This window comes from Mangifera indica, chromosome 19, assembly GCF_011075055.1.
Source record: "Mangifera indica cultivar Alphonso chromosome 19, CATAS_Mindica_2.1, whole genome shotgun sequence".
NCBI lineage: Eukaryota > Viridiplantae > Streptophyta > Magnoliopsida > Sapindales > Anacardiaceae > Mangifera > Mangifera indica.
Window position 1 is genome coordinate 11,660,600 of NC_058155.1, and position 130,187 is coordinate 11,790,786.

Genomic DNA, 130,187 nt, shown 5'->3' on the forward strand with positions numbered 1-130,187 from the left:
TCAGTTGAATAGTTCAGAGGATCATGCTGCAGTAGCCACACATTCAATTCCAAATTAGCCAAACCTATCTTAAAACTATAGTTCTTCAAAACTAACACCCATGAATCCAATCACAGATCAAGATCTATGTACCCTAAAGCACCCATATGACCTGGTCAGTGACCGACCCAGATCCAAGCACTATAAAGTCAGATTTTAAATAACGTTCAAATTTTAAAACATCAACACTCGGGGAAGACAGTCTAAACTGGAGGGGGAAGACATAAATACAGCTTCAGCATAGTTATCCATAAAGCATTAATAAGGAACTTGCATAAGTAACTAAACAAAGTAAAAAGTGCATCAGTTATCTAGTAGAATAACTACCGAACATACACACACCTACATGTCAAACTTCTTCAAGTATGAACACATTTAAATTGATTGAGTTCTACTGTGAGAACCACCAATTCCAGCCAATAAAGGGTCTTTCAGTGTCAAGTATAAAAGCAGGTACTCCAATCCAATCCATCAAAATCTCATACTATTGTTAAAATCACAACTATAACCAGAAAGTTCTAAACTCCTGTACCACTTAAGGATGTCAGGCTAATTTTAAAAGTTAGCAGACACGCTAAACATGAGAAGAACTTGTACAAGCTAGTATTATCAACATTCACCATCACCCCATCTAATTGACAAGAGAAAGAAAATTAAATTAAATTTGCAACAAATGTGAATATTTTGATGCTAGAGTCTAGATAAATATGAGCAACCCACCACTGAATTCCTACAACAAAATGTTTACTTCAACTTTAATTGGAATTCATATTTATAACAAACTTTTTCGTGTAATGCAACAATTTCCATAAGAAAGTCAACATACAACTTTTCCTCTAACTATTTCCAGCAAAACCACAGCGCCAATTCCGGATCCCAAAAAAATAAACAAAAAGGACCACAATGTGTTATAAGGTAACTCTAAAAATCAAATATTTTACAAACTGTTTTATCTAAAATTCAACACTATACAGTGACAAAGGATATAGGGAATACTAAGCTGCTTCACTGCTATTGATAATCATATTCTGTCATTATAATCCATTCCAGCCATATATTGGGGGAAAAACAATGGATCTTGAAAAACAAAAATTGATACAAGTTGCATTCCACATGCTAAGCACAAACATCAATGAAACTACGACACTTCTAAAAGTATGATATAAACAATTTCTCAGTCAACCAAAATAATAATAATTATTCTTATTATAATAATGAAAAGAGAAAGAGTTAACATAACATGCACTAATAGATTTACAGAAATAATATAGCTGACATGTCTAAAGGCCTGCTAGCCATTGAGCCCAAATTGCAGACATATCTATTGCCAAATAAGAGCCAGAAGAACACAAAAACCAATAAACAAAAGCAGTCTCTTTAGATAATAATCTTGCTGACCTTGACCTGTATGCTGAGGATATCCATGTACATGACCACCGTGAAATGAATTAGTAAACCCATAAGGAAAGCCAGCAGCTGCCCCATACATGGCAGGATCAGGGAACCCATGCACCTGAAGGTTAAACAACGAAGGAATGAGACCACCAAAAGCAGCAGATAGAGCGAAATTCCCAAATCTTGCTGTTGCCATTGGTGCAAATCCTCCTAACCCTCCCGTAAATCCAAAACCATGTGGATGATGATGAAAATGATTTGGTTCTGGAGGAGCAGCTGTTTCTGGTCTCTGCCCTGCAGGACGATTCGGAATATTAACACCAGGGATGGATTTTGATCTAGGGTCAGCTGATGTTTTTCCTCGGCCATACAAGGGGACTAACTTCTCCTCTTCAATTACAGCCTTACATACTGGACATTCTTGACAATTAGAATGAATGTGAAGCCATTTGTAAAGGCATGGCCAGCAGAAAAGATGACCACATAAAGTCACAATTGGATCTTGAGCTAAGTCAAAGCAAATATTGCATTCAAAATTAACAGCATCAGCATTACTATTGTTGCTAGAGTAAGAAGGGTTTTGGGGTGACCTGCTTGTTGATTCCCCAAAACCACTGGCCATTGCTAAACCTCCAAAGCCAAACTCCTATAAGATCAATTTTCAAAACACGTATAAAACACCAAAACTCTATAAATTAAAAAAAAATCTTCACAGTTGGTGATACAGATCTTCTAATATCATAATCTGGTATAACCAAAATAATTCCTCTAACAAGATCAAGCTATTTTGAATAATGCAAATTACAACTTCAAGAAAAATCAGGACAACCAATTTAAATACAGAAATATATTTAATTCCAGATAAATGAACAATCCAGGGGCGACAGATAACACTGAAAAATTACTAAAAAGTCATGAAGTTTTCGCTGGTCATTCTGATGACATAATAGCACAAAAATTTTCCAAATCAAAGAATTAATTCCACCATCAATACAACAGATCTTTCATTAAATCACCATCTCCATAAAAGCAAAAAGCAAATCAATATTAAAATTAAAATTAATAAATTGAAAGATAACAAACCTTAAAATAAAGAGATCCAGCGACCGACGCGAAGTCAGTAGCAAGGACGAGATAAAACTCTGAATGCTTCCAAGAATTTGTGTAGTTATGAATGTGCCTTCTGCATTTTCCATGCGCAGCCCCTGGTTTTGGAATCTAAACGACAATTAAAAAAAACAACGGGGAAAAATGTCATAATTCCAGCTGTCACAAATCCGATGGCTAATTGTCCCAGATGCTTAATTGGCCGCACGATATGTGATTTGTTTCTTGATGAACGGTGCAGAGACAACCTTTACATGGGAACTGTTTGTTTATATCATTTCTCAACCGTACGATTGAGATGTCCAGCAAACCAATCAACGTTGACCCCGCGCTGTAGTAACAGTGCCACCAAAAATAACAGTAAGGTTATTCTAGTTACAAAATTCTTCGAATCGGGGCGTCAATTTTTAACCCATAATAAATTAGTATATAAATTCTAAATAAAAAAAAGTCCCCTCCTGTATATTAAGCGCCGACCTTCTGTTCCTGAATGAGTCCAAAGAATTCTCCTTCTCAAATTCCTTGCTGGCTATTTTCACTGTTCACACATTGGATTTGGCCTTCGCTGGTGGCGCAAATATTATTAACCCAATATCTTCTTTTTCACACCTTCCTAACCATTTAGAAATGGTGCTATCTACAATCCAAACGATACCGTATTGGTTATCGGAGCACCCGATAATCGTAAACTTCCGGTGGAGCCACGCCCAATCATGGGGATCCACCTGGTCCTTTTTGTTTACAGCTATTTCCTTGTACGTCGTCGCCGCAATTTTCCTCCATCTCTTCCTCTGCCTTCTTCTCCGCCGTAACCGTCGGATCCCACTGGGCCCGATTCCGGCCGTTCATAGCCTTGCTGTCTCCTTGCTCAACGTCGTTATTTTCGTCGGCATCATCCTTTCAGCTGCAGCAGAGATTCGGGACACGCGCTGGTTCTGGCGTCGTACTAACACCACCACGTTTCAGTGGCTCCTATGCTTTCCTCTCGGGACGCGCCCTTCTGGGCGCGTCTTTTTCTGGTCATATATTTTTTACCTGTCGCGCTTCCTCCATCTCCTCCGTACGTTCTTCAGCGTCCTCGTTTACCGTAAACTGACATTCTTTCAACTATTTAACCAGTCCATTCTTACTTTCATGTCTTTTCTTTGGCTCGAATTTTCTCAATCATTTCAAGTCCTGGCCATATTGTTGACAACGTTGTTGTACTCCATCGTTTATGGGTACCGTTTCTGGACAGCAATCGGACTGCCTAGCGCCTGCTTCCCCTTCGTGGTAAATTGTCAAGCGGTGTTGTTGGGATGCAATTTGATTTGCCATTTCGGCGTTCTGTTCTTGCACTTCCTCAAAGGCGGCTGCAATGGAATTGGTGCTTGGGGTTTCAATTCTGTGCTCAATGCTGTCATTTTGTTACTTTTCACGAATTTTTACGTGAAGATGTATTTGAAGAACAGAAAAGGCTCCCAATTGAGTCCTGATGACAATGGTTCATCCAAACACAGTTAATTTGTTCATTATAACTCTTACTTTGATTTGAATTTTGTAATTCATTGCCTGGGTTTGGTCGCAAATGATAGAAAACCCCATTTTTATGAACTGTATTGATGTAATTCTAAATTGTATAACAGACTGATGAGTCTATAAATATTATTTCTTCTAATTGTAATTAGGGTCAAGGCAACATCAATGATTAAGATGTGGAAAAGAAGAACAAGTCTTTTGCTGAAAATTTTGGCTGGCTTGTACTATGTATTGAATATTTGATTTGTGGTAGTTGATTATGCAACGGACTGTACATATTTTGTGGGTTCTGTTCGCCATGGAAGCTTCCGGTGAAGTTCTCATTTTAACCATTTTGAACATGAAAGGATATGATATTTTGTTGTTCTTGTACACAATAGTTGTCTTACTTTATAAGGAAATTGAAACTGAGTATTCAACTTTTCAGCAACGCAACGTAACATGTGACCTGACCAGACAAAAGTATATCTTAAAGTTGGCAGTTTGAAAATTAACGGGCACTATTGCCTGGTTTATTATATATTCCTGACCTAATTTTGAGACGGAAAATTTAGGGCAAACGACTATTTCTCATCCAAGGTACGGCGGAACTCAAATTCTTCCGTGTTAAGTTTCCAAATCCAAGTTTCAATTCCACATTCAATTTCCTCGAAGAATCTACTTAGTTACATTGAAAGGGAAACAAGATTATTTGCTACCCAATTTTTAGGTCATTCTCAAACCTACATCCATGGAAAATGAAAAACTCCTATTCCCACCCATAAGCAAACTTCTGTTAATTTTTTCTATTAAAGAGAGGGGTAAAATAGTCATTTTACTGTTTATATTAAAAGTTATAAAGTTTATTACTTTTCACCTCCCTTAGATTTTAGAAACTAACATTTCACTTTTATCTAAAGTTTTTAAACTTTAAAAAGTAACATTTTCACCCTCAAACCTAGGGTTTCCATATTTTTCAAAACGCAACCATCCCCCATAACTTTCAAAAATAACAGTTTCACTTTTATTCTTCAACTTCATCTTCTAATGTCGTTTCCGGCCTCCTCCTTCTCCTGGTGCGACAAAGAGACGAACGTCATCCTTCATCGCTCGTTGTGTCATCTAGACGCGATGATGAAGTGTCGTCTTTCGTCTGTTCTTTTAGATCTGGATGACGCTTTGTTATTCAGATCTGGGCGACGAAGAGTCGTCCTTTATAGTCGGAGATAGAAGATTGGTGGAATGTGTTAGTCATCGGTGATGGTCAGAGAATGAAGCAAACCCTAGGGGTGAAATTTAAACTTTTCAAACTTTGAGGATGGGTTGAGGTTTAGTTTTTAAAATATAGAGGGGAAAATGGTAAAATTTTAAAGTTTATAGGCAAAATAACGATTTTATCTTTGTCCCTAACTGAAAATTTGGACGACAGTTTAGTCATGAGTGAGAGTTTTTGTTTTTCATATCCCGTAGATGTGAGTTTAAAATTGGGCTAAAAGTTGGGTGGGAAATAATCCTTTTCCCTATTGAAAGTGATTGTTTTGTTTTTTAATTAAAATTATAATTTTTTTATCAATACATAGTTTAAATATTAAATTATTAAAATTTTTTTATTCATTTGAAAATTCTTGCATTTTAGTTTGTTCCTTATGATGTAATAATCATTATTAAACTGTTACAAGAAATTTTGAAAACATCTTAAATTTTTTTCAAATTTTCAATAAAAAACCTTAAACTTTTTCTTAATTTTTTAAAAAATTATATTCGCCCCCAAATTTAAAAAAAATAAAGTGGAAAGTAAAGTAGAAAAATACAAGGGAAAAGAGAAAATTAAAAACTTATGTAAATAACTATTTTGCCTTTTAATTTAACAGACTTCACTAACGAAAGTGGATTACTGTATGGGTAGGAATCTAACTTTTTAAAGTTTAAAGGGTACAAATTTGACAGTTTAGCAAACCCTGGGTGGAAAAGAGTCCTTTGGCTTGAATTTTATAATGGAAATTTAAGCCATTTTAAGCTGATCCGGCTAATAGGTCCAGGATGAGAGCATAATTTATTTTAGCCTTTTAAATTAATTTGATTAAACTCTCGTACTAACGTCAATAACCATTTGGTTAAAAATATTGATGTTTAAGGTATTTTTAATAAATGTATATAATATTAATAAAATTATATGTATAATTTTGTATATAAATAAGGCCGAAGCACTATTTCCTACCCAAGGTATTTTTTTTCTTAAATTCTCTCCATTAACTTTGAAAATCTCATTTACCCACCCATAGACTGTTAAAAATAACTGAATCCGTTAGTTATATCATTTTCTCTTTTAAACTTTAAAAACTAATAATTTTTTCAAACTCAAATTTTAAAAAACGGTACTTTTTCCCTAGAGTTTTTGACAATGAGTGACGATCTTTACGCACCTAGTTTCCCTCTCTGACAACCCCTTCTTCTAACTATACATCTTTCAACCGTAAAAGTAAATTCAAAATAAAAATATATGTACCATAATGTCAATATTTGGTGGTAAATAGTAAGCATAAAATTAAATTAAAAAAATTATTGTGAGAAAAAATATTTGATTGGCCGGTAGTTTTTTCCAATTAAAAAAATTGTTAGTCTAAGAGTTAAATTAGTCAAACTTTCAATGGACCAGATGTGTTCAGGCCGGTGTCAGGTCTTTACTGGCCCAATAACATAATTAGTTGGCAAGAGACTCCAGGTGGCTTTCTGCCACCTACCAATAGACAGCAATCAATCACCTATTCTCCAAGCTTCAACCAATCATCTTCTCTTTACGATGCAATTGACCAATTATATTATTCATTTCTCTACATCCGACTGCATGTGATCTCTTTTTTTCTCTTAGAAATTATCACCATTCGGATTTCCCTGTTTTATTGGTCTTATACGAAGACTTTCACTTTATCCCCTTCTCAAGAGACAGAGAGGAACACGAAGCTTGATCTCAAAGCGAAGAACAAAAAAACTGTCTCTCACTTTACTCAGTCCGTGTCGACTCAGATACGAGGTACAAACTCACACTCACTTTCTTTATTCTTCATTTTTGTTTCTTATTCTGATAAATTTATAATTTATATAATTTTTTTTAATCTGATTTCTTTTTTACTATTGTTTTGGACCATAATTCTTCTGAAAATATTTGAATTAGCTGAATATGTAATGATTTGTCGTTAATGTTCTCTAAAAAATTAGAATAATTGTCACTTGATTTCTTTGGTCTAGTCTGCATAGCAAATAAAATTAACCTAGATGTAGGTTTAAATTTGCAAGTTTCAGCTTTCTAATTACTTGTTGAATTTTCACCTACTCCTGCTTGTTAATTGTTTCCATGTTTGTATTTTTAAGATTTGACTCAGATTCCATATACTGCAGTAATGAAACGTTTAATATGAGTTGCTTAATTAAGGTCTGCTGGTTTTTTCATGGTTGATTAGAAGGAGACGTGTGGCAATAACCCTACTTGGTTCTAATTGTATTGGATAGGTGTTGGCAATAAGTCCACTTGGTTCTAATTGTATTGGATAGGTGCTATTGTTAGTTTAATTACATTCATTTAAATATTCACATGTGGTTTATTCAATAAAAAATACCCATCAACTCAAAGCCTTAGGCAGCCACATTATGGATCAAACTGTGAACAATTTTACCAGCTAAAGCTTTGCTGTTTCATTTTGAAGCATACAAGAAGATTGGTTGTGTTGTATACCTGTCTGGTTTCTTTAACTGATTTCAGTTACCAAGTTTAGCTGAGTGTTCAACCTTGACTCAACTATATGGTTGAGCCTTCAAACACTACTTCTCGACTTCAACTCATACTCATTTTCAAAATTATTGGCCTTACTACTTCCAATTAGGATTAGTAAAGTCCAGATTTTCCTCTCATTTTCTAGTTGGACAGATAACTCTGTTTTTTATTTTTTATTGAGACTAATGTCAAGTGCTACCACCTTTCTTTTTCCATTAATCTTGACTAGAATTTGCATTTTTTATTTTTTATTTGACATGGATTTGTGTTGTATATTCTTGTAATTGCTCCTTTGCAATAAAACTTGTAAAGAAACTGCTCAAGTAACTTTGAGGCACATTATTGCAGCTGTTCTTAGGAGGCAGATTGTTATAGCAGTTTCTGGAAGGAAATGGAAGATCACAGAATTCTCAAATCTGATAATAGATTAAAGCACCGTCCTCTGACTCCAATTAGAGTTTTCAGGGGTCTCTTATGTTTATTGGTGTATATTTCTACTGCTTTTATGTTCATAGTGTATTTTGGACCCATTATTGCCTTCATGTTGCGGCTTTTCAGCGTCCATTACTGTAGGAAAGCAACATCCTTCCTCTTTGGTCTTTGGCTAGCTATGTGGCCCTTTTTGTTTGAAAAGATAAATAGAACTAAAATTGTGTTTTCTGGAGATACTGTCCCAGCGAAGGAGCGTGTGTTACTTATTGCCAATCACAGAACCGAGGTTGATTGGATGTACTTGTGGAACCTTGCATTGCGAAAGGGGTGCTTGGGCTACATAAAATATATCCTTAAGAGCAGCTTGATGAAACTACCCGTCTTTGGTTGGGGATTTCACATTTTGGAGTTTATTTCTGTGGAGAGGAAATGGGAAACTGATGAGCCATTGATGCACCAAATATTATCCACTTTTAAGAATCCCCAAGATCCTCTGTGGCTTGCAATTTTCCCGGAAGGGACTGATTTTACGTACTGTCTATATCTTCTCTATCTTCCAGTGGCATGCATGTTCCATATATAATTCCACTGCCCCTTCCTACTGATAAACTTCTGCATTTTTTATTTAGTATTGATACTGTTTCTTCATTGACCCAATGGATCAAGAATGGCCAACAATTACAGAATGCTTCATGAAATGCATAACTTAGCACAAAGTGTTTTAGAGTATTTCACTGTTGCCTTAATTTCTTTTTCTTTGGTACAGTGAAGAGAAATGCGAGAGGAGTCAAAAATTTGCAGCTGAAGTTGGACTACCCATGCTCACTAATGTGCTGCTTCCAAAAACAAGAGGTTTTTGTGTTTGCTTGGAAACTCTGCGTGACTCCTTGGATGCAGGTATTTTTATCTACATTAGTTGCCTGTAAATGTAGTTTATCACTGAAAGGATTGCATGTAGTGTATGGTTGATAAGATATCATGCATGTGTGCCCACAAACACTAACAACAAAACATATAACCTTTTTCCTACATGATCTTGTGAAAAAAAAGGGGCCTTTCCTCCAAATCATATAGTAAGAGAAAAAACTTTTATTGATCACCCCTCTGTATAAATTCAAGTGTTTATGCTAATTGTATCCTGTTTTAACTTCACTCAAGTATTTGGAACCTATAATGCTGCTTAGGAAGCCATAGAATCCATTGACTCTGCTGTGATTTAGCATTTATATATTTTAACTCCTGACATTTTCTTCTTCTGATGGGAGATCATGTTATTAATTTTTGTATGGTCCTTCTTTAGTTGTACCTCTAGTATTAAATACTAGTAACAACGCAGTCTTATCATGTCAACACTAAGCACAAGAAGGTTGACTCGTTGTTTTGCTTACCAGTTAGTGGACAAAGGTTTCTATCTAACATCACTAAAATTTACTGATTCCTTTGATTTAGGAAATCTGTGGTGCAACCTCAAGAGATGATGTCCATAAACCAAAAATCCCATTTGCATCATTTTTGGGGCTTATAAGTTGCTTAGCGAACGGAAAGGAAGGGAAATGAGTGCTTTCTGTGGAATAATTGAGTTATGGATTAGGGATTTATTAACCAAGTCTCCAATGATGTTATTATAAGAGTGTTCAGTTTAGTCTTATCATATACATGTGCTGGCATGGCTAATTTAGTTCAACCTTGTTTTCTATGATGTGCAAATCTTTGATTTTTTATAGCTTCTTCTAAAAGTTCTGTATGGCTCTCATCTTCACACTTTCTCACACAACTGCAGTTTATGATGTGACCATTGCATACAAGCATCAATGTCCTTCCTTCTTGGACAATGTCTTTGGTGTGGATCCTTCAGAAGTTCACATGCATGTTCAACGGATCCCTGTTAAAGAGTTACCAACATCTAACTCTGAGGTTGCTGCTTGGTTAATGGATGCATTCAATAAAAAGGAGCAGTTGCTCTCAAACTTCAAAGCTCAAGGCCATTTCCCTAACCAAGGCACAGAAGCAGAACTGTCGACTCTGAAGTGTTTGGTAAATTTAATTGTAGTAATTTCCTTGACTACCGTATTTTCTTTTCTTACCTTTTTTTCATCCATTTGGTGTAAAATATATGTAGCTTTAGCATGTGCTTTTCTTGCTTCTGCTACCTATTATAATTTTCGTCCAAGGCCGGTTCAAGACTTTGTTAAAGAGGTGTTTAACTGCAAGAAAACAAAGTAAATATGTTATTGTAAATGACATTGAAATTGCAGATGACGGCAAAAATTTTTGGCCATCGTTGAATATTTGAATCTCCTTTTACTTGGATTTGGAAACTTTTCTCGGAAAATGAATAATCCTGTCGTTGAAGAAGGCTCATATATGCTTAGTTGCAAAACACAGTTTGGTGCTCAGTTCGCTTACTGTTTATCTGAACATACTTTTGCAGTGGCGTCCATAAGAAAGGCAGATTTGCACTTGATGGTGATTTATTATCTAAGTACTTAATTAGATACTTAAAATTGAATTTATTACTTATATACTTAATTGAATACTTAATCCTAGATTTATTATTTAGATAATCAATTAGGTACTTAAAATCAGATACACATAACATTACTTTTTAGTATGTTACTTATCTATCCTCACCGCATGCTTTGCCCATTTTGGTTCAGCTTGTAGCTTTTAGCTCATGAGTAATACATGATCATCCCTGTTCCTTGTAACTCGAGAAATCTAGTATCGAGCTTACAACCGTAGCAACCAACCAACCATTAAGACTATGTTTGAATGTGAACTCACTAAAATGGGAGATTTTGGTCCAATGTTGAGGCAAGAATTGAGTTAGGTTAAAAAATTTAAATTTAAATTTTGCGACTGTATAATTTATTTATTTATTAATTATTTTTTATATTTAAAATCAAAATATAAAATTTTAAGAGTAAGTATAAGATTTGACCAATAGCAAGTTTGAATTCAGTTCGATTGCAAGCAATTCGTGAGCGAGTCAGTTTATTTATGCCTCTTATAGGTTATATATAACTTATCTTTTTTCACATGATAAATATCTATTCTAATGTAGCATAGCCAAGAAATTATAAGTTGCCAAATTACTGCAAGAAAGATGAGGTAGCAAAGCTTTTGACACAATACAATTTCTTGAAAAGGATTCAAATAAGCTCCAGTGCTGATATGGTTTGAAGTATTTAAAATAAGTAGTTAATTGGGTATTTAGATGAATAATCCAATCACATAATTTTCAATTAGATATTTAAAATTAGGTACCTGTAGTTTGATTGATTTGGAAGATTATTGGGTAATCCTATCAATTGAATTTTCTCCATCATCACCATTACATGACATATATATAATTACAAAGCAAACATCTTGATGATTGTGATATATGCAGGCACGAGAAAATTATGAAGACTAATCTGTTCAATTTCTTAAACGCAAATCACAAAATTATTTGATCATGGAATCCAAGCCCTCTTAAGGAAGAAATAAAGATGAGATGCAACTTGTAATGAAAATTTGGCATGCAAAAACGCATAAAGACCTTAAACCAATATGCAAGCAAGATATATAGAGACCACATATCTATATATATATATATATATATATATATATATAACCCATAGCATCTTCTTCTCAATCTAACTTCCACAGGCTCAACTACAACCAACAATGGCGATTAGCTCCACAACTCGTCTTCTTCTACTGCTTTTCTCTATTGGTAAAAATCAGATTTAGAATTATTTATTTATTTTTGTATTAGCTGTTTTAATAACAAGCTGCATTGTACGCAGGCATTATAGGTTCTTCAGCTACAATTTTCACCCTCAAGAATCGCTGCAGCTACACAATATGGCCAGGAACTTCCTGTGGCAACGGCATCGCCACTCTCGGCGACGGGGGTTTCTCATTAGCCCCTGGTGCATCAGTCCGGTTCCCCGTTCCTCGAACTTGGTCCGGAAGAATCTGGGCTCGAACCGGCTGCAAATTCGACGCCTCAGGCCGCGGCAAGTGCGCGACGGGCGATTGCGGTGGCTTGCTAAAGTGCCTAACCGGGGGGCGCCACCAGTCAGCCTGGTGGAATTCACCATCGGCAAGCATGCTAATGACAAGGATTTTTACGACGTTAGTCTTGTTGACGGTTATAACGTGGGGTTGGGCGTTAAGGCAGTTGGTGGAACCGGAGATTGTCGGTATACAGGCTGTGTTACTGATCTTAACCGCCACTGTCCTGCGGCGTTGCAGGTGACGGATGCGGGTTCTGTTGTTGCATGTAATAGCGCCTGTGGTGCATTCAATACGCCGCAGTTTTGTTGCACCGGTGAACATGGTACTCCCCAAACGTGTTCACCTACACAGTATTCGCGTTTGTTCAAGAACGCCTGTCCCACGGCTTATAGTTATGCTTATGATGATGCTACCAGTACTTTTACTTGTACTGGCTCTGATTATTTGATCACTTTCTGCCCCAATTAGTTGGAAAACAAATTAATAACAAGAACTAATGCTATGCTATGCTTTTCTTTTGAAGAATTACATTTTAATTTCCGGGTTTTATTTATATTTATAGATATAATTATGTTGTTTGTGTTTTTCAGCTTGCTCATATTCTAACCTCAACAATATTCGGTCCTTGCTCCGTATTCCATTCACTGACAGTCTTTATAGATTGGACTATTAAGGAGTTGAGAGATGAACACAATGTTCATGCTTGGATTTTTGAATTGTTGATTTCAGGATTATTTGAGCGTTTGAGCTAGTTAAATTGAAAGGTTTGGGCTGATTTTGAGAGGGCTTGCCAATAGTTTAGCCGGGCCAGGTGGAGGTGTGGAGTGGCGTGTTGTTGATTTCAGTTGGAATCCAAAACAATTCAATTTGAATTCAAGTCATTTACCCTGTCGGATACCAATTACCCCTCCAGATATCATTCACCCCATCAACAATACTTCGTCCCACAATCCTTCAAAACACTGTACACCAACTTGAAAAAACTTGAACTAGGAATCATAGATTTAGGTTCGACTCAGCTCAAATCACCGATAGTCATAGGTGCTGCGTATACAATTGAAACATCATTATCCTAATCATGTAAATTAGACTTAAAAACTGTCAAAAATCAGATGCATTTCTTTTTAGTTCAAAATACACTTCAATTTCACACTCATGCATGGTGACACAAACAAGCAAGTCTGTTGTTCATTCTGAAAACTGAGCGATGCTCTTTCATTGTCTCTTGATCAATCGTTAGATTACACAAGCATCTAGAGCAGGGATTAAAGTCTTTCTACAACTGACAATCAAATTAACCATACCAGTTCTGGAGAATGCTTCAAGATGAAAATTCACAAGGTCTGTCTTACACAGAAAAACATGAGCCATTTCCTTCTCCATAAAGGCCTTCGGCCAAATCTTAACTCACTCTTCAGAAATAACTATCTTTTTTTTTTTTTCCTTCCTCTGCTTACATTACAGTTCTCTCTACAAAGGGCTTTCATCTTCGAAAGCATAATCCCACCCAGTTTCTTAAAATGACTTGTGGGCCCAAAAAACCTACACCTAAGGCATTACATTTACATGCCATCTTTTTCTACAATAAAAACCCTAGAAAAATTACAAGCCAAATTATAGAAAATAAAAAAGAAAAGGGGTAAATAGTAAATACTAGATCTGGCTACTTTTTACAACCATTTGAAGAGCTCTTTTTAAATACAAAACATACTGACCAAACAAGGATGGTCTAATATCACCCTTGCCTGTGCACTGACCATCACCTTCCTGTTTAGTGCTGAAGAGGGTCTGGTCTGAACAGTCAAGTGATGCTCCACAGGCGGAATTATATGACTCACATGCTGAATGGCATACCCGAAGCCTGTTGTCTTCATCATTGTCGCACTTTTGGATAGAGATCTGAGTATCCAGATACAACATATTAGTTGTGAGTTCAAGGACATTATAAAATTCAGATAGCCAAAATGTCATCCATGTCTTTTACATGATGGATAGATTAGTCTTTATTGAAAGCTGAAATGCTTGAATAAAAAGTTGATGAAAGCTTTAGTCCCTTAAAACAAGCCAATTAATTTAAAATTTTATTCTCAAGCTTTAATGTCCCAAAATTATACGTTTCCCCCATTAGATACCCATCCATAGGTCATCCAGTGACTGAGGCATCAACTAAGGACTAAGCCATACATAGGCTGAAATGAAAAAAAATCATGAATACCCAGGTAATCTCCGTTTTCTAACTTACAGAAGATATAAAATGGATTGTTGGGTATTACCACTTATGTGAATATCAAAATGGAGTTCTTTTATTCATATTGGGAGAGAGGAGAGGGTGTGGATTGGTAATGGAAATAGAAAAGAAAAAAGAAACAGTGAAGTGAAAACAAATTATTACCAAAGCTAATAACATAAGATTTTCATCACAGAAAAACGATGGAGACACATGAAGAAAACTCTTAGTAATAAAACAAACAAGAGAAAGGACACTCACCCAGCAGGCTAGTCTCTTGGCAGCCTCATCACAATTACTGGTCACAAAAAGATTAAATAACTTCCGAGCACCACCACCAGGGAACAAACGGTGGTAGTTGGGTGTCACAACAACTTCCTCCAGTTGTTGCAATATACTTGGTTCACTGGGTGCACAGTGTTGTCCAAGCGCATCTCTCTGCAGCACATTTTTGCAAACTGAAAGACTAGAGATGAGCTTGGAACTGTTCTGACAGTTGTAGCCTGCATAGTCAGAGCAACGGAATTCACAAACTCCGTTATCACAGACACCTCCATGGCGGCTACACTGTTCGTCACATACAGCTGCACATCACCCAAAAGCACCATGTTATTTATATAATTGATACAACAAAAGGAAAACTGCACCAATTTATTGTACATATTGTGCACACACCAGTTGGGCCACTGCTTAAGTTGGCCATACTTGAAAGAATACTAGTTAAGAAATAGAATCACTTTTTAAAAGGGATATTCATTACCAGTAGAACAGTCAATGCCAGTGTGCCCATTTTCACATTCGCAGACCCCACCTGAAAGGCACTTCCCATGTCCATTACAATTGCCAGGACAGGATCCTGCCAAAAGGAAGTCTTCAGTTGAATCACAAAAATGATAACAGATAAAGGATGTATGAAAGAAGGGGTATAATGGCTCACGTTCACTACAATCATGACCATGAAACCCTAGAAAGCAGTGGCATTGTCCATCTACACAATCTCCATTGAAATTACAAGAATTGGGGCATTGCCCAGACATAGAAATTGGATCCGTGCTACAGAGTTCATGGTAGGCTGGGCAAATCAGTTCACCTACAGATTCAAACTTGGGGGGGTTAATAACTTTATTCTACCCCAAGGAAATCAGTAGACAGAAGCATTATTACCATTGAAACCAGGAAACTGAACCGGTCCACCAGCTTCAGGACACACTTTCCAAGTATCATCCACAGCAACCTAAAGGAAAATGATATGTTTATTATATTCCCAAAGTCATTGCAGAAAAGATAGTCAACAGATTTTAAGTGAGCAAATGATCCTTGCTCTATTTACCATTCTACATGAAAGGCAAATTTGATGATTGCTTAGTCAATAATGTAGAAGATAATTGCAAGTATATGAAAGCAATTGTGTTTTATTATATAAAAATCTGTTACTTTATCACTACAGCCAGGAAATAGTCATATCTGCCATAGCAAAGCCTGCTGTAAATAAACAGCCATGCACACTGATGAATTAAAGCATTTTATGTGAACAACAAACACACAGTAGCACCAAAATGTACCTCTAATGCGCGATTTACACATCTGTGCTGATAACAACCATTTCCTTGTGCCATAGAACCCCTTACAAACCCAGTACGTACTAATGATGAGGCCATACACCTACATTTTGACAAAGAGAAAAGAAACTTGGATATTGGTAATGCAGACTTAATATTTGAATAATAAAATTTGTTGATAAATTCCAAGCACATGATCTAACCTGGAGTTACTCCCTCGCACTTCACCCAACATTTTGTCAGGTGCCCGTGCACTGTTACTGTCTGTACATGATCCATCAGAATAGGCAACAAAATACGTGCAGTAATCAGCCAACGAGGATTGACCACCTGCAACAACCATAAATGAAGAATAGATTAAAACCAAAGGCAAAACCAACTCATGATACGAGATCTATATGCTGTAAGATACTGCAACCATCTTATTTTATATCTTCATTCTAGAACATTAATGCATATAGGATTGTAAGTAATGGAAACAACATATTAATATTGTATGATAAACACAAACAATATTTGAACAGGGCAGCAAGAAATGAATGCTTAATATCCATGATAAAATACTCAGAAGACTGCATAATTAACGGACCACAATTTTTGTCGAAGAGTTGACCATTTCTATCAATTACATATTATATATTTTCCAAATACCATGCTACAAATAACAGTATTTAAGCAGCATAAACAGGTTAGAATGTCGAGATATTTAACAAGTATAAAAAAGCCTAAAAAACATAACAAAGATAAAAAAATTTAAAAAAAAAATGAATGCAGAAGAACAAACCTTTGTTAGCTTGTGGAAAATAACGAGCCCATTGGGGGAGGTCACCACTATAACTTAGAATTGGGCAGTATCCCTCTGCCTCCCTGTTATATGTACATCCAGATAGCTGGGTCGTGTTGCAATGGTATGCACCCTTCCAGAAATTGCAAGGAGAGGTAACAAAGTCAGTTCCTTGGTTGTGACCCCACTCGAGACGGTCTGCCATACTATAATTAGCCTGGTACCACCCACTATCTTCCAATAAAGCCAGTGTCATTTTTGACACCACTGATCGTGTATCCACTGAACCTGTCATGATCTCATTCATCAGCAGCCTCTTCTCCCAGTGAGATCCTGCAGGCAGGAAACAAAAACTAATTATTACACTGTCAGGTGTGCCTGCAAACTTAATGAATACACCATAGAATTTCCGTGAGCAACAGTTGTAATTCTAGTAGCATATGGATTATTTCCAGTGGTGAAAGCATCTTGCATTACATAGCCAAACATATCAACAAATACAGTAACATGTCTTGTAAATCAGTTTCAAGGAGATATCAACTAAGCGTTCATTAAAAAGTTCAATAACTACACATCTATTGATAGCTGAATCTGATTAAACACAGCTAGGAAGGGAGAACAGAAAGGAAAATAATAAAAGAAAAAGAAAAAAAAAAAAAACCTGATGTTCCACGTCCTCCTCCATCCTCTAACTCCAAACCAGTGAAATTTTCAGAGAATGCCTGCCAATATAACACTCATCAATAGATTGTTGATTTTCAGAAATTTAGAGCCATGAGCCGTAAACAAAAAAGGCTCTCGATGTATGCTTCTCACAAGAAAGAGATATAACACTGGTTTTATGGAGTGAAAATTACCCCATAATGATAACGTGAATGCATGACAACATTAGGAAGCACCACACGTGTCACCACCCGTCCTAGCTTTTCATCCATAACTTGTTGAGTAACCTGCAATAGGAGGTGAAAAACATAAGTCAATGTAAAATAAAATTTTGAAGGTAAGATAAAAGAGCAAGGTCCAATATTTATTCCATAAATGAAAAACAAATTTATTGATATATTTTCATGTCAAGGCAAAGAAAACAAGAAGGATGATCATGAAGGCAGTATTAAGTAATAAAGCTTCCAGCTTTGAAAATACTGCTCCTCTAACTTCAGTTTGATTAAAGGCAAACATACATAAAGAACACTATACTTAGGAAATTTTTCATCGTACATGATCTGTTAAATTCCTGCAATGTATTTTAACCCATAGGAAACTGACAAAATTACATATCCAAAAATATGGTTATGAATTGTTGCAAAGTACTAACCAGAAGACTTGTTTATATCAATAACCAATGAATGCAAATTTCTTTGTCATCATCTCTAGGTGGATATTAGAGTAAATGCCACAATGTTACCTGACTACGCCTTCTTTTCCTCTTATCCCTAAAATGGGAAAAAGCATGGGGATCAAAACCAAGAACATGCATAACCTGGAGAAGATCCAGCACCCTGTTCAGTGCAAATAGTTTTTTTTAATACTTCCAAATTTAACTTAATTTGAAAACCAACTGGCCTCATGGATGAGAGTAGCCGAAAGCAAAGTCTCTGCTTCAGCTGTCAAATGGCGAGGAGCAACATTCACATGTCCTTCAAAGGAAAAGTACCGTAATTTTGATTTCAGAATTATATTGTACACATAAGCAAGATACTGCTAGACAAGGAAGATAACTCATTAAACTGTTACCAGCAATTGCACGGCCCCATTGATCCCGCTCACATGCCACTGCCCATGCAAGAGTATTCCCAGTGGTAGGTCTTGTTGTCACCAGAAGAACCAAGTCTGCATCAGCGACACCCTCTGGATATAACATTCAAAACAGAAAGGAAACTAGTGAGTTTTTAAATATATACAGATGACTAAGGCAACAAACCCAGTAAATTAACAAGACCAACAATCTTAGAGCCAAGATAACTGCTACATAATACCTTCAACATATTCATGTGGAAGTTGTACACCTCCATCTTGTCCACACGCAGAATATCCACTTAATCGCAAGTTCCCATTTACAGGCTCAACAGCTAAGGCTCTCCTGAACCAATCTGCTGTCTGCCCTAAAGCCTTCATTAATTTGCTTCTAAAAGTTAATGTTTTTGCTTTATAATAAACTCACTGGCAAGAGTACAACAGTAGTTGAAAACATGAAAAACTTATAAACTAGAACCTTGCGAAGACGATGTCTTTTGTCCTCGCCAGATATATCATCCAAAGTGCAGTTATACCAGCAGTCACCATAGATTGGAGGATTAGCGTGAGGATTGCAAGATGGAATGCCAGGAAGAGTATCAACAGGAGGCTCCCCCAGCTGATGATAGAAAGAAAGTAAGCCAACATTAGTTAGAGAGAAATGGCTAATGTATAAACCAACGGTTACCCTATTACTAACAAGCCAACCTTCACTATGTCACCAACTTCCCGACAATCTCTATCAGGTGAGTGACCAACAGCATCGTAATTCAAATATATTCTAATAGGCTGCTTTGCATCTTTCTGTTGTTCATGAGAGTCAGAAATCTCAAGCAATGTCCTTCCTTTTGGATGAATTTTTGATCTACCAGACTGCTTATAAACTTGTGGGGTGATTGAGTACACCTTGAGACCGGGTCGCTTCCTTTGTTCAAGTATCTGGTCGTGGATACATGAATGTGATACGATTTTCTCACTTTGTTGTTCTAGGGATTTAGCATATGAAGCTTCAAAACATAATGATATCAATAAAATCTGAAACAAAAAGAAAAAGAACAATTGAGGCGAATTTCTGTAAGGGAGCACGAGCGAGAAACCCCAAATAATTTGCTACGAAAATACAACAGATCTAATAGAATAAAATGAAAACAAGTTGTCGCCGGCAAAAATATCACATTGTGAAACTTTTATTAGCTTACTTAACAACAAGTATATAATAAAACTAATGGTTCCAGACTTGACCCAAAGATCAAATCAGACTACTACCCTCTTAGTTATACCCCAAAGTATAGCTTTAAAAAATCGAAACCAGGTGAAATTTCAAAAGAATGCGACAATTTCTGTCACGAAATTTATCTACTCAAACGCTGAACGAAAAGGAAAACGGGGTCGCCGAATCAACAGCTTTCCCAATCAGGCTTGGTTTCAAAATTAGCCCGAGGGAAAAAATTTTCCTGAATCTGAAAATTGCTCAAGAATGAAACTCTCACTAAAAAAATCTCAAATTTCCTTTCCCTTCCCTAAAATCCAAAACCCTATATACCCAAAGTTAAACTGAACAACTAACTAAGCTTACCTCTAAAATAACAGAAGCAAATCGAAGCTTAGTACAACATCTGCCTACAATACATGGACTACGCCGAAAAGTTAACTCCATGAAATGACGAGAAAGATAGCTCCAACACTCTCAGTTCCATCAAATCGCCAGCCATTTTTGGATGGACTTCAACACCAAGAAAAATCGCGGGATGTTCCGCATTTCTATCGTTTGATATGAAAATCAATAGAAAACAAAGCCAACAAACTAGTTTCTGTACGTACAAGAGATTTTCAATTGGAAAAAGGACAATAAACAGAATCGTACAACAAACAGTAAAAACGAAAGGTCCGGATTCGTAAGAGAGATTTTACAGACTTTTTGGAAATTAAAATGCTTTAAAGAGTAACCAAAATCCAAAGCATTCTGAGTGTTTCCTAAATTTTCTGGTGTTTTAGAAATAATAAACAGTTGCAGTAAAGAGAAAGGAGAAAGATGACAGGTCACAGGAGGCTATCATAAAAAAATACCCTCTTTGTTTACAAAAATTACAAAAAAAACCACTTATTATTGTTTGTGTATTTTAAATTTGCTTGCTTTTTCCATATTTTAATTACATTTCATAACTAGAATGGGAAAAATAGGCCAAAGTACTTATTTCCGCTTATGTATTACTCTTTTTTTAAGTTTTCGCACTTTATTTTTTATCCCCTCAAATATTTATTTATTAGTTAAATTTTATTAAAAAACTTAAGAATAAAAATATTATTTAATTAAAAATATTTTTAAGAAATAAAAGCTTATCATATTTCTTCTTTTAAGTTTAAAAATCTAATATTTTTTTTCAAACTCAATATTTAAAAAGTGATAAATTATTTCTTAGAGTTTGAAACTATCACCAAAAACGACAAAGTACACCATCTCCAATTGTGTTCTCTTTCTTTTTATCATCTGTTATCTTTGTCAGAGACGAAAAAGAAATATTCATTTTAGATTTTATTTTCATCCCTGACGAAGGCGATTTGAGAGGAAGAGAGAAATACCAATAAATTCGTTGGAGAGGGAGGGAGAGAGACCATTAACGAATATGGTAAAAAATGGTGAACTTTATCATCTCTGGTAAAGATTTCAAATCCTAGGGGAAAATGTATTATTTTTTAAATCTTGAATTTTAATAAAACTGTTAGATTTTTAAATTAAAAGAGTGAATAATGTGATAAATTTTTTGTCTTTTAATATTTTTGATTAAATAACATTTTTATCACGTATAAATTTGTATTAATATTTAATTATGATAATCTCCTTGCTCTTGGGACGGGGGTGATTTAGTAAATTCGTTATCGCGAACCTTACTCATCTGGGTGAGGTAAGGCAAGGGAAAATGTCTTAACAGGCAACTTAATTAAATTAAGTAATAAATTAGGATTTAGGATTGAGAGAGTTGGTCAGGTTTGGTATTTAGATCACCCAAACCACGAGGTTTTTTTCTTTCGGCGGGGCAGGGGGCAGGGGGCAGGGTGCCGGGGCGCGATAACCAGGAACCTCACTCATCTGAATATAATAATTGAATCTATTATATTAAATAAATTAAAATTTTATAAATATAAGAATTTATCATAAAAATTTTAATAATTCATAAATTTTACAATCTCTGTCGTCTTTTTTTCTTATTCCATGCAGCTAAATTTGGCATGCCATCGATATTATAATCTGAATGATACTCCATCGCTGCTGACTTCAAACGCGTATTCAATTCGCTTACCAATGACACTTAGAACACAGATTAAGTGGATGATAAACTTAATTAATACTGCATTAATAATTTAATCCACCTAAGGTCAATTAGGTCCCCCTACCAATACAATTTCTGATACTACGTATGTCGTATTCAGAAATTGAATAGGCCTTAATACAATTTCTAATTACTTTATTTAATATAATTAAATTTATCTAAAAATAAATAATCTGATTTGAATATAATTTTTTATTAAAAAAATTACAATAAAACTTGTCACAAATATATAAGTCAACTCAAATTATTAATAAAAATCTTTCTTACTCGAAAATAGTGAAGAGGGCACTCGACAATATTAAATGTATATTCAATCTCTTTAATATATCAAACTCAATATTGACAATCACGAGATTATAATTTATTTCTTCTCTCATTTAATCAAGATAAGATAATTGTTTACTTATTTTTATATAATTAAATTTGATATATTAAAATCTATGATTTATCTATTTATATAATTGACTCAGCTAACCATCTTACTCTATAAATAAATAGTTATATATTGATAGAAAAGACATAAAAAAACTCTTGCAATAACTCTTTTGTATCATTTATAATTATTTTATTATATTTTAATCTAAATATTTAATAATATATAACTATGTATACAAAATTTTTAAATAGTAAGTTAAACCCCTTTAAAAGTGTTATTTATTTTTACTATTGTTTGTATAAATAGCTGTTGAAAATTTTAAATTATCCTAAATATATTTTTGAGATTACGAGTTAAAATTCTAGGTAAAAACATACCATGTTTAAATGGCCATTGACGTACGCATCTGCCATCTCCAATTATATATATATTTGTCAATTAAAAGAAAAGTCAGTTTCCGGTCTCCCAAGGTGATGAATTTAATATAAAGTTGGTGGACAAAAGAAAAGTCTGGCCATGCGGGAAAAGTGTCAAAGCTTCATCACCTTCGGAAGATCATTAAAGTTGATGATGCTTTTTTAAGATGGTTTTCCATTTAATTTTTTATTAGTTGATACCGCAGTTACAAGGTTTGCATTATTCAGTCCAGTGATTACTTTCATAATTATTATATTATATTAATTAAAAATTTAATTTAAATATATCGATAATAAATTTTAAACTCATATTTTTTTTAATATTTAGATACTCTTATTTTTTTTCACGCAGGTTATCATTTAAGCTTGCGTGTTCACATTTTTTTATTTTGAAAAAATAGATTTATATTAAACTTGATCAAGCCTTAAATGGTCAAAGAGTTTATCTAAGTCAATATTTGTCCAATCAATTTAGTTAGATTTATACACTTATCGTATGGTGTTAACATGATGGCTTGACTGTCGGCGAAGGAGAATTAAGAATCACCAAAGAAATTGTGATTATGTCTTTGATTCTACAGGATGGAAGGGGTGGGGCTTCAACAAGTAAAGAATTATAGAATTTCAAAAGTTCAGGTGCCGTACTAAGTGGCAAGCCATAACTTCCAAAGAAGAATAAGGTCAAATTGTTTTAAAAAACACAAAGAAAGTGATGATAATGCTGCCTCTTTGGCTAGCACTTCCACTGTCCCACTCCTGGTTGAAAAAGAGAAAAGTGATAAAACCATCCAAATAACCAAAGTGGAACTTGGTGTAGTGTAGAATGGATGACCAAATGAAATAACAATCCAAATAAAGGGAAGTGCCAATTTCGAATCGGTTATATTCGACTGGGTAAAACTTCGAATTTAGTAACTGATCTCATAACTATAATTATTATATTAAAAAAGTTAAAAGTTTGATTTTAATATGATGTCATCAAATATCAAATTCAAACCTCTTTGTTTGAAAATTTATATATTTTATCACTCAAACTATTTAATCAAGGCTCCATTGTTAGAGCTAGCAACATTGAAAACCAAGGTAATGTTGTGGCTAAGATTGATCAAGAGCTTGACAAAGACAGATAAAAATAATTAAAAGTCTGCACATGGACTAGTAGCCCGGCCGCTTTATGGGACCTTAGAGGACTGCTGGGGTCCAAGTTTGGTGGGTCAGATGCCTGAGGTTGTGCATTTGAGGATGAGGTAGAGTGGGCACCAAACGTTAGATAACCCTAATGATTTTCTTCTACCCAATCTCAATGCTCCCAGAATGTTAATCTAGTTGGAAGATCTTTTTCTTTAAAGAATACTGAGAAAAAGGAGCCACTTATGGATGTATCCTTCCACCAGAAGTACCTACTAGGCTGATTAAAATAACAATGCTTGAGCATGTTATTTTGTGGTTAAAATATATGCATACAGTGTCAAATTATTGACACTAACAGTTAGTAAAACTGGTAAAACATTAAAATTTTCAAAGTAAAATTCTAAGTTAGAATTTTTGTCATATTTATTAACCCTTGACTTCAATAAATACAGATAAGATCTCTAATTATAAAAAAAAAATCAAATTATTATTTTTTCAATTAAATGGACTAAATTTGATTTTTTAATTAAAATGATTGAATTCTTAAAGTTTTTTATTCGAGACAACGAACTTTCAAATCTTCTAATTAAATTGATTAAACTTTCCATATTTCTTATCAAATATATCAAACTAGTCATTTTGTTTTCAAAACAAAATAAACAATCATATTTGTGTTTATTTGGTATCTTAAAAAAAATCTAAAAGTTTTATTAATTTAATAAAAAAATTCAATTATTTTAATTTAAAAAAATCCTCTTTTTAAGTTAAATTTGGAAAAATGGTTGTAGAGAGATGGGCTTGTATATGTTGGGCTTCAACATCAGTCTTTTATCCAGAGGGTCCACATGGTGCCCAATTATATCATTTCCCACCATCTCAAGTGCCCAATTACTCACTAGTTTGTTTCTCTCATCCAAATTTGACACTGAAATTATAGCTACAATACCAAAAGTTGTCAAGAAAGAAAAAATATCTTCAACTAAGAATTATTATTTCTAGTGTTTTGTGATAACAAAATAACCAGAACTAGATTGATAATGAAGAGAAATTGTCTCCACTGGACCTTAGCATTGTGTATAGGAGTTGATTTGATCCGAGTTGCTCAAGCTTGGATTATTATTTGGTTCGAACAAATTAAATTTGAGTTTAAACGATTTCAGTTCTTTTAGCTTGAGTTTAATTAGCGATGGACGTAAAAAATGGAGTTCGCTTCAATATCAATTTCCTTCTTTCTTCCCTAATGATATTTTTTCTTATTTAACGTTATTATTCGTCTTTCTCGATATTACTATTCACTAACTTAAGTGAGTTGAACTCAAGCTAGTCGTTTAAAATTAAAACCGAACTTAAATTAGTTATTATTTGAGTTTGGCTCAATTTGAATTCACTCCTACAATTGTATGATAAGATGTTGCCGTATTTGATAAGATTTTAGGCTTGGACTTGGACAATATGGTAATAATTAAACAATAAATCTATGTATATCTAGTTTTGAGTATCTAATTAAGTATTCAAATGATTATATCATCATGTGATTAATTTACTTTAAATTAAAGATAAAATAATTATTAATTATATGAAGATATTTTATTTAAATATCTAATTAAATACTTACAAGGCCAAAGGACTATTTACCACCCAAGGTATGCTTTTTCTGTAAATTCCCACCCGTTAACTTTGAAAAACCTATTTACCTACCCATGGGCTATTAAAAAAAAGACAGATTGACGAATTCAAGGGCAAAATCATCATTTCATCTGTAATATTAAAAATAAACTTAAATTTAATTTATTTTTTACCCCCAAACCCTAAAAACTAACACTTCCCCCCAACCCAATTTTTCAACAACTGCATAGTCCCCCCTAGGGTTTCTAAATTCGGATCCAATTTTTCGGTAGCGATCGACACTCTCTAAGCACCTACGCTCCCTCCCCGATGACCCCTCCTTCTGACCGTGCAGCCTCCGACGCTCCTAAGCTTCGTCGAGACGAAGACAACACATCTTCGTTCAGAGACGAACACTCTTCGTCGAAGATGAGTCTTCGTCTCGAAACGAAGACGATTCGTCTTTGTCTCGATGAAGAAGTGTCATCTTCATCGACGACGATGCTTAGGAGCGTCGAAGGCCGCACGGTAAGGAGGGGCTATCGGGGAGGGAGAGTAGGTGTTTGGAGAGCACTAGTCGTCGCCAAAAAAATTAAATCTGAAGTTTGAAAACCCTAGGGGGGAAAATGTAGCTTTTGAAAACTTGGGTTAGGGGGGAAGTGTTAGATTTTAGGGTTTGGGGGGGGGGGGGGGATGATATGACCAACCGACTCAGTTAAGTTTAACGGCCCATGGGTGGGTAAATGGGTTTTTCAAAGTTAATGGGGGAACTTGGAGAATTAATCATAGTTTGGGTGGGAAATAGTTCTTTGGCCTACTTACAATTAAATACACATGATATCCCAAGAAGTGCAACTTCTATCAACTCTCTGGACACCTCAAACTTGAGTTTGAAATTTAGACCAACAAGTAAATACAATGACTAAACTGTGGACTACAGCCCACTGTCATGGAAATCATATGGGCCATTTGTCGATGAGAGCTATGAGCAAATTAAATTTCAAATTAGGTCCGGAGAATACCTGTTCGAGGGTCAATTTCTTAAATAATAATACCACACTCAATTTACCCAATACTATTCATTTATAACCTTTATACCTCGAATAAAAATATAATTTTATAATTCTCACAAACATAATAATAATAATAAAAAAACCCATAACATTACACATATTTTAATAAATTAAAAAAAAAAGCAAACAATCAAAATAAAATGAAACAAAAAAAAATTGTCAATGGAGACATTGATATCGGAATCTGTGGCAAATCCGAATGACCCAAGGAGAAAAGAACTGGAACAGATGGAAAATCAGAAGGCCATGATTGACCAGAAGGCCAAGGCTCTGGTTCGAGGAGAGTTATATTGTGGGTTGGGATTTTTGGTGGCTCAAACACTTGGGTTCATGAGACTCACCTTCTGGGAACTAAGCTGGGATGTGATGGAGCCCATATGCTTCTTTGTCACATCACTTCACTTTGCCATTGCCTATGGCTTCTTCCTGAGAACATCCACAGAACCTACCTTTGAAGGCTATTTTCACCGGCGATTCAAGTCTAAGCAAGAGAAACTCATGAAAGTCCACAATTTTGATGTTGATAAGTATAACAACCTGCGCAAACTCTTTTACCCTGAAAGTTTGCCAAGCTTGGATTGCTTTAAATCTTCACGTCAAGAAGAAGGGAGAGCTTCTTTGCGCTGTGTATAGAGTAAATAGACCGGCAAATGCCAGAAAAGTCAGCAAAAATTTGATTTTGACAAAGACTGTTAGTAATTAAAATGAACTTTTGAATCGAAACAATAAATTTCGTTCAACTTTCCGATTAATTAGCCCATCAAAGATCTCGTTCACACCTTGTAAATGATAAATTTCATTAAATAATATTTTTTTAGAATATTAGAGCATTAAGATGGATTAAATCTAAAATTAAATTATTTTTAAATCAAATTTTAATTTTAATTTAATGAACTCGAATTAAGTCTCGTTCAAGATTGGATTCAAGCTTGGCCTATATGAAATGCATCCCTAATAGAGAATATAGATATATATGGTAATGTTTCAAAGATTTAGAAAGTATTTGTTAATTCTGTTAATTATTTTTAAGATTGTCCAACAAAAAAATAATTATAATTTTTTTTTCAAATATAATTAGTATTTGGGAGAGGATGCTTTGGGAGGGAGAGACCACCGACAATGGAGCCCAAGATAACGTCGGAGATTTCAAAACGAAACCCTAGGGTGAAACTACCATTTTTTAAAACTTAGATTAGGAAAAACTTTTAGTTTTTAAAGTTTGGGGGGGGGGGGATAAAAAGAGATTATATTTTAGTTTATTTTTAATATTATAGAGAAAATAACGATTTTATTTTTACTATCATTAATTTTAACTGTTCATTGATAGATGTTTGAGATTACCAAAGTTAAATGGGGGAAATTGAGATTGCAGCACACCTTGGTGGAAAATACCAGTTGGCCAAAAATATTATTTAATGAAATTTATCATTTACAAGGTGTGTACGAGATCTTTGATGGGCTAATTAATCGGAAAGTTGAACGAAATTTATTGTTTCGATTCAAAAGTTCATTTTAATTACTAACAGTCTTCGTCAAAATCAAATTTTTGCTAACTTTTCTGGCATTTGCCGGTCTATTTACTCTACACACAGCGCAAAGAAGCTCTCCCTCCTTCTTGACGTGAAGATTTAAAGCAATCCACGCTTGGCAAACTTTCAGGGTAAAAGAGTTTGCGCAGGTTGTTATACTTATCAACATCAAAATTGTGGACTTTCATGAGTTTCTCTTGCTTAGACTTGAATCGCCGGTGAAAATAGCCTTCAAAGGTAGGTTCTGTGGATGTTCTCAGGAAGAAGCCATAGGCAATGGCAAAGTGAAGTGATGTGACAAAGAAGCATATGGGCTCCATCACATCCCAGCTTAGTTCCCAGAAGGTGAGTCTCATGAACCCAAGTGTTTGAGCCACCAAAAATCCCAACCCACAATACAATTCTCCTCGAACCAGAGCCTTGGCCTTCTGGTCAATCATGGCCTTCTGATTTTCCATCTGTTCCAGTTCTTTTCTCCTTGGGTCATTCGGATTTGCCACAGATTCCGATATCAATGTCTCCATTGACTTTGCCACCTGTAGTTATAAAATAGCATTCAAAGCATTAATGAGGTTTCAAGATAGGAAGAAAAGTCCAAATGGGCCCAAATGAGGAAGAAGAAGAATCTTACCTGCTCGGGCCGGAGAAAAACTATGTTTCCTAAAACGATGACGTTTCCTGAGTCATCCAACAGCTTACTAAACTCAGTCCCTTGATCTTCATTCCCGCAAAATTCAACACAGATCCGAACAAAATCATGGTACGAAATCGAACTCTTCGGAATTTCTCTCAGCTTCATCTTTAGCTTTTCCACTTGAGACAGCCGCAACAGCTTCCTGGCATCTTGAACTGTGAATCCGTACGGAATATCTTTCACCGACGAATCAGAAACGGTATGTCCTCCGAGTCCTTCCAATCGGAGGCGATCCCCGGCAATGTTAATGCCTTTCAATTTCTCTCTGAGCTTGTCACCGACGGGCAAAGAGAGAAACTCGGGGATTCTGGCGGCCGATTGATTAATTCCTCGTCGTTGGAGAAATTTACGGAAAAACCCTCTCTCCGATAACTCCAGAGACGTTATGTACTCACGGCTGTAAGTCGAAGGTGAGTGTTCTAGAGTCACAGCCGCTGGCGAGAGTCGATAGCCGTAAGTCTTAGCAATCAGACGCTTCGCCAGGGCTTTACGAAGTTCCATTGATTATCTAGAGACAGAAAAAGAAGAGTAGAGGGGCTCAAATTTTGAGCAAAGAAGGTGGGGGGTGTCCATGGTATATATAGCGGGTCCAAGGAAGGAGGAGAATCTTGAGTTTTTGAGAATCTCGAAGGGTAAAATCGCGATTTCTCACATTAATTTCGAGCCGTGAGAAGAAAGTAAACACTACGTGGATTCCAATGGCAAACCTGGAATATACCCGTTTTAATACAACTGAATATTTTTGTTTATTATTATTTACTTTTTTATCATTTTTCAACTTAACGGCTTAAAATGGGAATTTTCCACGTGGCTGCGTACTATTTGATGGTGTTATCCGAGGTGTCAACATCCGCTTAATAATTTGGACTTTTTGGGTGTTTGAGAAGACTAAAATACGCCTAATAGGTTATTTGTACTTTTTCTGGAGGCCGCTTGCGGAAAGGGAAAGGAGACCTCCGCTAAACTACATTTAATTGAGGCGGTTGTTCTAGAGGGAATCAATTATATAGCCGTAGATGTCGGTCCACCGTTAATTCTTGATCCAAGGGCGGAAATTTTTCAAGGTTGATCAGTCTAAGAAAAGGAGAAGAATAATGATATAATTTATTGGAATACACTAGTGTTAATTCATTTTAGTCTAATATAAAAATTTATGCCACCATGGTGGTTGTTCTTGCATAAAATTATGTAGATAATTGTTGAGAACCCAATTAATAACTTTCAATTAGCCATTAATTTGAAGATGATAAACATAACTCATTTTTAACTTGAGGATAAGGTACGTTTCGATGATTTAGGTGACGATTACTTGAGGAGTTTACCTATCGTAACACCTACAAAAACCCTTATGGAAGTGATCCAAGATGCATCCCAAGGCTTAACCTCCAAGCCCAATTGATAAATTCATACGATATTCTAGTTCAATGACTACATAGATTAACACACTCTGAATAACAGAAGTTAGAAAGTTCTATGGTACCTAGATTATGAGTTATTATATAAAAATGGATTAGTATTGCGTTTTTAGTATCAATGAAACTATATGTATTCAATTTTGAGTATTTAATTAGATATATAAATTATGTCATTATATGATTAAATGATTTTTTAATTAAAAATAAAATAATATATAATTTATGATTATACATTATTTGAATACTTTGAAAATATAAAATTGGATGCATGTAATGTTGTGGTTTTTTTTTTTGTAACAAGAAATTTGACTAGAGTTGAACCAAAACTAACTACATTAAATAGGATAAACTTTAGATTTAGTAATCAACTTTACAATCATTAAACCAGATAAGTTATGAGTTTACTAATGATATATCATCTGTAAAGATTTAAACTCATACTTTTTTATATATGAAATTTCCTTCTTTGTTATTCAAGTTATCTCTTAGGATATATAACATTGTTCTTTGTGCATAAGCAAACGACAAATTTTTTGTTTTTTGATTGATCTACCGGAAGATGAAAATTAAAATCGAGATGTGAAGTGGAGACAGATATTTCCAGGGAAAGACAAATGATTCCAGGGAATTTGCCTGAATTTGAGGGAAGTCATGATTAAAATACTTGGATGCATAACTGTTCAGCTTTAATTTAGTAACGCTCATCACCAAGCCTTCTTCACTACTGCATGCTCACTACATGCCGCTCAGGAGGCCTACGCTGGTCAACAGGCTTCACATGCTTGCCATTTGCCTTTGCATAGGCATACTACTTTTTTTGGCCGAATGCAACCACACGTGCTAGAAAAGCCTATATATGCTTCTTACTCTTGCAAATTGCGCCCAAATTAAGCTAAGCAAAACAGTTGCAAAACTTCATAATTTTGATCATGGCATACAGAAAGAGATGACATGATCTAAATCCAATCATCTTTCAGATTCCTATGATCCAATAATGGTTGTCTGTCTAACACAATAGCTTTTCTTGTTAAAACTAGTTATTCAACAAGATTTCAAAAAAGAAAGATCAAAACATGAGTCATTCAGGGTTTTGTACCTTATGTGAATTCGATGAATTGTAGATTAGTATTGCATTATGTTATATCCCATGAAGAATTCCAATAGTTACATAATATTGGTCTAGGTTTATCTATAACATGTTAACTTAATCTAGTTACATAAAAGAGTGTTAGATGATAATTGAACTATTTTATATATATACACAGTGATGAACGCATTTTTTAGAGAAGAGGAAAATTCTTTTCCTAGGAACCAAAACATACACAAAGTCTCCCAAGATTACGCTATCAGATTGGCAATATATGAAGACAAAATGATATCGCGGAAATAACTCACATCATACTCTTTGATAATGTAGATCATCAGACAAATGAATCAAAACTTAGGTATGTCAATTTTTTTAATAATCGATTTATAAAATTAGGTATAATATTTTCCAACACATAAGATAGATCCGAAAGTGACTACATTTATCATATTTATTAAGCTTTTTATAAATAAAACTCAATTTGAGAATTCTTCCTCTTACTTTTCTTTAATAAAGGATTATATATACAGTGACATCAGATAAATAGTGAGATTCTTGGTTCAAGTGGGAGAAAGATACCTAGCCCTAGGAGATGGGTGCAGAGACTTTGTTGGCTTAGTGTATTGGAATTAAAGAATCCCAACATATTCGGAAGGTGGGAATCCATTTGAAATGCGTAAGAGGAATTATTGAGACACTAGTGGAAGTCTACTCCATCCACATTTCCTCTGGTGGGTTATATAGAAATAGAGAATCAAAATCTTAAAGTACAATTGTGTTATGCAGTCACATCTGCCTGGTACATCGAGGAATAATGAAACAATGAAATATAAAAGTAACATTCGTAAGAAAGAAGTGGAAATCTAGTAACATTTAATGGGTTGCCTACACGAAGAACACAAAGAATCCCATTGCAAAATTGTTGGTGCTCGGAAGCATGGTAGTTAAATCGTATATTAAAAACTTAATTTTATATATCGTATCATATTGTATGGTATAATTTTTAAGAAATAAAATAATAAAAAATATAATTAATGTCTCATCATTTTAAAGAATATCACAAATATTTTTAAAAATTTAAAATTTAGAATATCACAATTTATATATGTAATACAAATCGTGTTATAAGATACGTATCATATCATACAATATATTCACTGTATCATATTTATTATAATACACTTTATGATATGTATCGTTTTTTATCTGTACCATATCATAAAATACGTATCATATATCGTATGATATTGATAATTATACTCAAAAGAATTAGCATGCCTATCCCAAGGTTAGGGGCCGATTTTCAAGTGGGAATCCACCATGGCACTGCATCATATCCTTTATTGGCCACACAATAATAATCGATGCTGATGCTGATTATATGCTTAATCTTTGATCAGATATATATTTTTTCTTGCTGACTATTACTGCTACGTAAGCCCACTGAATCATGGAGGCATGAAGCCTGACCTTATATATTACTAGTTGGTGATGGCATTTTGGTGACAAAAACAAGCTTTCTTCCGACGAGGTCCACTAGAGACTTGATTTTTGAAATTGAGTCAATGATGCTACATAGAGGAGGAAATTTAGAGCTGCTTCATTCACTTAATGTTATGCCAGATATGAATTGCACCAATCCCTTTTAGCTTTAGTTTTCTTCATCGTATATATGATCATGTAAGCTTCCATATCTTCATTATTCTAATCACAAATATAGTTATATATATACAATATTTATCCGACAATTTATCGTAAAATTATGTCTGCTCAGTTTTTTAGTTTTCATTTGAATATTCAAATGATATATTATCGTATCATTCAGTATTTTTTTATAGATATATTCAATTGATACTCAAAACTGGTTATTCATAGTTTTGCTTTATAATTTATAGATGATAGATTATTATTAGGTTCGCTCGAGTCATTACACATGTTTTTCAAGGGTGGATAAGATTAAGATGACTTCAGCTATAGAATGCCTCCGAATAATTAGGTGAAACACAATTAGGGATTATGGAATCTTAAAACGTGTAATCATAGACAAGCGGGAAGAAAAAGAAAATGGAAAATCTTAGAAAAGAAACAAATTGAGAATACTGTTAAGAGATGATGCAAAATCTTGTAGTAAAAGAGCTGGCCACTTGCTACAATTTGAGAACCCAGAGAATCGTCCATTAAAATGAACGCATAGAGATATGAAACGTGAGAATTACATAAGAGAGGAAGAGAGAGGGAGCTTTAAACCGGAAGAATATGCTGTAAACCGATTGAATCTCAACATAAATGTAGATTCATTCACATAAATGTTATAAAATTGAAGTTAAAAGTTTTAACGATTTAGACAAATATGATTACATTATGATTGATGTAGAATCAATTTTGGATTCAATCGATTGGCAATCTCATGAAACAGGTTTTTTTTTTTCCAAATGTTTTCGAACAATATTATTTAGAATGAATATTTTTTTATGATTCATACATTATAAAAGAATATCTCGTCTCTTTTTATCATTATGCATTAAGAAAGAGGACCTTATCATCTCGTTATAAACCCAATAAATTCAATAGTCTCGTAACTCAGATTTTATTAATAAATCGAACTATCATTTAACAAAATTGATCGCCGTACGTGCCCAAATTGGAAATTTTCGGTTTCCCCTGTAATTTGACAAAGGTTGAAACAATGGAGAATCGTGGCCTCCACCTCTCCATAATTCACGAACATACAGAAGACAAAATACTGGTGGCAGTCTGTTTTCATGGGTCTTCTCTACGTACACATTTAACACCTGAATTTCATAAAAGACTAATACAACTGCCGCCACGTTTACAACATGGATTGGATTTATAAAATGAAACACGATCCCATTAGAACTTTGATTTAGTACCGAGAAAGAAAGCACATTATCCCTAATGGACGCTCAGGACCCATAAAATTATATATATTAATCCCATTAATTAGGGTTAGGAATTAGGCTTTGTCTTGTATTGTTAGTTCTAGAAAAGAATATACCATAAATAATCTGTATATATATAAGTAATATTTTATATATATATATATATATATATATATATATATATATATATATATATATATATTAAGTATATCAAATAGGTATATAATGATGTGTCATTATGTAATTGAGTATAATTTTATCTTTAATTCAAAATTACTTAATCATATGATGACGCATTATTTATTTATTTATCTTGAAACAAAAAATACCTAAATTGGATGCTAAGTAGGTTAAGGTGACGTGAAACGTGTTTTGTGTATATAAATCTATAGTTAGAAAAGTGGTCCTTCTCGATAATTTATTGGGGGTTGGTGTTGTTGTTATCAATGGACAGAGACTCATCTTCTGCATGTGAAGTTCACATGCATGTATATAATCTTGAATAGAGTTGATCTTGTTGATCAAATTAAAATGGAAAGCACCCATTTCTAGAATTGATTGGCAAGGGTAGTGAATGATATAGAGCAAGACATTAGATTTGGGGAATAATGTTATTGAACCATATGCAAAATATTTATAGAGGAAACCATTTTTAAGCCACTAGTTGAAAGTAGTGTCTCATTCTTGTGGCTATGCTTCGCAAACACAATTAAGAGTCTTGATAGGCCAAAATAGTGAAGTTGAATATCCATTTCTGAATTCTGATATCTATTATATTGACATAGGGTAAACAAAAACAAAGAGAGTTGGATATAGAGTGGTTTTTTAATAAGGTTTGATTTAGTGTTCGAAAATCTACATCCATAGTTACAATATTTTGACTCAGTGAGAAGTTTCAATATGACATGTATAAAAATTACAAAATTGTCAAAATGATTTTGTTTGAGATAAAAGTCTCGAAACGAATTATTAAATTTTATGAGATTTTCTCACCTAACATAGGATGAAAGTTATATAATATTAAGTATTAGATATTGTTATAATTTATCTTTTCGTTATACTCTTATGTCTATTTAAAACTCGCTTCAATAATCTTCTTTATTTAAAATATAAGAGGGGATGATTACATCATTTACATTTAAAATTTATAATAATTTTCTAATCATTTACTTTTAAAGAATAAATTAATGATTGAAACCAACAAAGCAAAAAATTGTTACTTTTCATTGCCGTAAATGACATGGAAGAAATGTTTAAGAATATCTCTTATATGTTTCAATAAAATTATATGTATCTATTTTAAATACATAAATAGATATATATTTGATATGTGTCATTATGTGATTGAATGATTTTGAATTAAGAATAAAATAATACTCAATCATATGATGACATATATTAATATATGTATATTTATGTATTTAAAATAAATATGTATAATATTACTTTATCAAGTAAAAAACAAAAATATAAAAAAGGGGTAAAGTATTGCAACATTTCCGTGTATTTTCAGGACTTTTAAGTTCATATTTATGGGCGTATGACCGACGGCTACCCTTTGGACTAAATGACTATTCAGAAGCGTATATGCTTTTGCGTGTTTGATTTTGCTTACAGATTTTTCCAAAGAGTGAGCTTCAAGTTGAAAACAATTGGTGGAGTGAGTTGCATCGCATGTTCTACACTCAGACTTGTTGGACGGGTCCAGACTTGGACTTGGCAATTACAAAGACAACAAGGCCACCGTCAGAGACTATGAAAATCGAGAAATTACATAGTCAATTTAAACATGCAATAAGTAAATACCTGTCTGCGTCTCCACATGCTCAATATGAAAACAAATGGTAGAGTGAATCAGATCAATAAAACAATTTCTTCATATTTTTTTAATATACAGATAAATATAAAAATAATATATTATTATGTGATTAGATGATTTTAAATTAATAATAAAGTTATACCCAATATACACATAACATTGCTCGAATAGTATAGGGACTTGTTGAGCAGGTTGGGACTTGGATTGGGACTGTCCTGCACTTGGACTTAGACTTGGTAATTACAACACAACAAAGGCGCCGGCCAAGACTATGTCTATCGGCGAGCGTCTCCGCATGTTCTGAGAAAAACGCTGGTCACTGGAATAATGTCTAGCCGCTTGATGAAACATCAGATATCTGAGAGCAATAGTAAATAATTTCCTTTAGTGGACGGACTTTTTCCATCCTAGTAGCAGAAGAATATAAAATCTGACCCAAGTGCGCGCTTGTCATATTATGCAACTTTTGGTGAAGAGATGAAGACGACAGAGCACAGCACTCTGCCATTGCTGATCAAAGTTGAGGGCCCATTTGCCGTATTAAAGGTAAAAAACTGCCCAAATTGAGGGAAAAGTTTCAGAAAGGTACTTGGAGTGAATATTATAACCACGTAATTAGACACTTTATGTCTCTTGAATATGATATGCATCCAAAAACTTTGACCAAGATGACTTCATTTGCGATATTACAGTTAGAATAACAAGTTGATGACAGAAAACCCATGGCAGAAAAATTAGCAAAGAAAGTGCCAGATTATTATAAGTGAATAGAATGGGCAAAGAGGAGAAAAAAGCAGCTTTTACTGGAACATTTTCAGCGGAAGAAATGAATCTTTGACCCGTTAGAAATCCAAATATTAATATGAAAATAATATTTGATTGTTGGCTACTCAACTTGGATAGAAAAGAGCTGTAAAAGAAGTCTGATAATGGTTCCACGATTGGACTTAAAGAAGTCCCACGTTCTGGGATCTGTATTGAATCTTTGACCAAAACAGCAGGAAACCTTTGTTTTATTCTAAATCCCAACTAAAGAAAATGCATTAATGGAGGAAGAAGGAAAAGTTTGAAACTAAAAAAATGGGAAACTTCAAGGTCAGCTTTTTGCTGTTGCCGGGTTGAATTTTGATTGCGAAAGGAAGTAGAAAAGGCAATGGATCACCAAATTGAGAACGATTTAGAAATTTGATAACAAGAAGAAAATGAATATGGTAAATTCATAGAGCTTTGTGATTTCTGTTCAACAAAGTATTACTGTAAAAATAAGGTAGAAAACAAGTATATAAAGGTTGGCTGGGAATTGAGAATCTGAATTGGATCCGAAAAATCAATCTGAGATTAGTTTGAGATCAATTAGTTAATGGTTAAACAGAGCTCAAATAATATTATTTTGAATTCGATTTAAGCGAATTTGAATCCTAATATTCCGGTTGGTTGGAATTTTGTATTGTTTTATTTAAAATATTCAATGTTGGACTTAAACTTGGATATTTTGATCCAACTTTGAATTCAACCGGCCCTAGCCCAATCAACTTAATGTTCCTGCCAAAGCCCTTTAATTAGAAGTTGTGAAATAATTAAGGCCGCATTGTGGTCCAGCTTCCATCCAAACTTGGATGTTTTGGATTAATGGGGTCCAACAGGGATTGGGTAGGCTTTTAAAACGAACCAGAGAAAAACATTGACTTTGCGGTAGTGAGTTTAACTAGAAGCAGTACAATTGTGGTTGAAAATGTACGACTGCCTTTATGAATCTTATCTTACCAACAATTACAATAGCTTGGGCTCAAGTAATAGCAATAGATTTTAGGTAGGGGCGTTGGTGAGTGAATTGGCCATAAAAGAGGCTTATTGATTGGAAATAATGCTCAAAGTACGCACAACTATTAATTCTTAAGGGCGAACGGGTACGTAAATGGAGTAGTTGGTTTACTTTACAAGGCAAGGTTGTTTAACTTGTTTACGTAGGGGAAAAAGAGCAGAAGACAGGGCACATGGGTACCACCTTTAGCTTGAATATTTAATGTTCAACTCCAGTTCAAGCTTGTTTTTACTAGTGTATAGTTTTATTAAAGGATTGCTAGTAGAATAAATAGTGTTATCATTAGAATAAACAGTATTTTATGAGGATGAACAAATGATGACTTGTATGAATCAAACATGGATTTAAGTCTAAGTCAACTCAGCTCAAATTTGCCCCTGAATACAACCTATATAGATTGGTTCCTAGTTTAGGAAAACTGTCACTTATTTCAAAGGTTAGAACGAGAGAATGGAGATGGTATTGGTGTGAGCGGAGTAGAAACCTTATTTTAGCTGAGAAATCATAGTCACTATTCCACCTAAAAACTTAAATAAACAAATAAATAAAGGAATTGAAAATGGGTATTTTGAAAGAGACTTGAGTTGGTTCATCAAATGGAACCCCTTAAACTGGTATTTTAGTCGATGTGCTATAAGGGTAGTGTCCTAAATTGCGAGTACTAAGTATTCAAAAGATGTATCATTCTAAAATTACATGATTTTGAATTAATAATAAAGTAATACTAATCACATATAATATATTATCTGTACATCCAATTAGATATTCAACATTGAGTGCATATCGCACTGCTCAAATATTATATGCACACAAATATTTGTAATCATCAACTTTATTAATTTGTTAAAATCAAATCCCGTCATTCTCACCATCCAACTTTCAAAATGCTCAACTCATTATATTAGATACTATCTAAAACAGCCTTAACCATATCTTTCCAGGCTAAATGCAGTAGGATAGGCAGAATATCGATTCTTTCTTAGGAGCTAAAAACTGGGGAGAGATGAGACCAATAGGATTAGGTGTTGTTTATTAATGTTTTGCCTAGTGGCTATCCTATCATTGATAATTTAGGTGTAGTAGGAGATGCATGGATGGGCCTCAACACTGAACTATATTGATGCAAGTGGGTTCCATTTTGATACTAAAATCTTTTGATTTTGACTTGTTAGAATATGAGTACTATTGTTTCGAAGTGAATATACAATGGATCTTACTTGTTGCAATTAAGATGGTTGTGTAAACAAACCATTATTTACCAAAGCAGTATTCACAATTGGTATATTTAATCAATAAAAATATATATACCTATTTTAAATACACAAATACATATACATTTGATATAGGTCATCGAATAATTGAATAATTTTAAATTAAAAATAAAATAACATCTAATTACATAATAACATATTTTATATATTTTATATATACATAAAAATAGATACACATAATATTATTTGTATTTATCATATAAATAACTTTGGCCCTCTTATTATCATTACCATTACCTCTAATATTTTACAATACAATTACCGCAGCAAGTATGACTTAAGTTTAAAAGAATTGTGGATCACCATGCTTAAATTGTCACGGAATCATGAAATAGCACTATTAAAGTATTACCAGTATAATAAATAGTATTGCAAAAAGGGTGAATCTAGAGAACAATATCACTAGAAAAGCAAACAAATCTAATTCAAGCCAAGTTATCAAGTTAAAACTCTAGTTTAATTTTGTCAAGCTAAAGAAGGATTCGAGCCCATGTCGACTCAACTCTAATTCTCCCCTAACTTATAGTACCTATTTCATATCACCAAGCAAAATATAAAATGACCAAGAGGTAGCACAAAAATTGATTTATCTTTTATCTTTATCTTTATCACCGCCTAATAATGTTATTATCGGCAACAAATAACAGGCAAAGGAGGAGAATGGCCGCAAACGAAGAATATATACAATTTTAGGGAATCCCCAATTCAGCAAATACATGAAACAAAGCTTAGAAAGAAAGGCATATGGACTTCTTAAAGGTCTAGTTAACGGTTTAAGATATATCTACAATAACTATACTACCAAAAAGTAAGAACCTCTATAACACACTAAATACTAACCTACTTACTGAAATGAAAAGAACAACCATAAACAAACCATGGATACATATGTTACATATATTATCACTACAGGGGTAGGGAAAGAGGGGTTTTGGATACCAGTATCTGTTAGCGTTCATAAACAAACTTCTACCATCTCCACCTCACTTGCATACAGTCTTAAGTCTCTTAGCCGCCTGAACAAACCCCACAATCACCTGCAGCTCGTCCAGTTGCTTCACCAATAAATCAAATGTTAATTCAAACTAGCAATTATTCTTTTTATAATCATATATATAAGTATATATTTGTTGACAGACCAACCTAATCAAGAAAGGCATTAATAAACCAGCTTTGCACAAGACGAGACAGATCATGAGATTCAGGAAAATGACAATTTTAGAGGAATTGTTTTACCTAAAGTAGAAAAAGAAATTTGGAAAAAGAGAAAGAGGGGAAGAGTTGTTTTTGAGATTAAGTAGGGTGTGTAAATGAAAAATTGTCTGAGAAGTTGGTACTGTGGTTTTAAAAAGTAATTGTCACATCACGGACACAACACAAGAGTGAAAGAAACGTCAGGGCATAGTCCTGCATTTACCTGTGACATAAAATGCCTCTGAACCACATCAATGAGTTGCTCCTTTGACGGATTGGGGATAGCATCCACCTTTAAATTTTCAAAATGTTCATTGTTAGGATGAGCTCTAAAGCAGCAAGAACTTGTTATCAAATATGCTCCACAAAACTCACAAGATTAAAGTGTCGCCAATATCTCCATAATGCAGCCATTTCCAGTTTGCTAAGGTCAACCTTCTGCACAAAATATGTTTGAAATAAAATTAAACCAGTAGGAAAAATATTACATATTAACTTCCATTGTGTGTTTTTTTAACACGGCTAGAACAGTGATATAAAAAAAAATATATATATAACAGTAAATGTGAATTTGAAGAATACATACCACGGACCCACGTGGAGTAGTAATGGACCCCTTTGACTGGGAGTCACAAGAAAGAGACCTGCTCATAGTCTTGTGAGATGAACCAGTTGATTTATGCGTTCTATGCCTTGATTTGTGGGACTTTTGAGTGTCATCGGATGCTGGAAAGTAATAGACAAGCAGGAATTAAAAGGGTGGTGGGGCTTGTAAGAAGATAAAGATGTGAGACAAAAAAGCTTTTGGCTATAGTGAAAGTAAAAGGTGTAGAGAATGGATCCTATGTAACAACCTCAACCACTTTTCTAAAAAAATAATGCACTATTCAAAACACAATTTTTCAAAGGTAAGAACAAACAGTTCAGTTTACTGCTAAATGAAAGGATTGTGCCAGTAACTAATAACAATCTAGTCAAGCAAAATTTGAAAGAAATCATGCCTCGAATAGCAGATTCAATAGTTCATATGCACACAATAATAGAAAGAAAAAGGAAAGGAAAGGAAACAAATTCACAAAAGTTTGAATAGTCGATTCCATCCCAAAATTAGTAATGACACCGAAAAATTAATGGATAGTTAACACTTTACTCATGCAACTAAAAATTTGATGTGAGCACAAAATTTAAATTAACTGGAAGAAATAACTGAATAATGAAACTCACCCATATCTGACATATTCCAAGGCCCGTTATCAAATTCAAGGTCATCATCTTCCTCATTACCAGTAGGAGCTTCAATCACACTGAGGGCATTTCTTTGCAGCTTCACTTCTATCCCATTAGTTAGAACCTGTTATTTAATTATTTGAGCAAAGAAACATAACAATAATAGTCAAATGATCTAGTTTTCATAAAACAGAGTACAAAGAAAAGTGTTCCACTTTTTATTTGACAAATCAGTCACAGTCTATCTGGAAACCAAGCCCACTTCATTGAGACATTTACTCAAAATGAAACTGACACAGAGGAAGTAATTTAACCAGTTCGGTAAAAATGGATTAGAAAAACATATAAATGTTGTTAGAAAATAAAAAATCAAATTTAAAATGTGTCTTGAAGACAAACCAGCTCATACAGAACATAAGCTATCTTAAACTATAAGGGAATAACAATTATGTAGGAAAGTCCAGAAACAGTAGCCATCATTTTTTCAATCCACTATACATATATTTTTTATTAGTTTAACCCCGATAAAAGAAGTAGAAATAAAGCGAAAATGGAATTAAGCTGCACTGTCAAAACTAAGGATATAGGTATGTTCTTTTTCAATAAGCCTCGATGTTTAACTGTTTATTTTATTGGGAAAATGAAGATCAAGGATAGAACGCACCAATTACACCTTAATCCATGAAAGCACTAAAAATAAATTAGAAACAAAAAATTCCGAACAATTTCAAGTCCACGCCAATTTTTTCCCCCTATTTAATAGAAAAAACAAACCCACATTGCTCAAAACCTAATAAAACTCCAGATCCATCCGGAAAAACAAACATGCAAGCAAAATCCATTTCCCAAACCTCAAACTTATAAGTTAAAACCCTGAAAAAACACTTCAATTCAAAAAAATCACACAAGAAAAACCGATAATTTGAAAATTCACCCAAAAACCAGGTTCTATAATTGGAAAACTAATAAAATTCATAAAATTAATCAAATTTAAATTGAATTTGAACAAAATATGCAGAGAAATCGAAACAAAAATCAACAATTGTTAATCAAAATAATTTAAAATTGCAATAAATTAGAAATCAAAATCACCAAGTACATCCACATTACTAAAAATATATCTTCTGGAACTTTCAAAAAACAAAAGTCAAAGGTAAAAAACTTAAAAAACAAAATTCTGCAAAAAATCAAACGAAATAAGAATAATTACCAGCCAATGCCATCCACCAAGGCCGACAGCTTTCTTGACAACGCCTTGAAGTCCCACAAGAACCGATTTGGTGCGATTATTTCCGGTAACAACGACTTTAGTGTGACGTGGAAGCACAGAGAGCTCTTCTTCACTACTATCTCCACAGCTCTGTAAGTGCGAAAAACCACCATTAACCGAACTCTCCATTGTTTCAAGCATTCTCCGCGTTTGAAAATGGCCAAACTTATAAGATATTAGCGAAGAGTCAACATTTATTAGTCGAAATTGTATGTAAATCGAAGATCATGCATTGGTGAGTTTAAATGTGAAGCTTTTGAAGGCAAAACAGAGAAGAAATTAGGAGAAAAATGGGATTTTTGTGGAGAGAGAAAACACAGACCAAGAGAAAGAGTGTGTGTGAGTGTGGGAGAGAGAGAGAGAGAGAGAGAGTGACTGGTTATCTTTATTGGTTGTGTCTCTATGAATCCCGACGAGAAAGAACAAACCAATAGAAAAGTGACACGTAAAAAAAGCGAAGGTTACAGTTTTGCGTTTCTGGATTATGGGACGGGAGTTTTTGATTATAACGGGTTGACCGTTTGACCTCTGGAAAAGCAAGTAGTGGGTACTTCGAAATGACTATGATGACCTCCGTCTTTTTCTCGTATTCTTTCAAAAATATGATAATTTTGAAAGCTCAATTTATTAATAAATTATGATCCGTTTGAAAGAAGAGTGTCCGTTTCGTAATTCAGGAAGAAAAAAATAACGTAAGGAGACTACAGCGTAACGGAAAGGCGAAATTCATGAAGTGGGTCCACGTGGTTGGCAGGCTCTACCTTCCGTCGGAGTTGTCATATGTCCTATCCAACATGGGTCACTGATTTTTAATTTTATTTCAACTGAAATGAAATTATTTTATTTTTTGCTGTTATTTTCCCACCTGATTTTCCCGCCACTGCTAAGCAACATGAGCCGTTGAATAAGGATCATGAGAGCTGTAACCATAGGATTCTTGGGATGTGAATACAGCCGTCGGATAAGAACGTCTAGGCGGAAGGAAATGGTCGTAGAAAAAGCAGACATGTTCACAGACCATGTGTAATGATCAGAAAGTGGAAAGAAGAATAATAAAGCAAAACGATAAGGACAAACAACAAATGAAAAATTAATATTAGCATGTGGTAAGGAGTATTATATTGTATAAAATTACGAATCTCTCAATCCATCTTGACCGTCAATGGTTTAATTGGACTTGTAATATGCACACTTGGCGATTATAAAGAGGCTGGACCATGATGATTCCTAAAGAGGCAAACCACTGAATCAATTTTAATAGGTAAATATAAAATTACGTAAATTTCTAATAATGCATGTAATCAGACAACTTAGGCAGAATTTTTTGACCGGTAGTGCAGTATTTCCAGTCCGGTACTTTCAGTAAATGAAAATAGTAAAAAATTGTCATTATATATATATACATAGAGCAGTGAAAAGGGTGTCCAATCTTTGTCAATTATATTGCTAGCTCTACTTAGAAGTTTCTATTCTAAAAAACGTGAAAATTGAAGGCGAATAAGTTGGAATTAGTGGGAATGGAATCATGATGTAGTGGCGATAACATTAGGGCTAGATTTTAAGCAATCTGGGTTTAATTTAATGTTTAATTTGATTCAAATTAATTTTAAATTAAAACTTTAATTAATATTTTAACTATGTTTAATTTGAAATTTTTTTAATAATATTATTTATTTTATCAACAATTTTTAATATAATCTTTAACCAGTTTAAATAAATTCTAGCTAACCAAATCAATTCATATTTGATCTCCACCTGGTTAAAATCCCAACCTAAGTGGCATTGAGCATCCCTGATAAAGAATGATAGCTAAAGGAGACAAAGACACTGGGTTCCACACGTAATTACTTTTGTCACAAATCCAAGTGAATGTCAACCATTTCAACGCCATCGCCTCTCAATTTTCAGATTCATCGTTCAAATTCAGGTAATAAAACCCTCTGCATCCTGTTTTGAATTATTAATTAAATATTTAAATAATATGTAATCATAAAATTAATAAATTTTAAATTAAAAATAAAATAAAATAAAATTATATAATAACACAGAATATAAATATTTAATTAACTATTTAAAACAAAATATACATAATATAATCTTTTTTAGTGATTCTTTAATGAAAGATTTATATATATATAATTTTAAATATATAATTAATATATTATTATGTAATTAAATATTATTTTATTTTTAATTTAAAATAATATAATTATATAATAATATTTTATTTGTAATGAAATAAATATAAGTTTATTATTCTTGATTGTTTGGAATGAAATAAACGCGACATACAAAGAACTTACATAAATGAAATCCTGTGGCTGTGGGAACGTCATTCCCTGGATTTAGTCAGCTCAGCTGTCACCAGGTATGTTAGTGGGCCTGAAGAAAATCGTCCAGCAAAATTTCCTTTCAATGGACGAGATCCTGCATGGGCTCCCACTCACAGTGTAAAGATACGCAATTCTTATTACAGTTAGTCAATTACCAAGACTATTTTGCCCCTATTATTGAGGTGGGAGGACATGATAGATGCTGATGCTCCTCCGTGAGGGAGCTTGACTTGGGCCTAACAAAAGTAATAGTTAAGCAGGCACATGGAGCTCAACATAAATTAGGCCAACGGTCATTTCAGGTCTCTGAGTTTAATATATTTTGGTTGGTGTTGTTGTTTAGTTGGACAGATTTGATTCAATAAGCGATTGACTTAGTACTGGCCCTGTTTTCATATCTTCATCATCACTCAACAATCCCCATCTAATGATACTGAGATTGCCATATTGAGGAACAAGTGATAATTTATTTAAGATTGAATCGATTATATCAAACAGATAAAATCTTGAATTCACTCATTTGGATTATTGCCCCGTCTGTGGTTGATGATGATTTTTGTGTTTGGTTTTATTGTTTAAATGGGTCCAAGGCAAACTGTGGTTAATAGACTTAGAAAGCCTCGGTTGGAGGTGAAGTGCGCTGCGGTGGAGGATTTTGGTCTCTGTTTCTGCCTCTAATTTAATAACCGGTAGTGGGAACATGGTTTCGCCGAAAAATCCTGACGAGGATGCTGGAATCTGGCATGAGTATCTTGATGCGAATATTCATGTGTGGGGTTCAAACCTTTAAACAGATGGCACGTAAACGAACTTCTGGAGACGAGATGATTTAAAGTGGAGTAGTGAATTTCGAAGGTGACGCTAAGACAATCGCCTTATTTTTTTTTTTTTAAGGCCAAAGGAAAGGACTACTTCTCACCTAAAGTATTTTCTCACGTAAAGTTTTCTCATTTAATTTTAAAAATTTTATTTAATCATTTATTTATAATTAAAGTTAATAAATTTTTAATATTTTAATTTTTTTTCATAACTCTTAAAAACTAATAATTTTTTTTTATAGATCAAATTTTAAAAAATAATATTTTCTCTCTAAGATTTAGTTTTCAAAATCCGATATCATCTCCGACGATTATTCCCTCACCATCTTCTCTTTCGGTTGATAATCTTAAACCCAATAAAAAATGATATTTCATTGAAAAAGATGAAATATCGTCTCTTCAACAAAAACAAGGTCTTTTGTCTTTATCAAGAAAGACGAAATCAGTTTTATTTTTTCGACGAAAGTGAATTATTTTTTACGTCAATTGACTTCATCTAAACTTTCAAACGAAAGAAACTTGGCTGTTGAATAAAGAGGAGACATCAGGAGAAATTTGTCATTGACGATGACATTAGATTTAATGTTAGAGATTTGGAAACTAAACTCTAGGGGGGAATTATCATTTTTTAAAACTTAGGTTAGAGAAAAAATTTTAGTTTTTAAAGTTTAGAGGAGAAAAAAAAGATAAAATTTTAGTTTATTTTTAATATTATAAATAAAATGATGATTTTACCTTAAAAATCATTAATTTTAATCACTCATGGGTAGATATTTGAAATTTTCAAAGTTAAAAAATGAAAAACTTAAGATAAGGTGATACTTAGGGTGGGAATAAGTCCTTTGGCCTTTATTTTATTTCTCTGGATAAGATTTGAATCTATGATCTTTTTTAACAAACTAAGCTCGGATTGAATTAATTGTTGAATTCAAATTTAAATTCGATTTCAAATCAATCTCAGTGTTAGAGTTCTTTTTTTTTTAATGATTCATTTATCTTATGATAATTATTCTTTTTTAACACTTTTCATTATTTATTGATCCATGTTTAAAATCATTTTGAATAAATGTAATTTCAAGTGAGAATTTACATTAGCTTTATCCACTATTCATCATTGTGCAATATTAGTTCCTTCTATAGTTTCACAGCCATAAAAAAAGTGCTCTTACAAGCCAATATCTCTACCAAGATGTCTAATACTCCAAGTCTTCAAATTGCTTCTACACAACTTCCACTTGAATAAACAACTCTTATACATCCCTCTTGATGAGCCCAGTTGAATCCTCAACTTCTTTGATATGATCTCATGGCTTTATTGATGGTACATCCCCATGCCCTTAAAAAAAAATTGTAAACAAAGTATGAATTGATCCCTAAAAACAAATATTCAGTATAGTATATGTAATACCCTTAGGTATATTCCAGGGGTAATTACGTCTTTTAACCATGTTAGGAGATATTTCCAATTGTATGTGTGTGTTTTTAGATATCTATTATATATATATATATATATATCTATATATATATATCTCCCAACATGGTCAAAAGACGTAATTGCCCTTAGAACATACCTGAGGGTATTAAACTAATCAAAGTAACACAACAAAGAAAGAAAGAAACTGCCTCCTCTGGAAGAAATGGGAAAATGATAGAAAAAGCAAAAGGTAAAGTTTCTTTTATTTTTTTTATTGACTTTTCTCTCCAAACATATATATTGACTTTTTTTTTTTTTATATATATATAGATATCTAAAAACACACACATATAATTGAAAATATCTCCCAACAGGATAAAAAAACGTAATTACCCCTGAAACATACCTAAGGGTATTACAGTATAACAACTTACATTTGTCACTCAAATTAAGAGATTCAATATAAAGTATAATGAGCTTTACAATATGATCATATAATACTCAATAAATTGATTTTAGATTATACATCTATCCGATCTTATTTTAATTAGGTTAAAACTATACTCAATGGATACTCACATAAGAAATTTTAACAAATATTAGCTTCTGGCAGCACGACAAGATTGTCTTCTACTTCATGCTGTATTAGCTTCTTATTTTAAGGCTATTGTTCCTCTTATTGCTCTCAAAATTGTCAATCTGTTTGCAAATAAGTCAAGGTCGCCTAGAAGGGGAGACGGATGTACACCAATCTCACAACTTTCTTCAATTTTTTTTAATTATTATGGTAAATAAAAAATAATTATTTTTACCCTTTAAATTCAAAATTTTTAAATTTTAATATTTTATCAATTTTATTATCCACCAAATCTAAGTTTTGAGTTAGAACCCATACTTTATGTAATGGTTCTTCCGTTAATTTACATTTCATGAACATTCAATACAAATACAATGATACAGATATGGTGGAGGAGGGTCCCTTCTGAAGAATGTGGAGCCCCAAAGTCATGCATTTTTATTGTCATAAGGCCGAAGGGCTTATTCAACGCCCTCTCCCTTTCTCCCCCAAAATATGTTACTTTTACGTGCTTTTCTCTTTTAATTTTAAAAATCTTAAATATTTATCTATAACAGATATTTTATCTATAATTTTAAAAATAAATTAAAATATAATTTATTTTTTCTCTCTAAATTTTAAAAATTAAAAAAATTTTTCTAACTCAAATTTTTAAAAATAACAATTTTCTTTTAGAGTTTAGTTTATAGATCTCTGATGTTATTATTGGCAGTCTCTCCCTCCCGAAATTTCCTTTCCCTCTAATGGTTTCTTTATACTCAATTAAATGTTTGATCGATATCCAATGAAACTTCGAAGATGAAGAGTTTCATGTTCCCAGACAAAAACAAAGAGCTTCAATTTTCTTGATGAAGCTCTTCATCTCTCATTGTCTCCCAAACTTCATTAGACATTGATCAGGTGTTTAATTGAGTCGAGAAAGACCATCAAAGAGAAAGAAAACTTTAGAAGAGAGAGACCGTCGATAATAACTTTAAAGATTTGAAAACTAAACTTTTTGATGAAACTATTATTTTTTAAAATTTAGGCTAGGAGAAAAGAAAAAAATTTAAGAGATTAGAGTTTTATTAATTTTAACTGTTCATAACTGAATAAACGAGATATTCAAAATTATAAGATAAGAAATTGATATCAACATATGCTTTGGGTGAGAGATAGTCCTTTGGCCATGTCGTAACTCGTGACGAGTACATGAATTCGCACGCTGTACATCATAGCTCAATAAACTATACATACAAACCCCACATGAACATGTGTCAATACAATACAACCAGATTTCAACACAACACTTAATCAATCATTAACATCATCAACACTCAGGCCTTGATTAGATCAGATGCCCCTTATCTCTCTTTCTCTTCTTTTTAACCCTGTACCTGCACACACCTTACAATTTCCCAGAAACAGGCTTCATCTTTTCTGTTTCCTCCTTGCAAACAAAAAAGATTCTTTATCACTTCCAGCGAAGGTAAAGCGCATTCCTCGTGACTGAGCGTTACTTCTCTATTCTTCTCTCTTCCGGTTTTATATCTGCTTCAACATAACCCATTGATTAGCAGTCAGGGGTGGTCGGGAAATGACGTCAGATGGAGCAACTTCCACATCAGTTGCTCGGAGAAAGCCGACGTGGAGGGAGAGAGAGAACAACCGGCGAAGAGAGAGGAGGAGAAGAGCTATGGCTGCTAAAATATATACTGGGTTAAGGGCTCAGGGTAATTACAATTTGCCCAAACACTGTGATAATAATGAGGTCTTGAAAGCACTTTGTATGGAGGCTGGTTGGGTTGTTGAAGAAGACGGCACTACTTATCGCAAAGTAAACTACCCTTTACTCTCGCTTCTGCTAGATCTACTGTCTGTGCTTTTAATTTGTTGTCTTTGTTTTCTTAAGTGATATTTTTGCCTAGATTTCTGGGTTCTGGTTTGCTGATTTGATGGACTAGGAAACAGGAATATGATCTTTTCGGGTTTTTTTTTTTTTTCAAGAACTTTCGATGGAAGTAAATCTGCTGCTACTTGTGAAGTAATCAATGTGTTTAGTTAATTATGTTGATGCTTTTATTGGTGGTATTTATGGCTAATACGAGATTAAGTGGCTAATTAGCTTAATCCATCCAGGGAATGAAGCCACCCCCAATTGATATAGCAAGCACCTCAACCAGGATCACTCCTTACTCTTCCCAAAATCCAAGTCCTCTATCTTCAGCCTTCCAAAGTCCAGTTCCTTCCTATCCATCTAGCCCTACTCGTGCTGACCCTAATAATTCAGCTAATCTCTTTCCGCTTCTCCGAAATGTAATCCCTTCGTCTCTTCCTCCTCTCCGGATCTCAAATAGTGCCCCTGTAACTCCACCTCTATCATCACCAACAAAACATCCTAAACCAATTCCCAACTTTGATTCAATTGCTAAAGAATCAATGTCGGCCTTCAATTACCCGTTCTATGCTATTTCTGCTCCAGCTAGTCCAATACACCGTCAGTTGTATGCCCCGGCAGCTACTATACATGAATGCGATGAATCTGATTCATCCACTGTTGATTCTGGTCACTGGATAAGCTTTCAGAAGTTTGCAACATCCATGTCTGGAGTACCAACCTCTCCTACGTTTAACCTCATGAGGCCTGTGGCTCAACAAGTCGTTACTGATGATGTGATTAAGGAGAAGGGGCGAGGTCCAGAGTTTCAGTTTGAGAGTGCACCTGTGAAGCCTTGGGAGGGGGAGAAGATTCATGAGGTAGGAATGGATGAGCTGGACCTTACACTTGGAATCGGGAAGACTCAGAGTTAAGCTGAGTGTGGCAAGTGAATGTCATTGTGAAGGAAAGAGGAGAATGTGATTTTCTAGTTAGTTCTTGATTCATGCAGTTGGGAGTTGAAAGGGTATTTACGGTATGGTCACCCCAACTGATTCAAAGAGATCTCAGTTCCTCAGAGGATGTTCTTGCAATGTTAATGAAGTTTTATTATTTTATTTTCTTTTTTCCTTTTGTCGTTTGATGCTCACATTCCCTGTTGAGATGTTTGGGAGACCAGATTTTTCAGAAGCTTTACAATGTAGATGTAGATACTGTGGAATGTTATTGTCTTGTTTGAAAAAATTGTTTGTGGAATTTGGTAAACATCAATTTTTACGAATCAAAATGTAGATGGCCTGCCTTGTTAATGGCTGTTTCTTTGCTTTAAAGCAAAAAATTCTTTATTTTCACGTTAGAGTTTTTCAGATTAAATCTTATCATCTGATCTGATAGTCAATTGTCCATCCTCACTGAGAGGAAAAACAGATGCTCCAGAAACTGCTTACATAAGATTGTCTCTGGCTCATGGAGGGTGACTGGTGGTCATCCATGTGTAAAGTTTATTATTTGCCCGACAAATCCATGTTCATTTGCATACAAGTGAAATTCCACAACAGAGAAACTGGAATAACAAAAAATTAAATCATTGGTGTTTTAGTTATATAGTAGTTGGCAGATAAGCCAATTTCAGCTGCCGGATGAAGAGTTCTGGTGCTATACATAATCCATCTCTCTTAACTTTGAGGCTTGAGTGATGGGATCATTGCTCTACAATGAACAGGTCATGAGATCAAATCCTCTCCGATAATATTATAGGATTAAACACAATAGGACAGAAACATCATCTTCGACGATCTCTATGATTGTTTACTTCTCTGATAAACGTCACAGCGTTTCTATCCAATTTTAGCACCGCCGTGAAGGAACAGTTAAAAGGTCAAACTTCTATTACAAGAAGCATTGTTTCATTTATAATAGCAGAAGTTTATATTGACATTCACCGTCTTCTCTCCCACGGATACACTTTCTGTCGCTCTGCAATTCCATGGATTCCAAAGATTTACCCGCTCCATCATAAACCTCCAAAAATCTAATTGAACCGAAATCCAGTGACAGAGACTTCTTGAACCATCTAGAAGCGTACCTGGCAAAACGCGATGGAGTGGACAAGCTTCTCAAAATCTCCAGATATTCAACCAAGATCATTTTAGCCGCTTCAGTGCTCCCTGAAACTCTTACTTTAACAGGACAACTCAAGAGCTCCTAGTACAGCGTTGGACTGTGTCGTAAAGCCTTTCGACTCGGTAAATTCATTCAAGATGTAAACGCTTTGCGAAATTCTCATAATGATTCCAGAGAAGATCTTGTTTACTCTATTGTAGCGCATGGAGGCGAAGTTTCTGTATTATTTCGTTGAACAGTTTATTTGGTTAGCTAAATCGGGATTGATCGATGTCGAACACTTGCGTAATTTACAAAAGATCAGCCCTTGGGCCGAATTCATTGGTTATATAGGTAGTATTACCATAAAGTTTAAGGATTTGAAGAAGATTATGGGAGAGGAAGCATGTTTGACGTCGAATATTGAGATTGCGATTACGAGTGGAAATGAATTTCGAGAAGAAGAGCAGAAGGTGAAGAAATTGAGACAGAAGAAGTTGTTGAAGAAACTTTCAATTGTTCAAGATTTGGCTGATGGGTTGATGGCTATAGCTGATATTCGTGATGGCAAGGGAACACTTTCGGCTCCGCCTTTTGTAGCCTCTGCCGGTCTTTCATCGGCTATTACAAGTACTCATAAGAATTGGGTATCTTGCTGAATTTCACAAGGTACGGTTGTTTCAAATTTTGGCAATTTGTTTCGTTTATTGAACTATGATCTTTATAAAAGATAATTTCATATGCAGCTATGCGAATATAGCTGCCTTTGTGACAGTGACCCAGACTGAGGATTCTTCTACTGTTAGTGTAGGATTATGAAATGTGGTGTGAACCCGCAAAATTTTTTGGGTTGTCCTTATACCATTGCATTTCTCTGGAATAAAACTACAGTAGCACTGGTCTCCATCTTAACTTTGCTCAATATGCTTTATCATGCAATTTAACAGAAAAAAGAAACAGTCCAATAACCTTTTATTTTGTTCTATTTTCTTTTGCAAGGAAATCTGATAAGCGTGGTGGATTTTACATTTGTATTTAACAAAATTTACCTTACTGAATGTCTGTTTTTTCATTCAAAACAATATATTTCCTCAGTTATAGCGAACGCTGTTGAGGGTTGTATTACTTTGTTAAACAATTCATTTGGGTATGGTCAATCCCAAACACTGGCAAAACTTTGGAAACACCCTGTCGTTTAAAAAAAATTATGGTGAGAAAGATAAATATGGCTTATATCATCCAATCATCTCAAGTTCAATAAGTGAAAATTAATTAGTAGACTTCAAGTTATCTTCAGAAATTCATAGCCTACTGATGACAGAAATGATATGACTACAAGCAAATTGTAAGGTCTTACACTCCTACTTCAAAACTTTAAAAGAAAAAACAATATGCCAGACTTCTCTTTGCTACTTGTTTTTGGTTAATGTATTGGTTGCTGAGCAGTCGTTTGAGTCAAATATTCTTATAGATATAAATGCTTGTGTTAGTACTTCTTTCTTTGATTTTTGATTCATTTTGATCTAATGTCATGTGGGTATCCTAGTTCTCAATTTTGTGGTTCATGAAGGATCTTAATCCTTTAATGTGTTAAATATTGCACAGTAATCTTTGTTACCACTCAAACACACAACGGTTAATGCTAAGGCTTACTGAGGTAGAGCTAGCGATTAGTTGAACATTCACAAATGGAAGATAGTTCTCGCCATTTATATCACCAGCAGAATCCTGACCACCATCTCTACTTCCCCTGGTTTGGGTTCAGGCAATGGTAAAAACCATGCATATTGTAAGAAATTAAGTTATAGCTGCCATGCTTATTTCTTCCTCATCAGTCTTAGATATTGTATTTTCCTACACATTTGGGCTCTTCAGATTCAGTAAGAATCAGCCTGCTTTGAATAATATAAGAAATTAACTTCTTGTCATGCGATTACTGTGCTCCTCTGAATCTGGGTGGCTTTGGAAATGTGTTTTGTCCCTCTCTACTGGAAAGAAAAATATAGATGAAATTCTGGTCTTCTGCAGCAGCTAGTCTCTATCTCTCTTCATTTTCTGGTCGGTTGATTTTCTTATTTCCTGCTGACTTGACGTCTTCTTTTCTCATTCGCTATCGCTTAAGATCATTTAATGACAAAAGTAGTGGCTTTGGTGGGTTCAGGAGTAAATGCCTCTAACAAGACAGTGACAATCTTGATGTTATTTAGGTGTCTTGATCATACTCAACCGTATAAGATAGATCAGGTGCGGTTTGATTGGGCCGAACATATGAAATAGTCTCCTTTACCTCATATGATTGTGTCGAAGAGAGGATAGATTGAAGGGTGTGTTGCTAATAGAAATAATAAAAGTCTATTTGGAATTTGTTGAAAAAGGGATGAGAATTAAAAGAAAGAAAAATAAGAGATTTATTTTTATAGAAATAAAATATCTAAATGTTTTTTTTTTAATTTAAAGATATGATAATTTAAAAAAGTGAAATAATCGGTATTATTATGGTAATTTAACTTTCTAATTCGGTATCTGAATTCCATTTTTTAAACCAAAGTTTAATTTTGTATGTAAAGTGTTATTATGTGATAAGGGGTGAAAATGTGATTTTAGCCCAAACATTGGGTGTGACATAGAATTTTCCCGGCAGAAATGTACTTTATTCGGCAGAAAACTAAGTTAGCCGCAAAGCGGTCCAAGCCCAAGCGAGTCCAAAGGGAGGGGGACTTGGATTAAATAACTGAGTGGGTCCCACAATTGTGAGATATTCCATCCAACTGTTGTTGTTTTGTAATCTCAGTTATATCTGACGGTGAACACAGCAAGTTGAAATCTGAGCTTAGCTGATGATGAACGCAGCAAGTTGAAATCTGAGCTCACCAAGTGGCGTATTAAACGGGGTTTTTCACGCGCACCCTTACCTTGCCTTACCTGCGAGCCCCTTCACGAGAGATGGACACAAAGCGATGACGACATTGACACCTTTCTTAGATCTACAACGCTAGCTTTCTTCTCCTTTGTTCCAACTCAGAAATAACAACAATGTCTAACATAAAACTCTACACCAAATAATTTCCCATATAATTTTTATTTTTAAAATCCTAAATAATGGAGTCTGAGATGCAAGACCTGACTTCGAAGCCAGCAAACTCGACGGCCCCCGCCGATGGCTCAACCAAAGAAGATCGACCTCTTCTTAAGCCCCAGTCTACTGAGAACCTCGAAGAATTGGAGAATAAATTCGCAGCTTTCGTGCGCAATGACGTGTACGGTACCATGGGACGTGGCGAACTGCCTTTGACTGAGAAGGTTCTGCTTGGTTTTGCTTTGGTAACGTTAGTTCCGATAAGAGTGATATTGGCGATGGGCGTATTGATATTGTATTACTTGATTTGTCGCATTTTTACGCTTTTCTTGGTGCCTAATCGGGACGAGGAGCAAGAGGATTACGCGCATGTGGGCGGGTGGAGAAGGAACGTTATAGTATTGAGTGGTAGATTCTTGTCCAGAGTCCTCCTTTTTGTGCTGGGATTTTATTGGATTAAAGAAACTTATAGGATTGCTGATGCTCAAGAGAAGCCGTCTTCTACGCAGGTACTATCCAATAATTTATCACTTCACTTCACTGTAACTAGTTTAGCAGCTCTTTAATTTTGTGATATGAGAGAGTCTTTTCATTAATTGTTCTCTCCGTTGCATTAAATTTGGACAGAATGAGGTCAATAATCAAGTTGAAGACCCTGAAAGACCTGGTGCTATTATATCTAATCATGTATCATATTTGGATATTTTGTATCACATGTCTTCTTCTTTTCCAAGCTTTGTTGCCAAGGTTTGCTAGTTATCACATTCATTGTACTGATGCTGGGTTCTATAAGCATTAGGTTATCTGCGTTGCCTCTGACTTGGTTTTTTTTTTTTTTTAATATTCACAAATATGGTTCTGAAGAGATCAGTCGCTAAACTTCCTCTAATTGGTCTCATCAGGTTAGTTCCCTTATTACTGCGTGCTTTAAATTTAATTCTAGTGTATCAATACTACAAAATATTTAGTAAAATTAGATCTCGTTTCTCCTAAGATTTTCTAACATCATATCTTTTTATCATAGAAATTATCACGTTTTTTACTTATTTCCAATTATGTTTGCATTTTTTTTTTTGGGGGGGTTGGGCTTCTTAAGGATTTCCCATAATTTCTTAAATTTTTTAAATTTAAAGAAAAATCTTCTGTCATTAGTTTTTTCTATGAGTGTATATTTTTTCTTCTGTTATAGTTTCTTCCATGAGTGTATATTTTTTAAGGAAAGTAGTCTTTATTGGTCAAGAGTTCCAATTCTTACGACTTTTTTATTGACAGCAAGTGCCTTGGTTGTGTCTATGTTCAGCGGGAGTCTAAGTCATCTGATTTCAAGGGTGTTTCAGGTAGATATGCATTATTCATGTTTTTACAATTTATTTTGAATTTTTTAATCGTCAAGTTGCATGCTTTTTTGGACTTTTTACCAATTTTCTGGTAGGAAGGTTTTGGAAGCATAACTACCTCACATCATATTGTGATATCATGCTGCACTCTAACTGTACTATACTGAAAAGCAAGAAAGCTCTTTCAGTATTACGATACACCATGAATAGAAATAAGTTACAAATTACATTACAACAGTTAAATGTTTGTCATTTTATATTTAGAGCACCCTGGCAATATAATGACAAGTCAGTGCTGCCCAATTTGTCTATATACTACATGACCCTCCTTCAAGTATGTCATTGCTCATTAGGCTGGGATCTTGTTGCTAGGCTTTTAAGAAGATGATTGGCTTCCCTGCTGTAGGGAAGCGAGAGACAAAGTCATCATATGACCGAGGTTCTACTTTTATTTGAAGTAAAATTGCTGAATAACTGTCTTTTGCTGGCAGGTGTTGTGACTGAAAGAGTTCAAGAAGCTCACAAGGATAAATCTGCTCCAATGATGATGCTTTTTCCGGGTAAGGATTCTAATTATTTATACATTATTCTTTGTTATTTCTCTTTAGTTTATGCTGCATATTGCATAGATTGCTTTGGTATTATTTGATATTCTCTACTTTCCTTATTTGCCATGGTACTCTGTTAAAATTTAGTCAGAGATCCAAATGATAAATAATGAATCGGCATAATTTTTTTTAAGTGGAACTTAGTATGTTTCCTATCTATATCTTTGCATTTAACCATGGCACTTCATACTACTGATGTATGGGTCAAGCCTTAATATTCTACTGTTTTTGTACCATGACCAAATTGACTAAAATTTAAGAGTGATTGCACTTAAATGTATTTATCTATGTTCCTACTCATTACCAATTTTATCTTCTATTTTAATGCAGAAGGTACAACTACAAATGGTGACTTTCTACTTCCTTTCAAGACTGGAGCATTTTTAGCAAGAGTTCCTGTTCTTCCTGTGATTCTTAGGTATCCTTACCAGAGATTCAGTCTGGCCTGGGATTCGATATCTGGGGTACGTATTTTTTTGTGGAACTCTTACATTTATGGGTTATCAGAATCTCTAATAATAAAAGCTGATTTTTCCAATGATTTTTTAATGGTGGATATTTTAAAAATTACCATATGTTTTCTGTAACTCTATGCAAAACCATGGTGTCAGAGGTTCTCAGGTTTTTGTCATTTATGGGAGCTTGGCCATTGGATGAATCTTATATGTCTAGTTGTTTGGACAATGACAATGGAATTCTTAGCGTAGGATATGATTGTGGATTTCAGTTGAGTTTCGTAAGTTTATTACAGTCGGGACCAATACTGCACAAACCAGGGTGCATGCAGAAAGGTCTCATGTTTTGTCCTGCATTAGATGTTCACTTATTAAGAAGAAAACTTGTCAGATCTGCTAATCATTACAAGATTTAAAACAGAGGAGGTCTACTTTGGGTTGCTTGACTTACTCTTCTTTCCCTTGTTGACAAAGACTGCAGTTAAAAATTCTGTCCAGAGCCTATATCTATATAATTGCTTATAATTGGGGTCTATGATATTGTAATCTCCTTGTACCGTATCTTTATATTAATAAATGTTAGGTGGTGATATACTTTAGCATCACATTTTTTTTTTCTTAATGCAATTATGTATATTTATTTGTAGGTGCGCCATGTCCTTTTTCTTCTCTGCCAATTTGTAAACCATATAGAGGTGACCAGGTTACCTGTCTACTACCCCTCACATCAAGAGAAGGATGATTCAAAATTCTATGCTGAAAACGTTCGAAGGTTGATGGCTAGTGAGGTATGCATTTCCTTATATTTTAACTATTAGAAGTTTGAAAAATCAAGATACAGTGATTTCAATGAATCTTCACAGCCTGCATAAAAGCTGACTTTCAACTTGAAACATATCTTAGAAGGCCATTAAGTATTAGAAGACTCATGAAACTCAGAAGGCTTGTCACCATGACTACTCTTGGAAGGCTAATGTGTCAATGCTAATAACCTTGATGCTTTGTATAAGTTAACTGCAGGCCTGTTATATTACATCATTTTTCAGAGTTGGGACCTTAGATATTGATTATCTATTGGATGAAAAACTTAATGCACTTAAATTAGAGAATATCATTAACATTCTTGTAAAAAGGCAAAAGAAAATCAGTAATATTCCTCAAAAACTGCTCATTATTCTTGAAAGAGGACCCGGATTAGATCTTGGCAAAAGACATGTAGAAGGTAAAACTATAACATTTGTGTGATAGAAGGAACATAACCTTAGAGATGTCAGGGTATGTTGTTAGGATCCCAAGTATAAGGTATGGGACTTGGATCCCACATTGAAAAGTATGGGCAACTAGTATGGGGTTTATATAGCCTTGAGCTCTCTCGTCTCAATAGCTAGCTTTTGAGGTGTGGTTCTCTTAAGGTTCGTATCATTTGGTATCAGAACCATCACTATGTCTCCCAGTTGCAATTGTGCGGCGCGGGTGGTGATGCCGGCATTGCAGTGTTCGCCCGGGGCTAGCAGGGAGCTAGCGCACAGCCAGCCGCGTGGGCGCCGGGGCTGCGGAGCGTGGTGGTATGTTAGGATCCCAAGTGCAAGGTATGAGACTTGGATCCCATATTGGAAAGTATGGGTAACTAGTGTGGGGTTTATATGACCTTGGACTCTCCCATCTCAATAGCTAGTTTTTAAAGTATGGTTCTCCTAAGGTTCGTATCATATGTCTTTCTTAAGTTGAGCCTGCCATTGGTTTTGTATTTTAAAGCACTAAAACATCTCTGGACTTGCTTGTATTCTGGTTGTGTACTGTGGTTTTCACTTTTATTTTGAAACTCTGGTCTTTATTGTTATTAGTACCACCACAGCTTGTACTGTCATTTTAATCAACATCTTTTTTTCTGGTTGTGCTTTCCATGCAGGGTAATTTGATAATGTCGAATATCAGACTTGCCGAGAAGCGAATATATCATGCTGCTCTTAATGGTAATGATAGCCTGCCTAGTGTTTTGCATCAGAAAGACGATTGATAATTTCTTGGCCTCAGCTCCCACATGTTATCTAGTCTCAGTTGAGTTTCTATAGGGGCATTTACCCATGAGTGGACAGCTAAAAAAGGCAGTGATTGTCTCTCTCCTTTTTACTCAAAGAGAAACTGGTGTGCCATTATAGTCATGTAATTTCTTATGTGGAAAATGTGGTCACTGGATACAGTATAGTTCTGATGGTTGAATACAACATCTAAGATTTGTTTATATGTCAAATGTTAATGCTTAATAAGTCAACTGTTCGATGCCCTGAAACACCTTTAGACAAAGTATGCACCTGTAAATCTGAATCATCTCTTTGGTGTTCCTGCAGGTTTATTTTGCCCATGCTAATTTGGATTCGCTGTCTGTAAATTCATTGTATGATTATTATTTATGAAAAGATTAAAAGTGACATAGGCGGCCTGTGATGTTTACACACTTATCAGTTGGTAGTTTATGAGGCAGTTTTAGCTATTGTGATTGGTGCTTCTTAGCCTTGGACGTTGAGGTTAATGCTTAGAAACAGAGGCTGCCTTTTGTTCTCATTGTGGGGTCTTATCCTTTGGGAGCAAGTGATTGTAATTACTTATGGAGGGTTCGGCAATTACAATTTTGCATGAATTTATGAATTATGACCTCTACAGCTACAAAGAAATATTAGGTTTCAAATGCTCCATGGTGCTGTTCGTACAATTGATTTATCAAATTCAGAGGGCAATGTTCATCTTCTTTGTATTTGTTAAAGGACAATTTGAATCCAATTGATTTCGAAGAAGAGTTAACTTGAGTTTGGTTTAAATTCAAAACAATCAATATGAGTTTGAGCTAGTTAACAATATCGTCATAAGTTAAATAGTAATGCTAGAATCCAAGGAAAATCGTCGAATTAACAGGCGTCAAACTTGACAGTATTTTATAATTAATGGACAGTCTCTCACGGCGCAAATGATGCAGGACAAGAAAAATTTATGAGAAGTTGAGCACAATGTACATTTCAAAGATAGCAACGCCATTGATCCATAGAGATTCTTCTTTGATCAGTTGCCATCTTAATAGTTTCTAACAGCAGAGGCTGACAAAGGTGACCTTCGATTAGGAAAACTTGCCAAACCAAGAGAATGCAAGTGATGGCAGCATTACCATTTTTGGTCACCAATCGTCATGAATGCTGATGAAAGCTCTTCAAACAGACATCTCACCTTTCCCTCAATGAACCATTGTTTGACCTTCTTAATTCCCATGTCGGTAGGCAGCCCCTTAAGGGTGATTGTAGAAACAAGGAAGATGTCGACAACTGCTTCTGCCGCATTGAGATTGAAGAGATACAAGTAAATGCACTTCTCAGACTCCTGTTGCTATCAAATGGTTGGTAATCATTTGATAACCTTTCCCTCAATGAATCATGGTCATGCCGCACTGCAGAAATCTTGAGGGCTTCAGGAAGTATGCAATTGCAGATTGAACCTACCACAACAAAATAAATGAAATAAAGTTGTTTACATTTGACGGTAGGGAAATCTACTACAAATAAGCACCACCATTTACTGTATGTGTCTGGCATAGTTATTCATCTCATAGATTTTTTTGATCGGAGGATTTCAGCTGATAGATTTAGAGAATAAATCGTTAGAGCATTACACTATGATTTCCTGCTAACAGTTCATGAAAGTTGTTCAGCTCAAGAAAAATTTCCTGTGGAATTAGTTTCGCATTGTTTAAAAGCATGCCCACCAATAAGAGCACAGCAGTTACGAAATACAAGATTCCATAGTTTCAGTTGTGCAGAAGCGAAAAAGGGCTCAACCACAGCATGCTTAACAAAAAGACTGGTTCTTGTATTTAATCAGCTACTAACTCAATGTGGAAAATGATGGAAGGAGAGAATACCTATGTTTGCTAGTCGATTTACCCATTTCGGAACTGGTTTCCCAGTTAGCTTAGAACAAATGTCCTTGCAGAAATGATTGCAATTCTTGACAATCAAGTGATATGTATTGCCATTGTAGTTTGCAGACTCTCTCTCCATGAACTCCCTAACCTGAATAGGGTCCAAGCATGTGGTCCCGATGTACATTGACTTCCTGAACTTGAAGCCGGGGCATTGCCGTGGTTCAACCTCAAAAACACCACTTGTTGGATAGTCATGAGCTCCAAAGGCATATTCAACACCGTGGACTGCAGATGATCAAATAATAACATAGATGCAGAAGATATAATGAGCAGTTTTAATATTCTACTTCCTGTATAATTGATTCACTATTACACTAACGTGGACAAGGAGTGTCACAAATAAATCTAACTTCCATGTACTACCTGTTTATGGGAATCAAGTTCCATAGATATTTATATACATCTTTACTTTCGTGATAGAATCTGTAGTGGCACTCTATAATTTAAGCTTTGTTCTCACAAATTATGCAGTAAAAGTAAATGAAAAAGAACGAGGGATCTCCAACTCTCTCTTTCTCTTCATAAATAACTTTATGTACATCCCTTATAAGATAGTATCTCCTATCAGTTTGCCTTACAAGCCAATATTTTGAACATGGTATTAGAGTTCGTTGATCCAAATCCCGCTTGAGAATGGGCTAGCCAAGAAGAGCCAGAGTCTTTTTTAGATTAAATAAAGAAGAGTCAGACCCAAGTTTATATGGGCCACCGCATGTATGACAAGTGCATTTGGGCAACAACCAAGTTTAGATAGGTTACCTTATGTATGACAACAACTGTTATCTAGTAGTCCAATTTCACTTGAGAGAGAGTGAGGGTATCAAGTTAGATTGACCTAAGTCATTTTAGCAATTTAAACCAAAACCGGTTTAAAAACCTATAATTAATAAAGATGTTGATCCATACTACAAGTTTAAAGGGTTTAAAATTTCTAACATGGTATTAGAATCCAACATTTAAACAATTTCATCCAAAATCCATGAGGGAGGTACTAGTCCATTTGAAACTCCAATCTAGTAAAACCCATCCTTAGAGACCCAGATGACGGAAAGGTTTCCTTCAACTTTACATCTTGGTTGGCTTGGTTGAGAGGAAGGTTGTTAGGTTTGATTGTGAAAATCCCACATTGTTGGGAAACAAATTAAGTATGGGTAAGTATGAGGGAAATATCATCTCTTAAGCAAGCTTTTGGGATGAGAAAGGTCCAATAGCACTTATGAAGGTCCGATAATTGGTGTTTCATGGTAATAATCCTATTAGCATAATTTTTTGGCCATAGAGCCGACTACATTACTAGTTCGACAAACTCACATCATTACCTACATGTGAAAAGATGAGTTTCTCATTGGATCAGTAAAACTCACATTGGTTTCCTACTACCATAAAAAAACAAAAGTCAATTTCTCATTAAAAAATTAAAAAAATTTATCACCCTGGAAATTTTAGTACTTCAAAATTTTTGATTGCTTTAAGGGTTGTTATTTTGAGACTTAAGCCACAAGATTCTTGGCCAGATCAAGTCATTGTGTCCAATATGAGAATGAAAAATATCCATTCACTAGATTGAGAGAGACTGTTGGAAAGTTCAAACGAATCCTATAAGTTAGATTTAAGATCTCTAGATCCCTATTTATTTAGAAATTTAAATTTTTTAATTATTTCTTATTTTAGGCAATATTATAATTGTGTTTTCTATTTGTTTTCTATTTACTTTTATTGTAAAGAAATCTTAATGATTCTAGGATTATCTAATAGGAATAAAATATATAAAACTATTAGGATATGCAATCACAATGTTGTCTCAAATAAGAAACAATTAAAAATTCTAAATTTCTTAAATAGGAATCCTAAATCCTTAATAAAAAGGGATATTGATCTTAAATCCCTAGCAAATAGAGATTTTCTAGACTTTCCAACACTCCCCCTCAAGTTAACGAAGAAATATTCTCCATTTTCAAATTAGATATAATGATTTGATCTAGCCAATATTTATATCTTGCGGTTCAAGTATCATAAAAATAACCCTTAAAATAGTTGAAAATTCTAAAACACTCAACTTTCCATTGTTTAATAGCAATGATTGGTGCAATTTTTTTTTTTTTTAAGAAAACCAACTTTTCGATTTATTTATGATTGTAAGAAAACCAACACATCAGTTTTGATTCTTTTTCTCCAAAATGACAAATTTGGTCAGTGATAATCAATCTGATAAGAAAAACCTATCTTTCTACATATAGATGATGATGAGAGTTTGTTGAATTGGTGATGTTGTCAGCTCTATGATCAAATAATTATGCTAGTAATGAAGCTCAACTCTAATACCATGAAACAAGATTTGAGATAAACAACTCGTTCAAATTCTATTTATTAACATAGCCATCAATATATATATGTAGAGAAAACTTTAATAGTAATTGGGATTTCTCAGTAAGAAAAGAGAATATTGTAAAAGGAAAACAACTATTCCACCCGAACTATATCAAAATAATAAGTTTTCATCCTTAAAGTTGAGAAACGATAAATTCTCATCTTTTGTCTAATTTTTTCCTTTAACTTTAACTATTAAAATGTATTTAAGTAATTTTATTTATTTAATTTTATATATTAATTATAATTTTTTAAAAATAAAATATATATGATAAACAAAATATTCAGTGATGGCAACATTCTAAGTAGCGTCACAAACAACACATTTCTAGCACCGTCATAATCATCATCACAAAAATTCATTATAATTTTTTTGGAGAAAAATTATTTTCAATGACTCTCGTAAGAGATGGTGGTTGTTCTTTTGCCACCATGATGGTGTTGGTACTCGTCAGTCCTAGTGATAGCAATGTCTAGTGAAGAAAGAAGAATATGGTGAGAAAAAAAAAAAAAAGCAAAAAGAAAGAATAGCGATGGCGCTAGTAGTCGATGGCCATGGTGGTAGTGGGGTGGTGTTGAGTGAAGGAAGAAGAAGATAGTGAGAAGAAAATGAAACAGGAAAGAATGGCAATCATGCTAGAAATTAGAGGTGATGGTAGTTGTTGACCATAGTTATGGGGGTGGTGGTGCTCAATGAATGACGAAGATAATAAGAGAAAAAAATTATAATTAATTTTTGTGATGGGGATGGTCTTGGAAATGTGTTGTTTGTGAAGGTACCAATCATAGAATTTTTATTATTTTTATTTATCATGCATATATATTTTTTTTAAATTATAATTAATATTTAAAATTAAATAAATTAAATTACTTAAATACCTTTTAACGATTTAAATTGATGAAAAGTATTAGACAAAATATGAGAGTTTATTATTTATCAACTCTAATAATAAAAACTTGTCATTTTGACATAGTTCAAATAAGACATAATCGTTTTCTCTAATTTTTTCTCTGACTATCATTATCAACTAATTTTCATCACTACCGCCATCTCAAAAATCAATTATAACTCTTTTTTACACTTGACACTAAAACTATTACCTCTAAATTCTTCTTGTTTTTTTTCTTCCACTGTCTTTTTCTTCCATCACTCAACACCACAACCACAACCAATATGCCCAACGACTACCAAAACCATCACCATTTTTTCTTCTTGCTTTTTTCTATCATTGTCTTCTTCTTCTTTCACTTGACACCATCATCACCACTACCATGACCAATGTCTACTAGTACCATCACCTCTAATTTCCAACACCTTCAACATTCTTTCTTCTCGTTTTTTTTCTCTCATCGTCTTCTTCCGTCACTCAACACCACCGCCACCACCAACATTATGGCTGATGACTACCAGAACCATCACCTCTAATTTTCAACATCATCATGATGGTGAAGGAGCAAGCGCCGTAAAAAATGAGAGATCAAAAATTTTTTTGGGATTATGTTTAGATAGGTAAGTCAACTGAATTTAAATGGAATGAGTGAGTGTGATGATTTTGTTTTTTAGGAATTTTTTTTGGTTGTTTTGTATTAGCAAAGTCTAAATATTATTGAAATTGGAATTTATGACGATAGAGGAGTGAGTGTATTAAAGAAAAGGGATAGATTGGTAATTAAAGTAAATGACATTTTTGTTTTTTTTACTAAGGGTATTTTCATCATTTTCTAACTCTTTCCCTAGTATGTAATTGAATCGACTAACAAAATATGACGGAAGAGGGGAATTTGTTGTTTTACAAATTTATGAGTGACAGCTTATTGTTTAGCATTATTCGGGTGGGAAACAATCGTTCTCCCTATTTAAAATATAAAACCAAATGGTCATTAGAATTTCTTAAGAATAAATATAAATATAATACTACTAAGAAACACAATCATAATGTTGTCTTAAATAAAAAACAATTAAGAATTAAATTCTTAATAAATAGAGATCCTAAATCCTTAATAAAGAGGGATAGAGACTTTAAATTCCCAACATATAAGGATTCTTATAGACTTTTCAACACCTCATCCATCCCAAAAACAGTTGCCTTGTCATTGAAATCCATATAAAACTATCTTTAGTGCATTAGATTCGAAATAGACGGGTAGGATTGAATGAAAACTAGATTAGGACAGTACACATCAAAATTTTCACTGTTCTGAAATAGTTCCACTTCAACTTGAGACCCTATATATAGGCACAAAATTGAAAAAAACATTGCATCCAAGGATAGTAATCTCACCTTCTACACCAGAGTGATAGATACCAAGACCTGCCCAGTAGACATAGCCATTCATTGGTGTCAAGTCATACACATTTAGATAAACAGGTGCTTGACCTGGACCATAGCTAGTCGGCTTCACCTTCGAAAACAAAGAAAAACCTGTGGCTGATTCGCCTTTCAGATGAAAAGGCACTACCGATTTCCATCCTTTCTTTATTTTGAATTCCATGCTTGCTTAAATCACAATCTAGAAATCAGTCAATGCCTGTCTCTAACCTGTGCATACGTTCAAATATAAAAATATTAGCCACTTTACATATAGATATTCAATCATTCACAACAGTACAACCTTTTCTATACATCTCAAAAGTTACTATGAATTCAACTGTCCTATCATTTTTATAGGAAAATAAATCCTTTAGTCTTTGTGTACTTAACAGTACAAACTGTGGTTCAACCACATTACTACTATATTAGTAGAAAGCAACATCAAGAATCATCAAAGTAGTTAAGTTGGGGTAATATCGAAATACTCTTACGACAGCCAGCTCATCTACATGGTTATATAATTAACACATCAATACACCAAAGCCATCAACACAGACAGGAAGCACAGGATAGGACAGCACAAACATGCTGAATTCCGAAAATAACGAATGATTGTGAAGATACAAATCCCCAGTTTCCAATGAAGAAGTTCTCCGAGTGGAAATTCAACTAATTTCTCAAAGAACAATAAGAATGACAGGGAAGGGAAGATGGAGTGGCAGACTCCACAAAACTCAACAGGAAGAAAGGCATTCTATTTTACTCTCACATTATCCCCCACAAAGTTGACCTTAAAGTCATATATCTAATCAAATAAAAAGCCAGATCTCCTGCCAGCCAAGACTTCCTAGAGTCCTGAAAAGGAATCAACATACTAAGATGATTAACATATTCTTAGATAATATGAACATGCAACACATGCTTAACATTCTACAATTTTTTTATCTTTTATAAATTACTTAGAGGTCTACATTTTTTTAGTCTCTACTATTGCTAAAATTCAAGCATGAATAGAAGTAAATATCCCCAACTTCTAAATTTGGCCAAGATGAGAAAATAGTAGACGATATAGCTGGATATGATAAGGCAATAAAGCTTTCCAAGTGCTGCTAAAAATAATAGACAGATCTTGACACCTCTATAGAGTAAACTAAAAGCTCCACCTTGATATCTAATCCTTAGAAAATTAGCTAAATGAAACCTCTCAGAGCATCAGTTTTCTTATCCCTGATAAAATAATAAACAAACTCCAACAAGATTATCAATTATCAAACATTAAATCTTGTATGACCCTAGTGATTTCTTAACTGCTCTTGTATCATGAGGTATCTCCACCACAGCAGGATATATTCATTAGTAATCCCATGTGAAAAATTGTTCATCATTTAAATAAAAGGGGATTCATCTACAAAGGAATCATTAAAAAAAAAAAAGTAATCATAATTATCCCCGGACTTGTCAACATGTTAGAGAGCCTATTTGCATCCGAATTTGACTGTAGTTCTAAACAATTTGAAAAAAGAGTGTAATTAAAGACAAACGCAGCTGGCAGAGAATAAAGAAAGAAGAGTCAGAGTCAACCGCAAATCTCAACAAATTTTTATTTCCAACAACTTAGGGCCAGCCAGCAAAACTTAAAATCCATAATTTATTGAAGAATATTTCACTAAAAACAAACAATTTATAAGAAACTAAATAAAAGCTTAAAGATGAACAAAATATGAATTCTCGTGATCATGAACTGAAGCATAAGCATAAAACAGCTGCAGACAATCATGACCTAATCTTGAAACCACTTGAAGTTTTACAGAATAAAACAATATAACCCTTGTAATGAGATAATGTAAACTAATTATAGTGATCTTCACCTCAAACTAGGAAATTGGCAGCAACCGAGAGTAGCCAATTTCATCATTAGATAAGAGTTGAGATAAAATTGCAGCATTCCCTCAAAATATGAAGAGAAAATGTCAAATGGGTGCTCAACAAAAAAGAATCAACTTAAGAATAGAAGAAATCTTACTTCAGATCCAATTGAAACGATTCATAACAAAAAAAAAAAAAAAAAGCAAAATGTTAACATGGAGGGGATTTTCTCCATTATCAAAGTTTATTGTCATTATATTTCTTATGCCATTACAATACAGAAAGTCCACAAAAAAGTAAAACAAATTAACAAAAGCATTACAAGGAAACCTTCTCCACAGTATAGAAGGAAAGCGAACTTTATAACCAACCAGAGTTGCTTGGGAAACAGCAGATGACACCGAGCAAAAAACCAGTTCACAATTGTAACAAATAAACCAAGAAAGTCAACCCATTTTATCAATAAACTTCAAATTTTCATTCTTTCCCAGAATTTTCCAGGCGACTTAAAAGAACCGAGAACAAAAAGAATTAAGCGAAAATTGAAGAACATGAAGATGAGGAACCGGAAACAAAATTGACATATTTGCCAGTGCCAATTAAAAACACCAAAAACTATAGAAAATTAAATGTAGAAAAGAGTAAAGGAAAATAACTCACAGATTTTGAGAGTAGACACAGCGTCAGTTCCTTGAAGAGACACTTTCATTTTCCGAGAAGGTAAAATTTAGCAGTTAATAAGAGAATAACCAAAGAGTCAACAAAGACTCTCTTCTCTTCAACCACCAAAATCACATTCATAAATTCATAGTCACGGTTATAGGCAAGCCGAAGCTAAGCAACCTCAGTTTTAACTTGATTCAGTTATTTCTTTCTTTGACAAACAAAAGTAAAAACTGTGAATTTGTGAGCCATTGTCTTGGTGAGCACGTGCCAAGTTGTTATAATATAGTTTCTTTCTCTTGTCTTCTCTCTCTCTTATTCTTACCAGTCAACAATAATAACAATCAATCATAAAGATGAATTTTTTTTTCATAAGATCCTTCATTCAATCCGTGAGTATTAACACAGTAAAAATGTAAACAAATTAGCCTGTCTGTGATAATGTCAGTAAGGCTGATGGGTCCTTTCCTCACTTACCTAAATTCAACTTTCATGCACATCTCACCCCTTTCCTTCTTTCTTTCTCTTTCCCTTTCGGATTTACATCACAACGTCAATTACTACTCATAATTTACAGACATTTAATACCTAGTTCATTATTTATTAATCTTAAATATGAATAATTAATTCTCTGAAATCACTGGAGAACGACGAGGGTGCTCGCATGTCATTTTCTTGAGATTTTATAATTGACAAGCATTTTAATTAAAGGTACCAATCAACTTTAAGGCAATTGGACAGTGAGCAGATCACAAAACCCATTTTTATGGTCCCTTGCAACCTGCAAATCTCAAAAATTGTTTAAACGAGTCTTCTGACCCTTGTAAAAACAACTATTTCAATCAAATTGAAGTAATCCTAGAAAAGAAAGAGTCTAATATTATTGGAAACATTTGTTTTCTTTCTCTTCCCCAAAGTGAACATAAAATAAGTAAATTCTGTGATTTTATATATATATATATATATATGTATAAAATAAAAGATAAGAAGTTGGCCAGCTCTTCCTCATGAAGAGACAGCTTCTTCTGTCATGTAAACTGCCTCCCTCAACTATCTTGTGTTATCACTTATTATCTCATTAATTTGGTCAAAAAGTATCAGAAAGAAACTCCAAAAGAAAAAAAACAAGAAAGAGGTTGGATCTTATTTATTTGTAAAATTGAGGTCCCTCTGAAATGTTCACATCCTTGCATTTAAATGATTGGCAAAGATGAAAGAACGTTAAACCTTGAAATCAAATATTAATAATACTAGAAAATTTTGCTGTGGGTTCTTTTATTCCCTTTAGCAAAACATGGGCGACTTGGGAATGTTAATACTCAGAAGCTATTACTGGCGTACCTTAGAAAACGACAAGAAAGCGTCTAATATTATACGCAAAAAACTGTTACCCGTTATGGTGGTTCAGTTGTTCTTCTGACTTCTACCCATGCGCTCTTTCATCCTCTCACAGCCTTCAATCACATGGAGCCAAAGCAACTTTCCCTTTTCCTCATCAGATTGATTGATTTGTCTTTGGTCTGTCTTGATTTTTTTTTGTTCAAATTTTGCAGCCAAAAATTTCCCATTCCTCTGTGCAGACCATAATTATATCCATAATTTTCTTGTATATGGTTTAGATACAAATGGCTTGTCTTTCAGACTGTGCGCGAAAAGAAACATTCAGAGACAGTTGCCATGAAAAAGACGTCAAGGACAGTTTCATTTCAAAATTAGAGATAGAGAGGGAAATATTTTCAGGTTTGGAATTTGGAATTTCTTCAAACCATTCATCATCATGCAGGGTTGTAAACGCATAAACGTTTTTCATGGAAACAACGACAAATCAACAATTATTCGAATTTCATTCACCTTTATATTCTTTTGAGGTAACATTTTTAAATAACCAGAGTCTATGGCTGAAGACCTTTCACGTTCAATTGCCTTTTACCTACCAGGCTTATAGGACCCGTTTTGAATACCTTTTGTGCTAAACAGTCAATGTGTATTTAATTGGGTTGGGGCTGGACCTTAACGCTGGGCAAGAACAGCCCATGAGTCTATTTTCACTTCTCTGTTCACAAGAGTATGGGTGGATCTAAGATAAACCAAATACTAAGTTTGGATCAAATTCATAATATCTTTTTGAGTTTGAATCATTCAAACTGATGTATAATATCAAAGGACTACCAACGAGTTTAGCTGGGGCAAGAACAACCCATGAGTTCACTTTCACTTCTCTCTCCACATAGGAGTGGATTCGTTTTTAGTCAAATTGAAGACTCGAGTTTCGATCAAATTTAAAATACCTAGTTTGAGTTTAAATTTGTTTAAATTGATATATAATATCATTAGAGGATTACCGATGAGGTGAACAATATTATTATAAGGATAAACAGTATTACTGATTGGATAAACAATATCATTTGATAGATAATAAGTCGATCTTAATTTGAACTATCAAACTAGAGTTCTAATTTGAAATCAACTCATTCGAACCCACCCTTATCAGAGAGCATATTTTCATACTACAGATGAATTGATGGAAATTTCAATGTGCTCCAAAGAAGATATATGACAAATGCAAGGAAATTTCAATGTGAGAACGATGTTTGAATTACATTCTTGTATTACTTTGTACATTTCCATAATACTATCACCTGATGATCTTATCAAGAATCATTACGGACATAACTGTAATTCATCAATTTCTGATCACATTGAACCAAGTGAGTTGAAATGAGTCCATGCATCCTGTAAGCCAGAACGGAAACTGTGTTAATACAGCACGTGGAAATGCTTCGCCAATCATCTTTTTGTCGGTAGCAGCTAAAGATCTTCAACAAAATTTATTACTGAGTAATAATCCCCTTAACACAAAATAAGCACCTGTCATTAGATTAAGCAGTTATGACAGAACTTCTTATACCTGCAAAATAACGAAGACTTTTTCTGCAGTGTATTTTTGATGAGAAGCTGCACCCTTTTGCTGAAGCTTATCTGGGTGTAGATACAGTAGAGCTTTCTGATAAGTCCTTTTCACTGCATTTCCATCGATTATGTTAACAAGAGGAACTGGCTTCCACCCACATTCAGGCCAAAGAACCTGCATGCAGCATGTTTAACCAATATTAGTCTTTGAGAAATGAAGAAAGTGCACTCAGAAGAGCAGGTGTTTTGAGAGTAAACGTCATCAATGTGCAGCAGGCCATAACATTATTCTGCTTACAATCAGTGAAGAAAAGTAAAGAATAGAAAAGGAGAGGAGTAACGAAAGACCATGTTGCAGATATAAACAGGTAGTTACATTTGCCGTGATCAAACCCATTTCCTTCCCCATAAGTTAATTTTTTCAAGGAAATTTTAGTTCAACTTATCAATAACATGAGATCATTATGGAAAAAGGAATTTCAGAAAAAGATTGGCACTGTGTCCATCTATTTCCCGTACTCACATATTGTAAAGTTGACAGCAGTGAGCGTATATTTCCTTCCTTTCCATTTGACCACTGTCGTATTTTAGCATCAATGGCCTGCAACACCTGAAGTTTCAAAATCACCGCTTTCTATAAAGATTAAAAGCAACACGTTTGTATGTGCTTGTATTCTACAGAACCTGGATATCTGCAGGACCATTGCTAGCTTGTGGCATTTTACTCTCATCTACCACTAGCTCCTTTACCTGTCGATTTATAACCCAGCGCGCAAGCTTGTTAGAAATACATCCGAACTAGACTTTAAGAATACAGGGAAAAGAATGCTCTTGTTTCGAATATATGCATGCTTCAAGAGAAAAAGTTTAGTTTCTTTATACTGATACATGTTCATACAGTCAATCAGGGCACGAGGATTGAGGAATCTATTTCTGTAGGGACGAAATCATACCTGAAAGTCTTCTCGAAAAGATTCATCTAGATCTCCATCGACCTTCGGATCATTAGGCATTGATGCTGTAAAAAAATGTACATGAATGAATTAATATCAGACCTCCAAACAATTAATTATTAAATGCCATGAAGGAAAATAGAACAGAAAATAAATGCCATGTATTACCAGAAATATGGTTGGTGTTCTTTAAGGAAGAAGAATGCTGTTTTTCTGACTGTTGGAAATATTCATCAACCTGAATGAATGTCAAAAAAACATTTAAATTTTAAGACCCAGCATAACCGTTGAGGAAATAAGTTTAATGCTTGTATCTGGTAAGTGTTAAATTAAATGCCCCATTAATGTGTACCAGAGTTGTTGAAGTTTACCATAACAGGAGCACCAGGCATTGATTTCTTCGTGTGCCCATTGGGCCTGTGAATTTTCTCATCTGTACCAGTCTTCTTTAAACTCACTTCCTTGTCTGCTTTGGCTGTGCCTTCTTTCCATCTAGAGCTCTGACTGGGACACTTGACAGTAGTTTCTGGTTTTGCCAATGATTCCTGGTTGAAGATTTTAACAAACTCTTTAACCTTTCCCTTAACTCTGATTTTGCCAGGATCCCCTGAGTTCATGGTTGAACCTTGCAAGCTAGCCTTGCCAACTTCTGCTTTGTCCAATGTAGACTTCTTTCCATCTCGTTTTTTCAGGATTTTAGTGGAATCAGAGACGACAGATGATTCTTTAGAAAGTTTCACCGTACTTTCTTTTCTACTATCCTTTTTCGACATCTCCTCGTTGCCTGCATAGAACAGAAGAAAACAAAGTGCTTTTAGCTTATAAGAAGATGAATGGAAATAAGTGAAAACTCATCACTACTAATGAAATGGAGCATTACTCACTTTGTTCAAAATCATTATCGAAAAACAGAGAAAATAGAGGTTTCAAATCAGATTGGCGACCTTCTTCAGCAATCACAGACTTTATTTCATTTCTTTTATCGGACAAACCCATCTCAGATTGAGAATGAAACTGGGTTTCTTCTGCAGTACTTTGTGAGATAGAATTGTCAGAGCCAACTCTTTGTGGGATAGAAGGTAAGCCATTATCTTGTTTGCTATGTTCCATTTCGAAAGACTTATTATCAAGCAAGGTTTCTTCAGGTAATTCTTTCGCCATTCTCTCACTAGCTATCCATCCATCAGGCCTGGAGGATCCATTAGCATCACTGTTTTCTTTTAATCTTGAACTATTCCCACCTCTAATAGGCATAGCTAAAGCTACTGGTAGTGGTACTCCCTTGCCAGCCCATTTGTATATTGAAAAGTGAAACTGACTCTTATTTGTCAGAGCTTTTGAATTATCTGATTCCTTCTTGGAATCACTTCCTGTGTCTGTTCCATCATAGTTGGTCAAATCTGATAACTCCCTGGATAAAAGGCTTTGACGATTGAAAGATCGAGCATCAGTTCTTTCCTCCTGATCAAGATTTAGGCTTGAAGATCTTGAAAGAGTAGATGGATATAAATTCATCACACTTGAAGCTCCATCCTTGCTTTTATACGGGCTACGATAAGTGGAAGCAAATGTTGCAAGCTCCGTCCCTATCGTCAATTTTGCAGGGAGGCTGCAAAGAAAAATGCAGTTGGAGTTTGCCAAGAAAATCAGAACAGGATGAAAGAACAGACAACCAAGAGAAGAAAGAAGAAACAGAAAATAAAGCCAAAACCTGAATTGTGCTGGAAGTGAACTCCCGAATGGTTCAGCTTTAGGTGGCAGAGGCCTGGCAGGGCTTAAAACTCGAGAACTAGGCGAAGAAGAATATGGGTCCCAATCACGCTTCCTCGGAGAAGAACTCAGACACTCGTTGCCTTTGAAAATATCATCAAAGAAATTTTCACGCTGATGCCTTCTCCGAATCAAAACTTCTTCCCCAAACACTGGCTTCTCGCTGAGACCATTCCAACCAGCTGCTTCATCATGTTCATGCCCAGAGTTTTGATCTGTAGCTTCATTGAAACTGTACCGCGTCTCGTGCATGGAAGACCGCCTAGGTGGCCCACCAAATACGTCGTTAAAATCAATATCTGAGTTTCTGTGAGGTAAACTGGGAGATGCAGCGTCATTGATGAATGAACTTCGAGGACTATAACCCAAGAGAACACTTTCTCTTTGAGAAAATCTCTCCATTGCCAAACTAGGCAGATCTACGATATCAGATTAATCCAACTCATGAAATAAAGTTGGCGGGAATTTATATAAGCTGAAGCAACGGTTACAGAATGTTGAACCAAATTAGAAAGCCAATGAAACAGAGTAATGTTTTGACAGAGAAAACACAGAAGATGAAGAAGAATAAGACACAGAAATTTGAAGCCACACAAGCCGTGATGATGAGGATGTGTTAGGCCATTTTGTCATGTACTGGAATTATTTCTCTTGGCGACAGTTAATTTGAAATTTATGTGGTGCTCCAACAAGGAGAGTTCGCAGTCTGCAAGCAGACAGCCTCTTATGTGGAGTATGATTTATTTCATGTTTTTGGGGATAACCCATGTCCCACATTTGTATCGTGTAAGAAGAAATCTACCAATTGTTTTTGACCATATCAGAGCAAGCATGCTGATTTTTCAGATATTGTCAGCTTACAATTGAAATGCATGGTCCCCTTAAAACAGAAGTTTTCTCCGGAAGTTCTACATGAAAATCCACACTCGTTAATGCGCAATCTTGTGCAATAGTAATACGGCGTCCCAAAGACAAAGTTGACATTCATGATCAAAATAATGAAAGGAGGCAAAATGGTTAGGAAGGGATTCGAACGGAACTTGAATAAAGGTTAGCTTGATCTTAGCTCAAATCTGGAATACTCAAGTTTGAGCTCAAACTAACTTGAAGGACGAACAAAAACATGAAAAACAAAGAATCATTAAAAAAAAAAAAATTATCGAAAAAAAAAAGAAATGTTGAAGAAGAGTTGTTTTGGCGTGGTGTTACCAAGTGCCCTTCAACTCTAGCCAAGTTAGAACTTCCGCTCAAATTCGATTTGATATGAATCCACATCTAATAACTATTGAATGGTGACTTGCTGATTTGATGGCATCCATAAAATTTGCAATAGATGTACAAAACACAAACACCATCCATAGTCCATGTTTAGATGTTAGAGTAATATTACATCACATACAAATTTTAATAACTTATTCATACAATTTGATTTGACAACATATATTAAGTGATTTTAAAACAAAAAAAAAAAAGTAAACAATCATATCATCTAATGACATGTTACCATTTCAATTTGTATAAATAAGTTAATAAATTTGTTTGTACATATAATTTTACGGGCTTTTGACATGGATGAATACAAAACACTTTACCAGAAACAATGAGGGTGTAGATGATGTCCACATAAAACCCAAATTTCAGTTGCATCTTCCATGATTGAGATAAATAATCCTATAGCAACTGATTTGCCCCACTGGATTCCTCCAGCCATCTCTTGCCTAGAGGTCCCAAATCTAATCTCCAGAATCTTATGAACCAAACAATCATTCTAGAAAAGAGTCGTTCAGGCAAAGAATGCATAGGTTAAAGCATGGGAACAAGTGCAGATAATCATTCTGGAAAAGAGTTGATCAGGCAAATAATGCCTAGGTCTACAGGAGGGAACAAGTGCATATAACAGGTTCTTCAAAATCCTCAATAAGAGAAAATTACCCAAGCTGAATACAAAAGAAAACTTCAAAGGAACAACCAGGGAACACAACTGAAGAAAATATGCTCACAGAAGTAAACTAAATTTGAACTACCACGATAATTCTTCAGTTAACAATAGAAATAAGGAGTCAATACAGGGAACAAAACTGGATCTTAGTTCTAATCCTACCATTCAGAACCATCTGGGAAAGCATCTAGTGCATCTTGCTTACCATTCACATAGTATTCTACAATAGCTTGCATTCTTGGCAATTTATCAGGATGGTAATTTACATGAATGATTACTGGCTTCAACTTTTTCAATTTATCATCTTTCCTCACTGTCTTGAAGAGGACCTTACTATTCATGAATAGATAGTAATCCATTGTTCTCTTTGAAGCATGAAGCCCAGTATAACCAGGATGTGAAGGGAAAAAGAGCTCCTCATTAAAAACTGCTTGGTCCCATGCCTTTTCCTTAGACAGTCGATCAGCTACACGATCCAAAAGCTCAATTGAAGGTATTGTAGGTCTTACATAAAAGAAACCAGAGTTGTAGACCCATATCCTCATTGTATGAGCATATCGTGCCCACCCCATCGATGGATCATCAAAGACATCATTAAGGCCATATGCTGTCCTATTATTGTGACCATCAGTCATAGACTCCACATCTGAGTCCCGATAAAGATAATCAAATGGGTTCTGCAAGTACACTATATCAACATCAGAGAGAAGAACACTGTAACCAAGCTGCAAAAACTCCCTCAAGATACGGAACTTCAGTCCAGAGACAGCATGGTTACCCCCTGTCCTAGCAAGTGAATCAATGCCCTCATCTGGATCTTTCTTATACACAGGAACATCATTTGTTCTGCAGAATTCTGCAATTGAGTCATCTAACGCTACAACCAGGTAATTAATAATCCCTGTGTTCTTGATGTTGGTAAACCATACCTTTAACATACTTTTCACATTCGAATTTGCAAGAGCAACTATAACTTCTTTTCCAACAGCAACTTCCTCCAAGATCTTTGCCAATCTTGGATTCACAGATTCATCAGGAATAACAGTAGGATTAGTTCTCAAACCCTTAACTGTTCCAAAAGGCCCAACTTTGTGATGTTCACCCGACACTATTACCTGCTTTTGTGCATGATCTTTTCCCTGTTCAGCCAACCGTAGCTTTTCAGTAAGCTGCCTGACCTGCTTCTTCAACTCAGAATTCCTATAAGTAAGTGATGCTATATCCGACTTCAGCATGTTAACCCGCTCTGGTGACTCACAAGAAGATCCGATCTAACAAAAAAACAGTAGGAATAATAAGACTATGAAACTAGTATCTATCAAGCCACAACTGAAATTTATGGAATCCATAAATCTCTAACACTAAATAGTAGTTCGCAGCATATATGGTAATACGAAACCCTGTCAAATTAAAAGATTAACAGCATAATCACAGCCAGCTATCCAAGCCCACAAAACCACAAGTACAAAAAGGCAATTTGCCAAATTAAGATATAAAGCTAATTAATAATATCTTAACCACTAAATTAATCTTCTGAGACGATTTTTTTTTCACGTGAACGCTCTGAAATTTAGAAATTTAAAGAAACTATAATAAAGCCATTAAATCCAAAAAATTCATTTTTAAGGAACACGCCAAAAGATGATTGGCGTTTGCAATGAACACTAACTAAAAAATGTAAGCACTTAAAGAGAGTAATTTTAAGAACAAAGGTAAAGAGAAAAAACTGAAACCTGGGAATTGGACTTGATTACTTGACGATATTTGATAAGCGAATTGGAGCTGAAGAAACCGTGAGGAAACAAGAAAGCGGAGACGCATCCAACAATAAATCCGATCAAAATGGCTACAATTATTCGATTTTTGCGAACTGATTGAACTTTATCTCTACGACCTGCCATTTCTGTACAAATCTCTGTTTATGGTTCTATGAAAAGCTTTCCTGTTCTTGGCATGAATGAATTAAGGGTTTTGATATATCTTTGAATTGAGCTGAAGAGCCGCCTTCTTTCTGTTTGAACCAAGCCTAACCGAAACAAGAGAGAGGAGAGGAAATTTTCATGTTAAAGTTGTCGCTGAGCAATTAGACTGTATTATTTTAGCCTTACAAAAGCAACAAAAAAGGTTGAGTGGAATAATTCAGTGTTCTTCTCACAAATCCGTTTGGCTGACACCTGTCGCTACATGAAATCTAAATCTTTAGATGAGTAGACTTGAGTTGCAGTTTGATAGAAGAAGTGATTGAATGACTGGAGTGGGCCACTGGTTCACCTTAAGGACGGCAATTCGGTCCATCCGAACTGGATTGGTGACCAATTCTTCCCCAGATAAGGATAAGATTCTTTCTTTCCGCAAGAACAATAACACGCCACCCTTTTTCGGGTTTGTCTCTTCTCATATTTAGTAAATTTTTAAATACTAAATCACAAATATCTGTAAAAGGTTTAAATTACTATAAATAGATTTTAATGTTGAACTCAATTTTTCACAGGACGGTCCCTATTCATAAGGGCCTCCTTGATAATATCAGGGTTGGTTTTTGGAAACCTGGGCACTGTCCCGAAACAGTCACGGTGAAGAATATAGTTTCTGACCGAGATTCTGCGAACACACGACGCATCTCGACTGTGTAGCGAACTACCAAGCGGTAGGCAGGGCCAGTTATTCCTTGTTTTTGAAGTGGGTTTGGATCCGATAGGGCGCCCATATGACCGAGTGAGCGAATTTCAGGAGAATCAATAACGCAACAGTGAGAAGAGGAAGAGGATGCATAGTGAGATGCATAGAGAAAGAGGGAGAGCAATGATTCTATTTTTTCCCCTTGACCAAAGAAGTTTAAGTTGTTGTGCAATGGATGACATAATAACAACGCCAAAAGTCTGCAGTTTGCATGGAATTAAGATGATGGGTTGCAGAAAAGTATACTATGCAATTCTGCACAGCTAAATCTTGAAGGCAATCCAGAATAGTTGCATTTCTTCTACAATGAAGATTCCTAAGCATCCATTACCTGAATAACCGTAAGTCAGTTATGGCGACTATTCCACAAAGCAAGTCATCGGAAAATAGTCCCCCACTGACTATAATTTTACTTTCATTAAATTTTAAGTTTACTACTTTCATATATTTAATGTTGAGATGTACGGATAATTAGAGTATAATTTTATGCATGAAATAATAAACACACACAATTTTTAAAGCGGTTTGTTCTAATATTCCAAAGTATACATTTATTGTTGTCATTTTGCCTAATAGACAAGAGGAAAAGATAATAATGTATTGTTACAATTGTGTCTTAACATATATATATAAAGTTCAATAATTGTATTATTTTATTGAAATAAGAGATTGTATTATTTCAGATGATAAATAATAGGGATAAATGTGATCTAATAATAATTATAAATAAAATATGTTAAGAAAATTATAAAATCGGTTAGAATTACGAAGAGTCATTTTTTTTTATGTTTTAGATATAAAGAATTCTACTCACTTTCTAGAGTGACTTAGATATAGATGATGTAATTAATCGTTACATATTGTTTATATAACTAGTCATTTTTGTCAGTATAATCCTCGTGAATTTTGTTATAAGAAGTTTAACCTTACAACATAAAATACATATGAGATTGAAATGTTGTATTTATATAAATGATTTATACTAGATGTGATCATCTCTATATTCGAACTTGTAGATATTATCTGGATTTGTATATACCATTTTACTTTAAATCACAAGATTTTATTTGTTTTATTCTTAGTTTAATCTCACAATTTTGTTCTTAAAAAGTATCTTCGTAAAAAAAGAGATATATTATGTTTACATAGGTCTAAAACCGTCCATTCTTGTTGGATATAAGATTTCATGCGATGACGGTGAAATATCAAACATTCCCATTGTTAATGGATCCATGCATGTGCAGGGAGCCACGAGTTCCATGCTGTGCCCCTCGAACCTAAACTCCATCACGTTCACCAAAAAACCAACATTGAAAAAAGCCCAAAAAGTGCGATATCTGTCTCCAAGTCAAGCAATCAAAGTGTAGAAAAGTCCTCCTGGTATCTGTGGCAAGGCAAAAGCACAGTGATCAATTATAAAATAAAATCCGTCTCTTTGTATTTTTACATTGCGGAGCTCCTCACCTATTGCTTCATTCTCTTGATGAGGAGAAACAACAGCTCGACAAGAGCAGGCTGCTGGGCAGGGAGCCAAGGACCATCAGACCAGTGGGCACGAACCCCACAGGCCATAAAACGAGTGGTCTGTGTGTTAAATACTTGTGCAGTTTGACCCAAGCCAAGGTTCAGATTTGACTATTGATCAACTTAATATCGACTCACCAAAATATCAGCAACATCGTCCCTATCCTAAAATCACTCTCCGGATTTTTTCAAAGTATACACATAAACTTGAACTCCTATATTTACGAGCTACAAATGCCTTTCAACAGAGGATAGGTTCGGCCCTGCACGGTTTCAGTTTGATATTTGATCTAAAACAAGCTCAAACTAAGATAACCCAAATTTAAGTTTGCATTGAACCAATTCAAAGTTGTCAAACTTTTCTAACAATTCCATCATCAACTTAAATTTAAACACAAATTGGCTTTATAGATTTGAGTTAAACACAAGTTAAACCCTATTTAGATTCAACTCTAATTCCAATCCATCTCTAATCACAACCATTGTTTCTTATCATAATTTGGCATATTTACTAGTATACAGCACTTCTGAAACAAGTGATTGTACCCTCAATTTCACATGAGATTCCCGGAAAACCACTACCATTCCCAGACCCATCAACCCGAAGTATTCAATTCGAGCAAATAATTTAAAAGCACCTGATCTAGCCACCAAACAAGCATCATATTCTGTGCTAGAATTTGCTAATTGGCGACTTCCGAAAGTTGCTGTACGCCCGTACACCTCTTTCTCCATTACATATATGTCACCGAACAAAACTAAAACTTCAAAAAGAAGAGAGTATCACCGCAATTACAAATGAGAAGCAAAAAACTAATCTTAACACTATGGCCCTTGATTCCTTCGCGTACTCCTGCCTGTTTGTATTGTATTGTACCACAGTTGAATTTAGAAAACAAAAACATCAGCTGGGAATGTGAAGCCCTAGGGCAATGCTGGCCTATGGGGCATTCTCTCAGTTGCGCCCTCCCATGGTTCGCCTGGTGAACTCCCTCTTCCTCCTCCATAAGAAGCGGTAGCTGCTCCAACATTGAACCCACCACCTCCGAACGAATTGAGAAGAGCAGAAAGTCCACTAGTGGAAGCTCCACCAGCGCCTATGCCCAGTCCCAGAAGATCAAGTGTGGCAGGCTTGCTCCCAAACAGAGAAGAAGGATCCATCACAACATCGGTCAAACCCGAACTCAGCCCTAGCCCAAGCCCAGTTACCGCAGAGTTGTTCTCTTGCCTACCATGGCCATCTTTACCTGTGGAAGACGGTGACATTGATAAACCAAAACCACGAAGCAAGGATTGGTTTGAAGATGTTGCACCCATTTGAGCTGCTTTTTGAAGCAATGCAGTCGCTGACATTGCTGGTTGTGAAGATTGAGCATAGCGGAGGTGGGTATGCTCAGGTTTGGAGAAGAGGGAACAGCTGTTGTTGGAGAGATAAAGAGATGGAGAGAGTGAGAGAGATGTTGGTTCCACGCCGGAGGCTGATGGGCAATCAGAGTGGGGCAAGGAAGATATTTGATTGGAGAATGACGAAGATGGTGCTTGGGACGTTTGTGAGACTAGTGACGATGAAAATACACTCGCAAAAACACTAGTGGAATGACTGGAGCTAGAGCTAGGAGTTGTAGCCACAGGTCTTGGCGGAGAAAGGCTGATCGGATTTTCAGGCATTTCTGTACGCATATGAACAACAAGATTAGCTAGAAACTAGAAGTTAAACAATAGCAAAGGATGAAATCTGAAAAAAAGATGGAGTATGCTGCAATCAAACATCGCAAGCAAGCTTAGCGAAAAAAAAAAAACACACGCAAGCAAGCACGCCAGAAAAGAAGTAAACAGAAAACTTTCTTGTAGATAACTTTTCCAAATCATGGCTAAATTGGTTAAAGGAGTAACAGCGTGAACTGGAAAGGTCCTCCAGAAGTAAAAGCAACAGCAATTATGGCATCCTTTCTCTAAAAATTTCATTTTTTTTTCATTTCGATCTTTGAGCTCTGCTATGAATTGTGTCGCCATTTTCACTATGTTTCAAGGATATTAAGGGCCTCACTTTTATCTAACACAACCACTTTCTCAAAGTTCTGATGATTACCCACGAGAGGACAGCCAACATGAGACAAAACAACGTTAAAAAATAGTAGATTACAGTAACAGTGATTATCATCTTTCTTAAAAAGTCCCCATTTTTCAAGATTTCCTCACTCTCTACAAGCACCCCCTCCCCTCGTATAAAAACTAAATGAGCAGTCGCCAATATAATTAGAACTAACACTAAATTATTACCTGAACTCTGAATTGACAGACCTGGAGAAACCACGCTGGTTGACGGAGTGTGAGGAGGAGGAGGTGGAGAAGCAACAAGGGTCTTCGCATTATGATTCTCTTCCTCTTCTTCACTTGCAACCACAGTGGGTTTAATCTTCGCACATTCCTCGGCCAAAGCATCACAGAATGCTCTGTGCGTTATGAAACTATCCCTCCTTCACCAACAAAAACAACAGTCAAAATCACAACGAAAATATAGATATCGATAAAATAAAAAAAAGGGAAAAGGAAAAAGAGTGTTGATCACGAGATGTATATGAAGCAAACCTAGAAAAGACTGTGCCGCAATCGCATTTATACTCTCTGGTTCCACAAGTCTTCATATGAGCTTTCCAATCAGACTGTACAGCATATTTCTTCGAACACTTTTCACATTTGTATTTCTTCTCTCCATGTTTTCGACTGTAATGCTTCTTGATACCTGTGAGATCACCGAGAGCTCTAGCTGGGTCGTGGTGCACGCACGTGGGTTCGGGGCACACATAGACTTTCTTGCGGTTTTCTTTTATTGTTCGCTGCTTGAGCTTCCATGGCAAATTGTGACCTCGTCGGTGGAGCTGCAGGTTCTGGTCGCGCTGAAACCCTTTGTTGCAGATCTCACACAGGAATCGGTTCGTGGCAAGTAAAGTTTTTGGCGATAAAGCAATCACAATCGAATCTGGATCTGAATAATACAAAAAGATTAACACTTTAGTATCATTTTTAAGCGTGAAATACTATTAACTTTTAATTAAATATTGGGTTTCAATAGTATTTACCTGGCATTCCTGGAAGGTTACGCTTTTTCTTGAGTTGTTGCTGTTGTTCTTGTGATTCTGGTAATGGAATCATTTGAATCTGATTAACAGAGGATGATATGCTATCTTCTGCAGGAGCTGTCATCGTATTTCTTTCAAGAACATAAAAACCTCAAACTTTCAAGTCTTCATATAATTTCTGTGCTCATACAAAACCTAGTTACTGTTATCCATCAGTTAAGCTCTCAAGCTACTCACCAAAATCTACTGAAACCTTCACAGCACTCAACAACAAAGACAAAATTTGTGAAAAAAATGGTATGGATTTTCAAAATCGTGGCTAGTTGGTCAATTCTCAGTTTCAGTGAGGCCAAATGAACCATCGAGTGAACTCAGTGACGAGTCAAGACCAGAGCACGGTGAACTCATTCGGCGGCGGTTTGACATATAGAGAGAGAAACAGTGAGTCACGGATTCTACAGACGATAGAAGGCAGACAGGAAGAGAGGGATTTGATTTCTTGTGTAAAAAGTATTAAAAAAAAAGTTAAGCGGCTCCACTTAACCCTGGTTTGTAGTTTTAACTATGGTTAGATTTACAGCTGACTCCCAAAACTCTCCTCCTGATGGCTGCGTAAGCTAATCAGACCGTACACGTGTCAATGGACTGAGTCTCTGACATTTGTCGGAAGAAGTCGAACTAGGCGGTTGCTGTCGTTTAGCCAAAATGCTTTCAATGTTTTTTGGTGTCTTACTGAGCACGGCGACGAAAAGACAACTATACCCTTAACACAGAGGGAATCGAACTGCCGAAAACCTGGCTAATTTGGTGATTTCAGCACGTGAGACAAGCTGTGTAACATTTTCCTCTTTATCTAGTTTACGATTATGTATTGTGTTTTTATTATAATATTTTATGTTGATTACGAGTCCTGCTTCTGCCAATTGCCGTGGATCTGATTAGAACAAGCAAACAAACATTTTACTATTTGTCTTAACAGCGGTGGCATGATTGTAATTTCCGTTGAAAACCTTGTCTAATCTTCTCACTGCTGTTACATCTGCTCTTCTTTATTTGGCACGTTCCTCGTCAAACTAACAATTATACCTTCATGTTCTTTTTTTTATTTTAATAACAATATTATTATTGTTGGTAAATTAAAATTCGGTAATATTGTGCAAGCCATGGCTCGCAGGCTCATGGGCACGGCGAGCCGCGCCCGATACGAGCCACGGCGGTGTCAATACTCTCATGGTGCAAGTAACAAGGTGGCAATCTCGTGAATAAAATGGTTATGATGGGTTATAGTTTAGCAGAGTGTTGAAAATCTCGATATAGGCTGTACGTTACAGTACCCTTCACATGACAAAAAGCCTCGGAGCACTCCAACAACTCATAAAGAGCTTTTACATTAGTACGATGCATTAACTTCTATGAAATCATGCTTACGCCGTAAATCAAATTTTTTCCGGAGGTTGAAGATATTTTTGTTTTTTTAATAATAATTTATGTATTCAAAATTTAATATGCATTATTTTATTATCACCTTCTTCTTTCACAAAAGCTAGCAGTCAAGGCTAAATCCAATTGGCTTGTACGATCTAAGTCAAATTAGATAGACCTAATTTAAGTTTGAATTCAATTAATTTCAATTTAATGTGTCAAAATATTCATCTTTCTTGAATTTTTTTTTTTTTTAGTTTTTCCTTTTTCATTTTCAAATATCAATCTTCCCTATTTACTAAGCTTTGACAGATTTTTTATGGTGCTCCAATTCAAATTGAATTAAACCTAGTCTAATTCTTATTTAGATCAGACTCTCGTCAATCCACCCCAACTAAGCAAACATGATAACCAATCAAGGGGCGTTTTCTTGATATGGACGGCCCAGATGAATTCTGCCCGTTGACATTACTATTAGCAAGAAGCCTCACAAACCATTAAAAAATTGCAAGTACGATTACGAAGTATGAAGGCAGGCCGATTTTCTTTTAATGGTTAGAACTTAGGCTTATGCATTGATGAAAACCTTAATTACTGAAAGTCATATTTTTAATGTTATTTATTAATTAATACATGGTTTAATATTAATGATTTGACTGTGACTCTTAAAGAGGAATGAGGACCCAGTTTCACTTGAGCTTATCTTTTAATTATAGTGGTAGAAAGGGCGGAGTGGAGGAGGATGGGCAATTAGGTGGGCATGACATCAGAACAGTATTTAAATATATAAAATATTTAAATAAATTACATCATGATATATCATTCATTTTTTAAAGGCTCATATGGAGATTCTAGATTTGGCCCTCGTCAAGTTACCAACTGTGGCTTTGTCATGTAGGAGGGGAAAGTGAGGTGGCAAGAAATAAAATAATGCTTGTCAACATACAAATTTTTTAATATTCTCTAAAATATATTTTCTATTCATTTCCTATCATAGGGTACTACTAATATTTTTCATAACCAATTCAAACACTGGTGAAGTGAGCAACTCAATCTAACCAGAGATCGATCCATTTGATCAACGATCAAATTGATAAACTGTTATTCAAAACAATTTTTGAGCTCTAATATGATCCAACCATTCAAGTCATCTGGTTCAAAAAGCTCTAATATGATCTAATTCTAAAAACAGTTTTTGGGAGAATTATAATCTTTTTTCTTGACAGTGGTCCAATCAAGTTTTTTAAACAGTACACACAATTATAATATCCATGAATGTAAGTAATAAATAAGTGGAGAAATTAAGTCAAGAGTTACTTGCCACCTAGCTAGATCAATAAGGAAGCAATCTATTTAGTTTCCTTTTCATGCTCATAATAATGTCAAAAAGAATAAAACCAATGACATGAAGCGGTGTAATGATAAGCTATTTGATTATATTGTAGCTGCTTTTCCTTTTTCTGATTCCAATAACCTAAAAGTCCACCATTCAATTAGATTCACTATTTCCTTTAATTGCATTTGGTTCCATTAATTCAATTCAAACAAACAAAACTCGAGTTAAAGGGAAAAAAAAAAGCTCAGCTTATCTAATTCAAGCTCAATTAGAAATTGACACTGACACAGAAGCTTTTTTACAATGACTCTTTTTCTCTTAAGTTGTTACTCTTTAACATTTTAAGCGAATCAAACTCAAACTGACAGTTTTAGGCTTAAACTAAGCTCAAACTATAATCCACTAGCCAATGTAAAAGATTGCAACCTATGACTACCATAAAGACCAGATTCGTTCACATTTTAAATGCTACCTCAAAGAGTCCATTTAAACATGTGGAAATTGACAAATTTTACAGATAATTAATCAATAGAATCATGGATTCACAGTCAAGAAGAAACATATATTCTGCATATGCAATTATATAAATCTAAAATATGAAAAATGTATCAACTGATGCGGATCATACTTAGGACATTGAGGCAGTCAAATTTAAGATTTCCAAATATATATATAAATGCACAAAATAGTACCATTTATGGCTCATCAACAAACTTAAGAAAGACCAATCCACCACCTAATATATATATTTATATATAATACAAAAAGTGTAAAAATCAACTTTCGTTTGAAATGATTGGATAATTATCAGATAAAAAAACAATAAAAAAGAAATGAGGCTGTAAAGTTGCATTTACAGACTGAGACTAGTCCTTTTACTGGAATCAGGCTACACATAAAATTGAGAATCTTAAATTCCTAACTGGACACTATTTCTAACCCTTGGATTTGTTAGAATCAAATCAAATGGTTGTAAATAAGACAATACAAATAGTTATTTTATATATGAATATATACAAAACAGTCTAACTTACGATTCCTGCCAAATAATGAATGAGCTAATGGACTGGCAATACACAGGAGCCTAGGACAGTGAAATGAATATGATTATGGAAATAAAATATCATTTCTCATGTGGCAGAGTTAATTCTTCCCTACCCACAACATGGATTTGAACCTACCTACATGATGACAACACAACGTGCTTACTGTACTATTACAACCAGAAAAGGATGAAGGTGAACTCCCTCAGATGGAAACTAAGTACTCAAGGTCTGCACATATTAAATATCTCACCTCGCATTACATCAATTGGCATATGTTCAAGTGTATAACGCTCAGGACCAAGATACATCCCTGTCTTCTCCAAGAGGGCAAGCCCTTCATCTCTCCCATATCTTGAAGCATAAAGGTTCAGATACTCAATGTCCTAGGGCCAAATCCAAGAATATTAGAAGAATTAAAATATGAAACCCCATATAATAAAAATATGGAAATTTTCGATTGCACCAGTTACCGGAATAAATTAGTATTCAGAAAAATGATTCATTAAAAAAATGAGTTTGAAAAAAATTTAAGAAAATGTTATCACACACTATTCTGAAATAAAAACATCGAAAATGAATTGAAAGGGATACACATTGGCAAACCAATTTAAAATAAAGTCATGTCGAATAAACCTTACCTGTAAACCACTGAGGATGCGCTCTAGTCTCACTGAAGCAACAGGTTGACAAGAGGACGAGAATACCTCACCAGGGTAAAACAGAACCCCATCACCTGGTGGGAGGCCTCGCCTAAATTTTATCTGCTCACAAACATACATTGTAATGTGAAGGGAAGAAAGAAAGATGTTCTAAAAGAGCCAATCAAGGGATCAGCAAACAGGTAAATACCTCTGCACTAGGAACTGTTGCCTTCTCATAACAGTTGGCACCCCAATACAAGAATCCTGTTCCACCTTCTTTCCATACTCGCCACATTACAGCACGGTGCTGAGTCCCTCGCATCCCAAGGTGCCAATTTGGATGTGGATCAGACGGTCCCATGCACACGTATGTCCACCATTCCTGCAAAACAGAATATTCAGTTCCCTTAAAGCAGTCAATATTTCTCAATGAAATTTAAATATCCAAACGGGCAGCTTTCAAATAGATCAACTTAACTATCAACACTTCACTTAGATGATAGTTAATGGCATATATTCATGAGTCAAGATAGGATCATCATGGACACAAGAACTCTACTGGAATGTTTCCAGAGCAATAAGCAAAAGTATTGAATAAAGATTACCTCACCATTATTGGGCTGCAATTCTGCAACAATATCCTTTACCAAATCCTCTCGGTTTCCAAGTACCCACTCGCTGCAAAAAAAAAAGTTCCCTTTTTTAAGATACAATCCAACATTGCAGTTATGCCATCTATTGATAACACAAACGTTGAGCACTAAAGCTCAAGTAAATGCATGAAACTAGAAGAAAAGTACAATTTAGACATATAGAGTAGTTAACAATAAAAAAGCTCAATATTGCAGTATTACTGCCTTCTGGTTTGTGCTTAAAATGTTGTAGAATAATAATTCAGAGGAATCCTAGGATGGGATGATAGTCATTCTGGCAAGGCTCATATAAAAAACAATTAAAGCCTTAACATGTGACCAGTGAGAATATCTTGCCATGCCAAAGACCCTTCCTACAAGATGGCCATGAAACTATCAAAATTTTCTAAAATTAAATAGGCAAGGGAAATTTTATGCTTAGACATCTGTGAACCCATCGGCGTTGAGAACCTGCAATGTCATCTTAATACTCGGTCAATAAATTTAATTTGAATGATTTTTGGATGGATAACAGTAATAAAGGTACAGCTGCAAATAAAAGTAGACTCTTTTTCTTATTCAAACTCAAAGTAACACAGTCCAAATAGAGAAGACAATCATCAGGCCCAAAGATGCAATTAGAAGAATAATTCATGAGCAATACCTTGTACAATAAATTTGTGTATGAGGCCTTAGAAACTTTGGAACCTTTACAAAAGATTCAAATGGTGTAGGTGCAAGAGGTGCATCACTTGGCCCTATATAAACGAGGAAAACCATGAGTAATATCTCAGAAAAATCAAACCAAAGGCAAAACAATGGCACATCACAGTGACATACAACCGTCAAAAAGAAATTTAAATTTGACAAATGTTTCGTGGCAACCAGAGAAGGAAAACTTGCTAACAACCATAAAAATTTATATCATATTAGTAATTAAAAAAACTTCTATACCTACCCCCAAGTGATAACATAAGGGCAAGATGACAAATCACTCAAATGACATGTACCACAAAAAATTTAAAGAGGAAAAACACATCTTATTGTTGCTTGCTAGAGAAATGAAGTAATCAATCATACCACAGTAGTAAGTGGTTAAAACACGAGCATCAGGAGCATAAGCATGAATTTCACTGGCCATATTACGAACAGAATTGTAGTGTTCCATGTTCAAGGGCTGTCATTAACAGATGCAAATATATATTAGATCATAAGAAAATGCATTGCATTAAGAACCCTTTGCAGTCACAGTAAGATCAATCTGAAATAATATACATGATGAAAATTTAAGGGAAAAATGAAAACTTATAGTATACATGCAGGATTAAAAAAGAAAATGACAAAATTACATATAAGAGAGGACAGACAAGAAAACCAGATAAAAAAAAGTAAACTGCCATCCCAGAATGCTGAATTCAATTAACATGGATTGCAGAGGCTCATTTTGCTGCCACTCGGCTGTTGTTCATACCTCGTCCCACAAGTAAAAATAGGCTTTCTTCCAGTGAGGTTTTGTCCTCAAGATCTCAACTTCTTTCTGCAAGTAATCCTTTGCTCCACCACTACTATTTCACATCCACAAACCAGCAAAACTTGATTTTTAATTGTTCATATACCTTACATTAGTGAGAATGGACAACCAAATCTATACCCGGAAACTGATTTGTATGGTACAGCATATGCTGCCAGTCGTGAGTCAGAAAAATATTCATCAGATTTTGGATGATCAGCTGCAAAAAAAAAAAAAAACATACAACCCGATAAGGAAGATGAAGCCATTAGTCAATCTGTAACAGAAGATTAGTGGTATTGCATCATTGCATTCAGCATTCTTGACTAGATTACCTGGCCATGGGCTCGTATATGTCAAAACACGCATGTTATCACCCCATCGGCAAAAATAAGGGCTGATTCTGTACTGAAGAAGCCACTTGAAATGTCGGTCCAGTGCTTCATACCACTCATCACTCCCATGTTGAACACCAAAACGATCCTCAATTACAGTATCAGATATCTAATATGTAGTTAAAGTAGCGACACCAAATAAGAAGTACCTGTTAGATGTCATCTAGGACACAACATGACTAACAACAGAAGATATAGCAGAAGAAATTTGCAAAAGATTAGTACTCAAGATTCCACAGCAAAGATTGGATAATGCATACTCAAAGTCACATTCAATCACATGGCATTAAGTGTGCCAATGCATTTTGGTTTTGATTCCTCTTTCACAGGTAATTACTCATAATTGTACAAGCTTTTAGCCACTTCCTTTACCTCCTGAAATATACAAAATGTTCTTGTTTAAATTGAAAGGTCTGCACCAAATGTGATTTTATAAGTCCTCAATGCACATGTCCCTAATTTAATATTTTGGCTTTTTCAATAAGTATACAGTTTCAAGTACCTTTGTTTTTCTTTCAAGAGCCAGTGGCACAAGTCCATTTACCTTCCCCCCACATCTTTAGCTTAAATTTTTCAGTCTCATGGACAGCTAGTCTGGAACTAGATATTACCAAATGGATTCTTCATGACAAACATAAAGAGGAAACTGACAATTGTTCATCTAGAGATATTAGAAATTTCAAACATCACATAAATTAGCAACGATATTGGATACACCAAATACAGCAGGCAGCGATGGAGTTGCGGGAAGAATGAAGTCCCAAACTGTCAAACTTAACTTCACACGTATTGAAAGACTGGACACAGCATCTTCATCCATCATATCAACTGGCCCAGTATCTGAATAGAACTCAGAAAATAGTGGAGATAGAAGAATCCTTCTTAAAGATGTGGTTGCAGACTTCACTCTTTCTACCTAAAAGTCAATGGCTAGTATAAGAACCCAGTAACAAAGTCAAGCAAACCCCAAGAGGTGAGAGAGAGAGAAAGAGAGAAGTAGAAGCAAAATAGATTCAGAAATTCACCACTTCATCCAAATGTTTTCCATCAATGGGCTCCACAACATCAAGACAGTTCCTAATCTCCATAAATACTTGATGCTTCTCATCTTTTCCCACGCACTGTGATGAAGATCTGCAAGTTGGAATGAATTACTGTTTTGAAGGTATAAAACAACAAAACTGTAATTGGCAATTACAGTTCTGAATGCACACCAATAAAGACTTCCGATAGTGACAGTTCTAAACTGAAATATGCAACTCAGACATATAGATAAAGATGTGATGTGAAAAGAACAAAGAATGTACTCCGTATCTGCCTTAGAAGTAATTATGATCTCCCCCTCGTATAGACCTGGGGTCTGTGCACTTGGAACATCTATGGAAACCCAAATCGCAGTTGTTTCCCTGCAGCAGCAAAAGACCAACAATGCAATCTCAATTTCAGACTATAAGAAACCATCCAAATTTTCTTCACACCAAAACAACGTAAGCACCATTAAATCTATGGATTGACATTACCCAGGAAGTAAGTTTATTTGACTAACTGGAAGGTCAAGGGGTACTAAAGCATCAGGGACACCTAAAATTGGTACAACACACCGCAGTGACAGTGATTGGCCAACAACCAATCTGCCAAGAGCCAATATCAACAAGATTATAAGCCAGAGGAGAAATTCATTAGGTTGTGTCAAGAAATTATGTTTTTGAGCAACTAACCGGTCACCAGATGTGGAGCATAAATCATTACACTGAACCTGCACAAGCCCAGCAATACCAGAACTGCTCCAAGAAACTTTTGGACGAATGGCTATTTGAACACTTTCTCTCTCATTTCTAGCTGCCAGAAGATTTATCTTAAAGATAAGAAAAAAACATTTAGATTCCTGAATGCAAAAGCCACTCCACATAGCCACACAACATCATAAGCAGATACAATAACAACATATAAAAATAATGATAAACATCTCCATCTTATTCATAGTGAAAATGATAGCAGGAAACATACAATCATAAATCAAGTTTCCTTGAGATAAGTCCTTGAACTTATAGCTCACCAAAATAAATGACAAGAAAAGATGTCTATCCAAGAAAACCTAGACACCCCAACCAATGCCAAACTTATCAATTCCCTTTTAAATTATGTAGTCTTATAATTTTTTAATAAAAAGGAGAAACATGTACGGTCATGTGGGCATTACCACACGAAGATGATGTGCGTTTAAGAAATCATGTACTCATATGCTTAGTAGCACCATTAGTTATTAATCAACCAGAGAATCAAAATGCCTAAAATGCATAACATCATCGAATCATTCAAAGATGTGAGTTAGTAAAACCTGGTCTATATCCAGGAACATTACACCGGGCACATAATTCAAATGCATGGAAATAAAGCTGTGATAAGCACATTTTTATCAAGGAAAATATTCATAGCACATGTGCTTGTGAAGTGAGATCACTGCAAGAAAATTCAACCATGAAATAAAATACTTAAAAAAGTACGTTATAATTCTTACAGGCTCTAAAAGTCTAGGCATCTCCTGAGGTCCAACGTTCACTGTGCTTGGCAAGCACCATACGTGCACCAAGTCTCCAGTTGGAACTTCGGTAGGGTTGATGGAGCCTCTGAGTGGATCTGAACCTTCATCATTCCATCCATAAGCTGTCCCTCCTCCCGCAACACCTTCCACTGGCGGCACTACAATACTCCGGGAATTCTCTGCCAAATATTTAGCTAATATAATTCCGAAAATAATAGACACGAAGCACGAAACCGAATCTACAGTAATTCCTCTTCCATCAAAATTTCACACCAAAATGAAACAGACGTAAACTTAATTTTTTTTTCAAAAAAAGAACCACAATTCTATTAACCTCGATCTTAACAAAACAAGAGAAACGCATCCTTTTAGTTGCAGAAAATATCCTATCGCAACAAAACAAGAGTCAATTTTCTTAAGATTCTTTCAATTTTTTCCAATTTAACGAGCAGGCAAAAAAATGAAAAGAAAATCGTGATTAAAACTAACCAGTGCTATCCATGACAGCTTGCTTGAGCTATGTATCTGTAATTACAACGGACTCGATATATAGTTTTGAGTAAAAAAACAAATAATCACCGGCCAAAGATGATCGCGTTTCGATAGTAGAGAAACAACTTGGTAGCAAGAGTTTTCTCATAAACTATAACTCATCACTTGAGTTTGTCTTATTTATCACTCTTAATATGAATTAATGTATCAACACTCATCTAATTCAACTAATCTTAAGGTCAAGGAAATGCCCAAAACAGGTACATTAAAACATTTTTAACTGTCGCTCTGTCAATATTTTTTTAATCACGACTCTTACATCTTTATACTCATGTGTAATAATTTGAGTTTTGAAGTGTTTTTCAATAGGAAATCTCATTTCACTTTTTCTTTCATCCCTTTTTCTTTTTTGTGAAGCTTTATAGAAAAAAAATAAAATTATAATTATATCAGTTTTATATTAAAAATGAGTCAATTCTTAACATATATGCATTGTTAAGAAAAACAAACTTCAAATTCAAATTCTACATGCTTAAAATAAAAAAATTTCAATTTGCCCTTTTACATGAAAAACATCAAAAAAACACTCATAATTTTAAAAAACTTCATTATCCCCTAACCTATACCACGCAAATTTATGTGATGAAAAACTACAGTTGGCCCCCATCACACGAATTCGTGTGTAACTTATTTTACAAATTTACACTTTTTCCGCCCACCATACGATTCACTATTTAAAAACTCACACTTTGGCCCCTAGCTACAAATCCTGTGGTCCAAAAAGTTTGAAAAATGCATAAAACCTCTTCATCTTAAAAAAATCTCATCACACAAATTCGTATGATGAACAAAAACTTTGCGTGGTCATTGTCGATTTTGTGTGGTGAGATTTCACAACCCAAACTTCATTTTTCAAATCTTATTTCATCAATAATCAACTTTATACTTAATTTAACACAAAAACCCTAAAAAAATTAAGTAAAAACATTAACAAATCAAACAATTTCATAGAATGTTTCAAATCAAAATTCTAAGTTTAAACACTCTAATATCGTTGTAAATTGACTAAATCTTATACCAAAATGTATATAAATATGACAAGGAGTGTTTCACTTATTTTTTTATCTATTTTCGTTGCCAGAAACATCCCTTGAGAAAATTGATTAGAGTCTCGTAAATTCATATACTCAAATACACGTTTTCGTATGGCTGGGAAGAAAATTTTGTCTTTTTCTATATATATATTTTTTATAAAGTGCAGTTTTGTCTTTATAATAAAATAGGGCATTTCTATTTAAATTTAAAAATTTTGGGTAAATTTTTTTTGACCCATCAATTTTTGGTAATTGACTAATTTCCCAATCTTTTTTTTAACTATTTCCACTCCCTTCTTTTAATTTGTCAGATTAAAGAGATAAAACTAAGGAGACTTACAATAAAATCTATGTATACTGTTACCTTATTACTCTTTTTTATTTATTATTTTTTTATCATGTATTATGGGAAAATATTTATAAATTAATAAAATTATGCGTATCTATTTTATATATATTATTAAATATATATTTAATTTGTATCATTAATTGATTAATAATTTTGAATTAATAATAAAATAATATTAAATCATATGGTAATATATATTAAATATGTATTTATTTATATATTCAAAATTACTATGTATAGTATTACTCATTATAAATAATATTCTTGTGTTTGATGGTTAAGTGAGTCTGAAGAATTTTCATAAGAATTTAGATCTCTCTTAGAGAATATTTTCTTTAGTTTGAGATTGAGAATTTTGAAATACTCTTATTAATTGGATGGGAATCTTCTCTTCTATCGATCCATTGGTTTTTATAGCCATGTGACATCATTCAACGGACATGTAATTCAGAAATATCACTAAGTTTGTTTTAATTAGACTTAGATAATACGTGGACGATTAGAGTAGTAAACATTATTAATGGAATTTCTTTTTGAGCAATACTATGTGTATCCACTTTGGATACATAAATGTATACATATTCTTATGTGTCATCATATGATTGATTATTGTTTTATTTTTAATTCAAAATCATCCAATCATATGATGACATATATAAATATGTATATATTTGTGTACCTAAAATGGATACACATAGTTTTATTATTTCTTTTTATACACATCAATTAGAGTGCAATAACATATGTGTTTGTGAATATGTGTATGAAAAATTTCGCAAATATCATTTTACGACATTTTTTTATAAGAAAACGTGTATTTAAAAATATTTATAAGGAAAAAATTTTGATGGTGTCATAATAACATAAAATATAAAAAATAAATCCCGCATATATTTTATTTTAAACCAAATTTAAATAAGTTTTAATTTAAAATTAGTTTGAATTTAAAAGAAAAAATTGAAATGGATTTGAAATAGACAAATTGAAACTTATATTCAATTCAAAAATAATTTAAAATAACCATCAAAATAGGTTTAAACTTGTGCATTTGGTAAATTTACTATAATAATAAGTTATAACCAATAATAGATTATTAAAAGAGTTAATACATATTTAAAAGGCCAAAGGACTATTTTCCACCAAAGGTTTAGTGAAAAAATAAATTCTCATTTATTAACTTAAAAAAATTTAAAAACTCACCTATCAGTTAAAATTTACTATTGAAATTAAGGATAAAATGGTTTAAAATAAAAAATTATCACATTTCACCTCCATAAGTTTAAAAACTAATATTTCTCCTCACTAAAGATTTGAAAATTCACCATTCCTTTTTAAGGTTTGAAATTTTTTTCCAGTTTCTTTTGGCGAGCAAAGCTAGTCTTCCCCATTAATCTTTCATCGGAGGTCAAAGAAAAAGGTCGACAGATCTCAACCATAAGTAGAAGCATCTCCTCGACATTGTCATCACGCTATTCGTCCCCTTAGAGATGTCAAGCGATTCGTCTCCTTGGTGTCTTTTTCATTGCACGATTTATCTCCCAGACATCTCTTTTGTCTCGTGATTTTTCTCCCCAACATCTCTTTCGTTGACATTTGGTCTCCCCAATGTCGTCTGTCATTGATCATTATTAGGGTTGAAACCCACTCGTAGGTTTTAAAATTGTTAGTTATCAACAGTGGAAATTGATGACATTTGAAGGGAGCACCGATGAGGGAGAGAGTGCTAAGAGAAAGGGATTGTTTGGGACAGAGATAACGATAGAGAAACTCATTGGAAGAAACTAGAAAAAAATTCCAACTCTAGGGGGGAATGGCAAATTTTCAAATTTGGGTGAGAGAAATGTTAGTTTTTAAATTTAAAAGATGAAATATGATAATTTTTTAGTTTTTTAAATATTTTTTATCTAAATATTCATTTTACCTTTAATTTCAATAATAAATTTTAAATAATAGGTGAGTTTTTGGGTTTTTAAAAGTTAAGATATGAGAATTACCCCTCTCACTTTCGTTTATTTAAGAAAATAGCTTTTAAAGCCACGACGTCGTTCCCGAAAAGAACGCCTTTATAACGCATCAAGGAGTGCCCGACGTTCACAAGGATCGCCATTTACAGCAGTCGACACTCAACAGCACACGGGAGAAGGCAAATTCTCAGTGTTGCGAGCAGCGAGGAGTAGCCCACGTGTTTCGAAAAACTAGGGTTTAAAGATTTCGATTATAAACTAAAATATTCAATAGAGAAAAATAGGAAAGAAAAAACCATGGAGAACGCATTAGCGACAGCCTCTGCGATCTCAGACCAGAGGCAAAAGATCGAACAGTACAAGCACATTCTTTCTTCCGTAATCTCCTCAAATGATATCCTTCAAGCCAAGAAATTCATCGATCATAGTAATTCCTAACCTAGGGTTTTTGAATTCTGTGGAATTTTTAGTCTGCTTAAGTCGATTGTTATTAAGATTGATTTTCTTTTTTCGTTATTTTGCTTTGGTAGTTTTATCGGATGATGTACCGTTGGTGGTTTCGCGTCAGCTTTTGCAAACTTTTGTTCAAGAGTTACGGAGATTACAGGCGGAGACGCAAAAGGAAATTGCCAATTATACCCTTGCTCAGATTCAGCCTCGTGTTGTTTCCTTCGAAGAACAGGTTCCTTTCTAGGCATATAGATACCGCTTTGTGTTGTTTTTTTTTCCTAATAGACGAATTTGAATTTCCAGTGAGGCAAAGTTATTTGGGATTAGTTCTTGCTTTGATGGATACTTTTTTTTTCTTTTATTCGGCATTTCACATCCCTTTTGATGTTGAGTAGATATTAATGTCAGTGGTTTGACAATAAGCAAATGGAATTGATTATGTTATGAAAAAAGCTGTGTGTTCTTCAGTTGATTCTTATTTTCCATATATCTTGAGTTATTTTGGGGGTCCCAAGAAACTTCAGTTGTCCTGAAGGTTTTCTTACAAGGTTGCAGAGTAGTATATTGAATGACAGGATCATATATTGGTTTCCTTTTTCAATTTTCTGTGTTTTTCTTTCCCTAGTACATATATCTCTTGTACTGAGGATAAGATAGTTGGCAATTACCAATTATTTTTCATCAATTCATACATTTCATTTTCCAGTTGTAGAAATTTGTTTCTTTTGTATGAATGTAGGTGTTAGTTATCAGAGAGAAACTTGCTGATTTATATGAGTCTGAGCAGCAGTGGTCAAAAGCAGCTCAGATGCTTAGTGGCATTGATCTGGATTCTGGAATGAGGTATGAGGTTAAGATCCTTTTTTTTTATTGCTTATAAAATTGGGTTTTTTTTTTTTATACTCCCTTCTGATATATTCTTTTGTGATATGCATCAGAGTCATTGATGATACATTCAGGTTGTCAAAGTGTGTCCAAATTGCTCGCCTATACCTAGAGGTATTGATCTCATGGTGCAAGTGTACTTTTATGCTGAAAATATTTCATTTATTATATGACAACATGTATAAGTCCTGTCATGGAGCATGGTACTGCCTCATTCTCATCTCTGGTAACTGTTGAACAGTAAGGCACTGCTCAATGTGTATCTGTGCTTTGATAGTTGCATTTGCTCTCGCTTATTTTGGGTAGGAGTAGTCAGGATAGTTCTCTCTGTGTTTGTTTTTCTGTGTGTGAGCAAAGTAATAGCAATAGTATGAACAAAACTGCTTGTGTTGATAATTGTTATTGGCTGTGTCTTTATCTGCATGCAATTATAGTATGCAAAGGTAAACCTTCAAGTTTGCTGGATATGTCGGAATGCAATGAAGATGTTTTTGTCCAACACTAATTTGCGTTTTTTTTTTTTTTTAAATTTATATGTAGTTTATGCTTTGTTTCTGGTTTTCAAGTTGATGTCAAGGATTGAGGGTCTCATTGAAGGATGATGTATCTTCAAATTGCCTTCATTGATGACTGTGCACTATGCAGGATGATGATGCTGTTAATGCAGAAGCTTTTATCAATAAAGCTTCATTTTTGGTTAGTAGCAGTCAGCATGATGAAGTCTTGAATTTACAATACAAGGTTTGGCATCTTGTGATGTTAAGGAAAATTTTTTTTTCCTGAGAAAATTTTCTATTTTCTTAATTTATTTTTTGTTATTAGGTTTGTTATGCCCGGATTTTGAATTTAAAAAGAAAATTTTTGGAAGCAGCATTGCGGTATTATGACATATCTCAAATTGAAAAGCGACAAATAGGTGACAAGTATGTATTCTATACTACTAACCATTAAGCCGATATTTTCCTGAGTTATTAGATTTTCGGAAACATATTGGTGGTTGGCATGCACTGCATGGTGTTAGGAACCCAGCATTTATTCAATCAAAACACAAAATACATAATAACTAAAATATTTCATTACTAAAAATATTACAAGATAAACCGAATAGTTCGAGGAATTCGGAACCTCCCATTTTCCGATCATTCGAGACGCCGGAGATCTCCCATTTTCCGGCCATTCGAGGCGCCGGAGACCTCCGTAAATCAGCCAAAGGTGGCTGCCTTCAAACCCAAACCCTAATATTTTCTTCTCTTCTCATTTTTGAAATCTAACAATTACATTTATAATAAAAATGGATCACTGGATTGATGACAAGTGTCTCAATCCTAACACATGGCATGACTGTTTCTATTTTCCCTTAAATTTTAATGATTTTGACATCCAGAAATCTATTTTGACCAAGTTGGAAATCTTAAGTTGTCTTTAAGTTCAGTATCCATTTCATTGGTATTAGTTAATATACCCATAATAGTATGATAAGTGTGAAAATTCATCCGGGATTAAAGATTTGTTCCTATCTTTTGATATAGTATGATTCTGGCCTTGGCACCTTGGTGATCTATGGATGCCTAATGCAGCTGGAATTTCCTAGTTTTTTGTAGACCATTGCTTTTGCGGGTCTTTTGCCTTCTTTTTTATTTTAGAACTATGAAAAGATGTTATTTTGTGACGAACTTGATATACCGACCTAAAATTGTTATTGTTCAGAACAATCGATGAGGAGGCATTGGAGCAAGCTCTATCTGCTGCTGTGACATGTACTATTTTGGCTGCTGCAGGTCCACAACGTTCTCGTGTTCTTGCCACTCTGTACAAAGTAAACAATCATTTGATATAAAACACATTTGAGAATTTAGTTTCCATTTCTCAATTTATATTGTGCTGATGTATTGGAATAATATTTCAGGATGAACGATGTTCAAAATTAAAAATTTATCCTATACTGCAAAAGGTTCTCTCTTTGCTTGTGTGTGTTTGTTGACAAATTCAATCATATTTCAAATTTCTTCTGTATTTTCTGCTAGATTATTTGCTCTTAATGGAAGTCTTTACCTCGAATTTACCAGGTGTATTTGGAGAGAATATTGAGAAAGCCTGAAATTGATGCATTCTCTGAAGAACTAAAGCCTCATCAGGTTATTAATACTTTTGCTACTTGAAAATGTTGGCTGTACAACATTTACTTGTGTAAACTGTCTTGGCAATTCTCATTTTTCATTTATTTAAACAGAAAGCTCTTCTGCCTGACAATTTTACTGTGCTGGATCGTGCAATGATTGAGCATAATCTTTTGAGCGCAAGCAAGCTTTACACTAATATAAGCTTTGAGGAGTTGGGAACTTTACTGGGCATTCCTCCTCACAAGGTATGGTATTAATTTGAGTTTTGAGTTATCGAGTCTTCGTGAAATGATCATTGTAATGCTACATTTTGTTAAAAATTTAAACTTGTTTTTTTTATTCAAGTTATGATATTTGTTAATTTTGGCAAAGTGATAAACATGCATCCCTGCTTCCACCCAGTCTTGGTTGCTGGTACTATGCATTACTTTATCTAGAATGCATTTCTTAATATAGGAAACAAAGTAATGATTTTATTTCTAGCAAAGAGTGTGAAACCCATTCCTACTTTTGAATTGCTGGAACGAGGAAATATACATTTGTGCTTCATCGAGTATTTTATAAATGAGCTTAAAATTTTTTTGTTCTTTACAGGCCGAGAAGATAGCATCAAGGATGATCTACGAGGACAGAATGAGGGGATCTATTGATCAGGTGTAGCATATCAAATTTTCTTTATCTAAACTGAAACCCATAATCAACGTGAATGCGGAAACTTGTATTTCTTAATCTAAACTCACACCCATAATGAATGTGAATGCAGAAACTTCCTTGCATTTGATTTTTTTTTTCCTTTTGCTTTTTGCTTAAGCCTTTTAAAGTAGTGTAGTCTTTCTTATACATCTTTGCAACTTTGGTGGACTGGTCTATTGCTTCATATCATTTTTAAAATAGACAAACCGGTGTACAGCTAATTAATCAAGAACATAGGTTCATATTCTTTGGTCATCTGAATTCCCAATGATTAAATACCCAGGTGGAAGCTGTCATACATTTTGAGGATGATACTGAAGAGCTGCAACAATGGGATCAACAGGTAATTTTTTTTAATTTGACTGTTATCATTTGCTTTATATTTAAATCCAATTTTGTGGTTTGGATTGGATCCAACCATCCATGATGCTGTACTTACATCTTCTTGTTTGGATTTTGTAGATAGTTGGCTTATGTCAAGCTCTGAATGACATACTTGATAGCATGGCAAAGAAGGGATTGCCGATTCCTGTCTGAGCTGTGATGCCAATGGTCATAATTGAGATTTAATTATATTCTTCACCTCTGTATGTTTGCAAACCAAAATAGTTCAGCCTTTCGACCTACTAATTTGTTCATTTTTGTTGAAGGTCACGCATTTTGTGATTGCATTCTCGCATATCCATAACTGGTAAAAACATTAAATATGGAGATTACTTGAAATATCAGTGTTAACATGCATGCTTAAGTTTCTGCTTTGAAATATCAGTGGCACTTATGTTAATAGAATTTAGATGAGAATCTCCCGATCACACATCATTTCAATATTCGCTTATATAAGATTGGATGAAATCTTAAAGCTTGACTTCATAACTCTCCCGACTGCTTCTGTGCACAGGCTTAGCATGCGCAAATTAACTCATAGGCTTCGATAATCATATGGAAGAAATGAAGATTAGTCCTAATGTAAGATCAATGAGGGTTAGCAAAAACTCTAATTTGTGAAAACCCTGTTGCAAAAACAAGCAACAGAAGAGGCTTCGTAAGATAAACTGGTGACTTAAAATGCAATTTACTGTCCCAAGCCATAACACCTTTCCATAGGCAAAAAAATGGACCACATGGTTTCTGAATAAACGTGCTAAACTTTGTTGATGAAGCAAATTCATTTTTTTTCACACTGATTTGTATAGCAACGAATGCAAAAGACATGCTAGTAAATTTTTTCATCATATTCTTTGAACTAGAAACTAAGTTAGAGCATTTTCAAGTTCAAGGGCACCAATAAGTCAAATGAACAATTTAAGCAGATGTAAAACGAACTCTTGATTCATGGGAGTAAATGTTAGAGAAATCTTACCATAAAAGGTTCAAAGCAATTGATTTCACAAGTCATCAATTGCTACCATCCACATCTTGATTGTTTACATATAGAGTCTCTCATCTATTAGAAAAACCTGCAGGTTCTAGGGTTGAGCCCCTGTACTTCAGATCTGAACCTGATCTATAATTGGGATCGACAGGAGGCCTAGGGTTGGGATCAGCAGAACTTGGCCTGTAGGAACTTGTCGATCCCCCAGGATACTGTGATGGAGAGGGATATCTCCTTGATGGCCCCCTCAGACCACTGCTCCTCAAATCCATTATATCAGCACTTCTTGAAGAAGAATCTACAAATGATCTGTCTGCAGAGCTCGACACTATTGGTGCTCCAGCCCTGGGGAATGCAGATGCAAAAGGGTCATCGGGTCCCCATGAAGTGAGCGCTTCTTTCTTCTTAGCAAAAAAGTGCCACGCTCCAAACAAGAAAAGTATAAAGAAGAACACAGGGCTTGTCCACTGGATTGCATTGGATTCTCCCTTGAAAACTGGAAGTTTAGAGCGATAAACTCCCACATACCCACCTCCAAGGCCGAGAACAAGAAGCTTCTCACGGTCACTAGCTATTAAAGGTATTGCCCGTGTTCTCTCAGCATCCACATCTACATCCATTGATTGATAATTCAGAAATGATGATCTGATTTCATCCAAACCAGCTGAGAAAAGAAGTCGAGGCCCACCACTCCTCACATACAGCTGAGTTGAAACATTATACACAAGAACTTTTTCTTCATTAACAGCAAGTAAATAACCCTTAATTGCTTGAAAAGCATGCGGCTTAACCATGTCAAACTTTCTCTTGGATCTAACCCTGCATTTGAAGTTCATCACATCCCCCAAAAGCAATACATGAATGATATCCCCATCTGATGTAAATCCATAAGCTTTTGACCTCTCTGTAGCGTCAAAAACATAATTTTGTGCAAGAGAATCATTTAACCCTTCACATTCAGATTCCCGAACTTTCATGGTTCTCAAATCCAATGATCCTGCACCAATCTCTGTGAGAAATAGAAGTCTCTGCTTCAAGAACACAAGAGGCTTTCTCGTTGGCATAGCAGAACCATAAATCATTCCATTTTCTTTGAACACCATAATCTTTCCACTAAAATCTGTGGACAATATATACCTCATTCTCCCAACATGATGCACTTCCAATAAAGTTATAGCCAAACTCTCCCCTCCATTTTCAGCCGTCACAAATTTACCAACATTTTCCATTACAGGCGAACTCCAATCTTCTCCATTTGATCTCTCATAAACCCTATGGATCAAGATCATACCATTTTGATGCCCTGTGACTACGACACTCTCATTCTTATAAACTGACAAATACGAGAGAATGGCAGTAACAGGTGAATCACACATGGTATAAAATTCAACTGAGATATCCCCATTTCTCATAAACACATAAAGCCTCCCTTTATCATCGCCAACAGCAATATATTTGCTATGACCTTCATAATCACGAAATGGCAAGATGTTAATACAAGTAGGATCAGATTCCAATTCCACAGCTGAAACAAACTGAAACCTCTCAGACCAAATTGGACTGTACTTTGTGACTGAAACTGCTTTCGCTCTACCTTCATTTCGAATCTTATCCTCTTCATTAACATCTTTACATGATCTTCGATCATCATATTTTCTTTGACTAATAATATTTTTTTCTCGAAGAGCTAATCTTAAACTCTCCAGACTCTGCTTCTCATCAAGACATGAAACTTCCGATAATTTATATTCTAGTTTCGAAACTATTTCACTAAGGTTTCTCACTACCGCTTCAAGTCTATGTAAAAGCAAATCCTGTTGACTGAAACTAAGTTCAGTTTGACTTACAGTGTTCTCAGGCTCATATTGCTGGTCGTGTTGGACTGAGCTGACCAGAATTTTACTATAAGGGAAATAAGCAAAAATTAATAGAAAACAAAGCAAAAACAACTTGCCTTTACTGGGATTCGCCATTTGAACAAGAATCTTCAAGAACTTGGACTCAGTGTTACTCCATTGCGATTTGCAGATCTTAGCAAACTATGGTTCTGGATAATGAAATCTAAGCTGGATTCTGTGTGTAGATTTGATGAATCTCAAGGTGGGGATTTTAGATAGTTGGAGCAGAGGTAACTGTGAGATTTTGACTTGGGTATCCGGGTTAAATTAGGGCAAGGGCTACTGGATTTTGGGGCGAAATTAATATTAACTATCTACGATTTGGTAAGAATTTTGGTGAAACTACTTAGACAGGTGGGTTTGTTACTCATTTATAACCAAGGCCCCATTCAAGCAACACGTGGAGTCTTTGACAAAGATTTACACAAGTCAGCAGGATAATCCCGTCAAACCGGTCAAAAAAAATTTTAATTTACAAAGAAGACTCTTATTTTGAGTAACATTTTTTCGGCGATAATTGTGTTACATTTTAACTTTATTTCTAATTTAAGCCAGATTTTTTCTTTATTTCTAATTCAAAGTCTGATATCACAATTATACCCTTGACTCCCATACCATTATTAATGTAAAGCATTATTATTATTAAATCTTATCCAAGTAATTGAGTTGTTATTGATAAAACCCACTGAAATTTCACATTCTACCGTCACCAGCAGTTTTCTTTAAAATTACAAACGAGTTGCACGTTGCATGGTTGGGTTATGTTTGATTATTACAAAATCAAGTTCGGGTTTATTATTGCTCAACTAAATAAACTCACGAGCTCATAGTTCAATTTAAATATATATAGTGTTAATAAAACTTTACAAAATTAAAAATTTATTCTTACGTTTTCACTTATAATTTTTTTAACTTGCAAATCCTAAGTTTGTTACGCTTAACATATTCTCAATCAAATTAAACTCGAATCTAATACTATTTGACTTGATTAACTCAAGTTGATGGTTTTTTCTATTTCTTGTTCATTCTTTTTTTTTTAAAGAAAGATTAAATATACTGATTGATGGTTAGAAAAGGAGACTTGATCTATATGGGAAGGATAAGAACATTTCATCTTTGATGTTAAAACTAACCAAACACGCTTAAAGATAGAGGGTTTTGAGTTATTACTAAAACTAGAGAGGGCTTTTCTTCATTTGACCAAACCTTAGGGACTTTAAGGTGCGACATTATTGACCCGGTGCTTGATTAGCTGAGATTTCGCTTTCGTAAGGGACATTTATTCCCCTCTCAGCCCTTTACAAAAAGTGCAACGGCCTAAAAACTTATTCCCACTCAAAAGGATGTGGCTTTCAAAATTCTCACCCTTTTTAATTTGAAAATTTTATTTACTCACAACTATTAACTTTCACAATTTTAAAGATAAAATTATTATTTTCTCTATAATATTAAAAATAGATTAAAATTTTATCTTTTTTTTTTTTCGTAAATCTTAAAACTAACAATTTTTTCTCTATGTCAAGTTTTAAAAAATAACATTTTTTCTTTTAGAGTTTAATTTTCAATTTTCGACAACATCTCTATCACCATCACTGGGAATTGAAAACTAAACTTTAAAAGAAAAATATTGTTTTTTAAAACTTGACCTAAAAAGAAAATTATTAGTTTATAAGATTTACGAAAGAAAATAAGATAAAATTTTAAAGGGTCAAAGTTTCTTTAACTTTAACCATTTATGAGTGAGTAAATGAGTTTTTCAAAATTGAAGAGTACAAATTTGAAAAAAACACATACCTTAGGTGGAATAAGTCCTTTGGCCAAAATGCAACATCAATGGTCCTGTTCCCCTGGCTTGAGTCTAGAAGATTACATAGGGCTTCTTTCAGAAGAACAAAAACTATCTCAAAATTTTTATACTCATGACTTATCTAATACATTGGCTATGAAACCAATCACTCAATTTAGAGTTTCATTTATTTGATATAGTTGATTCAATCCCTAATAGATAATCTGACGTCTTGTTAACAGGGAATTAAAAAAAAACAACTTAGTGCAAGCAAGCATGTGCACAGAGTAAAACCGGAGGTCGACATATTCAAATACAAATTCTTGACTTAAAGATGACACAGCTGACCTAGAGAATCCCCTATATCCGTCATTTCTAAAGAAAAATCAAGGAAGTAATTTATGATTCTATCACCATACAGATAGAATAGCAAATTAAATCAGCACTGCCAAACAAAGTACTCGTATTTTCCAACTCTAGACTGCATTTATGATTCAATATGAAAAAGTACCCATTTGACAATGAATATCATGAAGTTGCCCCTATCAAGGAAAGCAGCTCAAACACAAATGGTGGATGTAATACTGTAATAAATCCCCAGGGCTAAATGAAACAATAGATATTACTAAAGAAGAATAGGTTACATCTCAAAATCCCATGTGCTCTCAGCACTTAATTTTGGGATTTGTAATTCCTCAGCCAGATTGAGGGCTGCAGTGATCTGGAAGAAATTAAAAAAAAAAAATCGTAGTTAGACACATTACTTCATCAGAAATAATCATCAAGGGAAACAATCTTCAAGCTACTAGGCCCCCAAACAGCTGAAAGTAAAATACACCCACTGGCTAATTAAAGAGTTGAGAGTTCAATACAATTACTAAAAAGCAGTGTTAAAGGCATAAATTAAATTTACCCCATGTGAACATCTATGGTACTTTCACATCAAAGAGATTTACGTTTACCAATTGAATCACTAGTTGATCCACAGTAATACACATCGGACCAAACCCTAGCCCTCTCCATGGAACTACCAGTCCAATCAGCCTTGGATAAACAACTTCATTTAATATCACAACTGTCTGTTTCCAACTAAATAACAATACCCAAAACTCCACCATGGCCAATTATTTTGCCACCAACCATAACCTTGTCATTCATCCGTACCATCACTCCTCAGTGATGGCACGGTCACAAGGCCACCAATCCTCACGTCATCAATGTCATCAAAAATCAAGTGTCAACCAATTTCCAAAACTCATCTAAGCAAATGGCATTCCCTAACAAGATCCAATTCAACTCACTAATACAACTTTCTTACATCAATGTGTAATGCAAGAAAAACACTCTCCTTATCCTTATGAATTCCTAATGTTCTCTCAAACATCAAAATCTGAATAGTCCAGGAAAACCTCTAATAAAACGGTAGCTCCCTCACAAGAATACGAAAAGGTGAAAGTCACACAACTCAAACATCATAAGTCTATAACGACTTGCCAGGGCATGATGCAATATTGTTAAGAAACTTTAGACGAGACATTTGCTTCAATGACATCAACTTTTATTACACGTTTAAACAAAGTCAACATATACACTACAGTTAAGCTACTTTTCCAAGGTACTAATATGCCCCCACGCAATGTGTCAAAGGGCATCTGATTACATAGGAAAAATACCAAAACTGAATCAAAGTATGCAATAAATCATTAACCATGCACAAATTGTGTGCCAGAAACCAAAATTGACCTATTCTCTAAGCCAGGTGCCATATAAATGCAATCCAGAATTGATTACCATGTCAAATCCCAAAATTCAATATATTCATCCAGTCAAACAAAGATCAGACTGTTTGATGGGCATAATATATTTCAAAAAAGTTAAACTCACAATCAATCAAATACTCAATTATTAAAAACACTAAAAGAAAGACCCAAAAAACAGTCAGATACGCAGTCAAACAACAACAATACATTTACCTTAAAATTTCCGTTCAACTTTGAATTCCTTGACCACTCAAACGCCAAAGACTTGCTTGATGTCTGATAAGAAGCTTTAAACATATCATCACCATAAACTTTTTGTGACACAGAAAAATCCCATAAATTCTTGGCCAAATCATAACATGGCTCAAACGTGGTCACTCCTCCATGAACATAACTATACTTCAACTTGCAATTCCTCGAACCAAGCATGTGATTAGCTGATAACTTGTTAGCTGAATCAAACACGAGAGTTCCATCTACAATTGTCCGGTTGTCTCCTCTACTATGAACATAAGTGAGATTCAAAGGTTTTTCCAGAACCTTAACCGAGTTCATAAACTGAAATCTAATATCCTGCTCCACTCCACAGTATAAAAAATGACAACATTAAGAACATTAAGTTCGTCGAGTGAGTTAATAAACAGACATTTCAACCACAAATATAATAGCCTATATATTTCAGAGTTTATTAAACTCTAAATGATTAGAGAAATGACAAATTAAACCTAACATTAAATGCTACCTTCAAACCCTAAACTTCACTATAGTTACGGAGAAAACAATTAGAGAAATGATTGTACTCCGACAACAACTTCTTCAATTCTACTGTAATACCAGGTTTCAAGTTAAATCACTTTGCTACTGTTTCTGAGAAAGCAAGCCTTCGCTACATAAATTTTCTTTTTGTGGTTACCTTTTTGGGGACGTTGTAGTCAATGATGAAGAAGCCAGGTTTTTCGACGGCTAGAACCAAGCCGTTCAAACTGGGGCCTTTGACAACGGTGTCATCGGTAATAGAGGCTCGGAGCTTGACATCGCCGGCGTTAAAAGCGAGATTAGCAGCGGCGCTGCTCTTGTCTGCTTCGTACCTGCCCTTCAAAGACGCCTTCATTTCGTGAGAAACAAAGAAAGACAACGACAGAGATTATAGGACGGTTGGAGTGCGTTGTGTGCGTGCTTATGATAAGTATCGGGTTGGCCGGCTATGTTTTAGGCTTACCTTGTTTTGGCAGCCCACCTAGTTCTTGGAAGGTCGTCTGGTAGCGTTACCCCAGTGTTTCGTTTTAATGGACCAGAGTCACCAGACCACTGACCTTTGTGGGCTGTACCCATGCCTTGCTGGCCTTGAATAAATTTGCTGTGCCCATTACCATGTTAGCCCAATTATTAAACTTTCAAAAATAACCAAAATTTTAAAAAGTCATTTACATGTTAAAATTGTCATCAACATCCTCCTCTCTTTTTCACTTCCATCCACTTGCAAGTGTTCTTGTGGACTTGAGTTTGGGTGGATAGCCCAGTTTATGCCCAGTTTGATGCACTTACATACAAGTTGGGAAGTTGCAGAAGTCATGGGGGCATAACTACTACATTATTACTGCACATATAAGTTTCCTCTTTGCTGCCACGTCATTAAGATCCCTGGTAACTTCTTCCCTGAGTTGCAGACGGCAGGGTGGAGCACAAAGTTCTCTACCCAGAAACCAACGGATTCCCCTGAGGTATTTATAGCAATTTTTTTTTTTCAATCTTGCATTTCCCCAGTTATCTCAACTTGTTGGCTGGCTGAAATTTGAAACAACTTTATTTATTCCTTCTTCATCATAGTTAATGTCTTCATCAGATTAAGCTATATTTCTAGATTCTTTCAACCTAATTAGAATGCAATATATCTTCCATCCATCATTCTAGGAAGAAAAGAAGATACAGTAATAGTCCAACTCTGGATGCTTACTGTAAGCATGCATAACATAAAAACAACATTAATTTTAGCAATTCATTGACGTGATATGATTTTTAATAAAACTACCTACTGCATACAATTGACCAACCTTAATTAGCTTTTCCTTTTCTGTTCCCTTGACAGTAGTGTCTATTCATGATTCAGTTCAACTGTATCCATGACCATGAATCATTCATTTATTAAAAAGTAAATGCTCACGGCTCACCAAATGATAGAATATGGATGTTTTCAGCAGTAAGTCTCGCTTTTGAAGAAGATCAATCTTGTTTGATATTGTACAACAGAATATGGATGTAATTGTGCCCTGAACCATCTCATTTATAGGTGTTTTTAGCAGTAAGTCTTGTTTTTGGCTCCTGTTTACTCCGTGGAGTAGGGAAGCCCAATGTTTAACATCAATTGGGTTAATTTGGTGACCCAAAACGATTGGGATTTCATGCAGAAACATATTTTTAGGATTTTTTAGATTAAAAAAATGTTAAATATTGTGGCCGGCTAGATTGGGTGGATCTAGATGCAGATAATTATAAAAGAAGAATGAGATCTTGCTGGATGTTGGTTGGTAGTCAATTGAAAGTCAAGAAAGTCTAGCACTTAGAATTGTGGGTTGCCACTTCCACCCAAACAAAATAGATGTCATATGACAAATAACCTTGTATCATTGGATTCAATCTGAATTATAGAGAGTCTAATATTGACTCAAATTTAGATCAAAACCATAATATTTAGTTTAAATTTGAATTTGTTCGAATATAAATACAATATTAATATGGATTGTTGTCAAGTTAATAATTTTATTAGAGAAGTGAATAGTATTACATCATTAAATAAACAAACTAAAGAATTTTTGATCTGATTCAAATGGAAGCACATATTTGAGATAAGATCTACCCTGATTGTAATTATATTTAATGTCTTGCCTCGATTGGTTAGAAGTAAAAATAAAGAATATCAAGGGCCCTTCGTGGCTACTGCACCGTTTAGACTGTGTTCTAAAATTAAATTGATAAACCTATACCGCTAAAATCGTGCCCTCACGACACTTCCACCTAAACCTACGCGTAAGGAGCACCTTCAGAGAACAAAACTCATCAACCGCCCGTCTCATTGCAGACGCAGTATCTCCACTCACAAAATCACCACCACTTCACAGAAAGGGGAAGGTTTCCACTCTCTCCTCAATTCCTTTCCCCTTGGCTCTTTCCTTTTCTTTTATCCTAATAGACTTAATCTGTTCGTTTGTTTTCTATATATATATATATGAGGACGCTTTGTCCTAATTATGACAGGGAAAATGGACTCGACACCGTCCTGGAGGTGCCTATACCAGAAGAAATGTTTGTCAAAATGGGCAGCAACGCGGCTTTACGTTGGGCAAATATGCGTCAATTGATGAAAGCTCAATCCCGTTCTTCTGATAGGTCATCCTATCTCCAGGCTAAATCTAACAATGAGTTCATTGCATTGCTCAAGCTTGTTGGCTCTCCTCTCATCTCTTTCCAGGTTCAATTGGGTAGCCCCTTCAGCCGCCCCATTAAAGATTCTAGCATTGTGAGTTCCCTTCTTCTACCTTCCTCTTAAGAATTATAGCAACCGAATCAAAACTTGTGACTGTATTTATAAACAGGAAGCTTCAACGGCAAAATATATTGTGCAACAATATGTAGCGGCAACAGGAGGGCCGGCGGCATACAACACAGTGAGTAGCATGTATGCGGTGGGGCAGGTGAAGATGCGAGGCTCAGAAATGCAGCAAGGTGATGACAGTGTGCACGCAAGAGGCAATTGTGAGGCCGGTGGCTTTGTGCTATGGCAAAAAAACCCCGACCTCTGGTGCCTTGAACTTGTTGTCGCTGGTTTTAAGGTAAGCGCAGGAAGTAATGGCAAAGTTGCATGGAATCAATCTTCTTGTCAACCCAATCACGCTCATCGAGGCCCCGCCCGCCCCCTCCGCCGCTTCTTTCAGGTCAACTGCTTATTATATACTTTGTGATTTTGTCCATTCGATAAACCCTACATGAATTGAGGCTCTAGGGATGAATATGAATGCAGTTGAATTTAAATATCCCTTTATTTAAGTTAAGTTGATCTTAAGTTGATCAAATCAAAATTGAAAATAGGTTGAATTTGATTTAAATAAAAGTAATTCAATTTAAGTTAAGTTATTACTTCAAATTTATTATTTAAATTTATAACTTGAATTTATGATTTAGAGTTATTATTCGAATTTATGAGTAATTGATAAAACAATATCATTTTATCTAATAATAGATAAAATTATATCGTTTTAATATTTGTTTTATCTAATTTAAATTGAGTCAAGAGTCTAAGTTTGAACTAAACTGAATTATTTATTTAGCTCGTAAGTCAAACTAGTAAATTTTTTTTAGCTCAAATTTAGCCAAGTTTAAAAAACAAGCTGAATTTTTTAACTTGAATTAAATAAATTCGAATCGAATTGAATTGAATTGAACCGGTTTTCAAACTTGAATCAATTACTGATTGTTACTGACGCGTTCAATAATTCTGTTCAGGGATTGGATCCCAGATGCACGGCTAACTTATTTTTAGACGCTGTATGCATTGGAGAGGAGACGATCAATAATGAAGCTTGTTTTGTTCTGAAACTGGAGTCTCCTTCTCACGTTCTGAAAGCGCAAAACTCAGCCAACACAGAAATCGTCCATCACACTGTATGGGGCTACTTCAGCCAAAGAACCGGGCTGCTAATTAAATTCGAGGATACAAAGTTGGTGAGGATGAAGACTGTCAAAGGAAATGATAATGTATTTTGGGAGACTAGTATGGCATCCACCATTGATGATTACAGATATATCGATTCCCTCAGTATTGCACATACGGGAAAGACCGTCACTACTCTTTACAGGTATGGAGGGGCTCATAATCATATGAGGAAGACTGAAGAGATTTGGCAGATTGAAGATGTTGATTTCAATATATGTGGATTGACCTCAGAAGACTTTCTTCCTCCTGCTGAAGTCAAAAGAAAACAATATGCTGCGGCAAATGTCACCTAGATTTCTTCTTCACTGGTTTTTGAAAACCCAGAAAAGAAAAAAAAAATTTCAAACAAAGATTAATGTGTCTGTATATATATATAGGAAATAATAAAATTATTAATATCTTACACGATTGTTACTCATATTATTTATTCACTGAACTCATGGCCAACCAATGGGGTTTGGATTCGATTTGGATAAGTCCAGATAAGAACAGGTTCTAATATAAGAGAGTTAATTTACAATTGATTTGAGATTAATGAGTGAACACTCAAAATTATATTGAAACTTGGAGTTGATTCGAGTTAACCCAAACTTAAATATTCCTAACAATTCAAACTTCACTTGAACTAATTGAATTTAAGTTTGAATTACGGCTTGAACAATCAAGAGTGAATTCAGCCCAAGATTGTCATATGCTTCTTTTTCTGGCCCAATTTTTTAGTGGGCTTCAGGGCCCATGATTAAACTTAACAGTATTCAAGCATTTAAGACCTTGATTCATAAAACTCTGTTTTACAGCCAGCAGAGTAATCGTCTTCCTTCTCAGGCTCTCAGCTGTCAATTTATCGCCTCCCAGGGTTTCATCTTTTATTTATTTATTACATATCAAGTTTACGGATTTGAACGCAACAAGGTTTTTGCATCTGTTTACCCGCTCCTGATTAGGCCAAAACCACTGCCAAAGGAGATAAAACTGATGCAGATACTCAAAGGTTGGCTTACAAGCTCATTCCATGTTTCTTAATTGCTTTGGTGGCAAATGACGAAGACTTTTCATTATGTACTGATGAACCTGTAGACTTTAACTCCACTTATTATCGAAGACTCTGTTGATGTTGCGTCAAATAGCTGGCCAAACTGTGAGTAATTGTCCGCATTGATCTTATTGGTCTTATAATTTTGTCCTTTTAAGTTGGACTCTCGTGGAGGGGTTTAGAGAGACCACTTGACATTCTCCGTCATCTGCACGGTAGGAATGGTCTGTTTTGGCTGTTCTGGCTTTCGTTTTCATCACGGTTTCTCTCCCACAGAAGAAGGATAAAGTTTATATTGACTCAATACCTTGGCTCTGTGTTATCTGTTTCTTCAAGATTTATCTCCGGGACAAAGCCATACAGGATCATTTTCAAATTATCTGGCTTGAAGCGCTCTAGTAAGAAGACTTGAAAGGACAGTTGAAAATTTTCTTTCTAGTTGCCTGAACGAAGGGAAGTTTTGGGGCTCTGTGTTATCTGTTTCTTCAAGATTTATCTTTGGGCCTCTGAAACCAGATACTGGGTGCCTAGCTCGAAACTTGGGATGATATGGCCTTGTGGGCTTAACAATTGTAGTGGGACATTCTAGAATGTTATATATTTATACAATTACAAGTTAAAGGGGGTTAAAGTTCTCTATATTGATATAGTATAGGTAATGTTTGTAATAGTGACATTGGTATCATTTTCAATAAACCCAAATCTTGACAAATTGAAAATGATTTCCTCAAAAGACTAATGATTTGTTTAATGGGTTCACCTAACCCATTATCAATAACATAGTAAGTTAACAGTGTGAGAATCCTTCAAAATTTTCAATGAGGTACTACTTGGATGAGTGTTGGAGAAATGCCTACCAATTTGTCTGTCTAATTTAGATATTGATTGATGGGTGGATTTGAGTTAAGTCTATTCATATTTGAATTCATATTTTATTTGAATGATCTAAATTTTATCTGAATCTTTAGTTAAGGTTCAGTTCAAAAGTTAAACCATTGTTTTAATTTTTTTATGATTTTTTTATATACTATTATTTATCAATTGATCCAATTGAGTTTATTATTTTTTATTTGAGTTAAATCTAAATTAACCTTTATTCAAATTCGATTAGGCGTGAAACCACCCCTTATGACTAAGGAAAAAATGCCTCATATTTAATTGGGAATCTTTATAAATATTCCATGTGAAAATTAAGGTGTTTGACTTGACTATGGTGCCCACTCTACAGTCATGAAACTGATATGGACCAAGATTAGAGATAAGGATTGTATTTTTATTATGACTTATTACTTGATAGATAAAATAAGGAAAGAGCCGCTTTGGTGGTTGAAAGACTACGGTGGACCGTCATTCTCAATGTGAGGATAATTTATGGCAGATATTGCCTACCCAAATTATTCTCCACCGCTCCCACTGTTTTGCTTAATTCAATACATCACTCACTCTACTCACACTCCCACCTTTTCACTAGTAAAATTCTACTGATTTCCAAATGAAGAACAATTCTTCATCGCCCACTTCTTCTACGTCAACACCTGTATCGGTTTCCCTGAAGAGAGATAGGTCCTCTTCTGCTTCTTTGTTGGGGAACAGTGGTTACAAATTCTGGGTTTTATCCGCTATTCTCCTCCTGGCCTTCTGGTCTATGTTCACCGGCTCTGTTTCTCTCAAATGGTCCTCCGGCAACCTTACCAGATTCTCTAACGACGTTGATTTCTCTATCGACGAGGATCTCGACATTCTCGTATGCAATTTCTTTTTCTGTGATCTTGCTACTGTTAATTATTCATTTTCCTTGATGGGTTTTTCAATTTTTAATTTTTTTTCTCTAATAGGAAGTGGAGGAGAGAAAGAAGATGGTGAGGCGAATGTGGGATGTGTACACGCATGGCAGTAATGTTCGTTTGCCTCGTTTTTGGTCAGAGGCCTTTGAAGCTGCTTATGAGTACTTGACCAGTGATGTCCCCGGCGTTCGAGACGTTGCCGTTTCGGAGATTGCCAAGATGTCCTTTCGTTCCCACAAACTTGACTCACTTCCTGTTAAATCCAAGGTCAGTACTGGCTTCCTTCCTTTTCTTGATGATCGATTGGGGCCATAATTTTTTTGTTCTTATTTGAGTTGCATTAAATGTGTGTTGATTGAATTTTCATTTATTTATGTTATCCTCCAGAGTTTAAGAGAAGCAGGAAAAGATGGGATTGGGAAGGAAGCTGATAAAATAAAAGAGGTGATTACGGTAGCTAGTAGCTAGAAAAATGAATTCTGGAAAACTCTTGAGCTTTTAGAAATGAAGATGGCAAAGCCATTGGTTGTATGCAATCTACTTATGTTCTGGTCAATTAATCTGTTATAGATTTGTATTTTATCTCAGCCCACCCAGACCCAGACCGTTGCTTGTAATTTATGAATGTGTAAGAAGGCCGACAATTTGAATAAAAAGTTTCAACAAAACCTTAGCTTCAGTTGTACTCACTATGTGAAGACTAGAAGTATGTCTTTTAAGAGTCACCGGAGAGGGGGAGGGTTATGTTAGAATTGATGAAATCTTGAGTTCCAGTTTGTCTTATTGATCTCCACAAAATTAATAACCATTACGACGAGGGGAACGTGTAGATAGATGGCTGGCAGGCATCATCTTAAAGTCAGCCATCTAGATCATGGGAATGACAAAATGGGGATTTTTATATTCATAACCACCGTCCTCAGATTTTAGAGAATCCTATGATACCGGAAACTCAGCAAAAGAAATCAAATTCAAAAAACCTGTACCAATGGATTCAAACTGATCCCAAATAAGACCAACTCAACCTTGGTTTAAATTTAAAAAATCCAACTTACACTGAAGATGCGTGTATCAAGGAAACCGTTACAAGAGGAAACCAAAAAAGTAAAAAAATTACACAGAAGAGAAGAAAATTGTTGACAAAAATGAATTTCATCAACAACTCCGGACAACTTGCCCAAGTCAAGCTAAAATTAAAGCAGACCCAAATTGTAATTATAAGATTGAATATGATTTTATTTGTAATTTAAAATCACAATATCATTTAATATATCATTATCGATCACAAATTGACACTCACAAGTAACACTCTTAGGCAGATAAAAACATAAAAAGGCTCAATAAAAGTTTTGTTAATTTCATTAAAAAACTCGCCAGGTAGTTCTGTCACCTAATACAAAGAACTCTACCGCGAGAATATAACTTAACAAAATCGCTTCAGCAGATTGATCGAGTACCACTGCTGTGGCTCTATAAGGTTAGAAAAAAAGAGAAAAAAAAAAATACTAAACTGAATAGACATTTACAGAACAAAGAAATGTATTTACATCTCTACTCTTCCACCGTCTGAATCTCCCCCATCATGATACGGTTACTGACAACATTAAATCCCAAAACTGACGGACTAACCTTTTTTCCTTTCTTTCCTTTTTTCTTGCCTCCTCCCTTTGATCCCCCATTGGGACCAACTGAGTTATCACGGTCATAGTCTCCAACACTGGCATTGTCAGAACTCATATCTCCAGCACCAGACCCAGTGACCTTTCGATCATTCTGACTTTGAAAGGCAATTTCAAGTACGTCAGGAGTTAAAAACTCCTTATAGTTAAGAAACTTGTCGATAAACTCATGATCTGGATCAAATGATCCAAGGTTCTCTATGAGAAGCATCTCAGCCTCTGACCTGGATTGCTTCAAACAAAATTCCAGGAAACTTGTGTCTAGCAAGAAAAAAAAGAGGGCATTGAATTACAAACACACACAAAAAAAAAAAAACCACAAAAAGATATGGACAATTAAAACTACTAAATACAATGTAATCCTTTATCTGCTTCATACACCACAATTTGATACTTAAAACACTAGCAATTAAATTTAAGACAAACAAGAAAGCAAAAGCTTTGATACCTTTTGTCCCAATAAGCCTAACACACTCACTCTCACACCAATCTCTGAAGTCTGTGGCCTCTGCAAAGGATTAAAAATATAGGAAATGTTAATTCAAATCTTTGCTTAATGGAAAAGATTCTCATGATTACAATACATTTACCTGAATACTTGGCCATGCTATCTTTTCTCCCCTTAAGGGAAGACTGAGAGAGAGCAGGTGAAGATGAAAGTGTGCGCTCAGCAGTCCTGCTACCCACAGATTTTTGTCGGTTCAAGGACCCACCTAGAGCTGATTTTACAGGAGTGTTTTTGGTCCCCCAACTGCCCTGATTTGAAAGAAGCGGAAAATCTACCCTGTTTAGAGAAGAGAAAAACAATTAGTTTCATCTTTTACTATTATGTAGACTTTCTTTTTTAAAAAATCAGAAAGTAAAAACAATTAAAACCAGTTTATACAATTCATCAATCAATTTTAATTGTTACTGTCATTTTCAGGGTAGAAAATTAAATAAAAGCAAACATTAGGAATCAATCTTTATGTTAAACTATTACATCTTTGGTCACTTCAGGTCAAGGTTTCAAACCTTGATAGTGTAAAATCTATGTAAATATTATTATTTTTATTCCCAAAGGAACACCTTAACTAGTTAGATCTCTTGGAATGGGAAAGGATGTCAAAGGTCTAAGGATCAGATTACAGAAAGTATCAATTCAATCGGGCCAGCTGGGAAAGGTGGAATCTCTAGAAAGTCCCCAAAAAAATATAAAACACCATCAAAGTGAAAATGCAAGGGACTATAAAAATCATACTGTGTAGTTTCTTTCTTTGATTGATCCATTGGACCCCAGAATAGATCGTCATCTCCTTTATATTTTGACTGAGAGGAAGAGTTGGAATTTATCATGATTGGAGAAGCACCCTTAGATGGAGAAGCAGAATGCGACCATGAGAGATTAGCAGGATCGGCAGCCTGAGTAGGCTGGGATTTTTGAGGAGTTGGAATTTGATTCTGGGACTGCAAAGAAGTCTTCTTCCCCTGCTCCTTTTGGATGATGTCCCGCAACGATGTGGGCTTTGAGATCTTCTTGGAGTCAGTCGACCATGCAAAAGACGAGGAAGGATTTGCAGACTCCCCCTTCCATAAGACAAAATCTCCCAAAGATGGTCCTGATGGTATCACGGGCAATACTTCCTTCTCTGGCTGTACATTACGGGAGTTCTTACTTTTCTCAACAGGACTCATAGCAACAGGAACATCAGCAGGTGTTGCGACCTTAGCTCCAGCAACCTTGGCTTTGGCAGACCTTTTACGACTCTTTTTAGTTTCTTTAGCCTGAATAAAACTATCATCATCTACAGATTCACAATGCATTGCTGTATCCTGCAAGCCTGGCAGACTAGACTTACTGTCAAGCACGGCATCCACAACTCCTTCATTGGACTTTGCCAAAACTTCCTCTGCCAACAGATCATGTAACTGACTCTTCTTGCTCTTTGTATTCAGAGAAATTTCAGGTTTCTCCAAATTTAACACAGTAGCGCCAGATTCTTTATGAATTTCCACAGAACCTATTGGGTCCGAATTGGCAACAACCCCAGCCCAATAAGATGACAAATTGATAGAACTGACAGAAGTAGTGATCTCAGACAACACCAATTCTGCCTGTGCTTTCCTCTGCTCTTCCTGTTGAATTTCTAATAATGACTTAGGCTTGAAACCAGGAGCAGGTTTCCAAGCTCTCTGCCCAGAATGTAATTGGCTGTTCTGCACTGAAACAGATCCAACCAATCTAGTGTCATCCTTGCTCTCTACAATTTTATCATCCTTGGAAATCCTTTCAGGTAAGCCCTTGGCATTATGAGAATCTGGATTTTCTGCAGTCGCAAACCCAGGATTGCTCTCTCCTGCCTTTTGTAGAGATGCTCCCTGCTGTGTTTCTCTAGCACCATTATTTGCCTCAAGCTTTGTATCAGGAGTGATTGCCCTCTCTGTTTCTGATTGCTTAGATTGCTGCAAAGATGAAGTTTTTGATACTCCCTTTGATTGGTCAGAAGAATGTGACTTGTTAGACTTCTGCTTTCTGGACTTCTTCTCATAAGTTTTCTTGAAGTCACGAACTTCGACATTCTTTGATTCTGTCACCATGGAGGGTCCATCATTGCTTGATTTGCTTTCAGCCTGCAGTCCTTCAGGGGTAATATCTACTGGTGATTTCACATCATTGGCATGCTCAGGCACTGATAGTTTATTCTCAGGAGCATCAATAGATGGTACAGTAACAGACATTTCATGAGACTCTAAAGGTGCAGAATCCACAACACCTTCCAACGTCGCAACCCTGACAGGTTCATCTGTCTTCCAAGTGTCTTCTGATGCCTTCACAAGGGTAACAGGAGCATGACATTCTGAAGCAAAGCCAGGTTTCACTAGAGATGACTCTAGCTGAGACTTGTTCATAGATTCTAGTGAGGAAAAGCCTTCAGTGACTGTTGAGGCTGCCAATGCTTCCTTATGAGTGAAATCATCCATTTGCTCTGGAAGAGTAGCACTCCATTTTGGGCGATTAAACATCTGATTAGGCAAAGGTAAGAAAGAGGCTTCAGACACACCAGTATGACTTACATCCTGTGAGACTTGCAGGGGCAAATTCAGGAAGTCAGAGGTATGTTCATCTTGAGTCTTGGGAGTATTAATCTGCATACCACTCTGAAACAACTCTTGTACTGGTTGGAGCCGAGAAGAATCAACAGATGCATTCCCTGTTGTTATACCAGCCTGAAACTGTGCATGTGACTGCTCACCAAAAACTTTTTGAGAATGATGCTCAGACAGAACCTGAGAGAGCAACTGTTGTTGCCACAGTAACTTTTGCTGCTCTTCCTGTTGCTGCTGCTGCTTAAGCAACAATAATTTATCCAACAACAGCAGCTGCTGTGCTGAAACAGATGTCTGGGGTTGTGCCTGCAACAAGCTTAATAGTTGAGGATCTTGTGATAAACCAGAGGACAGTACCTTTTCAGAAGCTGAGATCCCAGTAGGATTTTCCATAGTTTGACCTAATGAATTTATTAAAGGGGTTAGGTTCTGTGTTTGCAGCCTCTGTTTTTGGATACCAAAGGGGGATTGAGGAGTCAAGCTATGAACATGATGCAAATCAATTTTATTCTGAAGTGGATCCAAGCCACCTTGTACTGAAAATTTTGACCAGCCAGGAACACCATTGTTTATGCTAGAGCCAGACCTGTCCAACAAGCCTTGAAGGATGGACATCGATTCATGACCTTGAGAATGAGGCTGGCGAGAACTATCACTTATCGAAGATAAAACTTTTGCCGGAGTTGGTGATTCGGAGACCATATCTGACTTTGATATCATAGATGTAGCATCTATCCCTGGCCAGTATGGATAAGGAGTGGGTAAAGACCTCTGCCGCTCAAGTGTCATTCTCTTCGCCATGAGGTATGGGTCATTTGAACCATCTACTCCTAAAGGGGGAACAACACTGGAAGGATTATTTCCGACGTAACCTTGAAAACCTACAAAACAATCATTACCATCAGTTTTTCATATTAACTAAAACTTATTACTATCAGATATGGGAGAATGATGTTTTTTTTCCCAATATTACCTCCAATCAGTGACTCCAGAAACCTACTTTCAGCTTCTGTAGTTGAACCATCTTTATGCTTTGTCTCATCTCTCATCACATCAAAGCCATTGTAGTTTGGTTTACTTGGTGCATCTGTGATTTCATTCTGTTTTGGCACATTAAATCCAGGTGGTGGTCTGGCTTTAGCTCTCAAATGGGGCATAACATCACCAAGTAATGAAAATGGCGAGTCCTTCGATGCACTCGCAACACGAACTGGCAAATCTATACCAAAATACCCAGCTTCAAACCATCCAATGATATCAATCCCACTAAAAGGTCCTTGAATCTCACCCTGAGGATCTTTATAATACAATATTAGATCTTCTGGAGAGGGCTGTGAGAGTTTCCTGGCTTCCTGCTCCCTATCCATAACTATTGATGCCTGCCTTTTAATAACAGAATCTTCACTGGTCTTCCAATTAGATAAATCACCATCCCAAAGGCTAGTGGTATCCTTCTGTGGCTGTGACCAGGCCATGTCAGAGGTCATTGACTTAACATCACTTGGAATGTCCTTATGAACACGTAAAGCCATCTGTGACTGATCTCCCAGTGATGAGGCTCTCCACACGGCCCCAGAATGGACAGAACTACTCTCCTGCACACTCAGTTCCCTATTGATGGCATCACCCTTCCTAAAAGGACCATTGTCTTCCCTAAAAGCTGCACAGAAATACATCCAATTTAAAACCACATAGCAAAGTACAACTTTAGATGCAAGGCATTTTATCATATCATCAAAAAACTCTACACAGAAGAGGCTAACTAATGCCCAAGAAATAAAAATAGAAAACATAATCTTTTTGTGTCTTTCATAAAAGATAAAACCTCAGGACAGGCTAAACCCCTAAAATAATCTGATAAAAGAAAATTCAAATCTCTTTATGAAATGATATATAATCAGGACTGCCCTGCATGACATGAGATAATAGTACACAGAATCTACCTTCAGCCCTAAACATGTTATCAGGGTAAGCCCTCCGATCTTCGATGGTTTCCATCTTTGAGTTGGGACCACAACCATGTGCCAGCTTGTCCCGTGATGAACCATCTAAGTAATTCGCATAACCATACTTTGGATTGTCAGAACTTTCAGCTTTATAATCATCAACAGCAAGTGGTAAATCTTCTTTACTGTCTGCTCAGGCAAGCCAATTAAAACATGGATTAACTTCCTACCTAGATGAATGCATAAATATACAATAATATGTCTTTGAAAAAAATGACTACCATGCTTGGTTCGTCTTGATGAAGTATAATCAACTGAGTTCCGCCCAACAGATCCGTCTTTTGATACCTGTGGTGCACCACTACTTATGATGTCCCCTTTGTTGATTCCCTTCAATATAACCTATTCAAAGAGTGAAGCAATCAGAACAACTGAGAATGTGTCAAATATTATTTAACAAAAAAATTTGTAAACAAAAGTTACCATTTCTTCAGCATCCGGTGCACAAAACGCAAGAGGCTCTACAGGATCTTCTTGTGTGAGAGAAGGCACCTGTGCAAGCCCTTCTAAGAGTTTCTGATATGATCTCATCTCAGTTGCCCTATACACATCAAGCAATTTCGTTCTACTATACCTTAACTGACAATACTCTCCATGGCTACTTTCACCCTTATCAGAGAGAATTCCCAGAGGCTGAGAATGAGTTGAAACACTGTTCATTAAATTCCCACTGGAATTCGGCTTTCCACGACCAGCAGAAAAAATTGGAGTGCTTTCCGCACGTCCCCGGCTATGAGAAAATGGAGGAACCTGCTTGTTAGGTGTTAGACTATGGTAATGAGCAGAGTCTCCCCTTCCTCGATTTTGAAATGAGTTAGATCTCCATGGTCGATAACTATCCCCATCCTTCTCATCCTTTCCATGACTAGAAGCATGTGATAATCCTTTATCAACAGTCAGGTCACCATCTTTACTAGAGTCAGTCCATCTGTCATGCAAACCATCTGTCTCTTTATCATCAGGCCCCCAGCGTGTGTTCCATTTGCTCTCACGTCGTTGATCATGATTGGTATCCCTGTTACCTGGCTCAGTCCACCTTTCAGAGAGAGGTCGGCGCACTTCACCATAGTGCCGTATGGAAGAATTTTCTGTCCAACGATCTGTCTTGCGGGCCTCACCATGCTCTTTATCCCCATCCCTCCAGCGATCTTTGCGCATTGAGGAGTGAGTATCTCTTTCTTCATCACGCCAACGATCACGGCGACCAGTTTCCATGTCTAGCAAGGAAGGCCGGAAAACATCCTTTTTTCTCTGTGTCTCATTCATCTCTTCTCCAATTCCTGATGACTTCAAAATGTTTGAGCGATTTCCATGAGAAGGATACTGGTTAAAATGACTTTCCTGCATAAATGGCCATAAAACAGGTCTCTGAAGTAATACCATGTAACATATCATTTCTGTTAAATGAAACAATTCAGAAAACTAAATATTCCCCAAAACAAAACAATAAAAGAATGTGCACTAACAATGAGTATTACTTTGTGTACTAACGATTATGTGTTACAATGTAATTGGGTGATTTTAAATTAGGAAAAAGTAACATCCAATCACATACTAACACATCATCATTAGTACAAAAAGCACACAGTTTTACTCAAAAAAGAAAGAGAGAGAGAACACATGAGCTCCAAGCAAGATCATATAAACATTCCAAAAGCAATAAATAAATTCATGTGTATTCAATAGCAAGCAGGCTGTGGGATAAACCCCAACAAAGGAATTGTGTAACACACCCCAGTTCCTATTCCAGGTTTGCTCTCTCCTGGCTTTGCCAGAAGCCACTGCGGTGAAAGTGGAATAGCATTATCAGTTCCTTGAACATCTGCATAAATTAGACAGAAGCATCAACTAAATTTCTTTGACAAACAGCAATGCCAAGGAGTTGGAAATGATAGCCAGGCTTTTAAGTCAGTGAAGAAGCACAACCAATCATCTAAAAATATTCAACACAATCAGCATATATCTGAGGTAGGCAAAGATGAAAAACAGAAAGCTAAATTTTGGCAATTTAGAAACTAAAAGTATAAAAATGTTCATGAAGTTGAGAAGGCAAACAAAAGAAAAACTAAAACTGAACATGAGCCATTCTACTTAATGTGGTGTTCATACTAAACACAATCTAATAGCTTTCTCAATTTGATTGGATGACTGGAATTTGAAAAGTCACCAGATACATGTTAATAACATCCCATAAATTCCTACAGAACTCCAACCAACTCCCAAGGAAGAAAATATAACCCATTATTCACTTGAGATACTTAGCACCACTTTCTATATTTATCCTTTTTCAATATGGAGGCATCAAGTGCTATTTGGGTGACATAATTACCCCCAAAAATTTTCACCAACTAAATCTACAAGAAACCATAAGAAACAGCAAAACTAACATCTAAAATTTGGAAGCTTTAAACTTGTCATGCAAAATTTAACTGTACTCCATACATTCTTTATCTGAATCTGTTATTTTCATCTGGTTTATTATTCCCGAAAATTTGATTCTGCCAGCACTGGGTAATAACTTATGAAAAAAAGTGAATGAATCAAGTCATGAATGTGTATAAGACTATAATCATGTTAAACTACTATGTTTCCCTTCATTTCCACTTAAACTGGCTACTATTTGCAATAAAATTATAAGGAAAATGAGCCTCGTATATTTACTTTACATATCTATCTATGCACGAATACAGCTGCTCAGGAGACATCCCCTACTCTTAAATATCGTAATTTTATTTCTGGCTCCTCTCCTACAGATTGATAGCTCAATGCTGCATTCAGAAAATCATAAATCTGATAGAGCAGTATTTTGACCAGATGATACAACAGTAAATCCATTTATAATTCAATCACATTAAAACCTAATCTGCAATTTTATGAACTCAATTTACCCCTTCAACGGTGAACCTTTTGTTCAACTCAACAACCATTTCAAAAAAGAATTCCCACTTGCAACTAGACTATAAGAAAGAGTTCAAAAAACATAGAAAATATGGACATGATTTTATAAAGTTAATCAGTCGAAACAATGGCAAACAGCATGTAACAAGAACTGATGCAGTACCAGTATAAACTATCTGACGAAGCGATGTCAAATAGCATGTAAAAAATACTCATGTATATCTAAATAATAAAAAACCAAGGAATCACTGACAACTTTCCCGTCGCAATCTTAGACGCAAATATAAGTAAAATGAAAATGAATACGAATACGCGAAATGTAAACTATTTTGAAAAGTCCAACCAATTCGAAAATTCTCCTCCCGTCTCCTAATCCCAAAACCGCGAATGACAGTTTAGACATTAATAATTAAACACAAAATAAAACATTAGTAGATAGGAAAAGAAACCAAAACCCTAGCCAGTGAATGTACTAAAACCTTCGAAGTCACAATCATGAAAACAAAGAAAAAAGCTAAATTCAAAGAAATGATGTCAAAAATACAAGGAAATAAGGTTTTGAAAGAGAAAAGGTAAGGCGTAATTGAAAAGCAAAGAATGGAAGAAAAAACTGTGTGAAATCAATTAAAAGGCGGAAAACCTTTGGAGATCTGGTGGGGACGCAGCTGGGAGAGGTGGCGGCGAGTGTCGGCGCTTGAGGTATTGGCCATGGCTGATTGGTGACGGTTGCAGAGAAAACCCTTGTTTGTCTGATTTCTGGTTTTGCCTTGAGCGAGGTGATGTGAGAGTAAGAAAAGGGGGGGAATTTATTTAGGTTGATTAGAAGACAACCGAATAAAAGAGGGTGAGTAGGTTAAAATGATATCGCCTCTCGGCTCACGTTAGAAGAATAAAGTGTTCTGCATTTTCTTCTTTTATTTGTGTGACACGGGTTCCTATGTTACCCTAACCTTATCCATCACCTGCTCATGACAGCGCGTTGGTTAAAGCGATGCGCCAATAGTTTCGAAGTTTGCCTTGCGTGTAGTGCACGTAACGTGGCGGTCGTGGGAGAAGTCGAAGGAGTAGGACTACGCTAAGTTAAAACTAAAACCGTTTTTTTAAATTAATTATTTTATTAGTTTATAATTTAATAAACAATTTTAATTAATTTAATTAATTATCAAATTATAATAAATTTATTATATTTAAAAAATTTTAAAAAATAAAACCAATCCAAATATTTATATATATAATAATTAAAATATATATTTTTTAAAATAATTATTATTTATTTTATTTTAATAAAATAATTAAAATAAAAAAATTTAATTTTATGATATAAAAAAAAATAATTATATAGATGATTACGTATAAAAGATATTTTAATATATTTAAAATATTTTTTTTCTTCTTATTTTATTCTTAAACTTTTTTTAATAAATTTTTAAAAACTTATCAAATTTAATATAAAATAATTATACTTTTTAAAAATCATAAATTTTTAACAAACTCAGTTCTATCAATTTTGTTAATTTATTTTATTTATTATTTTTGATCAAATTTAATTAAATTAATAAATAAATTATTTTTTAATACGAATCAAATTAAACTTAAAACTAATTCTTGATTTAGCCGATTGAATAGACTGATTCTATCCGATTTTCAAACCAGCGGCCAAAACTACTTGAGTAAGATGTTTTAGTAGCAGAGGGCTGAAGCAGAAGCGTACGTGTATCTACTATCCCCTTTGCGAGGGCTCAATCAGATGGCCTGAAGGCCGTTAGGACTTGGAAGGATGATGTGGCAGGTGTTAGATACAAAATAATCTAACATTAAGACAATATTAATATTTAATAAGATTTAATAAAACAAAACAGCAAAATTTATTATAATATCATATTTCTCATCGGGCATTTATATTTTACTTTATTATAAGCATAAATTCTTGGTGACAGTTTTGGTATGTGATCTCTTATTGCATTTACTAGGATACATAGTAAATCTACGGTACTTAATTAAAATATGCAAGTAAGGGAGTCAATTGATAATACTCGGTAAGAGGCATCATTTTTAATTCATTTCTAATAAATGAAAGCACGTAATACATATTTTGATGAGATGTTTGACAATTTCAATCTATTTTCGGGGTTAAAATTGGGAAAAAAAATTAGCATGACATTCATGGACATTTGAAATTTAGCTATTTTTGCATAGGTTTTAAAGAATTTTTAAATTAGGGTTTTGATAGTTGTATTTTTGTGATTTTCTATACAAATAGATTTATAACCGATTATTAGTGAAATACGATTTGAGAATAGGTGATTTTGTTATTGCGTAGGATTTGCAATCACTATAGAGGACACACATGATGAAATCTGATTAAGATAAGTTTTTTATTTTTTGGATATTTTTCAAATATATGTGATGTGCATATTAGGAGATTATTGGCATGTTTCGGTAGGGGGCGGTTAGGGTTATTTTTCGCATAGTAAAGAGATGTTTGATTTTGGTAATATTTTATTATCAAAATAGAAATATTATTTTGAAGATAGATTACTTAGAAGATTACTGGATATAAATGATTACTATGTTTAATAAAATTTGGTAAGTATAAATAATTATTGTATTTTATTAAAAGAATACTAGTAAATTATTTTACTTAAATACCTTTGAATATAATTGTTTTTAAATATTTTTTTATTATTTATTATATTAATTAAAAATAAATTTATTTTTGTCTCAAAAAATTAATAAATAATAATATAATTATAATAAAATCAAGATTACCTTGATAATCTTTTAATACTTAATGAGAAGGTGATAATTAGATTACCACCTATATTACCAACCACGTTAGTATTGGTAATAAAATATTATTATAATATTTTATTATTGACAAACCAAACAAGGTAATAAAAGATAGATTAGTAAAGTTATCTTTAAATCTTGAAACCAAACAGGGCCTAAGAGTTTATTAATATTTTTTTAATCAATAAAATTATGTATACACATATAAAGTATATAAATTAGATATACAAATTATGTGTTATCATACGATTAGATGATTTTAAATTATAAATAAATAACACTTAATTATGTGATAATACATTGTTTGTATATTTATTTTGTGTATGTAAAAAATATACATACATCAATACGCTTTGTTAGTGCTTGTATTTTATCCATAATGTGCGATATGCATGGAAGATTCTTTTTATATTTTACTATATGTGGGTTATTGATATTTTCTTTTGGGAGAAGGACTATTTCCCACCCAAATTTTGATGCGTTCTCACATTACCACCCACGGCAGATGAAAATTTAGTTTTTCCACCCATGAGCTGTTAAAATGGATGATATCTGTTTACATAAGGGTAAAATGTTCATTTTAACCTTATTAGATTAAATGACAAAAATACCCCTCAAATTAATTTCTCAAAATTGATGTGAAGATTTTACCATTCACCCCCCTTAGGTTTTAGAAACTAACATTTTCACCTTACCTAAAGTTTTTAAACTTTAAAAACTAACATTTTCACCCCCAAACCTAGGGTTTTCATATTTTTCAAAATACAACCGCCCCCCATAACTTTCAAAACTAGCATTTCACCCCCATTCTTCAACTTCATCTCCCGACGTCTTCTCCGACGTCGTCACCGGCCTCCTCCTTCTCCTGGTGAGACGGCGGTGGTGCGACGAAGAGATCTTCATCTCCTCGTCGCACGGTGCGACGAAGAGACGGAGATCTCTTCGTCGCACCGTCTCTTCCTCGCACCGTGCGACGAAGAGACGGAGATCTCTTCGTCGCACGATGCGACAAAGAGACCTCTCTTTGTCGCACGATGCGACTCTTCGTCGCTCGTTGTCCAGATCTGGGAGATCAGTTTCAAACTTCGCTCGTCGTCCAGATCTGGGAGATCGCTCGACGAAGGTCTCTCTTTTTCTCTCTTTGTCACTCGTCGCATCTGGAAGAAGTGACGACGAAGGACGACGAAGCGTCGTCCTTCGTCTGTTCTTCCAGATCTGGACGACGCTTGGTCGTCCAGATCTGGACGACAAAGGGTCGTCCTTTGTAGTCGGAGATGGGAGATCGGTCGAATGCATCGGCCGTCGATGGTGGCCGGAGAAGGAGCAAACCCCAGGGGTGAAATCTAAACTTTTCAAACTTTGAGGATGGGTTAGTTATTAGTTTTTAAAACCTGGAGGGGGGAAACGGTAAAGTTTAAAAGTTTAAAGGTTTTAAATATTAAATGACGATTTTGCCCCTGTCCCTAACTGAAAAATTGGACGACAGTTTGGTCACGGGTGGGAAAACTGGATTTTCATCTGTCGTGGGTGGTAATGTGAGAATGCATCAAAATTTGGGTGGGAAATAGTCCTTCTCCCTTTTCTTTTTAAGAAAAATAATTGATATTTTTCTCCTAAGCGTTTTTTACTTTTTTTTTTTCATGCAATAAACTATAATAATGAGCAAATATTATAAAAATTAATCCATTGGTCACATTTTCTAGGGCATAATATAGCTTCTTATCTCAAGAGAAAACATAAAATATTAATTGGAAACAAATGATTTGTAGCATCGCATTACTTTAAAGAACAAGTCACAATTTAGGGTCAGTGTGACATAAATTGACATGGATAATAATTTGTGCACTCATAAAACATGATTTCTTGCTTCATAGATAATGGTGGGATTGCGTTGTGTTATAGCGCCAAGATCGAGGCTAGCATGAGAGCGGAGAAATAATATAATTTTTTTTTTCAAATTACTGCAATCTGTACAAACCTGATAAATTTGATGAGAGCGGCAAGAGCAGTTCTACACAACATTTAAACTGGCGATCGCAGAACGGCAAATTGGACAGGTGAGTCTCCTCAACAACCAAAGATCAATACACCGAGCGTGAAATACATGTTTGCAGTCTGGAAAGATCCTGCATCGCTCTCCTTTCTGGACACCATCCAAGCACACAACACAGACGGCAGCGAAATTGACTCCACAATCGAAACAGGGGAGTCCCTTTATCTCTTCAGCCGATAGCCCCAAGAACCGATTTTCTTCTCGTCTTGAAGGTGAGCTGAAGTCGCTTGTGCTTAGGTCGACAACTAGGTATAGAATTACGACGTAGAGCAGAATAAGAGCTGAGAAGCCAACAAGGGGCAGAGGTGATGGAAGGGAAGAGGAAAGCATCCGAAAAAGATTCGAGCTCTCCATGCCTTGGGTATCTTAGTCGATCGGCTAAGCTTGTAATGATTTCCCTCGATGAAATCTCTCGTCAAAGTTGAAAAATCACATGGCTTTACCTTGCAA

General features: G+C 34.9%; 20 protein-coding genes, 1 long non-coding RNA gene and 2 pseudogenes across 28 annotated transcripts; 10 read left to right on the plus strand and 13 right to left on the minus strand.

Moving 5' to 3' along the window:
- Positions 1-1,217: 1,217 nt before the first annotated feature.
- Positions 1,218-2,672, minus strand: LOC123202561 (E3 ubiquitin-protein ligase RNF185-like). Its single transcript, XM_044618494.1, has 2 exons — positions 2,518-2,672; positions 1,218-2,080 (listed from the first exon to the last, which is right to left on the minus strand). The coding sequence occupies exon 2, from the start codon at positions 2,054-2,056 to the stop codon at positions 1,361-1,363; it is 696 nt and encodes a 231-aa protein (XP_044474429.1). The 5' UTR covers positions 2,057-2,080; positions 2,518-2,672; the 3' UTR covers positions 1,218-1,360.
- Positions 2,673-2,983: 311 nt separating this feature from the next.
- Positions 2,984-4,344, plus strand: LOC123202559 (elongation of fatty acids protein 3-like). The gene has a single exon (XM_044618493.1). It carries the CDS (start codon positions 3,169-3,171, stop codon positions 4,042-4,044), a length of 876 nt encoding a protein of 291 aa, XP_044474428.1. The 5' UTR covers positions 2,984-3,168; the 3' UTR covers positions 4,045-4,344.
- Positions 4,345-6,912: 2,568 nt separating this feature from the next.
- On the plus strand, positions 6,913-10,527 carry LOC123202557 (probable 1-acyl-sn-glycerol-3-phosphate acyltransferase 4). Its single transcript, XM_044618491.1, has 4 exons — positions 6,913-7,069; positions 8,156-8,770; positions 9,006-9,136; positions 10,020-10,527. Exons 2-4 carry the CDS (start codon positions 8,199-8,201, stop codon positions 10,460-10,462), a joined length of 1,146 nt encoding a protein of 381 aa, XP_044474426.1. The 5' UTR covers positions 6,913-7,069; positions 8,156-8,198; the 3' UTR covers positions 10,463-10,527.
- A 990-nt stretch (positions 10,528-11,517) lies between these two features.
- On the plus strand, positions 11,518-12,769 carry LOC123202560 (annotated as a pseudogene).
- A 634-nt stretch (positions 12,770-13,403) lies between these two features.
- Positions 13,404-20,550, minus strand: LOC123202619. The gene is made up of 17 exons (XM_044618580.1): positions 20,125-20,550; positions 19,257-19,583; positions 19,027-19,167; positions 18,791-18,923; positions 18,549-18,662; positions 18,378-18,451; positions 18,220-18,294; positions 17,672-17,764; positions 17,476-17,536; positions 16,815-17,147; positions 16,234-16,360; positions 16,034-16,133; positions 15,636-15,705; positions 15,409-15,561; positions 15,232-15,327; positions 14,733-15,055; positions 13,404-14,143 (listed from the first exon to the last, which is right to left on the minus strand). The coding sequence occupies exons 1-17, from the start codon at positions 20,203-20,205 to the stop codon at positions 13,898-13,900; spliced, it is 2,547 nt and encodes an 848-aa protein (XP_044474515.1). The 5' UTR covers positions 20,206-20,550; the 3' UTR covers positions 13,404-13,897.
- Positions 20,551-26,639: 6,089 nt separating this feature from the next.
- On the plus strand, positions 26,640-27,300 carry LOC123203562 (calcium uniporter protein 4, mitochondrial-like). The gene has a single exon (XM_044619985.1). The coding sequence runs from the start codon at positions 26,641-26,643 to the stop codon at positions 27,109-27,111; it is 471 nt and encodes a 156-aa protein (XP_044475920.1). The 5' UTR covers position 26,640; the 3' UTR covers positions 27,112-27,300.
- A 579-nt stretch (positions 27,301-27,879) lies between these two features.
- On the minus strand, positions 27,880-29,263 carry LOC123202793 (calcium uniporter protein 4, mitochondrial-like). Its single transcript, XM_044618924.1, has 2 exons — positions 28,639-29,263; positions 27,880-28,543 (listed from the first exon to the last, which is right to left on the minus strand). The coding sequence occupies exons 1-2, from the start codon at positions 29,200-29,202 to the stop codon at positions 28,061-28,063; spliced, it is 1,047 nt and encodes a 348-aa protein (XP_044474859.1). The 5' UTR covers positions 29,203-29,263; the 3' UTR covers positions 27,880-28,060.
- Positions 29,264-35,575: 6,312 nt separating this feature from the next.
- On the minus strand, positions 35,576-37,170 carry LOC123203740. The gene is made up of 2 exons (XR_006499345.1): positions 36,358-37,170; positions 35,576-36,280 (listed from the first exon to the last, which is right to left on the minus strand). It is a non-coding gene; the product is annotated as an uncharacterized LOC123203740 (long non-coding RNA).
- A 2,506-nt stretch (positions 37,171-39,676) lies between these two features.
- LOC123202951 lies at positions 39,677-43,071 on the minus strand. Its single transcript, XM_044619099.1, has 6 exons — positions 42,647-43,071; positions 41,434-41,560; positions 40,796-40,935; positions 40,585-40,647; positions 40,433-40,501; positions 39,677-40,070 (listed from the first exon to the last, which is right to left on the minus strand). Exons 1-6 carry the CDS (start codon positions 42,845-42,847, stop codon positions 39,999-40,001), a joined length of 672 nt encoding a protein of 223 aa, XP_044475034.1. The 5' UTR covers positions 42,848-43,071; the 3' UTR covers positions 39,677-39,998.
- A 6,191-nt stretch (positions 43,072-49,262) lies between these two features.
- On the plus strand, positions 49,263-51,013 carry LOC123203528 (protein BRASSINAZOLE-RESISTANT 1-like). The gene is made up of 2 exons (XM_044619914.1): positions 49,263-49,664; positions 49,967-51,013. Exons 1-2 carry the CDS (start codon positions 49,425-49,427, stop codon positions 50,636-50,638), a joined length of 912 nt encoding a protein of 303 aa, XP_044475849.1. The 5' UTR covers positions 49,263-49,424; the 3' UTR covers positions 50,639-51,013.
- Positions 51,014-51,723: 710 nt separating this feature from the next.
- LOC123203531 lies at positions 51,724-52,888 on the plus strand (annotated as a pseudogene).
- Positions 52,889-54,699: 1,811 nt separating this feature from the next.
- On the plus strand, positions 54,700-59,975 carry LOC123203527 (lysophospholipid acyltransferase LPEAT1-like). Of its 3 annotated transcripts, XR_006499315.1 has the most exons (9): positions 54,703-55,391; positions 55,510-55,629; positions 55,747-55,784; positions 56,155-56,219; positions 56,711-56,779; positions 57,158-57,291; positions 57,930-58,070; positions 59,192-59,427; positions 59,631-59,975. XR_006499315.1 is itself a non-coding variant. In XM_044619912.1 (8 exons), exons 1-8 carry the CDS (start codon positions 54,906-54,908, stop codon positions 59,297-59,299), a joined length of 1,161 nt encoding a protein of 386 aa, XP_044475847.1. In that variant the 5' UTR covers positions 54,703-54,905; the 3' UTR covers positions 59,300-59,524. The 3 variants fall into 3 exon arrangements, 2 of the variants coding, with proteins under 2 accessions (XP_044475848.1, XP_044475847.1); XM_044619912.1 differs by lacking the exon at positions 59,631-59,975 and having other exon boundaries at positions 59,192-59,524; XM_044619913.1 differs by lacking the exons at positions 55,510-55,629; positions 59,631-59,975 and having other exon boundaries at positions 54,700-55,391; positions 59,192-59,524.
- A 186-nt stretch (positions 59,976-60,161) lies between these two features.
- LOC123203530 (deSI-like protein At4g17486) lies at positions 60,162-70,225 on the minus strand. Of its 3 annotated transcripts, none has more exons than XM_044619915.1 (4): positions 69,849-70,225; positions 65,899-66,156; positions 61,187-61,474; positions 60,162-60,763 (listed from the first exon to the last, which is right to left on the minus strand). In XM_044619915.1, the coding sequence occupies exons 2-4, from the start codon at positions 66,107-66,109 to the stop codon at positions 60,495-60,497; spliced, it is 768 nt and encodes a 255-aa protein (XP_044475850.1). In that variant the 5' UTR covers positions 66,110-66,156; positions 69,849-70,225; the 3' UTR covers positions 60,162-60,494. The 3 variants fall into 3 exon arrangements, with proteins under 3 accessions (XP_044475850.1, XP_044475851.1, XP_044475852.1); XM_044619916.1 differs by lacking the exon at positions 69,849-70,225 and adding an exon at positions 68,455-69,148; XM_044619917.1 differs by lacking the exon at positions 69,849-70,225 and adding an exon at positions 67,797-67,982.
- A 784-nt stretch (positions 70,226-71,009) lies between these two features.
- Positions 71,010-74,678, minus strand: LOC123202778 (J domain-containing protein required for chloroplast accumulation response 1). The gene is made up of 9 exons (XM_044618898.1): positions 74,032-74,678; positions 73,205-73,929; positions 72,692-73,104; positions 72,489-72,558; positions 72,321-72,385; positions 72,052-72,117; positions 71,891-71,968; positions 71,366-71,542; positions 71,010-71,190 (listed from the first exon to the last, which is right to left on the minus strand). The coding sequence occupies exons 1-9, from the start codon at positions 74,490-74,492 to the stop codon at positions 71,152-71,154; spliced, it is 2,094 nt and encodes a 697-aa protein (XP_044474833.1). The 5' UTR covers positions 74,493-74,678; the 3' UTR covers positions 71,010-71,151.
- A 1,215-nt stretch (positions 74,679-75,893) lies between these two features.
- Positions 75,894-78,335, minus strand: LOC123202750 (arabinosyltransferase RRA3-like). Its single transcript, XM_044618854.1, has 2 exons — positions 77,763-78,335; positions 75,894-77,300 (listed from the first exon to the last, which is right to left on the minus strand). The coding sequence occupies exons 1-2, from the start codon at positions 77,928-77,930 to the stop codon at positions 76,188-76,190; spliced, it is 1,281 nt and encodes a 426-aa protein (XP_044474789.1). The 5' UTR covers positions 77,931-78,335; the 3' UTR covers positions 75,894-76,187.
- A 2,367-nt stretch (positions 78,336-80,702) lies between these two features.
- On the minus strand, positions 80,703-83,807 carry LOC123203608 (zinc finger protein GAI-ASSOCIATED FACTOR 1-like). Of its 2 annotated transcripts, none has more exons than XM_044620048.1 (4): positions 83,313-83,807; positions 82,822-83,218; positions 82,534-82,709; positions 80,703-81,902 (listed from the first exon to the last, which is right to left on the minus strand). In XM_044620048.1, the coding sequence occupies exons 1-4, from the start codon at positions 83,434-83,436 to the stop codon at positions 81,157-81,159; spliced, it is 1,443 nt and encodes a 480-aa protein (XP_044475983.1). In that variant the 5' UTR covers positions 83,437-83,807; the 3' UTR covers positions 80,703-81,156. The 2 variants fall into 2 exon arrangements, with proteins under 2 accessions (XP_044475983.1, XP_044475981.1); XM_044620046.1 differs by having other exon boundaries at positions 82,513-82,709; positions 83,313-83,805.
- A 3,240-nt stretch (positions 83,808-87,047) lies between these two features.
- On the minus strand, positions 87,048-93,494 carry LOC123203554. Of its 2 annotated transcripts, none has more exons than XM_044619958.1 (16): positions 93,326-93,494; positions 92,813-93,015; positions 92,013-92,149; positions 91,815-91,925; positions 91,602-91,700; positions 91,320-91,428; positions 91,010-91,210; positions 90,235-90,403; positions 90,041-90,119; positions 89,861-89,951; positions 89,470-89,566; positions 89,054-89,147; positions 88,363-88,435; positions 87,966-88,139; positions 87,755-87,877; positions 87,048-87,499 (listed from the first exon to the last, which is right to left on the minus strand). In XM_044619958.1, the coding sequence occupies exons 1-16, from the start codon at positions 93,336-93,338 to the stop codon at positions 87,338-87,340; spliced, it is 1,935 nt and encodes a 644-aa protein (XP_044475893.1). In that variant the 5' UTR covers positions 93,339-93,494; the 3' UTR covers positions 87,048-87,337. The 2 variants fall into 2 exon arrangements, with proteins under 2 accessions (XP_044475893.1, XP_044475892.1); XM_044619957.1 differs by having other exon boundaries at positions 89,861-89,954.
- A 3,303-nt stretch (positions 93,495-96,797) lies between these two features.
- LOC123203239 (COP9 signalosome complex subunit 4) lies at positions 96,798-101,606 on the plus strand. Its single transcript, XM_044619519.1, has 13 exons — positions 96,798-97,162; positions 97,266-97,417; positions 97,925-98,028; positions 98,124-98,184; positions 98,716-98,811; positions 98,893-98,993; positions 99,778-99,886; positions 99,977-100,021; positions 100,137-100,205; positions 100,301-100,435; positions 100,785-100,844; positions 101,167-101,226; positions 101,346-101,606. The coding sequence occupies exons 1-13, from the start codon at positions 97,033-97,035 to the stop codon at positions 101,418-101,420; spliced, it is 1,197 nt and encodes a 398-aa protein (XP_044475454.1). The 5' UTR covers positions 96,798-97,032; the 3' UTR covers positions 101,421-101,606.
- Positions 101,607-102,194: 588 nt separating this feature from the next.
- Positions 102,195-104,489, minus strand: LOC123203238 (uncharacterized membrane protein At1g75140-like). Its single transcript, XM_044619518.1, has one exon. It carries the CDS (start codon positions 104,226-104,228, stop codon positions 102,324-102,326), a length of 1,905 nt encoding a protein of 634 aa, XP_044475453.1. The 5' UTR covers positions 104,229-104,489; the 3' UTR covers positions 102,195-102,323.
- Positions 104,490-106,403: 1,914 nt separating this feature from the next.
- On the minus strand, positions 106,404-108,884 carry LOC123202567 (outer envelope pore protein 24A, chloroplastic-like). The gene is made up of 3 exons (XM_044618502.1): positions 108,613-108,884; positions 107,913-108,272; positions 106,404-106,660 (listed from the first exon to the last, which is right to left on the minus strand). Exons 1-3 carry the CDS (start codon positions 108,808-108,810, stop codon positions 106,580-106,582), a joined length of 639 nt encoding a protein of 212 aa, XP_044474437.1. The 5' UTR covers positions 108,811-108,884; the 3' UTR covers positions 106,404-106,579.
- A 1,824-nt stretch (positions 108,885-110,708) lies between these two features.
- LOC123203741 lies at positions 110,709-112,777 on the plus strand. The gene is made up of 3 exons (XM_044620201.1): positions 110,709-111,213; positions 111,290-111,628; positions 112,197-112,777. The coding sequence occupies exons 1-3, from the start codon at positions 110,923-110,925 to the stop codon at positions 112,698-112,700; spliced, it is 1,134 nt and encodes a 377-aa protein (XP_044476136.1). The 5' UTR covers positions 110,709-110,922; the 3' UTR covers positions 112,701-112,777.
- Positions 112,778-114,751: 1,974 nt separating this feature from the next.
- On the plus strand, positions 114,752-115,909 carry LOC123202565. The gene is made up of 3 exons (XM_044618500.1): positions 114,752-115,184; positions 115,276-115,491; positions 115,612-115,909. The coding sequence occupies exons 1-3, from the start codon at positions 114,933-114,935 to the stop codon at positions 115,690-115,692; spliced, it is 549 nt and encodes a 182-aa protein (XP_044474435.1). The 5' UTR covers positions 114,752-114,932; the 3' UTR covers positions 115,693-115,909.
- Positions 115,910-116,558: 649 nt separating this feature from the next.
- On the minus strand, positions 116,559-125,717 carry LOC123202564 (protein ESSENTIAL FOR POTEXVIRUS ACCUMULATION 1-like). 2 transcript variants are annotated; one of them, XM_044618497.1, is made up of 10 exons: positions 125,535-125,717; positions 123,730-123,818; positions 122,420-123,337; positions 122,218-122,338; positions 121,934-122,125; positions 120,964-121,650; positions 118,144-120,871; positions 117,494-117,687; positions 117,352-117,411; positions 116,559-117,164 (listed from the first exon to the last, which is right to left on the minus strand). In XM_044618497.1, exons 1-10 carry the CDS (start codon positions 125,602-125,604, stop codon positions 116,776-116,778), a joined length of 5,448 nt encoding a protein of 1,815 aa, XP_044474432.1. In that variant the 5' UTR covers positions 125,605-125,717; the 3' UTR covers positions 116,559-116,775. The 2 variants fall into 2 exon arrangements, with proteins under 2 accessions (XP_044474432.1, XP_044474434.1); XM_044618499.1 differs by lacking the exon at positions 125,535-125,717 and adding an exon at positions 124,658-125,524.
- Between the last annotated feature and the right edge of the window lie 4,470 nt (positions 125,718-130,187).

Excerpts from the sequence above, each read along its gene's own strand:
- LOC123202561 (XM_044618494.1), bottom strand. The coding sequence starts at position 2,056 with ATGGCCAGTGGTTTTGGGGAATCAACAAGCAGGTCACCCCAAAACCCT.
- LOC123202559 (XM_044618493.1), top strand. The coding sequence starts at position 3,169 with ATGGTGCTATCTACAATCCAAACGATACCGTATTGGTTATCGGAGCAC.
- LOC123202557 (XM_044618491.1), top strand. The coding sequence starts at position 8,199 with ATGGAAGATCACAGAATTCTCAAATCTGATAATAGATTAAAGCACCGT. Across the intron at positions 8,771-9,005 it reads CCGGAAGGGACTGATTTTAC|TGAAGAGAAATGCGAGAGGA; the intron begins GTACTGTCTATA and ends TCTTTGGTACAG. Across the intron at positions 9,137-10,019 it reads GCGTGACTCCTTGGATGCAG|TTTATGATGTGACCATTGCA; the intron begins GTATTTTTATCT and ends ACACAACTGCAG.
- LOC123202619 (XM_044618580.1), bottom strand. The coding sequence starts at position 20,205 with ATGGAGTTAACTTTTCGGCGTAGTCCATGTATTGTAGGCAGATGTTGT. Across the intron at positions 17,537-17,671 it reads ATTCACGTTATCATTATGGG|GCATTCTCTGAAAATTTCAC; the intron begins GTAATTTTCACT and ends TTATATTGGCAG. Across the intron at positions 16,361-16,814 it reads TTTTCCACAAGCTAACAAAG|GTGGTCAATCCTCGTTGGCT; the intron begins GTTTGTTCTTCT and ends TGGTTGTTGCAG.
- LOC123203562 (XM_044619985.1), top strand. The coding sequence starts at position 26,641 with ATGGAGACATTGATATCGGAATCTGTGGCAAATCCGAATGACCCAAGG.
- LOC123202793 (XM_044618924.1), bottom strand. The coding sequence starts at position 29,202 with ATGGAACTTCGTAAAGCCCTGGCGAAGCGTCTGATTGCTAAGACTTAC. Across the intron at positions 28,544-28,638 it reads TTTTTCTCCGGCCCGAGCAG|GTGGCAAAGTCAATGGAGAC; the intron begins GTAAGATTCTTC and ends TTATAACTACAG.
- LOC123202951 (XM_044619099.1), bottom strand. The coding sequence starts at position 42,847 with ATGCTTGAAACAATGGAGAGTTCGGTTAATGGTGGTTTTTCGCACTTA. Across the intron at positions 40,936-41,433 it reads TTGGAATATGTCAGATATGG|CATCCGATGACACTCAAAAG; the intron begins GTGAGTTTCATT and ends ATTACTTTCCAG. Across the intron at positions 40,502-40,584 it reads ATTGGCGACACTTTAATCTT|GTGGATGCTATCCCCAATCC; the intron begins GTGAGTTTTGTG and ends GAAAATTTAAAG.
- LOC123203528 (XM_044619914.1), top strand. The coding sequence starts at position 49,425 with ATGACGTCAGATGGAGCAACTTCCACATCAGTTGCTCGGAGAAAGCCG. Across the intron at positions 49,665-49,966 it reads ACGGCACTACTTATCGCAAA|GGAATGAAGCCACCCCCAAT; the intron begins GTAAACTACCCT and ends TAATCCATCCAG.
- LOC123203527 (XM_044619912.1), top strand. The coding sequence starts at position 54,906 with ATGGAGTCTGAGATGCAAGACCTGACTTCGAAGCCAGCAAACTCGACG. Across the intron at positions 55,392-55,509 it reads AGAAGCCGTCTTCTACGCAG|AATGAGGTCAATAATCAAGT; the intron begins GTACTATCCAAT and ends AAATTTGGACAG. Across the intron at positions 55,785-56,154 it reads CCTCTAATTGGTCTCATCAG|CAAGTGCCTTGGTTGTGTCT; the intron begins GTTAGTTCCCTT and ends TTTTATTGACAG.
- LOC123203530 (XM_044619915.1), bottom strand. The coding sequence starts at position 66,109 with ATGGAATTCAAAATAAAGAAAGGATGGAAATCGGTAGTGCCTTTTCAT. Across the intron at positions 61,475-65,898 it reads CTATCACTCTGGTGTAGAAG|TCCACGGTGTTGAATATGCC; the intron begins GTGAGATTACTA and ends GATCATCTGCAG. Across the intron at positions 60,764-61,186 it reads AAATCGACTAGCAAACATAG|GTTCAATCTGCAATTGCATA; the intron begins GTATTCTCTCCT and ends TTGTTGTGGTAG.
- LOC123202778 (XM_044618898.1), bottom strand. The coding sequence starts at position 74,492 with ATGGAGAGATTTTCTCAAAGAGAAAGTGTTCTCTTGGGTTATAGTCCT. Across the intron at positions 71,969-72,051 it reads ATGGTCCTGCAGATATCCAG|GCCATTGATGCTAAAATACG; the intron begins GTTCTGTAGAAT and ends CAGGTGTTGCAG. Across the intron at positions 71,191-71,365 it reads AAGTCTTCGTTATTTTGCAG|GATGCATGGACTCATTTCAA; the intron begins GTATAAGAAGTT and ends TCTGGCTTACAG.
- LOC123202750 (XM_044618854.1), bottom strand. The coding sequence starts at position 77,930 with ATGGCAGGTCGTAGAGATAAAGTTCAATCAGTTCGCAAAAATCGAATA. Across the intron at positions 77,301-77,762 it reads TAATCAAGTCCAATTCCCAG|ATCGGATCTTCTTGTGAGTC; the intron begins GTTTCAGTTTTT and ends TTTTTTTGTTAG.
- LOC123203608 (XM_044620046.1), bottom strand. The coding sequence starts at position 83,436 with ATGACAGCTCCTGCAGAAGATAGCATATCATCCTCTGTTAATCAGATT. Across the intron at positions 83,219-83,312 it reads TAACCTTCCAGGAATGCCAG|ATCCAGATTCGATTGTGATT; the intron begins GTAAATACTATT and ends TGTATTATTCAG. Across the intron at positions 82,710-82,821 it reads TGCGGCACAGTCTTTTCTAG|GAGGGATAGTTTCATAACGC; the intron begins GTTTGCTTCATA and ends TTGTTGGTGAAG.
- LOC123203554 (XM_044619957.1), bottom strand. Across the intron at positions 88,140-88,362 it reads TGCAGCCCAATAATGGTGAG|GAATGGTGGACATACGTGTG; the intron begins GTAATCTTTATT and ends TCTGTTTTGCAG. Across the intron at positions 87,500-87,754 it reads GCATCCTCAGTGGTTTACAG|GACATTGAGTATCTGAACCT; the intron begins GTAAGGTTTATT and ends ATTTGGCCCTAG.
- LOC123203239 (XM_044619519.1), top strand. The coding sequence starts at position 97,033 with ATGGAGAACGCATTAGCGACAGCCTCTGCGATCTCAGACCAGAGGCAA. Across the intron at positions 99,887-99,976 it reads TTCTTGCCACTCTGTACAAA|GATGAACGATGTTCAAAATT; the intron begins GTAAACAATCAT and ends ATAATATTTCAG. Across the intron at positions 101,227-101,345 it reads TGCAACAATGGGATCAACAG|ATAGTTGGCTTATGTCAAGC; the intron begins GTAATTTTTTTT and ends TGGATTTTGTAG.
- LOC123203238 (XM_044619518.1), bottom strand. The coding sequence starts at position 104,228 with ATGGCGAATCCCAGTAAAGGCAAGTTGTTTTTGCTTTGTTTTCTATTA.
- LOC123202567 (XM_044618502.1), bottom strand. The coding sequence starts at position 108,810 with ATGAAGGCGTCTTTGAAGGGCAGGTACGAAGCAGACAAGAGCAGCGCC. Across the intron at positions 108,273-108,612 it reads ACTACAACGTCCCCAAAAAG|GATATTAGATTTCAGTTTAT; the intron begins GTAACCACAAAA and ends GGAGTGGAGCAG. Across the intron at positions 106,661-107,912 it reads AGTTGAACGGAAATTTTAAG|ATCACTGCAGCCCTCAATCT; the intron begins GTAAATGTATTG and ends AATTTCTTCCAG.
- LOC123203741 (XM_044620201.1), top strand. The coding sequence starts at position 110,923 with ATGAGGACGCTTTGTCCTAATTATGACAGGGAAAATGGACTCGACACC. Across the intron at positions 111,214-111,289 it reads CCATTAAAGATTCTAGCATT|GAAGCTTCAACGGCAAAATA; the intron begins GTGAGTTCCCTT and ends ATTTATAAACAG. Across the intron at positions 111,629-112,196 it reads CCCTCCGCCGCTTCTTTCAG|GGATTGGATCCCAGATGCAC; the intron begins GTCAACTGCTTA and ends AATTCTGTTCAG.
- LOC123202565 (XM_044618500.1), top strand. The coding sequence starts at position 114,933 with ATGAAGAACAATTCTTCATCGCCCACTTCTTCTACGTCAACACCTGTA. Across the intron at positions 115,185-115,275 it reads ACGAGGATCTCGACATTCTC|GAAGTGGAGGAGAGAAAGAA; the intron begins GTATGCAATTTC and ends TTTCTCTAATAG. Across the intron at positions 115,492-115,611 it reads CACTTCCTGTTAAATCCAAG|AGTTTAAGAGAAGCAGGAAA; the intron begins GTCAGTACTGGC and ends GTTATCCTCCAG.
- LOC123202564 (XM_044618497.1), bottom strand. The coding sequence starts at position 125,604 with ATGGCCAATACCTCAAGCGCCGACACTCGCCGCCACCTCTCCCAGCTG. Across the intron at positions 122,126-122,217 it reads ATCAAGACGAACCAAGCATG|ACAGTAAAGAAGATTTACCA; the intron begins GTAGTCATTTTT and ends TTGCCTGAGCAG. Across the intron at positions 117,165-117,351 it reads TAGGCTTATTGGGACAAAAG|ACACAAGTTTCCTGGAATTT; the intron begins GTATCAAAGCTT and ends TTTTCTTGCTAG.